The 144,179-nt window shown below is 45.6% G+C and overlaps 1 protein-coding gene across 1 annotated transcript; it reads left to right on the top strand.

Moving 5' to 3' along the window:
- Window positions 1-27,022: 27,022 nt before the first annotated feature.
- On the top strand, window positions 27,023-124,635 carry FAM20C (FAM20C golgi associated secretory pathway kinase). The gene is made up of 10 exons (XM_083711544.1): window positions 27,023-29,196; window positions 45,985-46,163; window positions 70,177-70,255; window positions 106,319-106,411; window positions 108,668-108,783; window positions 113,611-113,791; window positions 116,299-116,408; window positions 117,034-117,115; window positions 118,092-118,151; window positions 121,738-124,635. Exons 1-10 carry the CDS (start codon window positions 28,388-28,390, stop codon window positions 121,988-121,990), a joined length of 1,962 nt encoding a protein of 653 aa, XP_083567670.1. The 5' UTR covers window positions 27,023-28,387; the 3' UTR covers window positions 121,991-124,635.
- The last annotated feature ends 19,544 nt before the right edge of the window (window positions 124,636-144,179 follow it).

The following is a 144,179-nucleotide window of genomic DNA, read 5'->3' as shown; positions in this document are numbered from 1 at the left end:
TGCAAGGTTTCATCAGAAAACTAACGAAGCTATCTACTTTAGTTGGGCCCAGCGTCACCTCTTGAGGCTGCAAATTTAGAGAGACATTTCTTTTGGAAATGGGAGGGATGCTGTGCTGATGTGTTAGTGTTTTAGAAATAATAATAATAATAATAATAATAATAATAATAATAATAATAGAAGACATGGCTGATTTCTCCCCTAGACGATTTGTGGGAGGTTTTGCTTCATACACTGTAATCTCTTTTACAGTCCCTATAATAAGTGATGAATGGGAATTTCGAGTGTAAGGCTTTGAAGAACGTAGGCAGAGTTCTGCTGGATCAGACCCAAGGACTATCTAGTCTGGCATTCTCTTCTCACAGTGGCCAACCAGATGCCTCTATGAAGCCCCCTGGCAGTATATGAGTACAATAGCTCTTTCCCACTTGTGACCCCCATACTGGTGTTCCTGACAGGCTTCTATGGCATTTGTGGCAGGCAGCAGCTGCCACACACTGATGAATACCAGCTTGCTGGGTCTGTGACCTACCATTTTAGCTTTCTAACACATTCCCAACATAGCACTGAATTTGTTCCAGGTCAACCATCCTCTGAAGACCTTTCAGAAAGTGCAGCTAGCCCCAAATCCGGCAGCCAGATAGTTGGCTGGGACCAGATGCTCAGAGCATGTAACACAACTTCTGGTCCAACTGAGCTAGCTACCAGTTGGTTTCTAGGCTCCATCCAAAGGGCTGGCTTTGACCTATAAAGCCTTATGCAGCTCAGGAGTCTCATACTTCAATGATGGCCTCTTCCCTATGATTCTAGTTTGGTCACCAGAAGTCCTTCACAGTGCACCTTTTCAGGTCTTCTCAGTGGTGGCCCCTCTGGGATGCTGTCTCCAGGGAAACTCTCAAAATGCAGCATCTCGTTCCCTTGGCCCCACTTTTGATAGTCCTGAGAAGCTCCAAGAGGGCCAAACTCAGGGTGATTCAGGGCTGACTCAACTTGCTCTGGGTGAAGGCCATATCAGCCTATCAACCGGACCTTAGATGGATTGATGACCTCACCTTACTGGGTATGTGCCTCATGCACCTCCAGATTCCATTTTAGGAAGTGAGACTTGACTCCTTAAAACTTAGCGAAGACCTGGAATGGGTAGCATTTCTAAGTACTTAGGAAGATATATACCGAGTTATTGTACAATTGACAATGGCCGGTGTGTGTTGTGCTGTTGGAAAATATGCTACAATTCAAAACTTAATTGGTTTTTTATTATTATTGCCTAGCCTTCCTATGCTCCTGTGCGTCAACGCAACTAATACGGCACCCTTACGTGCGTCAGCTACTTTGAGGTACTGTATTTCACGTACTCCCAGAGCTTTCTCGCGTGCTGCTATGTCAATAATCTCCATATATAAATGTCTCTGAGGCCTCGTTGCTGCAAATTGCAATCGCAAGTTTTAAGAGTTTTAATGGAAGATGAGGTCAATAACGTGTGTTGTAATAGAAAGAAAGAAAGAAAAATCTTTCTGAAATTGTACATTGTGAGATTTATGGGCTCCAGTTTTATACCTTATGGCTTTGGAAATGGCAGCGGAAAGCAGAGCCAATGTGGTGTGCTGCTTAGGATGTTGGACTAGGACCTGGGAAACCAGGGCTCAAATCCTCACTCAGCCATGAAGCTCACGGGGTCACCTCCGGGGCCAGTCACTGCCGCTCAGCCTAAACTACTTTACAGGGTTGTTGTGGGGATTAACTGAGGAGGGGGAGGACCTCCTCCTTGAGCTCCTGGGAAGAGATGTGGGCTGTGAATGCAAAGAGCATGTATAGACACAACAAAGAGCTGGTGGGAAGCCTTACATGACAATGTTATGACAATGCAAGCAAAGGTGCTCTTATGGTCTCATTCTTGCAAGTCTGTGTGATGGCTTGGGACTCAGGCTCGGACTTGGAGCCAGAGGAGTCTCAGTCACAGCTGTCAACGTTTTCCTTTTTTAAGGGAAATTATTCCGAATAGGATTCCTCACAAGAAAAGGAAAAAGTTGACAGCCATAGTCTCACTCCACACCGGATCCTTTGCCTCAGGCGGCAGCTGAACCTAGTCTGGGGCCTGATTCTGAAGAGCCCCAGTCTGCACAGGTTCCCCTGCAACAAGCACCAGCTGGGCCGAGTCAGGGGCCTGAGCCTGCCCTGGCTCCAGATGTGGAGATTACCTCGTTGCCTCCAGCTGGGCCATCACTTACAGCTGCTCCATTACCAGTTGGGTCAGGAGAGGCTGAGGCGGCCTCTGGGTCTAGTAACCCACCGACGTCTCCCGAGCTGCAGAGACTGAGGTCTGAGAGAAGGAGAGACCTGAGTACTAGCAGGAGGAGTGCTCGCCGTCGGGCGAGACAGGGAGGTGAGTCACCAGGGGTTCAGGACCGGACATTACCCCAACAGAGATAAAAGGCTGCTGGACCCCACCCCAGGCTGCGGGAGCAATGTTGCTGTTTGCCAGAACCTGCCTGTGATCCTGTGCCTGACCTTGCCTGGTTTCCTGCCTTGACCCTGTCGGACTGACTCCTCGCAGAACCCTTGGATTTGGGACTGGACCTGGGCCGTGTTGCTCAGGTTACCCCTAGGCCCAACACAGTCTAATTCTTGACTTGCCTTCTAGCCCCTGCTACTGAATCTGTGTGGTGAATCACTGCAGGCTGTGGCTCCTCACCCCCTGAAGAACCTTCTGACCCTGGGCTGCTTCCACTCACCTAAGCTGGCCATTGGATCTACCTGGGCTGTTCTTCTTGTGTCAACTGAGCCTCACTTGAACAACCAGGTAATTCTGAGTCCAAGTGTGTCTCCTTGTTGATTCATTCATCCTGACATCCTTCCTCAGCCCCATCTCCTGGCTTGTCCTCTGGTCCTCAGTTGCCCAGGGCTCCCCTCAGACTGGGGAATGGCTGCAGCTAAATGGAAAAGCATCAGCTGTGCATGCAGAAGGCTGCAGGTTCAATCCCCAGCATCTCCAGGTAGAACTGGGACAAGATCCTTGCCTGAGACTTTGGAGAGCTGCTGTTAGCCAGTGTAGGCAATACTGAGCTGGGTGGACATATGGTCACAGCCCACCCCTGGTACTCCCACTGATGCATTTTCCTCATTCAAATCTCTCCTGATTTTTTTCTTCTAACCTGTAACAAATGCACTAGAAATTTTACTGTTCTCGTTCCCACCTGCTTTCCTTCCAATATACAAATTTCTTTTGCATATGCACAGTTTCACCAAGGCTTTCCGCTCCTTCGGTTCAGAGCTGCCCCGAGACAGTTTGCAGCCTGGGGTCTTCGGAATAGGGGTGGGAAACCTTTTCCAGAGGCCACATTCTTTTCTGGGTAAATTTCTGAGAGCCACATGCCAGTTAGAAGAATGGCCAGAAGCAAAAGTTGGTGGTATTATTATATCACACTCTATTTTCCACCCAGGTAAGCAAGGAGCGGGATGCGGATGGCGCTGTGGGTTAAACCACAGAGCCTAGGACTTGCCGATCAGAAGGTCAGCGGTTCGAATCCCCGCGACAGGGTGAGCTCCCGTTGCTCTGTCCCTGCTCCTGCCAACCTAGCAGTTCGAAAGCACGTCAAAGTGCAAGTAGATAAATAGGTACCACTCCGGCGGGAGGGTAAACGCGTTTCCGTGCGCTGCTCTGGTTCGCCAGAAGCGGCTTAGTCATGCTGGCCACATGACCCAGAAGCTGTACGCCGGCTCCCTCAGCCAATAAAGCAAGATGAGTGCTGCAACCCCAGAGTCGGTCACAACTGGACCTAATGGTCAGGGGTCCCTTTACCTAAGCAAGGAGCCTTGCAGTGGCAGACCGTGGGCTCTCAAATCTCAGTGGCGCCTTGTGCGATGCTAAAATCCGGTACCCCCTCCCCTGCCTCTCGCACTCCGTTCTACACCATTGTTGCAGCACCCCCTGGAGCCAAACAGGATGCACTACCTTAGAACTGCCTCTGAGCATTATCAGACTTCAGTAATAAATCCTAGCCAAGCCAAGGGAGTTAAATTGCTTTTTAAAGAAACAACGAAAAGAGGGAATGGGCAGGAAGACAACCTCTGATGCCAATCCGTAACAGTGTGCGAATCTGGAGTGTGCAACTGCCAGAAGCCCACACACGTCTAGGCAGATCAAATCAAGTGCTTCTTCAGAATTGCACCTTGCCATCCCTAACTGGGTCAGGTGGGAGTTACTGGCCACCACCCTAACCACCCTTAAGCCAGTCCGAATGTGTGTGGATTCGTCAGAGGTGTCTATCTGCTTATTTCTTCCAGCTCAGCTGGTCTCCGCCAGCTGCCAAACGTGTGGGTGGTTGGAAGGCTGCCTGGTGGCATCCCTGCCAGCAGCGTCTGGTGGAAAGCTCCAAGAGAGGCCATCATAAAAGTGGTGAGGGGGCTGGCCTGAGCCAACCACCGGATCCTGATCTGGTGTCACAAGTGGCCAACTTCAGGCCTGATCACTGCCCCAGCCTGGACCTGGCACAGGGCTGGACCCAGTCTGCCTGGGTCCCCTTCTGCTGCTGCCACTGCTTCCATGAATAGATGGGTTCGGGTGCAGTGGTGGACCCCCCCACACACACACTCCACAGAGCCCCAGCAATAGAGAGTCAGGCTTGCTCTGTTCACTTCTAAACATCTGGAGAGCACCAGGTCAGGGTAAGATGGTTTAGACTGCTGTAGCCTCAGATTAGCTTGGCATAACAAATAAAATAAAAACACTATGTGACTCACAAGGGTGTATTTCTGTGGCTTGATCTACCAGGGGTTTGGCACCAACTCTAGACAAGATGCAACATCAGAAATTCTCAGCCTGGCCCATCACTGGGCCACTGTTGTCTTCCCAATGCCTTCTGTTTTTTTAAACTTTCTACTCATAGAGCAAAACAAAATAAATTGTGGTGTATGCATGTTTCCTTGAACCGCAGGAGCCTACTGAAAGCGGGGTGGGGAAACAAAACAAAATTATGGTATATCGCTGTGGTGACTCTTTTCAGAGCACTCATTTGCATGCGCTTCGTTAGGACCTGGATGAACTCTGGAGGACAGGAGACGACTGGCTGCTGCAGTACTAAGAGTGGGGTAGGGGGGACCAGGCCATTTTGTGTATCAGTTGTTTCCAAGGTTAGAGCTGAGTTGGAAGTTCTTTGAAGAAGGTTTCTTGCTCAGAATAGCTCTTAGGGGCACTGGCGGAGGAAGAGGAGTGTGGGGGGACCGCACCGCCCCAGGCAGTGCGATCCCGGTGAGGTGCCATTGCGGCTGCCCCTCCCCCGCCTGTGCTGGGCACCACGCCCCCAGGATACATGCCACGCCCCTGCAGGCAGCACATCATGCCCCCAAGACACGTGCCAGCCCAGTCCCTGCCTGTACTCTGCCCCCAGTGCCAGAGCATGAAGCTCCGCCACTGCGGAGGGTTCGGGTTGAGAGAAAAAGTAGTCCAGGCTAGATTACTGCCATGTATTCTATTTGGGGCTGCCCTCAAAGACACACCAGAAATTGCTAATTGTGAAAAATGCTGTGCTGGAATTCTCTGACAACCGTTCCCTCCCTCTCCCTCTCCCCCCCCCCCTCTCACAAATAGAATCATCAAACTGTAGAGTTGGATGGGACCGCAAATTGGAGTCCCCCCAAATAGGGGTTGTGTTATACACGGAAAAATATGGTAATTGTTTTCGTCGATAATTTTCATTGTTTTATCCTTTTTTTGCAAAGCACTTTAAGAGTTCCCCCAACCATTAAACTTGGGTATAAATTTGAAAGAAAGAAAGAAAGAAAGAAAGAAAGAAAGAAAGAAAGAAAGAAAGAGAAAGAAAGAAAGAAAGAAAGAAAGAAAGAAAGAAAGAAAGAAAGAAAGAAAGAAAGAAAGAAAGAAAGAAAGCTTTCTATGAAAAAGCAGTTTCGTTTGGCAGGTTTTCCCTTCCCACAACATGGTTATGTCCTCCTGATTTCCCACTTCCAGGCCTGGCTCCTTTGTCCCCCATTGCTCTGCTTTCTTACCTTGACTCCCTGGCACTGCAGCTCAGTGGGTGACACCTCGCAAGGGAACAAATGGCTTCAGGTATCACCTACCACATGGTACCGAGCAAAGCGCAATTGCATCCCTTGCTGTTATGAATGGGGGGAGGGAGGGGGGGGGAGGTGTGCCTGTCAAGAGATGTGCAAGTATCACAGCAGAGAAACGTGATCTTGAAACATTTTTGGAGAGGAGTCAGACCTGCTGCCGCTGGCGGGCAATATCAAAACCACTGCTCTTCCCACCAACACCTGGGATTATCCATTTGAAGTCTGGAGCCTTATAAAGACCTTGCTGTCTGACAGAAATCTCACAGGAAGTTGGTGTTTCGCCCCAGGGAACAGACCAAAAATATGTACATAAAAGGCCTCAGCTTTTCAAAGTAAAAACTCCCCCCCTTTTTTCCCTTTATATAAACATTAAAAAGTTGTAGTAGTACGGAAGGAGTTAGTTGCCCACCAAGCCAGTTCCATGTTGGCAGAACTCTGTGTACTTGATGCTGACATGAGCCACATTCTGCAGCACTAAAGCCATATTCCGCAACCAGAATAAATTATATGAATTTACCTTGGTGTGTTTTTAGAGACGGGCAAATTCTCCTCTCTTTTATTTATTTCATTTTTATACCTTCTGGCCTCCAATGAGCTCAAGGCAGAGTGCCTGGCTCTCCTCCACCCATTGGCCAGCTTGATTCTCACAGAAACCCTGTGATGTAGGTTGGGCTGAGTGGTCATGACTGCATCCAGGTGAGTTTGATGACTGAGTGGGGATTGGAAAGAGGGTCTCCCTACTCTGACCTCTCTGCCATGCTGGATATTTTTTTTAGAAATCTACTGGACGTGTTCTAAAACCATAACATTCTGGGAGGATACACTAGCTGAAATTGAAGGGATTGTAGGCTACATTTTACCTGTGGATCGTCTAATTTTACTATTTGCTAACAATGGCTATTATTATTATTATTATTATTATTATTATTATTATTATATTGCATTAACAGAAATCAGGGAATTTATACAGCATCTGCTAACTGCTGCCAGGTTGGTTATTTGCCAAAACTGGAAGAAAATAAGGACACCCTCCATGAAATAATAGATAACCCAAATGGGGAGGAATCATTTTTACTGCTAAACTTACAAATGTGGTGAGAATCAGGGAAGGTACGCAGTCAAATAACTTCTTTGTGAGAAAATGGAATCTTTTCATAATTTACAGAAGTAATAAGGTTCAGAATGCCGTGAAGCCATCTGTATTCATCATATGTTTTTGTCCTGCCATATTTGACTTTGCATTGCATGGGGTTGGGCTAGGTGTGCCTCCCAACTTTATACAGTGGTACCTCGGGTTACACATGCTTCAGGTTACAGACGCTTCAGGTTACAGACTCCGCTAACCCAGAAATAGTACCTCGGGTTAAGAACTTTGCTTCAGGATGAGAACAGAAATCGCATGGTGGCAGCACAGCGGCAGTGGGAGGCCCCATTAGCTAAAGTGGTACATCAGGTTAAGAACAGTTTCAGGTTAAGAACGGACCTCCAGAACGAATTAAGTTCCTAACCCAAGGTACCACTGTAATCCAGTGAGACTATGATTCTACAACAGATTCTAAATCTGTTTTGTATGTTTTTAGTCATGGATATCTATTTTCTTCTGGTGTTCGTCAATTTGATGGCATCCTGTTTGGTCTTGTCTTTTGGTTTCTACATAGAAGAAGAAGAAAGAGTTTGGATTTGATATCCCGCTTTATCACTACCCTAAGGAGTCACAAGGTGAAGGGGACGACAGAGGACAAGATGGTTGGGCAGTGTTCTCAAAGCTACCAGCATGAGGTTGACCAAACTGTGGGAGGGAGTGGAAGACAGGAGTGCCTGGCGTGCTCTGGTCCATGGGGTCACAAAGAGTCAGACACAACTAAATGACTAAACAACAACAACAAAGGAGTCTCAAAGCAGCTTTCCCTTCCTCCCCCATAACAAACACTCTGTGAGGTGAGTGGGGCTGAGAGACTTCAGAGAAGTGTGACTAGCCCAAGGTCACCCAGCAGCTGCATGTGGAGGAGCGGAGACGCGAACCCAGCTCACCAGATTACGAGTCCATCGCTCTTAACCACTACACCACACTGTATATAATAATGAATTATAATTGGGGGGTGTACTATCTGGAAATGCAGTGCATCTGGAAAATAAAACAAGCTCTCTAAGTTAATTATGGAGAAGGCACTTGACCTTGGAAACCTCTTGGGCCTCTTTTATGTTTGGTGACACCATCAGAGTCAAACAGGCTGCTCATGACAGGTGAGCTTGGTGGACTGCAATTTGTACTGTAAAATACATCCTGGCATTTACAGCTGGACTGTTCTGGTGGGTGTGTTAATACTACTGTTAATACTCTCTTTCAGGCAGTGCTAGTGGGACCTGCAACAAAGTGTTGCAGCATGGCATGCTTCTCTTCAGGATTCCAGATACTTCATTCCTCCTCCTCCTGGTTTTCCATCCTCCTTGCCTCTCCAAAGCTTTACACATCCACCAAGCAAGCTTAGTCTCCTTGGCCACTTTATGTGTGTGTTGTTTTCACCCTTGAGAGTTTCTTTCTAAATATTCTTTTAGACATAAGCCAACTGATAGCTGTCACAGCATTACAAAAAAAAACCTGAGGTACCTATTCATACATATCATCTGTGATAATGGTCACTGATTGCATTACCTGGGCAGCCTGGCCATTCTTTTGTGATGGCTAGTATCTTAGTTCCTGAATCCAGCTCACAGGCTCATCCTTTTCATACACAAAGACGCCCTTAAGACAGGATTTGCAAGCGAAAAGACAATGGGAAGGCTTTCCCCATTCGCTTCCCTTACTGCAGAGGAATATTTGAGGTCATTGGGAGAGTCAAAATGGCCCCAGGATTGCTCTCCCATACTATTTCAGACACATGGTTCATATATTTAGATATGTGTGCATTTATGAATATTTATTCTATATTTGAGACCTTGAGATTCTTATAATACCTTCAAAATACCAAACATTGTCAGTGACTCAGGGGCAGAATAGCGTTTTGCTGAAAATCTGGTGCATGGGAATATTGTTCTGCTGAAAATCTGGCGCATAGAGAGAGAAAAGGTGGAAGAGAAGCATGAAAATGACAAGCATCAAAGAAAGAACAAAAGCCAAGTGAATTAAAGAGAAAAACAATGAAGTTAAAAGAACAAGGAGTTTGATAAGACCATCTGAATTTAGTTTTTTAAAAAACAAAAAAAACACCCTAATGAAATAATGAGACAAGAGAGGAATAAAGAGTGATGGATGCTCACTCTGAGTGCCATTTGCATAAGTTCAAATGGGCCAGAACAAATGTTTGCTCTTCAGTTTTTGGCTCTCCAATGAAGGCTGCTTCTCTTGTTCCAATTCCCCTCTCATCTTTTTGAAACCACACGTGAAGAATCAGCCGAAAGACAAAGAGGTGTTTTTTTTAATGCGAGGATGATCAGATACAAGCGTTTGGGCTCCTTCTCATATCAATCTGCAATCACTCTCAACGGGCTGGCTCATGCGCCAAACAAGGAAGGGGAGTCTGCAAATGTTCCAATTAGGGACAGGGGAGAAATTTGATTCAGTTTGCATTTAAAGCCAGATCTTTCTAAAACAATATGAGAACTGAAACACAGCCATCCTAAGGTGCAGGCGATGCTGATTACCAAACCAGAGCAAATTGCATTTTAATTGCTAGTTTAAAATGTGCCGTGATGAATTTTAATCATTGCTTTTTAACTAGTTTGCTTTTATTATTCTGCATCTTGCAACCTGTGCTTTTAAATGTTGTGAGGTGCCTTGAATTCCCAGCTTGGGAGAAAGGCCGGATAGAAATATATTAAATAAATAAAACAAATCCTTCAAAGATCTCAACTCATTTTGCAACGCAGTTCTCCAACTGAGGAATGTTTGCAGAAATGCATATATTAGAGACCTAGCACACAGAAATGTGCACATTAATCAATCTGCGTGCAAAAAAATGAGTTTATTGGGGGGCGGGGAATCACTCTAAAATGCTAATGAATTTTCATGAGAATTTTTTTTAAATGGCAGAAAAAAATGTAAGGAATTGAATTTAAGATTGGTTCTCTTCATTTCTCATTTTTCCAAAGTGGACAGATCCTTCCATTTCCAGCTCTAACCCAGTGAAGGGTTAAATGCCAGGTGTGAAATCAGGGTTGTTTGGGCCATGACTGCCTCCAGGTTTGAGGAGACCTTCAGCAAAGGGACTTCTGGTGGGGCCTCTTCTATGTAGATAGAAATGTCCATTTTGTTTTCTCTTGTTCTCTCATTTTTCCAGCCTCATGTTAGTTCTCCACATTTCCCCACTGGTTTGCAATTTTTAAAGTCCTTGTGGAAATTCAGTATGCAATTTTGTCCCATTTGGTGCAATGGGATACAGTGGTACCTCGGTTCAGGGGCGCCGACTTATAAAAAATATTGGGGGGGCGGGGGCCCATACCGACTTATAAAAAATATTGGGGGGGCCCAAGACCTCCAAACCGCTGCTGCTGGGGGAACGAAACGATTGGCTGCCGCCGTGGGCGGTGAATATTAATGAGCTAGGGGGAATCCCCGCTTCTCACGGGGCTGAGGCCAGCCCCGCGAGATTGTTGATTGGTCGAGAGCCTGCAACCCCACCCCCTCTCTAGATCGGGAGTGGCTTTGTTTTAACTCATTACTGAATGTATTTTAAAAGGTAACTATCGTCAAACAAGGAAAATAAAAAATACCAACATAATTTTGTGATTTTACAAAGCATAATATAACTAATAATTTTCTTAAATTATTGAGGGGGCAGAGCCCCCCCAAACGAATTTTTGAGGGGGCTCGGGCCCCCTCAGGCCCCATGGAGTCGGCACCTATGCCTCGGTTTAAGTACTTAACTCGTTCCGGAGGTCTGTTTTTAACCTGAAACTGTTCTTAACCTGAAGCACCACTTTAGCTAATGGCTGCCGCCGCGCCACCATAGCACGATTTCTGTTCTCATCCTGAAGCAAAGTTCTTAACCTGAAGCACTATTTCTGGGTTAGTGAAGTCTATAACCTGAAGCATATGCAACCCGAGGTACCATTGTATATGATGCATTTTCGTTGTCATTTTCATGAATCTATGCATTTATACGCACACTTTACAATAGTATAGTGGGCATCTTTGTACATATTCCTTGGTAAGAGAATTGCATTGAAAAATACTTGTCTTGTGTTTCGGTTCAGTTAATTTACATTTTTATGCTGTAAATCACCCTGTAATCTTTGGATGAAGTATATACATTTAAATAATAATGCTAATAATGATATTCTGTGAACCGGCCTGAGACCCCTGCAGTGCTGGATTTATGTATAAGCTAAACAAGCTGTAGCTTAGGGCCCCACTCTCCTGGGGGCCACCAAAAAAATTGAAGGGAAAAAACTGGATGTACATTTCCCAAATATAAGAGAAAAAACAAATAAAATAAAGCCTACATACAGCAACAGTGTTTTGTGTTGTGTAGGCCCCTATGTTGTAAGTAAGGGGTCCCACCTGCTAGCCTGCTTCCTAAAATATCACTGGTTTGCTGATTTCTGTATCAATTACTTTAATAAAGTAATTAAATATAGAAATAAAGTAATTAATTTGTTAACAAATAAAGTAATTTGTTACGTGCAAATGTCTTTAGATACCTATTAGGTCCATAAATTACCATATAGCATATATTCAACATAAAACGCTGCAACAATTTGTTGTTGACAAAGGACAGCTGGGCATATAAAGGGCCCCATTATCTTCAGTAGCTTAGGACCTCATCAAACCTAAATCCAGCCCTGGACCCCTGGGTATAGGGCATTATATAAAGTTAATCAATCAATCAATCAATCAATCAATCAATTTATTATTCAGAAAGTGTGACTTAGGGGCGCTCTCCTTTAAATATGAACTAAATCCAATCCCCCCCCATCCCTACCTCAGACTTACCTGGTGGTGGTGGCGGCGGCACAACTATGAGCGGACATTTTGAATTCTCTACAGGACCCCAAATCTAGCACCTGCCTCCTCCAACCTATGCTTTCAAATTGTGTAAGAAGGGGGATCGCAGTCACAGCTTCAATTATGAAATGAACGCCATTAAAGGAAGAGAGGAAAAGATGGAAACCATTTAAAATGAAGGGATTTGAGACAGTGCACTGTCCCGGCGCCTGAAGTGGAGGCCAGGTGGCCTCTGCCGTCTTCAGTGTCCTTATCTTCTCCCACAGCAAGTTGCCGAGAAGCACAATGAACAAAGGAGGCTGTGGAAGGAAGCAAGGAGGAGTTCTGTGGTCAAGAGTTTCTTCACCTCACCACGCTCCCGATTTATGCCTTCCTTCCTGTCTTGAGCTCGTGACTCAGGAAGCTTGGCTTCCAACCAGTGAATCACTGCTTCAGTCAAGATGTTGTTTTTTCTCGAGGAGGGTAGGAGTGGAGGGAAAGCAAACCAAAAATTAACACAAAACAAAGGTCACTGAACAGCTCTGTTGACAGAGCAGCTTACGGTACACTCCAAGAAGCCAGAACAAAGCACAAAATCCACCACTATCTCCTTCTGTGTCATAATTTCCATGGTAACCTTAACTAGATCAGCCAAGAGTTGACCGATGGAAGGGGGCGCAGGAAGCATAGGTTTGAAGCTTTAAAAAGAACTTTTGGTATATAAACTTTGTGGGAAGGCACCTGGAAACTTTGGCAGGCGTTGTGACCATTGTTGACCTCCCAAGTCCTTCCTTAAGTCCTCTAGTGTGTCCAGAGACCTCATGGGTGGAGAAGGGTGAGTCTCTGAGGTTGGACAACAGCTGGAATTTGTCATAGTTAATAATTAAATTTATATCCCTTCCTCACTCCCAAAGGAGCCCTGGGGGACAAGTTGTCCGATACTACAGAATTTCATCGGAGTACAATGACTGTATGTGGGGTCAAGGCGGGTGACTGTCAATTTTGATTTCTCTCTGTTTTTCTCTCTTAAGTTCAGTTCTACAGCAAGTCCTTCTTAAAATTCATCAGCATTTCAGTCTGAATTTCCCTAAAACACACATTTTTGCAAAGCAATTTTCGAGGTCCATGCACCAGATTTGGCAGAATCCCGGATAACACACTGATTCAGGCAGGTTCAAGTTGACCCAGGATTTAGCCGGATCAGGTTGAGGCAACCCAGAATTGCCACAAGTCAAAATGGGTCCATCTGGAGTAACTCAAATTTGTGAAAAGGGGTGGCAATCTGGCAGCGAGGAAAGGAGGGCACCAGGAGTAGCCTTTGTGGATCTCTTTCTTCCCCTCCCCCCCATTAACTGCATCTTTAATTAGGGGTTTAAACCCTGATTCAGCATCCAGTCAGGGGGAGAAGAAGGTGTATGTCTCCTCCACAAAATCTGGCTGCTTGTTTAATTGGGGTTTTAGATGTGCAAGGATCCCAAATCAGGCCCAGAACAGGGTCAGGATTTACTAGATCAGGCCCCAAATCTGACTGAAGGTGGACCCATACACAGCCCAGCAATTTCTCCTCATATAATGCTGTTTTTGTTTGTTATTTTGCATGTTCAGACCCAGAGACCTTCCCCCTAAATAAATTCACACTTGACTCAAATTTTAGTTTCGTTTTTGGCAGAATTTAGGCCACAACTTTATTGATTACAGAAAGTGAGTGGTTGCATAGGCTATGATTCGACTAGCTCCCTGCACCCTTGCAGATAATGCTGACCCAGAGCTCTATCATAGGTCAGCCAAGGGTGAACACCTGAGGTAGGTAGAAAGCCCGGGTACAGGCTATGCCCACTCCCCAGAGGCTCCTCTGGACTCAGGCATCCCTTCACATAGGGATGGCAAGACCGTTCCCCCATCCCTATCACCTGAACCAGTGCCTATCCACAACCTTACAAGTTGTGACGATTTGCTACGTGGCAGGCGAAACCCAAATGGCAACAGCCAATCAGCCTAGTGGGGAAAATCCCTGCCGTGCCCCTGCCCCAATGACAGACGACACACGATGGCATAGCAAGGTCAATCGCAAAAGTCCCTAAATATAGGGAGAGGTGGGTGAGTGTTCCGATGCACGAGCCAAAAGAGGAAGCTCTGGATCACATGCATGGGTATTTATAGGTCCCTCAATCTGTTGAGACAGCACCCCATTGGCCAGATTAAACCCAGCAACAAGGGACCTATCAGTTGGGTGTTGTGACTGTCCAATATACCCACCCACAACAAGAAGGTCAGTCTCCAGGTCTCACTGCAACATGTGCCCTCTTTTAGGGAGGACACACTTTCACTAAAATAAGACATTCTAATGCACACTTTCACCAAATATAGGCATTTCATCTACACATTATCCTCCACAACAGAAGCATTTTTGTACACATGATTTGGACGGCACCACAAAATTTGCCCAAGTGTGATTATTGAAGGATAGCTAAGTTTTGGTTCACAAACTGTTTTGAAAAATGGTCATCACTCCTGATTTGGGGAACTGTATGTGGGGAGATGAATGCCTAGGGGCATATCTGCACGATGGCAAGACCTTTGTAAGGCAGAAGAAAGAATAGTTCACAGGAGCTAGCAGCTTCTGGGAGAAGTTGCTTAAATCTCTCTTGCCACTTCCTGAGTGGCACAGCACTTTCTTTGCATGCAGAAGTTGCCAGGCTCAATTCCCGGGAACTGTAGTTGAGTGCCAGGGGGTGCAGAACCCCTGCCTGAGGCTCCTGAGACTCACAACCAGTCAGAATGGGCAATACCAGGGTAGATGAACTAATGGTTTGATCAGCCATAAGGCAGTTCTCCATGCTCCCAAGTATCTCTCCGCCTGATACAAGGTGACCAAATGACCTCAGGAATTCCCTAGTTTTCAGAGGGCTTGGAGGTCAGCCTCTTATATGACACTCTGAAGCGCAGAGAAACAACCCCTCTGTACACTTTGATCAGTGCAGAAGGAAGATCATGTAAAACAGCACAGGAATATTAGGCTCCACTCTTGATCTCCATGCATTTAGGGATGGGGGTTTTCTGATAATATTGACGTCATGCTTACCCTCGTGGATTCCCCCCCATCCCCGCCTAATTCAAGTCTTGCTCCTTGATATTGATGCAAAGCAAGTTTTTCCCATTCTTTATTCTTTTACCAGTGCCACTGAAAGTACAGACTCTCATATGCATTATAAGACATATCGTATTACAAACACCCCCAGTTTCCTCAAATAACCCAGCACTTAAGCAGATACATACAATAATGCATTTAACTTTATATTTTAAAAAATAGCTTTACTTGCCCATGCCTATAAAATGCTGCAGGTAAATAGTATTGCAAGGGGGTTAACTGTTTTATTTATTCATCTTTACCATAATCTTTTATTGTATTTTATTGTAATATTTTGCTGGAGGCTGCCCAGAGTGTATAAATGGGCAGTGTATAAATAAATTATTATTGCTGCTGTTGTTGTTGTTATCTTCTTCTTCTTCTTCTTCTTCTTCTTCTTCTTCTTCTTCTTCTTCTTCTTCTTTATATTTCATTCATGAATTGCTTCCCATGAGGCATACTTGTACATATGGATATTAAAAACAGGTTAAACATTATATATGACAATTTAAATCTCTCTTTCTCTCTCTCTCTCTCTCTCTCTCTCTCACACACACACACACACACACACACACACACACACTTTCAGATTCAATACAGAAAGAGATACCAAGTTATAGTTTATGCATTTCCCCCTCATATGCCATATAATTAGCAAGGTTTAAAATCCAACATTTCACAAATGGCCAAAACAAAAGCAAGTGTGCTGATATATGCAGGACTTGCTCAGACCAGAGCTGTCTAAATGAGTTAGTGACCATTAGTTAGTGACCTCCCACATCCCTGCATGCATTCACTTGAGTGTCAGAAGAGACCCTCCATGTGTACAAGGGTACGTCCAGGAGGGTCTCTCTCTGCACAGCTGGGAACCGGGCCTTCACTAGTCAGTTGCCTCTGCTGGCACTTTCAGGGAATGCAGTTCCAGCCCAACAGTCCAGTGTGGAGAGATAGAGGGAAGGCAAGCAGGCAGGCAGGTTTCAGTCCTAATCAGGGATCCAGTAACAAAGGGAAGTCAGGCACAGGTCTTTCAGGACCCCGGACAGGGGACAGGGAGCAGGCAACTTGGTCCTCTGAAAGCAGAGCTTCCCACAAACCCTTTTAGATGTCATTTCATTTCAGAATCACTTCCTATGAAGCTTCTTGAAGCGATTTCTCAACACAATATAAGTATATCTAAAGAAGCACATGTATGAAAATCAGTTTAAACAACTGCATATTAAAAACAGTTGCACATATAAAAATAGCTGTGTATTATCTATTACATGTATTTCCCCCAAGCAGCTCAAGTTCTCCATGGTTCTCTTCATTCTCCCAACAACCTTGTGAGGCTGAGAGATGGTGACTGGCCCGAAGTCACCCAGTGAGCTTCACAGCTGAGTGGGGATTCAAACCCCAGTCTCCCAGGTCAGAGTCCAACACTCTAACCATTGCTCCACACTGGTGAAGGCAGTTGCATATATAAAATGGTTTCATATTCCATAGAGATACTGACTGTCATAAAAGAAATCTCTACTTAGAAGGCTTGCTGGAGGAAGAAAGTCTTCAGCAGGCAACAAGACAATCAAGGCAACATCAGTCTGATAAGTCACAAGAGTTCGTTCCAAAGAACAGGTGTCACCACACTAAAGGCATTGTGTGGAATGGCATCGAGCTTCATGGCTGAGTGGAGATTCGAAGCCTGGCACCCTAGGTTCTAGTTCAGCACACTAACCAATACACAACACTAGCTCTTGACTCAGCGGGAAGACTGTGAGGTGCTAACCTCGAAATGGAAGACTCTGTCTCAGCAATGGAGGGTGATCCATTAGAATGAATGGGGCAATGCTCCACCAACCTTAGCATGCTTTCAACACACCAGTCCTGAAAGACCTACATTGGCTCCCAGTATGTTTCCAAGCACAAGTGTTGGTGCTGACCTTTAAAGCCCTAAACGGCCTCGGCCCAGTATACCTGAAGGAGCACCTCCACCACCATCGTTCAGCCCAGACACTGAGATCCAGTGCCGAGGGTCTTCTGGCGGTTCCTTCACTGTGATAAGCGAATTTACAGGGAAGCAGGCAGAGGGCCTTCTTGGTAGTGGTGCCCGCCCTGTGGAATGCCCTCCTGTCAGATGTCAAGGAAATAAACAACTATCTGACTTTTAGAAGACATCTGAAGGCAGCCCTGTTTAGGGAAGTTTTTAACGTTTAATGTTTTATTGTGATTTTAATACAGTGGTACCTCAGATTACATACGCTTCAGGTTACATATGCTTCAGGTTACAGACTCTGCTAACCCAGAAATAGTATCTCGTGTTAAGAACTTTGCTTTAGGATGAGAACAGAAATCGTTCTCCGGCAGTGCAGCAGCAGCAGGAGGCCCCATTAGCTAAAGTGGTGCTTCAGGTTAAGAACAGTTTCAGGTTAAGAACGGACCTCCAGAATGAATTAAATACTTAACCCAAGGTACCACTGTATTCTGTTGGGAACTGCCCAGAGTGGCTGGCGAAATCCAACCAGATGGGTGGGGTATAAATAATAAATTATTATTATTATTATTATTATTATTATTATTATTATTATTATTATTATTATTTCAATGTGTGCCCACCCACCCTGTCTGTCTGTCTTTTAAAAAGGTCATTACACTAGTCCTCAAGGTGACTAGCCCACACAAATAAAGGGAACATTGCCAACACATGCAAAGGAAAGAAAGCAGCCTCTTGAAAAAGCTGGTCTGCTGAAAGGAGAGGCAGTGATATATTTTCTAGCTGGCTCGGCATGCCACACACACAGCAGCCTGCCTTTTGAAGTCCCTCCCCTCCACAATGGAGCCCTATCTTGTGTTGCTCCTTTTATTTTCATTATCTAGCCAGAGCTTACTAGCTCAATGCAGCTCCAATGAACCTTAGCGAAACGATGAAGGGAAAGGGATGACTAACCAGACAAGCAGAGCTGCTTTTGGGGGGGGGGGGGCGGAGAGGCGGCAGCTGGCAAGAGGTGATGTGAACAGGATGGCAACTGCAGCAGACAGGTTGCTGCTCCCTGAGAGAAACAGAGGGGGGAAAGAACATGAACTGGATTTTCAGATTTTTGGTGCATAGATAGATGGATAAATCTGAGGACCCACCTGTGGGTCAGGCAGTTTCTCAGGACAGTGATAGCCCTATTCAATGATAATCCTACAATGAATGTGACCAGTGCTATTTTTCCAGAAAAAGAGGTGCCAGAACATTCCATAAAACTCATTCTCTTAAAATGGCAATGGTGGCCACCTGAGAGGTGCCGGAACTGAGTTCTGACATTTTCCAGCTGAAAAAAAGCCCTGGGTGTGACTAAGTAGGGTCCATTAATTTCAATGGATACAGCGCTAGGTGTCCATCGAAACCCTCTGTCCACTCTCTTAAAAGTTTTTTTCCCCTGGCTTTTAGGAGTTGGTGGGAATTGGCCTGCTTTCTTGTCTATGTTTAAAGTTGTGTTTAGGTATTTTCCCTGTTTTCTGGAACCAGGGGGAAGGTCTGAGCACTGAGAAATTTTCTTCTGTGTAAATGGGCATTTTCTGGCACCGATAAACAAGGGGCAGTTAGGCAGAGATTTATGTTATGTAAAATGAACAATGGAAAGAGAAGAAGGATATAATTGGCATTTTAAGGTTGTATAAACGAATATTCTAAACTGTAAAACAGAAAATTTAATAAAAATTAGAAAACAAAACAAAAAACAAAGGACAGTTACAGTACTTTGATTTCCAGGTGGGCCACTGGCCAACCCACAAACTTGGGGACCCCTGAAATAGATACACACATACAATTTTCCCCTTAAGCCACCAAGATGCCACATTTAGCTGGATCCCGAAGTGAAGCGTAAGTTTGCATAACAGCATTTCTCCAAATACACCTTCCAATCTCTTCTCTCTCCGCCCTGATCTCATCATGGCTTTCCTTCCTGGCCATTCCGAAGTTGCAGTCTTGTGCTTACTTGCCAGCAGGGGTTGCTGGTGCCTATGGGGTCTGGTAGGGCAGAAAGTGGGGAGTCCAACACTAGGTGTTGGACACACTGGAGAGCCAGTGTGGTGTAGTGGTTAAGAGCTCTAGACTCGTAATCTGGTGAACTGGGTTCGCGTCTCCGCTCCTCCACCTGCAGCTGCTGGGTAACCTTGGGCTAGTCACACTTCTCTGAAGTCTCTCAGCCCCACTCACCTCACAGAGTGTTTGTTGTGGGGGAGGAAGGGAAGGAGAATGTTAGCCACTTTGAGACTCCTTCGGGTAGTGATAAAGCGGGATATCAAATCCAAACTCTTCTTCTTCTCTTCTTCTAGGTGGAGCCAGAGCCAATGACAGGCAGAACCCACTAATTATAGTTATCTCCCCATCCTCCTCCTCTGCGGGGAGTTCAACACCGAGACTGAGGAAGAAGAAGCTGAGAGCCAGGACCCTGCTCTGGTTGTACAAAAGCAAGTGGGGCTGCTGGAATCTAGACTGAGGTTGGTGGGGCAGTAAGGGGAGCAGTCTCCACTGAACACAGCAGGACTTCCGATTAATTGAACTTGCATGGTGTTCCGTTGCCAGGTTAGCAAGCCCTTGGGGGCAGAGAACTCTTGGGTTTGGTTTGCATGTGCTCCCCACGCATTGTGCTGTGCCAATAACACCAATGCCACTATATAAATAGTCTCTATTACACAGTAGCTCTAAGCGTGAATCGTAGTAAAATTCCCAGCTGGGCCTATTGTGTTTGTGCAGACATGCATGTTGTCCAGAAGCCAGCTGAAAACAAATTTCAGTGGTTTAATATGTGTACTCAGGAGAACCCAGACTCATTTAATTTAAACAAATCACACAAATTCCCACCATTGCCAACGTGACTGCGAAGGCAAATAGATAAATCAGGGGGAGAGATCTGGCAAACCTGCCTTTTCCAGCAAACCGTATCATAAGCGTGTACAAGCGATAAGAGTTACCACGCAATTGCCAATCCTTAAAATACAATACAGAGGGAATGATGCAACAGAGGCGTGAGATGCGGGATTTGTGCCACAGGTCAGCTCCACCTTCTTCACTTCACATTACTGCTGACTCTCAAGGAGACCTGTCTAAAACACCAAGCATTGTGCCCACCTTGCTCCCACTGGGTACACACACAGGGGTAGAACAATGATGGAGGATCACACACCTGGGGAATCAGACCATGTCAGCATATAGTAGCTGTGCTCCTTACCCTGGTCACTGATTTGCTGCTGGTACAGGTTCAAGGTGATACATACATACATACATACATATATATATATATATATATATATATTGGGACACGGGTGGCATTGTGGTCTAAACCACTGAGCCTCCTGGGCATGCCGATCAGAAGGTCAGCAGTTCAAATCCCCGCAACAGAGTGAGCTCCAGTTGCTCTGTCCCAGCTTCTGCCAACCTAGCAGTTCGAAAACATGCCAGTGCAAGTAGATAAATAGGTACCATTGCGGCGGGAAGGTAAACGGCATTTCCGTGCACTCTGGTTTCCGTCACGGTGTCCCGTTGCACCAGAAGCGGTTTAGTCATGCTGGCCACATGACCTGGAAAGCTGTCTGTAGACAAACGCCGGCTCCCTCGGCTGGAAAGCGAGATGAGTCACCTTTGACTGGACGTAACCGTCCAGGGGTCCTTTACCTTTACTTTTTTATTAGTATATAAAGCACGTAATAACTTGAGAACTGTTTACCTGCAAGATGGCCTGGCCCCAGGTATGCCCACTTAACCACTTCAATCTATTCTTACATATGCCACGTAAATTCCTCTTCTACCATGCAATAAATCAATCTTTTAGCATAGCAGCACCTACACTCTGGAACTCCCTGCCTATTGACACCATACCATAAAATGTGGAACACAGGTGGCTCTGTGGTCTAAACCACTGAGCCTCTTGGGCTTGCCGATCAGAAGGTCGGTGGTTCGAATCTGTGCGGTAGGGTGAAGTCAGAAAACCACAAGGTAGGGCGAGTAAAATGGAGCGACTGGAAGCCTGTGGGAAAGCATTAGATAAATAGCATGGTCCTCTTCATAATAAGCTTCTAAAGCCAATAATTTCTAATGAATGCTTTCATGTGGCACCACCCTGTTCCAGTACTGAATGACTGGACTCCATTGTCTCAGCGAGGCTTCTTTTAATTTACTTTTCCCACCCCAGAGAGGTTTGAAACAAGTCACCTTATGCATTAATATAGTGCTCCAATTATTTTTAATATCTCAATTGCTGGAAAATGTCCTTATTTGGAGAGTGAAGCCATTAAAATCGTACCTGTGGTTAAGAGATTTGCAAGGAGATGCCTAGAGGGTCAATTTAACGTTGGGTTTCCAGCAGCCTAATAGGACAGTTATAGGCATCATATCCAATAGATTTCCAAAAAACTGCTGGTACCATGTGTCTCTCTGCCTGCATTTGAATGATTCCTTGTCTCATTGACCCTATCTCTCCAGTGTTTCCTGTATCTCAAAAGCCTCTTTCTGGAGAATGCAGGATCCTCAGGACTGAATTTGGAGGGGCTCAGGGACTGTAATGTGGAGGAAGAGGGGATGGAAAAGCCCCATTATATGAGTGGACTTCCACACCTCCAGATCTAGCACATTGCCATTCTTTGGCCTATCCCCATTTAACATCCCGCCAGCCCCTGCCCAGCCTTAGACAGCATGGACAATAGTCAGCGATGATGGAAGCTGTTGTCCAGTTCCTGCATTGCCAGATTCCCTATTCATTCGTCTAGTCAAGGAGTGGAGAACCTCCAGCCTGCAGGGCAATCTTGGGCCACCAGGGGGAGTCCAAGCTGGCTCACAAGGCCATTTCCAGCCAATCCACACTGCTCAGCTGATATCACTTGTGACATCATCTGATGGGTGGTAGGGTAGGATTAAATTTGTTCGTTTGTGCATTTTTATCCTACCTTGTTCAAGGTGTTGTCCATTGTTCTCTCACCACCATTTTATCCAAGAGACCATATTGGCTGTGATTCCTGGAAGCCTCTTTCCTTTGGAACCTACCTGGACCCTGAGATCATCTTCTGAGACCCTCCTTCGTGTGCTGCCTCCTCGAGAGGTCTGGAGGGTGGCATCACGAGAACAGGGCCTTCTCTGCAGTGGCTCCCCGTTTGTGGAATGCTCTCCCCAGGGAAGTTCACCTGGTGCCTTCATTACACACCAGGCAAAAATGTTCCTTTTTAACCAGGCCTTTAGCTGATCTGTTTGACATTCTATACCCTTTTAAAATGTGGCTCTTCTCTCTCTCTCTCTCTCTCTCTGTGTGTGTGTGTGTGTGTGTGTGTGTTACAGTGGTACCTCAGGTTACAGATGCTTCAGGTTACATACGCTTCAGGTTACAGACTCCGCTAACCCAGAAATAGTACCTCGGGTTAAGAACTTTGCTTCAGGATGAGAACAGAAATCGTGCTCTGGCAGCACAGCAGCAGCGGGAGGCCCCATTAGCTAAAGTGGTGCTTCAGGTTATGAACAGTTTCAGGTTAAGAATGGACTTCCGGAACGAATTAAGTACTTAACCCAAGGTACCACTGTATTGGGTTTTATTCTGATTATATACATTGTGATCTTTTCTGTGAACTGCCCAGAGACCTCTGGGTATAAGGCAGTATATAAACTCTAATAATAATAATAATAATAATAATAATAATAATAATAATAATACCTGCCCATGGAGAAATAAATAAATTGCACCCCAGTTTAGCCCCTGACTGCTCATTCATAGTGATCAAACTGGGCAAAGAGACAGTCTAAAATGGGGCACGTATTGTTTCATCTACTCCATGATCATCCAAGTTGTCAATTTTAGTCTTTGGGGTAGGGATCAGAATCAATAAGGTTTGGACAGAAGTCAATTTAGAAATCAAAGCAGACAAAACAGCGTCAATGAGGTCATGGGCTGATCCAAGACTGAGTTCTGAATTCTGGAGGGAGCATACTAGGCAGGTGGTCTTGAATCAGAAAGGAGAGCTGGAGTTGAATCTTGATGAATTATAGGTGGAGTTAGCCAAAACCTAGGAGAATCAACTGGCTCCCCCCCCCCCCAATTCTCATTGCTAGGAGTGTGCATCAGATTTGGGGGGGGGTAGTTAAATGTCAAGCAGAAGTGAGGTGCCTCAACAAGATGTTGGACTTGTTAGATGTGAAGCAGGACACACCAGCCTGTGTGTCAAAGCAGACACCCACTGAACTGTTTCATGGCGCCTCGGTGATCCAGGTATCCAAAAATGCTGCAGACAAGTGCCCACTAAAAGCAATTTCTCCAACCTATCATTTGAGCAATCACACCATGGTGAAGAAAGAGAGAACATCAGAATGGGGAGTACGCATAGGGATAGCTCTGTGGTAACTGACAAGTACAGTGGTACCTTGGGTTAAGTACTTAATTCGTTCTGAAGGTCCATACTTAACCTGAAACTGTTCTTAACCTGAAACACCACTTTAGCTAATGGGGTCTCCTGCTGCCGCCGCACCGCCAGAGCACAATTTCTGTTCTCATCCTGAAGCAAAGTTCTTAACCTGAAGCACTATTTCTGGGTTAGTGGAGTCTGTAACCTGAAGCGTATGTAACCTGAAGCGTATGTAACCCGAGGTACCACTGTATAGCTTGTAGTCAGAGGGAAAGATGTTATCCCGAAGTGAATCCTTTCTAGTCCTCCTCTCCCCACCCCCACCCCAAGAAAAAACACATTAAAGGTACCTAGTACAAAAGTCACTGGGCTGATTTGTCTGAAACATAGCAGGTTTCTTACCCAGGGGAACCTCTTTCATAGCTGAAAATTTCAGACCAATTGTCCTGAAAATATCATGGAAGATTAAGTGATTAATTCTTCCCTCCCCAAGGTGATAGCTGCCCCAGCAGAAAAACCATGACAATTATCTTTTTGGAATTTGGCGGGATTCTTCGACTCAGAAGGGGCAACGTTGCCTGTGAATTTCATTCAACTCTGCCCTCCCCCAATAAAATAAAAGTTACAAAAGATGCTTGCAACTACCATCTACTTCTGCCAAAATAAGGTACTTACTAGGTACTTGCCACAAAAAAACTTCTGCTCCTTAAAAGAACACTGATTGTCAATCCTACATGCAATGCTCAGTTGCAAACGGCTGTCTGTGTTACATTTCTATAATTATATTTGTTGTTCAGTCACAAGATCATACACCAGACCTGCTGATATTAGCTACTCATATCAATAATGCGGGGGCAGAGGGGGAAAGAGGAAGAGAGAAAGAGAACAGGAACTGTTTCCAGGCAAAAAATAATGCTAAATCACAATAGGTGCCACCATATACGAAAGAGTTCATTTTATTACATTTATCAGCCAGCAAAAAAACCATATTAATGGCAAGCAATTCCATTAAGAGCTCATTATTTCCTTGTGTTTATAATAGGGGAAGCATTATCAAGGGTAATATTCATCTGACACAGCAGAAACTGAGAGCATGAAACAGTTTGGGAAAGTCACAGGAGAAGACGTTGAGCTTAATTCCTAAAAAGAAATAGTTATGTTCTGCCTTCCCCCCCCCCCACCAACTGAATTCTGCTCATCAGAAGCATATCAAACCTTCATCGGATGGGACGGGGGCGCAGAAGCGTCTATATAAATGCCATGTATATATTATTGTCTCAGTAATCCCCGTAACAAATTAAAGTAGGCAATTTATGTTAGCCGCACATTGCAGAGGGAGACCAACCCAGTGTGTCGAAGACTAAACTGACATTTCAACCAAGGACCTGCAGGCATTAAACCACTATGCTACAATTAATTGATATTGTTATAATTCAGCTATTATTGGGGGAATATTGGAAAACATAAGAACTTATTAGTTATTCTGCAACATTATCTTCATTTATTGCATAGTTGGAGAACCTAAGCATTAGGGCTTAATTGCGGCGCTCCAAGCCTCTCTATCTGGTCCTTGGGGCTTTCTCTTGGCCACACCCTCTTTCCCCAAGCCACACCCCTCCCTGGCCTTGTATCACAGCCTCCTTGAGGGTTTTTGCCTGGCTGTTATGTGCCCTCGACTCTCATAGAGGCTCTTGCTTGTCTGCCTGGATGGATGATAGACAGGAGAGGGTGAATGTGAAAATTCTGGATTGCACTTCCCATTGCCCCTGAGCATTGGACATGCTTGCTGGAGCAGATGACATACCCCCCAACATTTCTCTGATGAAAATAGGGACATCCTATTCTATTACTGGGATGCGGGTAGCACTGGGGGTTAAACCACAGAGCTTAGGACTTGCCGATCAGAAGGTCAGCGGTTCGAATACCTGCGACGGGGTGAGCTCCCGTTGCTCGGTCCCTGCTCCTGCCAACCTAGCAGTTCAAAAACACGTCAAAGTGCAAGTAGATAAATAGGTACCGCTCTGGTGGGAAGGTAAACGGCGTTTCCGTGCACTGCTCTGGTTCTCCAGAAGCGGCTTAGTCATGTTGGCCACATGACCCGGAAACTGTACTCCCTTGGCCAGTAAAGCAAGATGAGCGCCACAACCCCAGAGTCGGTCATGACTGGACCTAATGGTCAGGGGTCCCTTTATCTTTACCTTTACAGTGGTACCTTGGGTTACATATGCTTCAGGTTACAGACTCCGCTAACCCAGAAATAGTGCTTCAGGTTAAGAACTTTGCTTCAGGATGAGAACAGAAATTGTACTCCGGTGGTGCGGCGGCAGCAGGAGGCCCCATTAGCTAAAGTGGTGCTTCAGGTTAAGAACAGTTTCAGGTTAAGTACGGAGCTCCGGAGCGAATTAAGTACTTAACCCAAGGTACCACTGTATTCTATTATTTATTATTATTATTATTATTATTATTATTATTATTAAACTATTTATACCCCGCTGCTCTGAATGGGTTGCTGCAGGCACTCTGAGCCACTTCCAACATATAAAAACACAATAAGACATTAAACATCAAAAAGCTTCCCTACACAGGGCTGCCTTCAGGCGGCTCGGGTGTCAGATAACTCCACACCCTCCAACATTTCTCTGATGAAAATAGGGAGGTTCTAAGGAAAAGCGGGGTGTTCTGGGATCAAATCAGATATTGGGAATGCTTCTGTAAATCTGGGGATGCCACTGGGAAACAGAGACACTTGGAGGGTCTGAGATGGCAATCAGGGTCCAACAACACCAGGAGTGCACCACGTTGGCTATTCCTGACCCAACAGTCAGTTTCATTCCAGTGGCTTTAGGATTCGTCTTGCAGTCATCGCATACAGAAACCGCAATAAAATCTGGCCTGGTGTGCCTACTTAACCCTGGAGAGGTGCTCTGGGAGCAATTACGTGTGCATTTATGGATTGATTATTTTTGCATTAAACGCGCGCGCACCCTAGACTGTTTGTGTGTGCATCTCTCATCCCTCTGTAAAAAAACAAAACCCAAACCAAAATAATGACCTTGCAAAAGGAGCCAGATGCACTTCTCCTTTGTGTTTCATTTGCGAAATGTGCTCTGTGTAATGCAGACGATGACAACAGCAAAAAAAAAAAAATATTAAAATAATAATTCAAGTCCCTCTGATCCGACGCAGCCAGACTGCCCTCATACTTTGCAATCATAGATTTTCTTCCTTTCCTCTCTCTCTCTCTCCCCTGCTACCAGCGCCTTCCCCTCCTCAAACCTTTGAGAAAAAGACGCCCTCTTTTTGCCCTAGTTGGATCTGCAGTAAAAATGAGAGAGATACTGGGGGAGAAAGAGAGAGAGAGAGAGAGAGAGAGAGAGAGAGAGAGAGAGAGAGAGACAGCTTTTGGGCTGAGGTTTTCCTGTTACTATCACTGTAGCATTTATTTAGCCAATCTCTTAACTATGACGTCTGGGTGGATGGCTTGCTCATAATATTTTAACACACCCACCGAAGGCCGGCGCTGCCTCCTCCTCTCTCGGCCAGCCAATCTGCTGCATTCAGTGTGGCTCCGAGGGGGGAACCGCGCTGCACCTGCCAAACGCTCCCTCCGACCGCGCTCTCTCTCCCTCCCCCCCCTTTCCCTTTCTGCCTTTTCACATTTATTTACCCCCTTCCTCTTCTTCCCCACGAAAAGCAGATCCGCACAGCCCAGCGCGGATACAACCCAAGCTGCTGCCTTGCTCCAAAAAGGACCGCTATTGAATGTGATGCTCCTATAGACCTTTTATTTCCCCCCCTTCTAATTCGTCACCCCCCCGCACCACCCTATTTAAATTCTCTATTTTGGGTCATCTGGGAGGTTATTATTTCTTTATCTCTCCCCCTCCCTCTTTGGAGCAAATGACAGTATTGCATTTTTCTTATATATAGTGCGGGTTTTCTTTTTTCTCCTGCATTGATTTATTTTTTTAAGAGAAAACCTCTGTCCTTTCAACCCACCCACCCCCACCTCCTCTTGCTACCCAATTCCTGGATGAGCCGATCGCTCTCGCCCAAGCGCTGGAAGGAAGCTCCGGAAAGAAACATGTTAAAGAAAAAACCCAGCGTCCAGCCAATGTTTTGAAACAGTCGCGCAGAAAGGGAGAGAGCGAGAGAGCGAAGAGAAAACGGCCAGAGGAGAGAGAGAGAGAAGACAGGAAGATTTTCGCCTCCTGCCTTTTTCCAGCAGCCGCCTCGCTCGTTTTGCAGAGAACCGGGTAGGAAAAGAGAAGCTCGAACAGAGGACCAGAAAAATAATGGGCTGATTCCTTCTCCACCATCATCCCCCTCTCTTATGGTCCTTTTCTGAAATCTCGTCATCCACCCCCCGCCTTTTACCTATTTAATTTAATTTAATTTTAATGCTCCTGATTTCTTTGCCTTTATTTCCCTCAGCTTCTTTCTCCCTCCCTTTCCCCCCCAAAGGCAAAAAGAGGCCGATGTTCTGTGCATTCGGGGAGATCACGTCCAACATCCGACTCTCTATTTTTTGCATCTGTTTTGACCCCTTCCTGCTTTAAACCCGTCCGATCGTGGGGTGTTCCGAGGACTTTTTTTAAAAAAAGATTTAATTTGCAACTCTACAGATCGCGCTGCTGCTGCTGCTGCTTCCGTCGCCTGCTGCTCCTCTGTTTTAAAAAGACTTGCCTGGTGCGGGGGTAAAGGAAAACCGATTTATTTATTTATTTATTTCTGGAAATGACTGGCTGGACCGGACCGGGGAGTCCCGACGCTTTTGTGTTTCTTTTTCTGTGAAAAAGCCCACCCAACTCCAGCCAGCCTTTCTTCCCACCTGGCTGGGGTCCCTTCATATATTTATTTCCAAATTAACCTCCAATATATTATATACATTTATTTATTTCCTCCTCCTCCTTTCCAACCGAGCCATGAAGATGATTTTGGTGCGCAAATTCCGGATCCTTATCCTGATGGTGTTCCTCATCGCCTGCACCATGCATATCATGATCGACCTGCTGCCCAAGCTGGAGAAGCGAGCGGCGGGCGCCGACGGAGCCGGAGACGGCAGAGGAAGCGCTGGAGGAGCCGGAGGAGGCAGCGCCAACGCGGGCTGCTCCTGCTCGCACGCCGCGGCCGTCGCCGCCGCTGCAGCCAGCCGAGCCGGGGAGAAGGAAGGCGCGCGGGGCTGGGCGCCGGCTCCAGAGCTGCCCGAGCAACAGCAGCAGCAAGCGGCTGCAGCAGCGCCGGCGGAGAGGGCCGGCGCCTCGGAGGCTGCCGCTGCAGCCGCGGGCTGGCCTAGCAAACACACGCTACGGATCCTGCAGGACTTCAGCAGCGACCCCAGCTCCAACGTGAGCTCGCACTCGCTGGAGAAAGGCGCCTCGGAGCGGGCCGAAGCCTTCAAGCGCGCGCAGCAGGAGAAGCAGCAGCAGCCAAAGGGGCCGGATCTGACCCAGAAAGCGCTCATCCAAGATGGGGAGCTGCGCCACGGCCAGCCGAGCAAGAGGAGGCAGCAGCAGCAGCCGGGGAACCGCCTTGGAGGCCACCGGCCTCGCCAGCAGCCGGGCTACGAGGAGGAGGAGGAGGACGAGGAAGGCGCGTATTTCTCCAAGCTGGCGGCTCTCTTCGAGCACCCGCTGTACAAGCTGCCCGTCCCGCCGCTGGGAGACCAGGACGTCCTATTCAGCGTCAACAGCGACATCCGATTCAACCCCAAAGCGGCGGAGAATCAGGAATGGTGAGTTGGGGGATTGCTGGGGTGGGGGGGGGGAGAAAAGAGGCTTTGGAAAACGCCCCGCCCCGCCGTCGAAAATAGAGATGGGGGGGGGGCGTCTAGGGTAGGAGTGAAACTAGGCTTTCTTTCACCAAGGGGCAAAGACCCCGGTTGGCACACTCCCCGTGCGTATTTGCGCGCACGCACACACAGGCTGGGAGTCTCAATAGCGCCCCTTTGGAGGCTTCACCCGGGGCAATACCTCCCCCGGCTAGCTTCCCCACTGAATTGGGGTTGGGGGCTGCTGGGGGAGGGGGAGGAGAGAAGTGGCTTTGGCTTTAGGTAACGCCCCACCGCGCCGTCCAAAATAGAGGAGTGGGGCTGGGTCTAAGGGAGCGTTGCCTGAAGCGGCCCTTTCGGATTCTCGGCTTAGGAGCAATCTTTAAAGAGCCTTGTCCTAATTGATTCTCTGCGCCCCCCACCCCTTCCGCACCGGTGTCTTTCTTTGCCCGTTCAGATTCTTGCATTGAGTGATTCTCTGCCCCCCCCCAATTAAATAGAGGGGGGAGTCTTTGTCCCTTCTGGTTCTCTCCTGAAGAACAGGCAGCGCTGGTTGATTCTCTTCTTTACCCTAAAATTACAATAGGGAGGGAGTCTTAATGGGAAAGGGTGGGCTACTGCTGCTGCTCCTTCTCCACCCTCAGAGTTTAATATCTCCCCCTTCTCAGCCTGAAGACTGGAAGAGAGGCTTGCATGGGCTGACAAGCCCCCAACCCATATACTTCAGCATAGAGGGAAGGGGGCAGAAAGTATTAGCTGACGTTGGCAGTGCCACCTTGCTGGTTCTTGCCTTCCCTTCTTAAAGAGAGGAAAAAGAGAATCTTACATTGACAGCTTGCCCACCCACCCTGTAAATAAAACAGGGAATGGGTCTTTCTAAGAGAGCTTCGAGTGATGTTGCCCCCTAGGAATCTTCAGCTCCTTCCAAAAATTATCAGCTCCTTCCTTAACAAAAATGGATAAGAGTCTCCTCTTGACTTTTACTGCTCCCCCCTCCCCCAACCCAAGAATACAGTGCAGAAATCGTAGTAGCAGTGATAACATTTGAGAATTTTTCCTCCCTTATGAAAAAAAAATGGACAAGTCTTGCATTGGCTACCACCAGCCCCCCTTAATATTTTTTTTAAAAAGGCCTCACACACCCTACAAAAATATAAGAGACACAGCCGAGTTCTGTAACAGCATCAGCTGATGCCACCTCTTCTGATTTTCTCCTCCCTTCAAACTTAAAATATATAGGTAAGTGTCTTGCAGTAGTTAATGCCCCCCATAAGAGTCTTACAGTGATTGACACTCCCTTCTTAAACTAGATAAGATATCCTGAGATAGCAATGGCTGGTGTTTCTCCCCCACCTCTCCTCTGCTCCTGGTTTTGCAGTTATTGATGCCAAGGCTAACATTAACAAATACAAATATTTTACTGACTGTCACCCTTCCAAAAAACAAACAAACCAGAGTGCATTCTATGATGCTGCTTTCTCAGTAAGTTGCTCCTTTGAAAGGTATTTCTCTTCTCCAGCTGTTGTAAAAATGAAGGAGTCTTGGTAGACCTCCCCTCCCCCCAAATAAATAAGGCAGAGATAATGTTTCTAAGAGAGCACTGTGTGTTGTGAAAGGTAGCTTTGGTTTGTGATAAATCCCTTCTTTGATTCCCACCCAACCTCTCCGCCTCCACTGTGGAAATAGATAAGGATCTCAGGGGCAAAAAGGCAATGTTTTCCTTTAAAGATAGCACCTGGAGATTTCTTGCCCACCCAACCAAAAACTGAAGAGGCAGAATTGCCATGTCTTCTTCTCACTCTTAATTATTCTCCCACTGCCCCCCTCCAAACAACAGATAATGGATAGTGGGTTTTTCAAAAATAACACAGACTAATGTCTTTTAAAATACCACTTTGAACTTCCTGATTGGTCTCCTGTGTCTCTCTGCCTATGTGCAATTGTTACCCCCTCTCCCCAAAAAGGAAGGTGAGAGACAGTGTTTTTAGGAATCCTGTCATTGAGAAGAAGGTTGTTAGATTGTTTCATCTGAGCTGAAATGGGTTTGCAGAGTTAATCTACCCAAAAGACAAATAACTAGGAATCAGAAGGAGGAGATGGACAATTCATGGTCTTCCCACCTGTCAGTAATCCCCCAGCCCATGTTTACCCCTTGTTAGGTAGAGAAAATAGAATTTGGAGGATTTTATTACAGTGGAGGTGCCAGATTTAATTCACCACAGGAAGAGGAACTGGATAGATGCTATGACTTCCACCACAGCCAGCCTTCCCTTCCCAGGAAGCTTTCTTAAAAAATATGATTGTTTGAGTTGTGTGAATGGAGCCTGCTAATCTCATCCACCAAAGATGAAGCGGTGATGGTGAAATAGGAAGTATGTCCAATCCCATCTCCTTCCTCCACTGCCTTTGTCAGTGTATAATCTACTCAACTTCAACCCTTTGCTGGAACTGCTGAATGAATTGCTTACTTTTAATTATATAGGATGTCTCCCTAGCTTAAATGGCAGTTTTACCTGGAAATAAGCCCCATCAAACATAGTGGGATTTACTTCTGAGTAGACATGTACAGGATTGTGCTAGTGGTGGGTTCCTGAAGAGAACCAGGTATGTTAGAAAAAAGGTGTGTCTTTCTCTCTCCCCCCCCCATCTTTTCAGGCTTCTGTCTTCCCATTTTCTCTTAAAAAACAACAACACACCCAGGAATGAAGGTCTTAGTATGTTGTCCAATAATTTGAAATTCTGAGGGAGCTCCTGCAGATTTAAGCCCAGACACACCCTGGCAGGATGCAGAGAATTTGAGATAACCATGCTGACATCCTCACCCACTGCCGCTACTACCACTTCCAGTGTTTGAAACTCCCATTGATCTAGGCGCATTTCACAACAGGGAATTTAATGAGTTCTAGGTGCAGTATTGGAAGGGACGCGGGTGGCGCTGTGGGTAAAACATCAGCGCCTAGGACTTGCCGATCGCATGGTCGGCGGTTCGAATCCCCACGGCGGAGTGCGCTCCCGTCGTTCGGTCCCAGCGCCTGCCAACCTAGCAGTTCGAAAGCACCCTTAAGTGCAAGTAGATAAATAGGGACCGCATACCAGCGGGAAGGTAAACGGCGTTCCGTGTGCTGTGCTGGCTCGCCAGATGCAGCTTGTTACACTGGCCACGTGACCCGGAAGTGTCTGCGGACAGCGCTGGCTCCCGGCCTATAGAGTGAGATGAGCGCACAACCCTAGAGTCTGTCAAGACTGGCCCGTACAGGCAGGGGTACCTTTACCTTTACCTTTAGGTGCAGTATTGTACCTAAGATTTCAGATTAAAACTGCAGAGTGGAAGGAAAGGAGGACCCTTTTCTGCCTCCCCACTTCCAGCTACTCTCTGAAGAGGGGAGAAGAGACCCTCTTAAAGAATATTACTGAGGTGGGCAGGGAAAGGACTAGACCATGTGAAAAATGAACATAATATTTTAGCTGCAGTTCATTCATTTTTCAGCTCTGTATTCTTATAAAAGAGAGTGCTTAGAATTCTGTTGTTGCGCCCGTAACCTAGGTTTAAGGTGCCGTCGAGCTCCTAACTTTCATATCTCAGTTTCTAACACTGACCACTACTATACTAGATCCCGTTTTCCATATATTTGGTGACACCACTGGATATTGTTCCCACAGGAAGCAGTGGTGGTCACCGATTTGGGTGGCTTTCAAAGAGGATTAGACGAGTCCATGGAGAGGAAGGCTATTGATGGCTAGTGGCCAAGATGGTTATACTCTGCCACCACAGTCAGAGACATTAATGCTTCTGAATACCAGTTGCTGGAAACCACAGGAGTAGGGAAAGTGCTCTTGAGCTCTGGTCCCACTTGTGAATTTTCCACAGACATCTGGGTGGCCACTTTGAGAACAGGATGTGGACTAGATGGGCCGTTGGTCTGATCCAGCAGAGCTCTTATGCTCTTACCTTTCACGCTCTGATTATTTGCTGATTGATCCTGTAGCCCAGGCATGTCCAAAGTCTGTTTTGGGGGCCTAATCCGGCCCACTGGTTGGTTTAATCTGTCCTCTGTGGCAGTTTATTTCCTGGGGGAAATCCAAAAAAATGTTCAGCCCTAAAAAAGGGACAACAACTTCAAAGGTCAAGAACTTTGGTCAGTCCTTTGGTCGACCCTCACAGGCCTCCACTTCATCAAATCTGGCCCTCTTTGAAAAAGTTTTGGACACTACTGCTGTATTCCTATACTCAGTGAGAGTGGGCCCCTTTGGACAGACGCGTGTAGGGCTGCACTGCTAACTTCCAAAGCTGAAAGAATTGCAGGTGGTCTAAACACTGTTTGCAAAAACTCTTTCCACCCCTTAGGTAGGAGTTGTTGTTATAAAGATAAAAGCAAGTGCATGAGCAAATCCCTAGAGTCCATCTCCGAGTAAGAGTATTAGGAGCTGGATCAGGCCAAAGTCGCATCCTGTTCTCACTGTGGCCAGCCAGAAACCTATGGGAAGCCTGAGAGCAAGAGCTGAGTGAAAGAACACTCTTCCCGCCCCCTTTGTGATTTCTAGATGTTTGTATTCAGACATCCATTTGATGCTTTGCTTACTGCATTTATAACCCACTTGTTCCTCCAAGGAGCTCAACGTGATGCCTTTAGATCTCCACTTCCCCGATTCCTCCTCACAACAAACCTGTGAGGTAAGCTAGGCTGAGAGTGAGTGACGGGCCCAAGCTCACCCAGTGAGCTTCATAGCTGAGTGGAGATTCGAACCTTGGTCTCGTATGCTAGTTGGACACTCTAACCACAATACCACACAGGCTCTCTTTTTTATTGTCCCTGAAAGAGTCAGAGATTCTACTGGGTAAGACACAAGTTTCCATTTCCTCTCCCGACAAAAGTAATTTGTCCATTACACTCCACCCAACAAAGACACCCTTTTTGTATATGCAAATAAGGTAAAGGTAAAGGTACCCCTGCCCGTACGGGCCAGTCTTGACAGACTCTGGGGTTGTGCGCCCATCTCACTCAAGAGGCCAGGGGCCAGCGCTGTCCGGAGACACTTCCGGGTCACGTGGCCAGCGTGACATCGCTGCTCTGGCGAGCCAGAGCTGCACACGGAAACGCCGTTTACCTTCCCGCTAGAAAGCGGTCCCTATTTATCTACTTGCACCCGGAGGTGCTTTCGAACTGCTAGGTTGGCAGGCGCTGGGACCGAGCAGCGGGAGCGCACCCCGCCGCAGGGATTCGAACCGCCGACCTTTCGATCGGCAAGTCCTAGGCGCTGAGGCTTTAACCCACAGCGCCACCTGCGTCCCGTATATGCAAATACCATGTGCTAAATTGTAGCCCCAAAGACATAGATATATAACAAAAGGTGTGAGGTGTACCTTCCTTCCTCCTTTTGTGGCCTCATTCAGGATTGTCCCTTCCCTGCTGTTAAACAATGCATTCATAAAAAATGAATATGGGTGGATAATATTTTTTATTGTACAGGTAGGTAGCCGTGTTGGTCTGCCTTAGTCAAAAGTAAATAAAAAAATTCCTTCCAGTAGCACCTTAGAGACCAACTAAGTTAGTTCTTGGTATGAGCTTTCGTGCACATGCACACTTCTTCAGATACACTGAAACAGAAGTCACCAGACCCATATATATAGTGAGAGGATGGAGAGGGGTATTACTCAGAAGGGAGGTGGGAATGGCTGATAGGTGTGGTAAACCTGTTGATGACTGTTAACGACTGCATTTGCTCTTACAGGAAAAGCAAGGGGTGAGATGGCTAAAAACAGCTTGATCATGTATAACGAGATAAGAATCCAATGTCTCTATTCAGACCAGGTCTCTCCATGGTTTTAAGTTTGGTAATGAGTTGCAATTCAGCAACTTCTCTTTCCAGTCTATTTCTGAAATTCTTTTGTAATAAGACAGCTACAGGTTTACCACACCTGTCAGCCAATCACCCATTCCCACCACCCTTCTGAGTAATACCCCTCCCCACCCTCTCACTATAAATAAGGGTCTGGCGACTTCTGTTTTGTTGTATCTGAAGAAGTGTGCATGCACACAAAAGCTCATGCCAATAACTAACTTAGTTGGTCTCTAAGGTGCTACTGGAAGGATTTTTTTATTTTCTTTTTATATTGCTAGGAGCAATTCCTGGGTCCTTTTTCTGATTGAACTAGTCCCCCTTCCCCTCAGTGCAGAGGGATGACTTCTTGGATATAAAGGCCAAGTAGGCAGGCTCTTTTCTTAACTCCTCTCTGGACCCCTGCTCTCCTCATATTGTCCCTTAAAATGGCAGGGCCTCTGATATATGCATCTGTTACATATCTTTCCTATCTGTCCTCCAAAGAGCTCAAGGTGGTGTCTTATACATTTTCTTATTTCACTGCATGTACCTGTTCTTGTAGGTGCATTATATATTGAGGCAGCTTGCTTATTTTTCTCCTCTCCCACTCCACATTGGCTGCATAGTCCCAAGGATGCCCCTCCACCCTTTTACAGCAGCTTTCCTCAGCCTGGTGCCCACTAGATGAGGCTCCCAACCAGTGCCGGATTTACATATAAGCTAAGGGACACGGGTGGCGCTGTGGGTTAAGCCACAGAGCCTAGGACTTGCCAATCAGAAGGTTGGCGGTTCGAATCCCCGCGACAGGGTGAGTTCCCGTTGCTCGGTCCCAGCTCCTGCCCACCTAGCAGTTCAAAAGCACGTCAGAGTGCAAGTAGATAAATAGGTACCGCTCCAGTGGGAAGGTAAATGGTGTTTCCGTGCGCTGCTCTGGTTCACCAGAAGCAGCTTAGTCACGCCAGCTCCCTCGGCCAATAAAGCAAGAGGAGCGCCGCAACCCCAGAGTCGGCCATGACTGGACCTAGTGGTCAGGGGTCCCTTTACCTTTACTTTAAACAAGCTATAGTTTAGGGCCCCACACTCTTTGGGGACCCCAAAAAAATTAAAGGAAAAAACCCTGAATGTACTTTCCCGAAATATAAGAGAAAAAACAAATAAAATACAATCTATATATAGCAACAGTGTTTTGTGTAGGCTTCTATGATGTAAGTCAGGGGCCCCGCCTGCTAACCTGCTCCCTAAAATATCACTGGTTTGCTCATTTCTATATATAGGGTGCCTGTGTTCTGCATGGGCTGGTTGCAGGGCAACAAGGGCAAATGGCTTTAGATACCTATTAGGTCCATAAATTACCGTATAGCATATATTCAACACAAAAAACAGTGACAATTTGTTGTTGACAAAGGACAGCTGGACATATAAAGGACCCCATTACCTTTAGTAGCTTAGGGCCTCATTAAACCTAAATCTGGCCCTTTCCTAACCCTCTTTCAGCCCCAGATCAGCGGTACAGCAACTGCTTTGCATGCAGAAACCCCCAGATCCAGTCTCTGGCATCTCCAGGTAGGGCTAGGAATGTCCCCCTACCTGGAGATGCCGGGCTGGTCATTGGATAAGTGGACCCGATGGTCTGTATAAGGCAGTGTCAATAGGTGAATTATTGCAGCTGAGAAGGCCTTTAAAGATGCAAGCCTAAACATGTCTACTTAGATCCAGCTGATTTCAAGAAGGCATCCCCCCAAGTGCATGCAGCCTGAGATGATGGCCAGATGGGAGGATTTTGTCCTGTGTGGCTTTGCCCATCATAATTCTTTGTGGTGTGTGTATGTGTGTGTGTGCACGTGTTGAAACTGCAGTGGATATTCCCCACTCCCATCCCTTTGCTGTGCAACTCGTAAAAACCATCGTTGCCCTCTCATCTGGACCCTATTTATTTATTTTCATCATTTATATCCTGTACCTTCTTCGACATAGATGTTTGTTTGTTGTTGTTCCCAGGCTGGTCTACAGGGGGGAAAAGTACCATTGAAAATAAACGATTTAATAGGATAACAAGGTTTATTACCTATTGGAACCCTTTTAGTACACAGAGTGAGTAGCATTTAAACTAGTGAATCTTGGTTAGAGAGTAGATTTTGCTCATTGCAGTCACACACATACACATAAATGCCTGCACGTAAAAAGGAAAATAAAGTTGTTTATTGTAGGAAATAAATAACTTGGACAGAAAAGGTGTCTAGTTCCAGAGGTTGGGTGGCCATCTGCCTTCGATGTTTTAGTTGAGATTTCTGGATTGCAGGGAGTTGACTTGATGACCCCTAGGGTCTCTTCCAACTCTACAATTTCTTGAACTAGATAAGAACAAGGCAACCATTGCTTACTCCTTTGTTCTCTCAGGGAGGGGGAGAGACAGTGAGAGAGAAAGGAGAAGGAGAAGGAGAAGGAGAAGGAAAACAGGGTGCTATCTGAGAATATCATTCTAATATCAAAGAGAGAGGGATTAAAAGTACAGGGATAGTCTGGGACTGTGGAGGTCCCCAACTCTTTTGTCTGTTTTAACCCCATGCAAAACCCCTCTTCTGCAAGCTGAGTCGCACCCAAATGCCTGGCATAATATAACAGAAAGCCTACAAAAAAACCTAATGCAGCAAATTAAAAAACAAACCTAAAGCAGCAACAGCCAATTTAAGCAGATGGTAAAATCAAACGGCTCTGAGTTTCGGAACGCTTACATTAGCAGTTCTTCAAAGCCTGGGAAAACAGGAATGTTTTTTGCCTGGCGCCTAAAGGATAGTAATGAGGTCTCTAGGCAGACTCCCTCAGGAAGGGCAGGATGAAGGCGCTGAACCCTCTTCTTCTCCCTTTTTCTCTCATCACACATGAAAAGGGATCTAGGGATCCTCCAATTGGACCAGGAGGACCATGCTCTACCTCTACTGGCTTCCGAATTCCAGCTTCTGGGAATTGCAAATAGGGAGAGAACGATATGGCACTCAGATTCCGCTTGCTGGCTTCCCAGGGGTTGGACATTGTGGAAACAGACTGCTGGATGGGAGGGGCCTTGGCATGATCCAGCAGAGTTCTTATTCTATTTTCATGTTCCTCAAAAGGCCTATTGCTAGTGAAGGCTGCAGTCTGAACACCACTTATCTCTGGGAGCAAGGCCTGTTGAATCTGGTAGGACTTACTCGTGAGTACTCATGGGTAGGATTGTAACCAGTTCAGCCTGAAAGCTCAGAACTGGACGAAAGACCCCCCTAATAAATAAATAAGAATCATTATCCTGTTATAAGAATTTAAGGTCATATATATATATAAAATGAAATGTTCATAACTGTATATATAAACCACATGTCTGAAACCCCACAGATTAGGGCCTGAACAAATTGACCTCAAATATTTCCCTGCAAGGTCAAAGTGGGAAACCTCCCCATTGTCTCTTTCCTCACAAATCCTGTCCTCACAAATCCTGTCTTAAGGGCACATTCAAGATATGAACAGGGTGTGGACCTGTGACCTGGATTCAGGAATTAAGTAGTTTTAATAACAAAAGGGTGGCCAAAACCCAGATAATGCAATCAGGTAACTTGCCAGACAGGAGATAAACAAGCATTCAGATTTCTGTTGTATACCGCCTTTTCTGTGATGTAGGTATGATGTATCTGGGGGATGGTCTTGGACTCCAGGGTGGGCAATTTAAAATGTCCATATAAGGGCTTGCACACATGGCTCTGGGTCCTTCTCCTCTGTCCTGCATGTGGGGGAGCACCCTGTTGCAACAGTTCAATAAAGATCAGGCTTACTAGCTGCTTTGCTTCTCAGTATTCTCTGGTTGGTCTCTGTTATTTTCTCCTACCGATAGAGAACCTACAAAAGGGCCCTATATGGGCTCTTGGGTACCCCATAAGGGAAAAGGAGCAAGTTTTTTTTTTTTTACTTATATCATCCCAAAAGTGCACCACTGAAGAATTTGATCAGAGTCAATTTTGGCAGGGATACCAAATCAGCTTCTCCCCTGGTGGAGAACTCATTCTCCAAGGCATCCTTACCAAGGCATCCTTACTAATGCAAAAAGTGGGGGTGTCAGCATGGTCAAGGGGAACCCCAATATTTTCCATATCATCATCATCATCAACAAGAAAATCCTTTAGGGGTATGCATTTCTACATATAGGCACCAAACCTGGGTATTATGGAACCTGAGTTCTTCCAGGTGGAGAAGCTGTGATTTAAGATGAGACCCCAGGAACCATGAGGAACTTTTGTATACTTTGGTAGTTTTAGTAAAAGGATCAACCTGGGTGGTGCTGGGTGAGTTATTCATAGTGAGACAAGTCAGGAGTTGCACACGTTGTTTTTATATTGCAAAAACCAATGGATGATTCTGGAGATTGGTTGTATATATATATTTCTTTTCAAAGCAATTTCATGTTAAGGGCAAAATATTCAGGGGTGGCTTATAGTTGGACCAATATGGGAAAGGTAGGGGTGTGTGTGAGAGAGAGAGAAAGAAAGAAAGACAGACAGACAGACAGACAGACAGACAGACAGACAGACACAGAATGCTGACTGACTGTTCTAGGAAGGGATTGGAATAGAACACAATGGAGTAGCCTGGAAATGGATCACAGCTAGCTGGCTGGCCAGCATCCTGAACAGGAAATTTTTTTTTACAAGTCCACTTGTATTCCTTATATTCAGTCAAATAGAAGCTCCAGCTTCTATAGATCATAGTGAACACATCTACTTTTAGCAACTTTTCTATCACAGTTCTGGGGTGTGTGTGTGTGTTTCCAATATATTGTGTAGAAAATGTGCTGGTTTAGTTATGTGAGAGAATTCCTGTCACACTTTTCCATCTAGAGCACCAGCAATTCAGCTTACTTTTTAAAGGTTATGACATTGTTGCTTCTAAGCTTTGAAATGCTGTCATTCGGGGAACTGTTTGATTTTCTCAGCAGTTGAGAAAGGGCTTACTAGTGTGCCAAGAGGGGCTGAAACAAGATAACGTTATAAGTTATTTACCTGCACTTTTAAATCTGAACACAGAGTTGATGTGTGTGTATTTGTGTGTTAACTGACAGTATGCAAGGTGCTTTTTATTATTAAACTATTTCCCTGGTTTTGTTTTTTAAAAAAATATTTATTCTTTATGGCTGTACCTGGGCTGCCACCACACACTGGGGAATAAGTCCCACTGAGTTCAATGGAATTGACTTCTTAGAAGATGTTCATTGCTTTGTGTTGCCTATGGATTTGCAAAATTTGAAACCCTGTAAATAAAGGCAACAATTTACTGGCGATTGCTCCTGCCTGAACCTAATAGGAATAAACAGGAGCTGCTGCAATGAATGGAGAAATTCCCTTTCGACTGTGCATCTATCTGAAATACCCATTTCGCTCTCGCTCTGCCTTGTAGTAAGAACAAACAATAAAGTATCACAATTGCCTTCCAAAACCTTCTGACCAGACAGCCTGTCTCCCTGCATACGTGTATCAGTAATCTGAGACTGTGTCACAGGACAGAACAAGGTTCTTACGCCTCAGGCAGGAATGGGGAACTGTAGCAGCCCGAGGGCCACATTTCTGCCTGAGCAACCTTTCAGGGGCCACATGTCGGGGTAGGTGGGGTCAGAAGCAAATGTGGGTGGAGCAACTACTGTTATTTCTACCTTTGTGTTGTAGGCTAATTTCCACACGCACGTGCGTGCGCGCGCGCGCACACACACACACACACACACCTCTCTATTCTATCCAGGCAAGGATGAAGCATTTTCAGAGTGCAAGGACAAATTCCAGCCAGGCAAAAACACATGAGGCTGCAAAACAAGGCTGGTGAGAGGTGTGGTTTGCGAGGGTGTGTAACCTGGGGAGAGTCCTGTGGGTCAGGGAGGAAGGGCCAAAGGACTGCATTTGGCCCTTGGGTTTCATGAATTGTGGCTTAGCTGAATTAAGCAGGCAAGCTCTTACACAACTTGGCATGAACCATATAATATTGTTTGAAGAACAAGGACAGCTATGTTGCAGGTTTCTTTATGGGCTGAGAAACACCCTTCCCCCCAAAGCATTAATGTTAGTTTTCTCTTGAAATGTAGTCCCACCCCCCAGATGGTTTACAGTATTTTACTCTCTTTTCGTAACACTTTTAACCTTTTGTTGTTTGTAATTGAAAATGAAAATAATGGCTTATTAAAGGATCTGAAATTGGGTTGCTTACTCAGATCCAGGGGCAGAGCAAAGGCAACTATTTACTGCACAGAACAATTCTGTCTCCACTGAATAAGTGCTTTCTGGCTCTGGTTTTGTCATGCAAACTGGATCTGAAAGCACAAGACACAAAACGTTTTCTGGAGCCCAAAATCTCCCCCAACATAACCAGAAATCTCACGGAAGTACTAAAAACACCCCCAAAACATTGCTGTTTGTTTGTTTTGAGATTGGATGAAAGTTAAGCAGACATTTATTGTAATTATTATTGATCTGCCCTCAGTGAGCATTGTGCTTTGCACCATACAAGAGGCTAGGTCCCTGCCCCATTGAGCTTACAATCTAAAATTGGAGATGGGAGGGAAATGGCAGCAGGAGCTAAACAGAGGAAGACCAATGAATTTGCTCTGGTCATTTGCTGCAAGTTCTGCTGCCAAGATGCTACTTGTTACCAAATGTTTTACACTTTTCATGTTAGTCTTTCATTGTCTTGATGGCATATTTTGTCAGTTTCAAAATTCGTCCGTAAGCTGCCTTGGAGAGCCTTTGGCAAGGTGGAAGCGGGGTGGGAGCTTTCCCAGGGAATAAAATGAAATGTTGAAACTACACATGCCAGATCCTCTCCCCCTCCTGAAAGCTAACAAAGTTAAACACACATATAAAGTGGGGAAAGGGATGTGAGAGCAGTACTGTAGAATATTAACTCCTCTTGCAAACAGGAGAATCAGCATCAAAGGTCACAAAGAAAAACCATTTGCAAGTATGGATTGCTTAATGGGGATTTCCCCCCCTCTATCCCTGAGATTTTTTTTAGTTATCTTCATGTCCTAAATGGCAGCTTGACAACTCTGCAGCCTTCAGCTTCTGCTTCATACTGTTACGGAAAAATCTAGGTGCGAGGCTGCTCAGTCACCCAGCTCATCGGGCAGAGCCCACGGGTCCCTGCGGAACTAAGGAAGGAGTCTAGCCACCAAATGGAGCAAATAGCTGTAGGTCAAAGTTTATTGCACAACAGGTTCAAAGAGGAATTTTGAACCCCGAGGATGGGGTGACAAGGACTTTTAAAACTTTCCCACCATATCCCAGAATACAGTTCATACAGCATCATTGATACATCATTGATACATCACTGACATGTCACAAAAAGGGGAGGGGTAGACAGGGGTTGGGACGCGGGTGGCGCTGTGGGTTAAACCACAGAGCCTAGGACTTGCCGATCAGAAGGTCAGCGGTTTGAATCCCTGCGACGGGGTGAGCTCCCGTTATTTGGTCCCTGCTCCTGCCAACCTAGCAGTTCGAAAGCAAATCCAAGTGCATGTAGATAAATAGGTACCGCTCCGGCGGGAAGGTAAACTGTGTTTCCGTTCGCCAGAAGCTGTACGCCGGCTCCCTCGGCCAATAAAGTGAGATGAGCACCGCAACCCCAGAGTCAGTCACGACTGGACCTAATAGGGGTCCCTTTACCTTTTTAGACAGGGTTTACACTAGTTTAACCTTGGCAAACATGTCAGGGCAAGACCCAGGTATAATATTAGCATAGGCAAACACCTCTGAAGTCCCACCACCCAAAGTACAATAGAACTCCCTTTGCATGTCTGAACCCCTTGGCAAGTCTGGTGATGGGATTAGGCTTTCCTTGGCCTACAATCAGCTCAGCAATTGTCACCTCTGGGCACTTCCTGGAGTCCCTATTTTTCAAGGGCAAAATAGTGTTGGAATGGAGGAAACTGGCAAAGGAGTTGATTTTATATGATTGTTAAAGCTAGGTGACTTCCCTGAGCTGCCAAGTCAAAAGGATACATTGAAGCACATGAGTGTTAAGAAAGATGTAAGATTATAAATAATATGGCACCATTAAGTTAGTTGAAAGGAATATGAAGATAAGTGAAAATCTAAGAAAAGATAAATTTTGGATAAATATTATGTTAAAAATAAGCTTTTAAGGTTTGGGTAAAAATATCTAAAATTAGGGACACAATATTGGAAAATTATAAAACAAGAATTGAAACAAGGTGATAAATTGCTGGTTAAAGTTTGATAAACTTGGAACGCAGGAACGAGAGATGCGAGGAAGTCCAAAGAAGCGAAGAAAATATGGTTATTATAATGTTATATGTTACTTTGGTGTTTTTTTTATTGTATTAAGAAAATCTTTAATAAATATCTTATAAAAAAAGGATACATTGAAGCATAATCTGTAACATTTAACTACTTTAAAGATGTGCCCCCCTCCGTAATTTCCGTAACAATACTGAAAAGACATTCTGGATTTCCTCTGTGGATGCCACACTTGCCAACATGAACAGATGATTCTTAACCCAGCTGCACTCCCCTTCCCAATGTAATGACACGGCCCTGTTGCATTGTGGTATGTTATACCTGCTGTGGCAGACAACCAAGATGGGTGGTGTTTGTAACTTCACATCCCTCTTTTTTAAAAAAGTCTTCCTTCCTTGGGATCAATTCATATTGGAATGAGGTAGCTCAGGTATGTCCAAAGTCCATTTGGGGGGCCTAATCCGGCCCACTGGCTGGTTTAATCTGGCCTCTGTGGCCATTTATTTCCTGGGGTAAAATCCTAAAAAAGAGAGAAAAAGCTCAACAACGTTGGTCGGCCCTGAGATAGGTAAATCGGATTGTGGGGGGGGGGCATGTCATGAGGGGTGGAGAGAGAACATCTCCTGAAGACCAAACCAATCTTCTTGGGATGGGGTGTGTGATAGGAATTTTGAGGTCTTAGATATATGTTAACTGTTCATAAGTGTACCAACTAAGCATGTACATAGATCAGCACAGGAAGACCGACCTGGAACCATTTTGATTCCCAAACTGACCAAATGTTTTCTCTGCAAGGTCAAAGGAAAATGGAAAAGCCTCCCCATTGTCTTTTCCTTAACAAATCCTGTCTTAAGGGTATGTCTTAAGGGTGTGAGCCTGTGACATGGCCCAGGAACTAAGTATTTATCATTACAAAAAGACTGGCCAGGCTCCCCAGGCAATCCAATCAAGTAACCTGCTAGACAGGAGATAAAGAAGGACAGGAGAAAAACAACATTCAAATTTCTGTTTTAGACCACCTTTTCTGTGATGTAGGTGTGATGTATCTGAGGGATGTATCTGAGGGGTGATGTAGGTATGATGTATCTGAGGGGTGGTCTTATGTTAACCCCTTCTGTGATGTAGGTATGATGTTTCTGGGGGTGGTCTTGATCTACAGGGTGGCAATTTCAAAAGTCCATATAAGGTCTTGCATGCCATTGTTCTGGTTTCCTCCTCCTTTCCTGTGGGTGAGGGGAGCACCCTGTTGCAACAGATCAATAAAGATCAGGCTTACTAGCTGCTTTGCTTCTCAATATTCTCTGGTTGGCCTCTGTTATTTTATCCTACCAATAGGGAACCTATGTAAGGACTCTATATGGGCTCTTGGATACCCCATAAGGGAAAAGGGCAATTTTTATTTACAACAGGTAGAAGTTTCTAAGTTCTTTCACATTTATTTGGGGGTCGACAGGGGTTGCCAGTGTGACACCCATGGGCGCAGTGGTGCCCTTGAAGTCTTCCCCTGGTGCCAGCTAAGACTTGCAGCTCCATCCCCCTACACTCTGCTCCTCTGCTCATGAAGTGGTGAGGGAGATACAGTGGTACCTCGGGTTAAGAACTTAATTTGTTCTGGAGGTCCGTTCATAACCTGAAACTGTTCTTAACCTGAAGCACCACTTTAGCTAATGGGGCCTCCTGCTGGCGCTGCGCGATTTCTGTTCTCATCCTGAAGCAAAGTTCTTAACCTAAGCTACTATTTCTAGGTTAGCGGAGTCTGTAACCTGAAGCATCTGTAACCTGAAGCGCCTGTAATACGAGGTACCACTGTACCCCCTTTCCCCCTCTTCCTTGAAATCTAGAGCATGGCATCTGTTGATTGTTGTTTTATTAGGGAAGGTGACTCAGGAAAGCAAGACCTAGAGTTTGCTTATGTATGTCTGGCAAATATCAATGTTTAGGACCATTTTTGGCAGTGTTTTCATTTTGCTTTGTGAGGTGCTATAGGATTATGCGCTTTATGTAGAGGTGTCTTTGAAGACAGTTTTGAAACTTCACTTGGTCCAGATTGATAACACACAAAGAGGGTTGTTAGCAAAGTCTCTTTAAGTAATGCAGATGGAGTCCAGAGAGAAAAGAAAAATACTCTGATAAGACTTTAATGAGGAAATTATTTTGTGCATAGTTAAGTGTATAATTTTAGGAGAAATAAGCAGAGAGCTTTTGCGCACTGGCAACTTAACTTCAGGCCTTGTACATAGCAGGGAGACATGAAACCAAACACACAGAGGAAAAGCTCCCTCAGAACTATACAGCCAATCAGAGTATCTGTTATCTCAGCAAACATCATGGCACTCTGCCTGGTTGCTAAGCAACACCCCCACTCACCCTCCTCTTGGCTAGTTGACTATAACACTAAAAGAATCAGCACATAAGTTACACATTGAATGATCTCTGCCATTGCACTTCCAACACAAGCAAGCCAGAACACTCATCTGCAGTACAACAGAGTTTAAGAATTCTGCCCTGACCTATTGCTTTTCTTGGCACCTCCCCAGGCTTGGAATCCGTCCCATTTGCTCCCCTCCCCAATTTCCCCTCTCCCTCACTGACATGTTGCAAAGTGCATTGCTGGCATTTTAAGGAAACCTAATCTTCTCCCGTCTCTTGTTCAATTTTATTTTGGTAGGCAAAACGAAGGCAACGAAGACGAAGAGTTTCTACCCACTGGAGAAACGTCAATTGATTCCTATCCAAACTGGCTCAAATTCCACATTGGCATTAATCGATATGAACTGTATTCCAGACACAACCCGGCAATCGGAGCCTTGCTTCAGGACCTGGCCTCCCAGAAAATAACAAGTGTCGGTAGGTTGATGAACACGCAGTTCCTAACAGCAGACTGTGCAAATCATTCATTCTTTCTTTTTGTTTCTGCTTGTGGATGAGGGATATTTTATTTGGGTTTATACTGGCTGCTCCTAAAAGATGGTTCCAATAAGGTTTGCTTTCTGCTTCGGGAGGCTGTAAAGAGAAGCCACTGCTAGCTATGAATTGGCTTTACAGCAAACCTGCTGCCGGCTCCAAATTGGATTTAAAATGAATTTGCTGCTGGCTCTGTATTGGCTTTAGAGCGAACTTGCTGCTAGCTCTGCATTGGCTTTAAAAGCAATTCCTAAGAACAACCCTTAGAGGCGTCTAGTGGCAAAATGCAGCCATAGTGTTGAGCTGAGAGGCAGCAACCTTATGGGGCCTCTTTGGTGGTGGCGACACGTGAGAAAATCTAGAACTTCTCAGGGATAGGGGCTTTCATGGACAAAGAGCACTGGCTTTTTCCATTCTTCTTTCAAATGTAGTTTGCTGCCAGTGCTCATGCCTGGCCCACAGTGCCCACCTTGGAATGACCCTATTTGGTATTATTCTAAAGAAGGGCATTCTGGAGGGAATGACTGCTGTTGATAGTGTCAGAACTACATTAAATAGAGGAGAATCCCACTGCCGCTGGTATATGTCCCAGTCACACCCTACAAGTCCTCAATATTTTCTCCCCCCCCCCTTTTTATTGGGAGAAAAATCTATATTTTTATTGTCTGCGTATAGGTTCCTTTTATATACTGCCTGTATCTGTTAGTGAAGGTGCTTTTCATCTGATAACAATGACGTGCAATCTAAGAGACGTGCTATTAAAGGAAAAACGGATGAGGAGGGTAGAGAAGAAATAAGGCCAGATGCTAACTCTTTTGTTGCTTTTACGTAATGAAGTTACATGTTGCCCTGGCTGGAATGGCCAGTGCTTATTGGTTTGTTTCTTGTTCCTGTTTTTATTAAGTATTATGCGTTTTTTATCTTGTATTTTTATGTTGTGAACCGCTCCTGAGATGAAGAGCGGTATACAAATTTAATAAATAATTAAGTGCAGAAGGGAAGATCCAGGTAGTGAGTTGTTTGCAGCTGAGCCAATGGAAGGGGCTTTGCTTTCTCTGCCTCTTTCTCAGACATGGGTGGATGGAATGACAGAGCAGCTCTGGTGCAGGCAGCTCTGGCAAAGGAGGGGCCCCCCGAGCTGACAGATGGGGTCTGACCATCTTGTACCTTTCTCAGATGCATTTGTGCTGGTTTATGAGAAGTTGGTTAGACACGTTTGACTTGTGTGGTTAATACGTTTCATTGATCCATCTCACCACCTACCTTTGATCTATGCCTGTCCACTTTGGCACATTTTGAAGAATGTACCGTATTTTTCGTCCTATAGGGCACACCGGCCCATAGGACGCACCTCGGTTTTTTTTTTGGGGGGGAATGAATAAAAAAAAATTATTTTCCCCCCCCCAGCCGCGGCCGCCGCCCCAAGCCTTGCGCACACTTGCCCAAAGCACGGGGCACCCTCCGGAGGGCTCCGCGTGCTTCGGGCTGCAGGCTGCCGCCCCAAGCCTCGCGCACCCGGCGGGAGCTCCCGGCGGGCATGCAAGGCTTGCGGACATTCGCTGGGGCTGCAGACTCCTGCCCACAAGCCTTGTGAGCCCGCGGGAACTCCCGCCGGGTTTGCAAGGCTTGCGGATAGCTTCCTGAAGCCTGGAGAGCAAGAGGGGTTGGTGCGCACCGATTCCTCTCGCTCTCCAGGCTTCAGCGAAAGCCTGCATTCGCCCCATAGGATGCACACACATTTCCCCTTCATTTTTGGAGGGGGAAAAGTGCGTCCTATGGGGTGAAAAATACGGTAGTCCTTGAATAGTCTGTTTCACCCAGTTCACATCCGCATTGGACATTTAAAGCGCTCTTATACCACTTCAACTCTTAACAACGGTATCCCCCTGAAGCATCCTGGGAACTGTAGTTTGTTAAGAGATTTGTTAGGAGACCCGTATTTTCCTTACAAAGAAATACAATTGCAAATGCTACTGAGGAAGAGGAGTTGATTGTTAAACAAACTGGAGTTTGTAGCTGTTTGAGGGGAACAGTCTCTTGACCACTCTCGGCACTCTTAAACTACAGTTCACAGGATGTGGGGGGTGGGGCAGGAGCCATGACTGTAACAGCGATGCAATAGTGCTTTAAATGCACAGTGCGCATGTGTCGCCTCAGATGGGAGCTGTGAAGTTCGGCACTAGCAGGCTCTGTGGAGAAGCAAACCTGTCTCTTGGCATCTTTGCCAGTCCTGTACAGTTTTGGCAGCTCGCAGTCTTCCCAGACCAGCTGAACCTACCAACATTCCTTAATAATAATAATAATAATTTTATTTATACCCCGCCCATCTGGCTGGGTTTCCTGAGCCACTCTGGGCGGTTCCAAACAGAATATTAAAAACACGTTAAAGCATCAAACATAAAAAATTTCCCTAAACAGGGCTGCCTTCAGATGTCTTCTAAAAGTCAGATAGTTGCTTCTCTCCTTTACATCTGATGGGAGGGCATTCCAGAGGGTGGGCGCCACCACTTAGAAGGCCCTCTGCCTGGTTCCCAGTAACCTCACTCCTCGCAGTGAGGGAACTGCCAGAAGGCCCTGGGCGCTGGACCTCAGGGCTGAATGATGGGGGTGGAGACGCTCCTTCAGGTATACTAGGCCGAGGACTCAAAGGACCCATGCCCTCTATACTGGGTCACCCTTCTTGCTTCTGTCTCAGAGTGCCACCCAGGCAATGGAGGAGGGACAAAGCATTCAAACATGTACATGTCCTTTGGAGAAAAATCCAGTAAAGGTGGTTTCCTGGTGGGAATAAATGTGAAGGGGGTACTAGAGCCACATTTGTTCGTAGGCCACATTCTGGAGGGCTGCATACTGTGCAGGGCAGAACCAATAGCAAACGTGAGAGGAGCAACAGAGATGATTCTTCCCTTGGTACAGTGGGATACAAGAATCAGAGGTTCATATATACAAACACATCTCTTTCTCCATACTCCATTCAGGCAAGCAAGAGCCATTGCCACAGTTCAAGGACATATTTTAGCCAGCCAAAAAGCACAAGGAATGTGTGATCCTGCAAGGACTTACGGGCTGGTTTGATGAGGACTCCACAGAGATGCAGGCCAGGGCCTGGGAATTTATTTCTCACAGATTTTTAGTTTTCTGGTTTGATCCAGCACTGCAAAGATGGATAGATCCCCTACGAACCTACCTGGGTTGGTTCTCACAGTTTAATATCATGACCTGACAAGGTGTCATTGGCTTAACACCTAGGAGCACGGTGTACAGATTACAGAATGTAGCACCAATTAGCAGTTGACAACCAAGAGATTAGCACATATAACAGGTGGAAGTGTTTTCCGCAGGAATTCTGACGTGTGATTCAACTTTGGAACGTCTCCACATTTTTGGCACTGTTAAGGAACTGCCTAGTATATTATATTTGCACAAGCCTTGAATATTCTAGTTAGGATTAGTCAGTGACAAAACCCTGAGCGCAACTTCTCAGCAGCAAACAACACTGAATTCACAGGTGCTTACTTCCAGGTTGAAAGGGTAGGGTGACAACCTAAAAGTACAATCTTAATAACTTAACTGTGGTTGCTGCTATTGTTTTAATTTATTAATCACTTGTAGCATAAGCAGTCTTGGAAAGGGAGCAGCCAAATTAAAAACAATAAAATGAAGCATAGCATAAAACCGGGAGAAAACAATGAATCATAATACAATAATAAAAATACTCGGTTCATACAGCACACCCTGTAAAATAGCTAGAAACGTCGGCAGCAAAATCAGAATCAGTGTGGTGTAGTGGTTAGAGCGCTGGACCAGGACCTAGGAGACCAGGTTTTGCATCCCTATTCAGCTGCAAAGCTCCCAGGTGACCTTGAGATGGTCACTAATTCTCAGCCTTTCCAGATTCTCCTGGACTACCAGTCCCATTACCCTTGAATCATATTAGAAACTCAGATATAAAAGCTAGGCACCTTAAAACCTAGGTTATGATCATCACAACAGAATGTCTGTTTGCCAGGGGGCTGGACTAGATGACCCCCGGGACCTCTTCCAGTGCTACAATTCTATGATTCTATGGCCTCAAGAAGAAGAAGAGGAGTTTGGATTTGATATCCCGCCTTTCACTCCCTTTAAGGAGCCTCAAACGGCTAACAATCTCCTTTCCCTTCCTCCCCCACAACAAACCCTCTGTGAGGTGAGTGAGGCTGAGAGACTTCAGAGAAGTGTGACTGGCCCAAGGTCACCCAGCAGCTGCATGTGGAGGAGCGGAGACGCGAACCCGGTTCCCCAGATTACGAGACTACCACTCTTAACCACTACACCACACTGGCTCTCAACTACATTGCTTGACTGTAGTTTGCTCTTAAAACAATTCACGCCCCCCCCCCCCTATGCAAGAAGGAGAAACACATATGGCAGCAACGGAGATGGTATTTACTATGGACCAAGGCAGAGGTTTTTAAAATGCGGTTATGAACCTGGCACCTGGAAATCTCTATGTAGTCGAATTGGACCCACACCAGGAGCAAAACACACCTGGCGCCTGGGGAATTTCGAACACTGCCCTTGAACCGTTGGCTGTGCTGGATAGAGCTGATGGGAGTTGTAGTTCAGCAGCACCAGGGAGGTCAGGGGTTCCCCACACCTACTTTACTCATTTTTTGTGTGGAGGATCCTGGTGTTGCTGGGGAATCTTTGCAATCCATTGTTTTCTGGGGGCTGGTAGTGTTGAGATACTGCCAGGGAGATAAAGCCCATCATGGCCCCCACGTCGGCTCCGGACGATCCATCGATCTCCCGTAGATACAGTATCAGCAATTAGCGACACAAGCTCCAGAAAATAGCTTGCCACATTCCAGAGCTGATGCACGCTCTATCAGCAGAATTCGCACAGCGAAAGATGCACGCAGGAGAGCATTATTTAGAAGTTTATTCAGCGTTGGTCAGAACAAAGGAAAAAACATGACTGCCTGCTTGCGTGTTCAGGCACAGAGAGAGAAACGAAAGCAATAGAAAATATAAACTTCCTGTGAACAGGAAATACACAGACTCTGTGACTCACAAAGCTTGCTCCCTTTTAAGGCAGAACGGAAATATCCTAACATCTAGGAGGTGAACACCTGGAGACCACAGGTGCCTCTCTGCCCTATCTTGAACCAAGTTTGACACTGCTGAGGCATCTGCTCGAAGATCAGGACCTTCCCTTGTGGGGAAGTAAAGCTGAATGTGCAGTGCTGGACTACAGAAGGATGAAGGGGATTAGGCATGCCTCGTCGCCATGGCAACAGGAAAAAAAGAAGAACTCCACATAACCCTCAAGCAGACAATGTGACCTTTTGGGAGTGGATAAAATGGAAGCCAGTAGGCCAAAATAAGTCAGGTGTTCCCCACTTACTTCCTCATTAAACACAAAACCAAACAAAAGAATGGGAGACACAGCTGAACTAGGCCAGACAACTTGCTTTGAGAGTATAACCAGCTTCAGCTACTTGGTTCTTTGTTGGCTCCATTCAGACTTAATGTTGCTCAGTCCTTTTTTCTGTTAAAATGCATACTCTGGGGTGCCTAGTGTCCTCCAGTTGTTGCTGGATTACAACTCCCATCATGTCTGACCATTTGCTCTATTGGCTGGGGCTGCTGGGAGCTGGAGTCAAACAAGGCCTCCGAGGGGGTCTCTGGTTCCCCACTCACTCTCATTTTATTGAGATGATTTATTTATTTATGATTTATTTATTTATATACTAGTAGGGACTTACAGGCGTTGCCTGTGAATTTGTAAAACACCTCTCCCCCTCCCATTAATATGGTTGATATTTTTAAGTGGATAGTGTAATTTGTGAGTTTGGATCCATCACACCAAAGATCGGGTGAAGTCACGCCTAAGTCGTGTTTTGGTCTGCCATCTTAATTCAAAATGGCACCCGGCGTCCAAATGGCAATGAAAACTGTCATATTGGGAATCATTCTGAGTTTGTTGATGATATCTTGAGAGGCAGCGAAATCTATGCTGAAAAACAGGCAAAGTCACGTCAAAGTGACATTTTGGCCTACCGTTGTGATTCAAATTAGTGCCCGGCACCCAAACATCTACCAGAATCACCACCCACACCCTGGGAACCCTCCAATTGAGTTTGGATGTGCAGCGCTTTGAGCTCCTTAAAGGAAAAGGTGGTAGATAAATGCAATTAATAAATTAATAAATCTTCAAAGTCACAAGGTCTAGAACCTTGGTTTAAGTTTTGAGCTCAGCAGGAGGCTGAATTCTGGGCCTATTGCTATCAAATGCCAGCACCTCTTTTCGGCGCTCCGGCAGAATTGTGATTCTGGTCTTTAATACCACCCTCACATGCTGTAGTGTTAGTTTCAAGATCTTTTATCTTGCGTAGCTCCTGGGCAGTGTATGTTTCTTTGAAGAGTTTCTGTTTGAGGCACCTGAGTGTTTCACTTTTCATATGTGAAATTGTGAGCGCGTCAGCAACCCACAAAGCATCTTTCAAAATACGTTTGAACAAAGGCAGGGGTGGAAATCTCATACCTCAGCTGTGTTTCTGTCTCATTGCTTTTGAGATACAGAATATTGGTGGCTGACCTAGGCAGGCAAGAGTTTGGTGGGGTCATATTTCGCCAACTACTTTTGCCAACTACTTTCAGAAGCAAGGCCTTCTGAAATTAATAATGGGACAGAATGTTTGGTAGCATGTCAGATGGACAGTATAATCTAGTGGTGTCAAAATTAACAAAGCACCTCTAAGGATTACAGTGGTAACTCAGGTTACATACGCTTCAGGTTACAGACTCCGCTACCCAGAAATAGTACCTCAGGTTAAGAACTTTGCTTCAGGATGAGAACAGAAATCGTGCCCCAGCGGCAGCAGGAGGCCCCATTAGCTAAAGTGGTGCCTCAGGTTAAGAACAGTTTCAGGTTAAGAATGAACCTCCGGAAATAATTAAGTACTTAACCCGAGGTACCACTGTATTCAGATTTGCAAAATGCTGGTCGTTTTAGTAAGGGAGAGATGAGAAGAACCTGTGACTTTCTAGATTATTATTGCAGACCCTCCAAGTGTACCTATTTTCCAGGGACAGTCCCGGATACAGAAGCTGTCCTAGTTTCTGATTTGATCCTGGAATGTCCCACTTTTCTTTGTTGTTGTTGTTTAGTCGTGTCCGACTCTTCGTGACCCCATGGACCAGAGCATGCCAGGCACTCCTGTTTCCACTGCCTCCCACAGTTTGGTCAAACTCATGCTGGTAGCTTCGAGAACACTGCCCAATAACCATCTTGTCCTCTGTTGTTCCCTTCTCCTTGTGCCCTCAATCTTTCCTGACATCATGGTCTTTTCCAGGGCGTCTTCTCTTCTCATGAGGTGGCCAAAGTTCTGGAGCCTCAGCTTCAGGATCTGTCCTTCCAGTGAGCACTCAGGGCTGATTTCCTTCAGAACGGATAGGTTTGATCTTCTTGCAGTCCATGGGACTCTCAAGAGTCTCCTCCCGCACCATAATTCAAAAGCATCAAATCTTCAGCGATACCAGCCTTCTTTATGGTCCAGCTCTTTTAGGACGTCCCTATTATCATCTGAGAAATGTAGGAGGGTATGGAGTTATGTGACCCCTGAGCCAAGGAGATAAGTAACTATACATCTGAAGTCAGCCCTGTATAGGGAGATTTTAAATGTTTAATGTTTTATTATGTTTTTAATATATATACTGGAATCTGCTCAAAGTGGCTGGGGCAACCCAGTTAGATGGGCGAAGTACTAAACATATATATTATGATTATTATTATGGAATAAGGTGTCCCTATTTTCATCGAAGAAATGTTGGAGGGTATGAAGGTGCACCCACCCACCCAGCTTTCACCTGGGTGTCTACCTCCTCCCAGTCTCCCACCCTGAGAGACTGGATTTGCACAAAATGTTGATCATTTTGGACTGCACATTTTCAGGAAAGAAGTTGGATCGCAAAGCAGTTTCAGGTATGGCCACAATTGGCCTCATTAACAATTTTCAGGGATGAAAATTATGTATTTATTCATAGATATGGATTCCCTCTAGCAGAATAGGAAGAACCTTTGGCCCTCCAGATGTTACTGAACTACAGCTCCCTGGCCACTAGCCATGCTTGCTGGGACTGATGGGAGTTGTAGTTCAGCAACATCTGGAGGGCCAAAGGTTCCCCATACCCAATGTTCAGGATTGGATTTACGGATCTGGTGAATTCTTGGATTGCCAGCCAGCAATGTACCACCTATCTATTCAAATTCAGTTACACAGGGCTTTTAAAACTGAGGAAAGGGGGGGTGTTTGTACTTATGAGAGAAAGTTGCCATAGCAGTGCAAGGTAATGTTTTACTAAATGAAATATTTACACTTAACACTGCTACATATGGTGTAATTTTCAAGCAATTAAAGAGTGCCATGAAAACAAAAGCCAAAAAGAAGACCAGATGCTTCTGCAAAACGCAAGTTGTGACTGGCTGGGAGGGATAGCCTGTCATTTTCGGTTTCTCTGCATTTCTCAGCTTCCCAGTCTTCTCTTCAGTCCTCCCCATATCTATCAGTTTGCAATTTATTCATTTTTTTAAATAAAAAAATCCCCTCATGAAAATGCCTTTGCTTTTTAGTGAAAGCCCATTTTTGCAAGCTATTTCCCCTGATGCAATGCACTGTATGTATAGCATTCACTAACATATTCATTATCTTATCTATTTATCTAGTTTTCAAAGTTATACAGAAATACCTATTTTAATGCACACTTTCCCCTAATGCATTTAGCTGGAGAATGTATGCATTTAGCTGTATGCATTTAGCTGGAGAATGGCATTGCAAAATTGGGAGAAGTGTGAATTTGCAGGGATAGCTGTGTTTTGGCTTGCATACTGTTCCAAAAAGTGCAAATTAGAGAATTAGAGAAGTTTGCATCATAAGTCTAATTGAACCATGTTTATCTTCCACCCCTACTGGGTGGTCGCTAATCATGAGATGCTGGTGCTTTAAAATGACTGTGACAATCTGAAGGTGGTCAGACGAAAGTTAACCTGGTTGTACTGCGGTGACTTCCCCTGCCCCCTAGAGAATTGTAGTTTTGTGGGAAGTAATTTGATAATTCCATTCACAGAACTACAATCCCAAGGAGTCCTGCAATGGGGAAGGGCCCCCACGACAGTAAAACTGGTTGAACTACGGTATATGGAATACCCCAGACATACACTACTTTGATTTGTGTGGGGCAAGGATGGGACACCTGGAAGTCACACAGATATTGATGAACTAGAACTCCCACCATCCCTAACTATTGTCCATGGGCTTGCCAATCAGAAGGTCAGCGGCTCGAATCCCCATGACAGAGTGAGCTCCTGTTGCTCTGTCCCAGCTCCTGCCAACCTAGCAGTTCAAAAGCATACCAGTGCAAGTAGATAAATAAGTACCTCTGCAGCGGGAAGGTAAACAGCATTTCTGTGCACTCTGGTTTCCGTCACGGTGTTCCGTTGTGCCAGAAACTGTTTAGTCATGCTGGCCACATGGCCCGGAAAGCTGCCTGTGGACAAACGCCGGCTCCCTTGGCCTGAAAGTGAGATGAGTGCTGCAACCCCACAGCCACCTTTGACTGGACTTAACCACCTAGGGCTTCTTTGCCTTTACCTTAATGGAATCCAACAGTGCCACAGGGTCCTAATCCTTGGGCCAGAGAAACTTGGACTGGCTCAAATATCTGTTCAACCTTTCAATCCACCAAGCTGACCTGAAAAAAGACCTGAAGTCTGCTTTTTTCTGCCAGAACTCAACAAAACTCAGTTCTGGCATCTCTCTGGGGAGTGCCATCACCAATATAAGAGAACTACGGGGGGCATTCATGTTGAGTTCCTGCATTATCAGCCCCTTTCAGCATGGAATACACCAAATGGGAATTGCAGTACAACAAGCTCTGGAGGGCCACAGATTCCCTTTTGTTTTCTATGGAGCTCCAGGCAATGCACATCCTTTCTCTACCTCCTCCATTTTCTCTGGTCCTAGGCATTAGGACCTCGTTGCAACCAGCACTGTTGGATTCCATCAGCCTGAGCCAACAATGGTCAATAGGTAGGGATGGTGGGAGTTCTAGTTTAACAACATCTGTGTGGCTCACAAATGCCCCAGGCCCAAATGTCTGTTGAGCCTTCACCATTATATTAGGAAACATTGCTTTGCAAAAAGAGGAAGTATATATTAGGCAAAATTGCACACAGATAGGTGTATATTTGGAGAAATTGGCAGTCAAATGCTGCTGATTTTTCATGTGGACTTAAAAGAAAAAGTAATCACAAACTAATGTGCAGAACCAAATTTAAGGTTGGAGAAATGAGAAACTGCAATTGAAAGTTTGGCCCATTAATGTTTCTTTTTTTATGTTATCTCCCCTTCCCCCATTCATTCCATGCTATGCTCTTAAAGGATAATTAGATCCTTAATATTATTTTGAACTGAACACTAGCAGTACATTTTCTAGGAAAGGTGAGCATTCTGAGCTCATAGGCTCAGAAACATAATTATCTGAATCAAGACTCAAAAATGACCATAATTAGCCATTTCTTTGTGCAATTTGAAATTTACATCTGCAATAATGCCACCTGCATGAGCCAAAGAGTTGTTTAATTAGAAACGCGGCATGGTGTAGAATGGTTAGATGCAACTTGCTAATAACATTGGGCTTTTTCCTTCCCCGAGTTAAAATTAACGGGAGGCTTGAGCTTGATTTCTTAGGGAAGAAGGTAGCCCTCAAGGTGGTTTGTTTTATTTCCCTGCCCGAAGAAACGAGTGCATAACTTGAGTCAGTTCATTTCTGAAATCTACAATGCATCTTGCTTGGGTGGGCGAAGTAATTAAAGAGGTGCATGCAGTTATGGAAGCAATTAGCCAGTGGGACCGATAAGTAATATGGGCACTGGTGAAATGAAAATGAGTTCAGAGTTCAGCCCAGAGAAAGTTGCCTTCAGTTAAATATTTGGCTGTGTGTGAGATCCTATGTGTATTTACCCAGAGGTCAGCCCCACTGACTTAGAGATGCAGCTTGAGGGTCAAAGTTCATGTTCTGACTCTGAATAAGTCAGAAAGGGGCCCATCTTGTCCAGCACCCTGGCCAGTCCAATTGCCCTGCAGGCAGGGCACAAAGGCAACAGTCTTCCTGCTCTGTTACTCATAAGAGCCTAAGAAAAGTCTTCTTGGATCAGGCCAATGGCTCATCTAATGCCAACACTCTGAACTACCACCCTAACTCTCCATTCCTTGAAATGCTAGATTTCCCTGTGCAAGGATTATTTTGCCTGGGAATAATAGAATTGCAATTTGTTCCTGCTTATTTTAAATTGGGGGTGGGATGGCACATCCCACACACTGTTTGCCCCATAAAGAACCAAATCTATTTCTATCTGTGACTGATGAATTGGTCATTGGCTTGGAAATGGAGGAAAAAACAAAAAGCTAGTGTTTCCATCTGTCAGCAGATTAAAAAAAAAGTAAATTATATTCTGGTGATGGGAAAAAATAAATCACATGCCAAGTCAAAGACATGACTGAGCTAGACCTACTGACTCCCCCCATTGTTTGGTATCCTTTCTCGAGATATCTAGAGTTATCTAATGCAGTGCCTTACTCTGGCACCTGAACTTTAAAGGCCCCATCTACACTAAAGATTTAAAGCAGTATCCTACCACCTTAAGCAGCCATGGCTTCCTCAACAAAGGTTCATGGGGACTGTAGTTTGTGAATGGTGCTGAGAGTTGTTGGAAGACCCCTATTCCCTTCAGAGTTACAGTTCCCAGAATTCCCCAGGAAGAGGGACTGATGTTAGTTAAACCACTCTGGAAACGGTAACTACGTGATCAACAGAAGTATAGTGTCCTGGTCAAGTGAAGTAAGAGTGGCACTATATTCTGCCTTGGTCTAACCACATCTGGAGTACTGTGTCCAATTCTGGACACCACAATTTAAGAGGGATGTTGACATGCAGAGGACGGCAACCAAGGTGATCAAGGGTCTGAAAACCAAGCCTTAGGAGGAATGGTTGAAGGAGCTGGATATGTCTAGCCTGGATAAGAGGAGACTGAGAGGAGCTATGATAGCCATCATCAAATAGCTCAAGGGTTCTCACATGGAAGAGGGAACAAGCTTGTTTTCTCCTGCTCTGGAGGGTAGGACACAAACCAATGAATTTAAGTTACAAGAAAGGAGATTCTGACTAAACATCAGGAAGAACTTTCTGACAGTAAGAGCTGTTTGACAGTGGAATGGTCTCCCTCTGGAGGTGGTGAACTCTTCTTCACTGGAGGGTTTTAAGCAGAGGTTGGGTGCCCATCTGTCATGGATGTCTTAGCTGAGATTCCTGCATTTCAAGGGGTTGGAATAGATGACCCACAGGGTCCCTTCCAGCTCTACAATTCTGTGATTCCATGATAGGAATAAGAGTTCTCCCAACCATGGTGTATTGTGAAACAGTGATGTTTTGTATCTGGAGACGTAGTGGTTGCGGCACAACTTGCGACAACTTTGTAAGGGGATTAGACAAACACATGGAGGATAAAGCTAGCAATAGCTACAAAGTTAAAATGCATATATGGGGCATCTAGTATCAGAGATAGCTGGTTGCTGCTGAACACTACAATTCTGTGATTCTACGGAGAGAAGGCCATGTCTTGCTTGCAGGCTTCCTGCATCTTGTTTTCTACTGCAGGGGCAGAATGCTTGACTAGACGGACTTTCCTCCTGCTCCAGAAGGGCACTTCTGGAGTTTCTTAATGGTATTTACTGGGAATTCAGTGCCTTGCCTGTGTGATAGGAATTTTGAGGTCTTGATATATGGTAATGCTCATAGGTGTACCAACCAAGCACGTACATAGATCAGCACAGGAAGACCGACCTGAAACCATTTTGATTCCCAAACTGACCAAATGTTTTCCCTGCAAGGAGGGAGGGGGTGGGGTCAGGGAGCCTTCCCATTGTCTCAGGAACTGAGTAATCAGCATTTTAATGGGTGACAGGCTATCAGGAAAGGCAAGCAGATAACCTGGCAAACAGGAAAAACAACATTCAAATTTCTGTTTTAGACCGCCTTTTCTGTGATGTAGGTATGATGTATCTGGGGGGTGGTCTTAGGTTACACCCCTTCTGTGATGTATGTATGATGTTTCTGGGGGTGGTCTTGATCTACAGGGTGGCAATTTCAAAAACCCATATAAGGCCTTGCGCACCATTGTTCTGGGTTCCTCCTCCCTCCTTCGTGTGGTGAGTGAGGACCCTGTTGCAACAGATCAATAAAAACCAGGTTTACTAGCTGCTTTGCTTCTAAATATTTTCTGGTTGGCCTCTGTTATTTTCTCCTACCAATAGGGAACCTACGTAAGGACTCTATATAGGCTCTTGGATACCCCATAAGGGAAAAGGGCAATTTTTGTTTACCACACCTGCAAATTGAGTTGAAACAGAGGAGGAAAGGCAGCCAAGAAAGGATTGTCCCATGCTATTCATTTGCAGATAGGTATAGATAGATAGATGAGCACAAAAATGGGTCCTAATTAGCATTAGAGGCACAGTTATAGTCTGGAAGAAACAGGAAAACATGGTGGGGTGGTTGGAGGCAGTTCCAGGGGCAGCTTGCAGTGTTTCAGATTGGGGCTGTCCTTTAACCACGAGAGAAGACAGCTTGATAAGTTCATCTGTGCTGCCTCTGCTGTTTTTGGACGATTGGCAGCTCCCCCACCGATGAGGACCTCATGACCATTTGAGGATGACTGCGGAGCAGGATGACTCTGCAGGTTCCATAAACCACTGGCTTCCTTGATATCTTGCAGCTGCCTCGTGTTTCGAAAGGAATAGAGGGAAAGTCTGACTTTTAGGACGGCTGTGAAGTAACAGCCTGTTACCCAACCCAGGCAATCAGTAAGGTTAAACGACAGGGAAGGAGATTTCTTGTCCAGGCAGGTTTATTGCGGTTTGGTAATGGAATGAGATACATCAGCAGGATTGCTTTCTCTGGAGATGCGATAGTAGAGGAGGCATGGGCAAGCACTGTTTGGGGAAGGGAGCTGGGTTGGTGCATGACTGTTAGGGACTTTGTGGCTTCCTTTGCATAGACACGGGGTGCAAGGAAAGGGCCGGATCGTGTGCTGCAGTGTGGAAGTGGCTAATAGGGGAAGAATGTACTGTATTTTTTGCTCTATAAGACTCACTTTCCCCCTCCTAATAAGTAAGGGGAAATGTGTGTACGTCTTATGGAGCAAATGCAGGCTGCGCAGCTATCCCAGAAGCCAGAACAGCAAGAGGGATTGCTGCTTTCACTGCGCAGCGATCCTTCTTGCTGTTCTGGCTTCTGAGATTCAGAATAATTTTTTCTTGTTTTCCTCCTCCAAAAACTAGGTGCACCTTGTGGTCTGGTGCGTCTTATAGAGCGAAAAATACGGTAACTAAACTGTGACTTTTCTTGTACTTGATCCACAAGCTGCAGTTAGTGCAGAATGCTGCAGCACGATTGCTGGCAGGAGGGAGACCTTGTCAGAATATAACACCTGTGCTCTGAGATCTGCACTGGCTGCTGAATTGCTAGCGCACCAAGTTCAATGTGCTACAGTTAGTATAAAGGTAAAGGGACCCCTGACTATTCGGTCCAGTCGTGGACGACTCTGGGGTTGCAGCGCTCATCTCGCTTTATTGGCCGAGGGAGCCGGTGTACAGCTTCTGGGTCATGTGGCCAGCATGACTAAGCCACTTCTGGCGAACCAGAGCAGCGCACAGAAACACCGTTTACCTTCCCGCTGGAGCGGTACCTATTTATCTACTTGCACTTTGACGTGCTTTTGAACTGCTAGGTTGGCAGGAGCAGGGACCCAGCAATGGGAGCTCACCCTGTCAAGCGGATTCGAACCACCGACCTTCTGATCAGAAAGTCCTAGACTCCCTGCTTATTGATGTCAAGCAAGTGCCTTCACTGTACTCTTTTCTGCGCCTGCTAAAAAACATTTTTGGTTAGACAAGCCTACCCAGATATGTTGACTTTTGTTTTATCACTGATTTATATATTTTTTACGATATTTAAATAATCGTTTTTAGCTTTTAGCAATAATTTTATTGCTTTTTTTGGTTAACTGCTTGGGTTTTGTTTTGCTTGTACAATCAAGCAGCGTATAATTTTTGTAGGAAATAAAAAAAATAACTGGGGCTATGGAAAAAGGCCTCTGGGAGAGGGGGGTTGAGCAATATAAGCCCACCCCGTGACCATGAGATGTCCTCTTAGGCAAGGTTCCCCTTTTGACTGTGACTTTTCATCTCCAGTCTAGAGCATGTGGGTGTGACATTGAGATTATGAGTATTAACTGTGAAGCTCTCAGCACCGCTCGCTTCAAATGCCACTTCACTCACCCCAGATTGGCTCAACAGTCAATCTCTCTTCACAGGGAACTCTGGGAATTGTAGCTCTGGGAGGTGAATAGGGGTATTGTGATAACTCTCAGCACCCTTAACAAACTACAGCTCCCATAAGTCTTTGGGGGAAGCCATGACTGCTTAAAGTGGTATCACAGTGCTTCAGATGCATGGTATAAATGTCTTAGTCTTATCAAACACAACTGCTCTTCCCCTGCAATGTGCAGCTGTTGGACATCTTCCGGGGCACACTGTCAGCTGCTACAGAGCAAGAACCCACCCCAAAGGTCTAGCTAGAATTCATTGATTTGACCCTACAGCAGGGATGAGGACCCAGTGGTCCTCCAGAGGTTGTTCGACAACCATTCCCATCATCCCTGACCATCGGCCATGCTGGTTGGGAATGATGGGAGTTGGAGTCCAACAACATCTGGAGGGCCAAAGGGTCTCCACTCCTGGCTTCATCTTGCCATAGGTGCTGAATGGACAGAATTGTGCATGTCTCCTCTTCTGTAACTATTGCATCTGTTGGGGCCAGGCTGAATAACTCTCCTAAGGACCACCTTAAGGAAAGCCTAAATCCAGAATAGCCAATGTGCTACCTTCTGGATACTGTTGGACTACAACTCCCATCATCTCAGGACCATTGCCCAGAGTGGCTGGGGCTGATGGGAACTGGAGTCCTGCCCTAGGATCCTGTGCTGGAACATGCATCTGAGAAGATCCCCCAGAATCCTTTGCAATATGGAATTATTCTCCAGCATACAAGCTGTCATCTAAAATGTTCCAGTAAGGTAGAAAGTTTTTGGGAAATGGAAATGCGGATGATCCAAAGGCAAGATGACATGAGAAGGAGGTCAGGGCAGGAGAATATAATTAAAGGTCTGATCAGACAGCCAAATAGTCATGGAACACTTTCCTGAGTGCAGTCCTGAAACTCTTCCAGTCCCCCCCCCCTCTTTTACCTGAAAGTAAAAGTAAGCTGAAATTCTAACTCTTTCAAATTGGCTGTGTCCTTCTCCCTTGACTTTGGGGTCAAGGTGATTGCTGGTCTTTTTGTTTGTTTGTTAATCTTTATATAAGATTACTTAACTCACTCTTTGCTTTCCATTCTTTGGCGTGTGTTTTTTCAGATGCTGAAAGATTAAATGTAACATTTGCATTTGAATGCGCTTTTAACACTATGTAAACGTTCTGGGTAATCTTTGCCAGAGTTAATGATATATATCTTGGGGAGTTGTAAAGGCTATGAGGAAAATAAAATCTCTGCTTCCAGCATTCATACATACCTAAGGGCTTCTGGGGGAAAGGGCGATTATGACTGTGATTAGAGGACACTTAAAAAAAACATCACACCTCTGGTTTTATATTCGTTTTGAGGCTTTTCAGAGAACCTTATGGATCTGTTGGGTGGGGGAAATCCAGTGTCTTAATGGAGTCATACTTTTATCAAGACCAACTAAAAGGTGGTGTGGAACCTCCAGCCCCTGGGTGCAAACAGGCTTTCTTATATGGCCCAGGGGGCTGCTTTGGCCAATCTACACCCACCAGACAGATATCTTCTGGTGGAAGAGATACTGCAGCAGACGGGGAAAAGTGGTGTGTGCCACAAATACAGGGTTTGAAAGGGAAATAAGGCCTTTTTGCATTCCTGCACATGAGACTCTTGCAAGGCAGAAAGCAGAAGTAAACTGTTATAAGAATTTCTGGGTCTCAAATATAGAACAACTATATCTAAATATATGAACCATGTGTCTGAAATAGTATGGGAGAGCAATCCTGGGGCCATTTTGACCTCAAATATTCCTCTGCAGTAAGGGAGACAAATGGGGAAAGCCTTCCCATTGTCTTTTCGCTTGCAAATCCTGTCTTAAGGGCGTATTTGTGTATGAATAGGGTGAGCCTGTGACCTGGATTCAGGTACTAAAGTATTAACCATCACAAAAGAATGGCCAGGCTGCCCAGGTAATGCAATCAGTGACCATTATCAGGTCTCCCGGCAGAAAGGATTTCTGCTGTAGACTGACTCCTCTGCTGTAGACCACCTCCGTCTGTGATGTATGCATGATGTTTTAGGTGAGTGGTCTTGAGCTACAGGGTGGGCAGTTTCAAAAGTCTAAATAAGGGCTTGTTCGCCATTGTTCAGGGTTCTCCTCCCTCCAGTGTATGGTGAGTGGAGACCCTGTTGCAACAATTCCTTTAATACAGATCAGACTTACTAGCCACTTTGCTTTTCAATTTACTCTGGTTGGCCTCTGTTATTTTCTCCTACCGATAAGGAGCCCACTTAAGTACTCTGTACAGGCTGTCTGGAATACCCCATAAGGGAAAGGGAGCAGTTTTTCTTATAACAAAACAAGCAAACAAACAAAAAACTTGGTAGTCGTTCTGCTGCTAAAGAGAGCTGGAAATTCTGGTGAGAGCCAAATTGGCCTCCCATTTTGAGGCCTCGTTAGCATGCCGTTCCAAGGCTATTACTGGCAGCAATGACTTAGTGTCATTATTATGTGGCTTCCTTGAAAACTGTTGACACAGTTCTGCCTGCTGTAAATCCTTATGACAATGTTGTTTGGACAGAAACGAGAGTCTCGAGTTGTCATCTCCAAATGTGCAAACAGAGTCTTGGAAACGTGAGTGGCTTTCTTGTAAAAGAGAAGGGGGGAAAAAGGAAAGGAAATGGGGGGGGAACGTTGGTTGTTCTGACACAGGAATGCAAAGCAAAAATTGCCATGTGTCGTTCATAAAAATAGGACCGGAAACAGGAACATGAAACTCAGTGTGGTTGGGAACGCGTGGGTGGGCTGGGCATATATTTGAGTCGATTTGGATGACGTACACAGACCCTGGCAGGCTTCAGGCTTGTATGGACTTCTCAGTTCTCTGAGCACCATAATGTCAGGGATTGGCAATGTAGCATCCTCCAGTTGTTGTGCCATTCCTCCAACCCTCATCAGCTGCAGCCAACATGAACAACGGCTTGAGAGCACCACGTTGGCTACCCCTGCCATACATAATGCTCAGTTGAAAGTATGTCTGCGCAGATTCTTCTTATTTCCTGTAGGGCTTTTTTTTTTGAGGTTTTTTTAGGGGATGCTGTGAGCCTGCATGATTTTTTCCCCGGGGCTGGAATGGGGCAAATATTCCAAATACACACACATACATACAATCCTGGGAACTGTAGTTTTCTAAGGGTGCAGAGAGTTGTTAGGAAACGATTGGAACACTTAAGAGTTTGAAAATCTCTTTGTCAAACTTCAAAGGGTATAAATGCCACAACTAATTTACCAAAAGGATAAATTCCAGCTTGACGCTTGCTCCTGCTATATGTCAACTCCCTTGGTAGGAAGGAACCCCTCCTCCCCCAATTGCATGATGTAAAATGAGTGTGTATTTATCAGTCTAAAAAGTTAAAAAAGGTAAAGGACCCCTGACAGTTAAGTCCAGTCACAGGCGACTCGGGGGTTGCGGCGGTCAGCTTGCTTTACAGGCTGAGGGAGCTGGCGTTCGCCCAATTACAGTTTTTCCAGGTCATGTGGCCAGCATGACTAAGCCGCTTCTGGCGCAATGGAACACTGAAACCAGAGCAGCGCATGGAAACATGGTTTACCTTCCCGCCAGAGCGGTACCTATTTATCTACTTGCACTGGCGTACTTTCGAACTGCTAGGTTGGCAGGAGCTGGGCCAGAGCAACGGGAGCTCACCCCGTTGCAGGGATTCAAACCACTGAACTTCCAATCAGCAAGCCCAAGAGGCTCAGTGGCTTAGACCACAGCGCCACCCGCGTCCCATTTATCAGGCTGTGTGTGGCCAAATGCCAAAGGACTTTCTGACATTGACCTGAGCTTATCTCTCATGGCTTAGGTTCTTACAGCTATATATTTGGCTTTTTTTAATGTATTTGTAGTTGGGTTAATAGTTTTGTATTTTGTTGCTGGCAGGAGGTTTGGGCAGGGGCTGGCTGCTTTAGTTCTTTTGTCAAACTCCCCGGGAAAGTGCTAAGCTGCTGGGTGGATGATTATTCAAGGTATTAGTTGTGTTTGCTGGGGAAAGTCCAAAATCGACCTGGTAGGATGGATGATTCTGCAAGTGTTTTCATAGTCAAGGAATAGTCAAGAGCCAAAAAATGAATCACTATGGTCATATTGGCAGTGATAATTCCTTTTGCTTGTCTGGATCATGGGTAGGCAAACTAAGGTCCGGGGGCCAGGTTCGGCCCAATCACCTTTTCAATCCAGCCCACGGACAGTCCAGGAATCAGCGTGTTTTTACATAAGTAGAATGTGTACTTTTATGTAAAATGCATCTGGGTTATTTGTGGGGCATAGGAATTCGTTCTTCCCCCAAACAAAATATAGTCCGGCGCCCCACAAGGTCTGAGGGACAGTGGACCGGCCCCCTGCTGAAAAAGTGTGCTGACCCCTGCTCTGGATGGAGGCTAGAGAGGGTTTCATGCATGTGTGTAAAAAACTACCCTAGTGTACAAAATTTGCATCCATTTCCTGGCTCATTTTGACACCGGCACGTAGCGCTTAAAAGATTGCCCAGTAACGAATGTGGTCATTAGTCCAAAAAAGATTTCTCACTCCTGCTCTGCATGATTCTTCTTCTTATTATTATTATTCATTAATTTATATACTGCCAAAATGGCTTCTAAGTAGTTTACAACAGTGAAATCAATACACAGTAAAAATACACCATAAGAAATCCACAATTAAAAAGCATAGCAGTTAAAAAGGTTTGAAGAAAGCTGAACTGCCCTGAAATCTGTGGATGAAGGGGCAGCATGCAAATTTAATAAATAAATTTAAAATAAAAATAAAATAAAACCAGAAGTTCTGCTTGCCCAAACAAGTGTGCCTTCGGGATGAGGTGGAATACCAACATTAACAATGCCTCTTGTATTTACTCCCTGGATAGCTCAGTTGGTTAGAGCATGGTGCTGATAATGGCAAGGTTGCAGGTCCAATCCCCATAAGGGGCAGCTGCATATTTCTGCATTGTGGGGGGAAGGACTAGATGATCCTCAGGGTCCCTTCCACCTCTACAGTTCTATGATTCTTTGATTTCAGGGGGGGGGGGGGCATTCCGCAACACTGGCACCATCAGTGAAAAAGCCCACCTGCATGATACCACAAGCTGATAATCTTCATACACCAGCAGCAGACTCATTCTTTGAGTTTGGATATTGATAAAGCCAGCACAGAATCATCCAAAGGCAATCCAAAGGCAATCCAAGCAAGCTTGGATAAACCCCAAATTTTGCACTCAAAAAACCTTTGGCAGACCCTAGGGCGACCCCTCCCCAATAACCTCAGTGCAAATGGGAACTGAGAATTGGTAAGGTAAAGGGACCCCTGACCATTAGATCCAGTCGTGGCCGACTCTGGGGTTGCGGCGCTCATCTCGCTTTACTGGCCGAGGGAGCCGGTGTACAGCTTCCGGGTCATGTGGCCAGCATGACTAAGCCGCTTCTGGCGAACCAGAGCAGCGCACGGAAACGCCATTTACCTTCCTGCCAGAGCAGTACCTATTTATCTACTTGCACTTTGATGTGCTTTCGATCTGCGCTGTGAAAAGCTGACTGATTGATCATCAAGAGGGGCCAGAGAGGGAGGATGAAAGGGAATGGAGTATTCTGGAAAGGGGATTGCTGGCTGGCTGGCTGGCTACCTAGAAGGACCCCTGAACAGAAGTAGCCCACCAAGCAACATTTTGTTTAAGGTGCCACTTGTTTTATAAACAAGTGAAGAGAGTTGAAATGAGGACACACAGTGTGTTCTCAAGCAGCCTTGACAATGTATGGCGAAATTTTGTTACAATGCGATGTGCATTTGCAACAGATCTGACTTCAGGCAGCTGCTTCGAGGACTGGAAATGAGGTTTTGCTTTCTTTAAAATGACAGCATGCTTTTCTCCCCTTAAATGCATTCTGAGTTTTGGCCTACTCAGCACCACCAACTTAATCTAATATGTGAAACCTGTGCGTTCCTGCTCTGCCTATTCAGTGCAAATTGCTTAATGCACTTTAATTTCTAATTATTTATTTGTTCCTGTGGGATGGGTCGGTAATGCAAGAGAAGGCTAGGGTCAGCAGAAAACAGCGAGGCTGGAGGGACTGTTTTGCTCGAGCCGAAGAGTAATTAAAATGACCGGATTTGCATAACATTTTGTAGCACAGAAAAGAAAGGAGGAGGGAAAAGGACAGATTACAAGCAGGTGACCTATCAGTAACAGAGCACCAAGAGGAGTAATTAAAAGGACGTGTAGCTAATATCATTGGTTCAGGGAGAGAAAACGTACAGGGCCAAAGAAACTGAAGGACAACAGATCTGAAGTAGAATAATGTGACATTTATTTACGCACGCACACCCCTAAAAATAAATCTGGATTATTTTTTTGTCAGCTCTCCAAAAGATGTGGGTTATCTGACCTTTGGAAGGAAGGGGTTTTTTATTTTATTTATTTAAAGAAAGACGAAATTGCACACACTAAGCTGGCTAACAGATTCACCTTTGAAGATAGTGCTTTTAAAAGCTAAGGTGCAGCTTGTTGCATGTTGTCTGCTGCTGGTGTGATGACTTGTGTGTATGTGCATATGTGTTACGACCCCTGAACCCAGCCCCGCCTGCAATGCCTCCAAAGAGAATCCAAATGAGGAAGAAAAATCGGGAGATGAGGCTAGTGGCTACTAGCCTTCATAGCTATGTTCAACCTCACTGCTGGAGGCAGTTTGCCTCTGGAAACCCGTTGGTGAGAATCACAAGTGGGGAGAGTTGGTCCTGCTTATGGGCTTCCCATATGCACCTGGTCAGCCACAGTGAGAAGAAGATGCTGCACTAGATGGGTTTTTGGCTTGATCCAACAGGCTCTTATTAATATTCTTAAGATGCTTAACCCTGTTGGTTTGTGTGTGGGGTTTTTTTGGGGGGGATTTTCAGCATCTCCTGTACTCTCCCAGCTTAGGGACAACACCCCCTTTGCCTTCTTCAGACTCTGAGGACTACCCCTTTAACCTCTGTCTTGTAGAAGCCAGTGATTCCAGAAGCTGGCAATGGTTCTTTGAGGAGCAAAGCTTCTCCAGGGAGGTGGGTCCAATTCCAGAAGACATGCTCGCTAGCCTTCATGGGGCTTCCAATGGATACAGCTCTTTGCTAAGGCAACATTCCCCCCATTACCTACAATAGAGCCAGCAGAAGAACCCACTGGGAGCTATCCGTGGTCCTGATGAGACTTGTCTGGCTTGGAATATACCTTGCCAAGCCACATTCTCCTGGATCTGGACTTTACTTAGCATGACCCTCCATCCTAAAGACACTGCTTGACACGTCCTTGCCAAGTGGCAATTGAAGATGTGGCCCTACTTTTGTAAATTCATGGAGGAAAGGGCTGCCAGTGGCTGCCAGCCATGATGGCTATGGTCTACCTCCTCAGTTAGAGGCAGCAATGCTCTGAATACAGTACCAGTTGCTGGAAAACATAGGATGGGAAGGGTACTCTTGTTCTGTGTCCTGGTTTACTATTGTGAGAACAAGATGCTGGACTAGATGGGTCAATGGCACAATTCAACTGGCTATCCTTCTGTTCTTAACCTTGCCTTGAGGGGAAGCTAGGAATGGGGGATAAATATTGGTTCACTTCTTGCTTCAATGTGAACCTATCCAATATGGAGACCAAAGTGCACATTGCCTTACAAATTTCCCCTTTTCCAGATTTTGCAATCCAGTTCTCCCAGCAACAGGAAAAGAGAATAAGAATGCATATATTAGGGGAACATGCATATACTATATGCACAGAAATGCATGTATTTGTGGAAATCATGTGCTAAAATGCTTGCAAGGGAAGTTGGCTTATATTGCATATGCAGTGGTACCTCGGGTTAAGTACTTAATTCATTCCGGAGGTCCGTTCTTAACATGAAACTGTTCTTAACCTGAAGCACCACTTTAGCTAATGGGGCCTCCTGCTGCTGCCGTGCCACCGGAGCACGATTTCTGTTCTCATCCTGAAGCAAAGTTCTTAACCCGAGGTACTATTTCTGGGTTAGCGGAGTCTGTAACCTGAAGCGTATGTAACCTGAAGCATATGTAACCCGAGGTAACACTGTATTAGGGGAATATGTATATATTATATGCACAGAAATGCATGTATTTGTGGAAATCATGTGCTAAAATGCTTGCAAGGGAAGTCTGCTTGCATGTGCTAGGAAAATGTGTGCTAAAAGGCTGATGAATTTTCATGAGGGCTTTTTAAAATAACAGTACTAATAATTCACAAACTGATGTGGAAATCTGGTGAAGTTGAGACTGAAAACTGAGCAACTGGGAGAAATCGAAACTGACAAGCTCATCCAGCTCTCAAGGAGACCACACATTTAAAAAAACTTCCCAGTGTTAAAAATGGCACTGCTGTGTTTTTGATGCTGACTGCCCTATAAATAACCCTTCTTTCTCGCTGCAGGTGGTTAACTGTGACATTTCAGTATTAAAAATTTGCTGGTTGTCTATTGAACTGTATGGGCATGGTTTAACTATTTTTCTCTTTCTTTCTCCCCTTCTGCTTTCCCCTTCCTCTACAGCAATGAAATCAGGAGGCACCCAGCTCAAACTGATAATGACATTCCAGAATTACGGGCAAGCCTTGTTTAAGCCAATGAAGTAAGTGCGGAATCCCTGTCTTTAAAAAGCAAGTTTACAAAATTTCGGATGCCTGCGAAGAGATCATTAATGGGCATTCTTGTCTGCAGCCAAGCTTGTGGCGGAAAGAGATATGACAGTAATGACACAAGGAGCAATGATTGTTTGGGTGCCCCTACCTGCTTTTAAATTAAAGGGATGCCTCGGGTGTGTGTGGAATCTGGTGCAGACTAAAGGTAAAGGTAAAGGGACCCCTGACCATTAGGTCGAGTCGTGACCGACTCTGGGGTTGCAGCGCTCATCTCGCTTTATTGGCCGAGGGAGCCGGTGTACAGCTTCCGGGTCATGTGGCCAGCATGACTAAGCTGCTTCTGGTGAACCAGAGCAGCGCACAGAAATGCCGTTTACCTTCCTGCCAGAGCGGTACCTATTTATCTACTTGCACTTTGATGTGCTTTCAAACTGCTAGGTTGGCAGAAGCAGGGACTGAGCAACGGGAGCTCACCCCGTCGCAGGGATTCGAACTGCCGACCTTCTGATCGGCAAGTCTTAGGCTCTGTGGTTTAACCCATAGCGCCACCCGCGTCCCTATGGTGCAGATTACAGCATAAATAAAATGGACTTTTAACGCTTTCCCCTACATTGGTCCCAATCAACACCCCCCCCCCCAGCCAGGTGTAGATGATATTTGCATGGGGGATGGGGACATAGGACGAAATAATATTTTGTGCTGAGGATACATTCACAACCAGAGGCGTAAACTCAACTCAGGTTGGTAAGGCAAGCATGCACTAACCAGAAAAGCTCATTTGCTTTGCAGATGTCTTACTGCTTTCAACTTGCCTGCTGTATGAACCTCTGCCAGACATTTAACGAACTCAGGGAAGGTCAAATATGGGTGAAGGCTCATGAGTTAGATTTGGGTTTAAGATTCCAGCGGGGAAGAGTTTGGAAAATAATTCATCTTCAGATGGTAGGAAAACTTATTCACGTTTATGGTAATAGCCAAATGCACCCCCCTGCCCTGCCGCTCCCAGATTTCCCTTTGGTTGTATATTCGTTTGTGATTTGTGCTCGTGATTGCATCAGTAAGTAAAAAAAAAAAAATCCAAATTATTATATTATTAATTAATTAATTAAATTTGTTAGTTGCTTTTTTGCTATGGCAACTCAAAGTGATGTGCAGTATTTTAAGCAAAAAAGAAAAAGAAAGAAAGAAAGCCTACATACATTAAAACCAGCATATATGTGTATATATGTACACACACACACACACACACCTGCATACAACCAGCTTTCTACAAGCTGCTGGGATCCTGCACATGCCAGATATTTAAGTGTCTTCTTGGCCCCAGATCAAGCTAAACCTGGGGGAACAGGCTGACTGCTCTGATTTAGATCTCTGAATTTGCAATAAGCTGCGAGGTGGTCGAGAAAATGCACCAAAGCGCCTGCGTTCCTCAAGCTCCCAGCACCGCTTGGCTGACTGCTTGGGGATATTTTATGGGTGGCTTGAAGTTATTTTGTGCATAGCTACTCCAATCCCCCTTCACAAAACCCGAATCCCCTGCTGGTTCTGATTAACAGAGCAGATGAAAAGATAATGGAAAAAACGTTCTCCTACAGACAGACTTGCCCAGTTGCTCACATCTCCGCACCTTTTGGATTGGAGCTAATCCTCCAATCTGTGTTAGTTAAAACTTTTTGGGGCCTTGTGATAATCTCTGATAATCTCTACCATTTACCTGGTGCCATCAACAACCTTTCCCTCTCTTCCTGCCCCAACCTGACCCTGCAAGGAACAGTCTCAGTCACAAACAGTCCCGTCCTGTGCAGGAATAGGGAGCGTGTGGCCCTCCCGAGGCTGTTGGGACTCCAAAAGACTCAGCCAGCATGCCCAGTGGTCAGGAATGATAAGAATAACATCTGGAGGCCCTTCGGGGCAGAGACCTCTTATGATTTGTCCTGTATCAAATGGAGCAGCTGCAGTCAGTGGCCAGTCAGGCTTCTGTATTCTCCTAGGCTACGTATGCACTATGCATTTGAAACAGGCGACTCTTTTCAAAGAATCCTGGGAACTGTAGTTTTGAGGATTACCGTATTTCCAAAAAGTAAAAACCAGGGCACCCCAAACGTTGTTGAGGTGTTGTTGTTTTTTAAGGAAGGCCCCCAAACACCACCTTTCAATTTTTCAATCCCGCCTTTGAAATCCTGGCAATGTCCAGAAACATCTGGATGTATAGCAGCCCAAGTTTATGGGGAAACTACAGTTCCACCTGGGGGTCTTAGGGCGGTTCACAGATCTTTGCTTACCCAAAAGGCGATCAGATTGTAGAACAGCAGCAGACCTGGATGCTAGGGTTAAAATGAAGATGTGCTGCAGGTCTGGAAAAGGCAGGGTTGTGCCTCTGAATTCCACTTGCTGGGAACAACGTTAGGAGAGAGATCCTGCGCTGTGTTCTGCTCATGGGTTTTGCATAAGCATCTGGTTGGCCATTGTGATGGGAAGGTGGACCAGATAGGCCTTTGGCCTGATCCAGCAAGGCTTTTCTTATGTTCTGATCATAGAATTGTAGAGTCGGATGGGACACCCAGGATCATCCAGTCCAGGCTTCCTCAAACTCGGTCCTCCAGATGTTTTGGGACTACAATTCCCATCATCCCTGACCACTGGTCCTGCTCACTAGGGATCATGGGAGTTGTAGGCCAAAAATAATCTGGAAGGCAGAGTTTGAGGATGCTTGATCAATCCAACCTGTGCAATGCAGGATTGTGCCCAGTACAGGCTGTGTTTTGTAGTAAACAAAACTTCTCTGACCGGCCACAGCTCTCCAGGGCCTCGGATCTAGGCCTTTCTCATCTCGGATCCTTTTAACTAGAGGTTAGGTAAAGGTAAAGGGACCCCTGACCATTAGGTCGAGTCGTGACCAACTCTGGGGTTGTGGCGCTCATCTCGCTTTATTGGCTGAGGGAGCCGGCGTACAGCTTCCGGGTCATGTGGCCAGCATGACTAAGCCACATCTGGCGAACCAGAGCAGTGCACGGAAATACCGTTTACCTTCCCACCGGAGCGGTACCTATTTATCTACTTGCACTGGCATGCTTTTGAACTGCTAGGTTGGCAGGAGCAGGGACCGAGCAACGGGAGCTCACCCCATCGCGGGGATTCGAACCGCCAAACTTCTGATCGGCAAGCCCTAGGCTCTGTGGTTTAACCCACAGCGCCACCCGCGTCCCTAACTAGAGGTTAACTGGGGCTTAAATTTGGCACCCTTTACCTGCAGACCAGGTGCTCTGCCCTCGAGTTGCTGCCCTTTCCTTTGTTGGGAGAATATGCAAAAGAATGTATTGGATGGACGTTCCATATTAGTGACATTTGTTGGAGGCAAGCCCTGTGGTTGTCGTCCTGAAGGATGATAATGCACCCATCAAGATTTCTGTTTGGGGAGGGGATTCCAGGAACCTAAAGCAAGCCGAGGAAAGCAGAAGGGCACCTGGGGTGATAAATACCGTAGGCTTGGTTTTCTTAACCCAGAAGGGATTGGATTTTCAAATTAGGGACGAGGGTGGAAATCAAAAGCGGAGGTAAGGAAATTTGAATAAAGGCAGGGGCACACTCGAAGGAGGTCAGCACTAAAGTAGAAGCATGGTGTGTTTATTACACTGGGTTTCGCAAAGTCGCTTGGGGCCGCTGAAGGTTTAACAAAGCCGTTCAGCACCCGTGTTGGGGCCTTGCCGCAATCATAGGCTCATTTCCTTGCTTTGTTTCCCTGGTACAGAAGTTCAATTATTAGTTCCCTCCAAGTGGGTCCATAAAGCAGGAGAGTCAGGGAGGATAAGTGGCTTTGAGTATCTATTTAGTATTCCTCACATCCATGCTAAACATCAGGTTTCCTGTATGAAGCCTTCAGAAGACTGCAGTACTTAATTTTTCAAATGAGAATCAGCGGGGCTCACAAATCATGTTTTCTGGCCTGGTGGCTTTTTCCTCTCAGTCTCAGTTCTTTTGTGGGGAGGGGGGCATGTGCTCTGCTTGATGGAGGACAGCCCACTATTTCAGGGATAGGGAAACTTGCATCCCTAAAGATGTTGTTGGAACTCCCACTCTCATCAGCACCACCCAGCATGGCCAGTGGTCAGGGATGATGGAACCAGGCTGCCAAAAGGATCACCTGGTTCTCAATAGTAGAGCATCTGCTGTTTTGGTTCCCTCATCACAAGAAGTGAGATTACAGGGAACCAGACAGAGGGCCTTCTCGGTAGTGGCGCCCTCCCTGTGAAACACCCTCCCTTCAGATGTGAAGGAAATAAGTAGCTATCTTATCTTTAAAAGACATCTGAAGGCGGCCCTGTTTAGGGAAGTTTTTAATATTTACTGCTGTATTGTTTTTAACACTTGATTGGGAGCTGCCCAGAGTGGCTGGGGAAGCTCAGCCAGATGGGCGGGGTGTAAATAAAATATTATTATTATTATTATTATTATTATTATTATTATTATTATTATTGGCATGCAAAGGTCCCAGGTTCAATCCCCAACACCTGCTGTTGAGGCTGGGAATGTCCACTGCCTGAAACCTTGGAGTGCCACTGTTGGTCCATATAAGACAATGCTGAGCTAGATGGACCATTGAGTCTGATTCTATATAAGGCAGATACCCATGGCCCACATCACCAAGGCTCTGGGGTTTTTTTGCTCCTGCCAACTGGGTTATAGTGGTTGGCACCTGGAGAGAGGGCCTTCTCAGTGGTGGCCCCCTATCTAGCTCCAAGAGCCTTCTGGCATTTTTCTCATTGCAAGAAATGAGGTTACAGGAAACCAGGCAGAGGGCCTTCTCAGTAGTGGCACATGCCCTGTGGAAATAAACAACTATCTTTTAGGAAACAGCTGAAGGCAGCCCTCTATAGGGAAGTTTTTAATGTTTGACGTTTTACTGTGCTTGATGTTTTCATTTGTTGGAAGGCGCCCAAGAGTAGCTAGGGCAACTCAGTTAGATGAGCGTCAAATAAATAATAAATTATTGCTATTATTATTTCTGTAGCAACAATATACTACTGCAATATTGAGAAAATGTTTGCAGTAAAGGAGACAAAGTATCATTGCACTTGCAAAGTGTACATTTCCACTAGGCTTTATGAGGAACCCTGTAGCACAAAATAAATAATAATTATATCAAAGAATACTTTAAGCAGCAGACAACAAGGTTTCTGGGCAAGGTTCTGTTTTAAAAATCTTCCTCAGATAATAATAAAGTTCCAAAACCTTTTGAAGTTTTCACAAATGGGAGGACTCCAGGAATGTTTATCTCTCCAGAGACATTACTTGATTCCAGAAGGATAATGCTAGTGCGAGTGTCCAAAATTATAATGATATACAGTATTATAATGGTATTTTGTCTACTTGAGGGAGTTGGGTATGTTCAGCATGGAAAAATGGAGACTGAGAGATGTGATAACCACCTTCAAATATTGGAAAGGCTGTCACATGGGAAATTGAGTAAGCTTATTTTCTCCAGCTCTGGAAGGTAGGACCCAATCCAATGGATTCAAGTTACAAGAAGCGATATTCCAATGGAAGAACTTCCAACGGAAGGCATAACTTTTGACAGAAAGAGCTGTTCCGCAGTGGAACGGACTCCCTCAGGAGGTGGTGAACATTCCTTCCTTGAAGGTTTTGAAGCAGAGATTGGATGGCCATCAGACAGGGATATTTTAGCTGAGATGGAGGCGGCTGGACTACGTGACCCAACAAGCTTATCTTTCTGGCATTTGCCAGGGAATACGATGATGATGACCTTTGAAGAGTCTTTTATCTCTTGAACTGAGCCGCCTTGCCTTTGCTTTTATTCCGGCGATCTTGTTTTGTACCTTTCCTGTGTTTTATGACGTGGGCAGTTTGATGCCATTGTGCGCAAGGCATCGGATAGAATTTGAAGCAAGTTGTTTGTTTCTTCTTGTCTGTTATTAATCTACCTAATAAGATCAATGCATAAAGAAGTATTTTGGAGACCACTATGGTAGCGGAGGCTAAGGTTCACTTAGGAAGACAGACATTTACCACCATGATCCTATGGAGTTCCTGTCAGGTTGAGGGGACTCTTGTGTCCTTCAAATTAATTTCTGACTAAGGCTGAATCCATGCTATATATTTAAGACAGTATCATACTGCTTTAAAGCCATGGCCTCCCCCCCAAAGAACCCTGGGAAGTGTAGTTTGCTAAGAGTGCTGAGAGAAGTTAAGAGACCCCCTCATAGAACTACAATTCCCAGAGTTCTCTGGGAAGAAGCATTGACTGCTAAACCACTCTTGAGGACTGTAGCTCTGTGAGAGGGAATAAGAACAACTGTCAGCACCCACAACTCTCAGCATCCATAACAAGGTAACACTACCCAGGATTTTGGTGGGGATGCCATGACTGTTTAAAATGGTATGATACTATAGTGCATTGAGGACCTAAGAGGAAAGAGAATGCTGTTTTTGTGGTGACACCCAAGCTCTAAATCTCCCTTCCCAGGAGAGTCCACCTCACTCCTTTCCTAGGTGGTCATGAAATTTTCCTTTTAAGCACATTGTTCAGTCTTAGCGACTTCATTGTCGCCTGTCCAGCTGCTTTAAAATGCTGCTCTTATTATTTTTAATTTTCTGGTCTGCTGATGCTTGTTTCTTTCTGACAATTAAGTTTTTAGGACTTTTCAAATGGAAAAAAATAGGTTTGTATTTATTTATTTTTAAAGCATATGCGGATCTCCTTTTTTCACTAGCCATCTTGAGGTTTTTGTGTGAAAGGGAGATACAAAAGTTTTAAACAAACAAGAAATAAAGAGCATGTGTGTGATAGTGAAGCAACAACAACACTCAATGGTCTGATCTGCTCGGAATGTTTCTAAATGTTCAGGGAATAAAGCTGTCAGAATATTTGCAGTTACGTTTCTGTTAGCAGAAGGGCAGTGGTAATTTTGGCTAGGGTAGAAACCTCAGGCACAGCCTGGGAATATTACCTTTTGAAGGGCAGGTTGAGTAGTGGAAATAATTTCCAGGTGATAGAGAAACCGACAGGCAGCAAGCTCAGTTGTTGAGGAGAAGATACAGCAAAGGTAACAGGAGTGGAAACAGGAAGGGTAAATGAAGGAGAAGGAGGCTTGAAGAAACTGGGGCGCACGGTGGGGTTAATAAGATAAGGGGCAGATTTACTTATTGATTTGAGCCAACCAGACTGCTCTTGGACTGCATGCTTCTAATTGCTTTATTCTCCGACCTCTTAAATCAAATGAAAGGCAGGGAAGGAAGGCTGAAAGAATGCCCTTGCGTGAGCGGAGCCCACCGTGCAACAATTATTTCATTTATTTGAAGATCTACATCCTCCATCCTGAACTAATTGCCCATAAAAGGTTACAGGGTTAGCCAGCTCTATTTACAAATCCTTATTGCCCAATGCAAATTCTGTTGCTAATTCTGCATGAATCAACCCCAAATGAGAATGCTTCCAGGAAACACCAAGGGAGTTCTGAGCATAGCTGAAATGTATCTAACAAACAATTAGCGTGGAGCTTTGCTTAATATACTGCAATATTCCCCACATATTGAGATTTCTTGTGCCAGGCTTTCTTAAACGGCTCGATACACCGGGTAGGAAGCCACCCAAAGCCAGCCCAGCCAAATGCTGGAAAGTTAGTAACACCAAGTGGCTTTTTATTACAGTGGTACCTTGCTTCTCAAACTTAATCCGTTCCAGAAGTCCGTTTCAAAACCAAAGCGTTCCAAAACCAAGGCGCAAATTTAAATTGGGATATAGATAAAAGTACAAGTTGCAGGGCTGTGCAAGACAGGGCATCCTTGGGCTGGCTTATGCAAACCAACCTGGCTGCAAAGAGCAAATCTGTTAACATGACAAAATGTGTTGATGAGCCATCTAAAAGGAATCATTTGGCCTGGGGAGACAGATGTTGCCAAGGTAATGGGGTATGTGAAGTGACAGGAAAAGAGAGCTTTTAGCAGGGTGTTCTGGGAGGAAGAAGGAGGAAGAAAGATGGGGATCCATGTTGGGCAGGCTGGCTGAAGGCTGGCTGGGAGAGATGCCTTGGACTCCAGGGCTGTACTGCTTTGAGGGGCAAGCGCTTCTTGAAATGCCCATGCTGTAAGATCTGGACTTCCTCCATGAAGACTGAAGGTGTAAATGGGTGAATAGACCATATTTCTCAAAGCTACTGTGTCTCAATTCTCCAAAGCTCCACAGACCCGGGGTGAGTGCCTGAAATCCCATGGGCTCTTGCCAGCAGAGGGACGATGAGGCAACCAACTTTTGTAGTTTTGTAACACTATGTTCCCTGGATTCCCCAAACAGTGTTTCACCCTCCCCAGTTTCTCAGTTTTCAGTTGGTATCTCCTCAACCCGTGCCAGGAAAAGACAAATAAAATTACTTGGAGAAGCTGCAGGGCATTCCTTCCTTTTAGTATGGCGAGGGTGTGGCCATCTTCACAGTTATTTTTGAATTGCCTTTCTACCAATCGTGCTCAAGGCAATGCAGAATTAAAACAACAATAACAACATAGAAATGACAGTCCAATAATTTATTGGTGTCTCCTGCTTTCAAAGGGCCAGAAATTGGTGTACAGTTGCCAGGGCTTGAGAACAGCCCAAGCAAGTTGTGGCTGGATGAGACTTGAACCGACAGCTGGATTCAAACAAGACCTGCTTGATGTCTGTGCTGTTTGCAACACAACTGCACAGTCGCCTGCAGATTTGCATAAACGTGGCTACCTATCTTTAATGGGATTCACAATCCTTCACAAATCTTCCTCCCTCCCTCCTTCCTTGTTCCTAACATTTGTACCTCATTCATCACCCAAAAGATCACCCACAGTAGCTTGTGGATCATTCAAACCAGCATAGCCCTTGCAGACATGGCACAAGAGGAAAGGGGAATGGAGAGGGAAGAGGAAATCAAGAATGCTCAGACACCAAATGCTTAATGTCATATGGTTCTTGTTAATCGTCCTAGTCAGCTGAGATTTTTTTTTGGGGGGGGGGACAGTCACCTGTGACAGGGCCTTCTCAGTGGTAGTTCCCAACTTACAGGTGCCTTCCTAGTGAGATGTGTCAGTCTCCTTCATTGTTAACTTTTAGAAGAAATTTGAAAAGGTCTCTTTTTACCCAGGAATTTGAAGGCTGAAAAATGAGTCCCTGACCATCCTGAAATTATTCATTTTGACAGTAGGTGATGGTTTAAAGAATTTTAAGGTGTTTTCAGCAGGTTGTTTTAAACTGTTCACCACCAGCATGCCTCTATAACTGAAATGTTTTGTGCAGACCTTGTTTTGGAGATCTGGGTTTGCCATGAAATGCCTGCTTTGTTCCCCTGCTAGCTTGCATGAGCGATGGCTGGTGTTAAGTGGCAGACATCTTAGATGGAGCCTAACATCAGCCTGTAAGAATCCCAAACCCTTTGAAAACGATTCATTTGAAAAGGAAAATAAAATAACATTGCATGCATTTCTGACTCCGGGGATGGGGGTGGGGGAAGGCGGAATTAATTCGGCACACTTGGCTTCCAGCATCAACACACCGCTCCAGAGTCAACGTAGCAATTAATTCAAATTGCAGCGGCTCCCCACCTTCACTCCAGCATCTTCCTAAATGCAAGATGCATTCAGTAACCGTGATTCTAAAAACACTGGGATTGCTCTGTGACACGCTCTGCTGAAGGAGCCACGGTGGATGCGCAGAGAACGCCACTCTGGCTGGAGAAACAGCTTAAAGCAATTTCCCATGAGGATGTCGCTGCTGCAATCCTTCTGTGCGCAAGAGGCTGATATTCCAGATTTGTGATGCGACAAGCTGATCTGAAGGGCAGAAGCTGATAATCAAAACATTCAGGACTGCCGTGCATGTTTAGAACTGAGGAGTGCCGTGTGTCTGAAGATAGGAAACAGGAAATGCCCCTCTCTCTCTCTCTCTCTCTCTCTCTCTCTCTCTCTCTCTCTCTCTCTCTCTGTTGTGAGCATATATTTTGATGGAGAAGCAACATTGTTTTCTATTCTGCCCTGTATTCGCCATGTGCAGCACTGTCTCCCTTCAATTCGCCTTCTGCCCTGAATCATGCTATTTGTTTCGTCACGGCGAAAATACATAACTTGCGTAATTTACGCAGTTAATTGCATAAATTGCCTTGCCATAGTGTTATTCCACACCACTCATTTCCATGAAAAAGCGACAAAGTGGAACTTGGAGGGAGTGGTAGTAACCAACTACATATTGTTTGCAGACTAAAAACAACAATAACAGCAAATACTGATTATATTCACTGGATTGATTTCTGCTCTATTCATGGGATGAACAAGCAGATATTGGGATTATCTATTCCCATTTCCATTTTCACCAGAATCCCCCGACATTCCTTGCTAAGCATGCTTGCAATTTAGCAGAAAAAATCCAGCCTGTGGTTCAAACGCAGGGTGTGCACATGATTGCAAGGGGAGCTGCTGTCATGGCTCCTGTGTGCAGCAGTGTCCTGGACACAGATTTGGAGACTGCAGTGGCACCAGATGGGGAGCCGGGTCTGGGTATCCCCTACCACATATCACCAGCCTGGGAGGGCACCAAGAGGAACAAAGGCATGTCTTGTTCCACAGGGCTACAATTTCCAGAGTTCCCTTGAAGAGGGATTAGAGCCTAGGACTTGCCGATCAGAAGGTCAGCGGTTTGAATCCCTGCGACGGGGTGAGCTCCCGTTGCTGGGTCCCTGCTCCTGCCAACCTAGCAGTTCGAAAGCATGTCAAAGTGCAAGTAGATAATTAGGTACCGCTCTGGCGGGAAGGTAAATGGCGTTTCTGTGCGCTGCTCTGGTTCGCCAGAAGCAGCTTAGTCATGCTGGCCACATGACTGGTGCTGGTGCTGGTTTTAACCTTCAAAGCCCTATACGGCCTAGGGCCCTCGTACCTACGGGACCGCCTCTCCTGGTATGCCCCACAGAGGAACTTACAATCTTCAAATAAAAACACCTTGAAGGTCCCAAGCCACAGAGAGGTTAGGCTGGCCTCAACTAGAGCCAGGGCTTTTTCGGCTGCGGCTCCAACCTGGTGGAACGCTCTGTCACAAGAGACAAGGGTCCTGCAGGATTTGACATCTTTCCGCAGGGCCTGCAAGACAGAGCTGTTCCACCTGGCCTTTGGTCAGGGCGCAGCCTGACTCCCTCCTTTGGCAATCTTTACAAAACTTTAGTTTATGGTTCCCATCAATTTTGATTTTAATTCATTTTTATAATGTTTTATAATGTTGTACTGTTTTAGTGTTGTTAGCCGCCCTGAGCCCGGCTTCGGCTGGGGAGGGCGGGATATAAATAAAATTTATTATTATTATTATTATTATGACCCGGAAGCTGTCCACCACATCCCTCGGCCAATAAAGCGAGATGAGCGCCGCAACCCCAGAGTCCGCAACAACTGGACCTAACGGTCAGGGGTCCCTTTACCATTACTTTAGGAATTGTAGCTCTGTGAGGGGAATAGGCACCTCCTAACAACACCCAACACCCTTAACAAACTACAGTTCCCATGATTCTTGGGGGGGGGGGCAGCTTTAAATGTGTAGTGTGAATGTGGCTTGTGAGAACAAAGATGCTGGAGTAGCTAGGCCTTTGGTGTGGAGCCAGCAAGGCTTTTCTTAAGTTCTTCACAGAAATTTGGGGAAAACAATAACAGCCCATCTTCCCCATCGAAATTGAGCGTGTTGCTTCCTGTTATGCGGATGTGTTTACTATAAAACCGCTTCTCTCCCTCTCTTTTTTTTAAAAAAGAACTAAAGCACATTTTTGCTTTTACTGTGTTGTCCTGTTTCTTTTCCAAGTCGTACCCACACCAGATCAGGCCTAGGTAAAGGTCCAGCTCTGAATTCACGGAAGTGGGCAGTTTTGGCTCTGGCAGTCAGTATTTACTGTCAATCCCACCTCTCCACCCCCACCCTTAAGGCCTCTGACCAGCTCATCCTTTCCATAGGGCTTATTTAGTAACCCTCAGCTTCCTGCCTGTGGACATGTCTAAAAATCAAAGGTAAATATATAAACAGCAGGAACTTTTGCGGAGACGGCAAAACCAATACAGAGGTTTCCGGATCCCTGGGTTCAAGCCTTGCTAAAGCCTGAATGACTAGGCTGCAGTTCCTCAAAGCACTGGATGGGTGCAAACAATCCACACCCCTATGTAGTGAAGAAAGCGTTTTGGCTAGCAGGGTACTGTTGAGGATCAAGAAGCCAGAGGAGAAGGAGAAGACGATGTTTGCTCAATCTTCCTTGTACCGTAATGCTCACCCTGCAATTGTGGCTGAGCTCTGCTGAGGAAAAAGCTAGGGCAGAAATTACAGGGTGTTGTAGACTGAGGCTCTAGGACTGTTTGGCAATTCTTTAGTTCTAACAGGACTCAAGAAAGCTGTGCTGCTCGTGTTGTCCTAGCATTAAGGGAAGTTAACTTGGCTAAACTTTACAGAATAATGTTTTCAAGGAAAAGAAACCTTCCTCATCTCAATTAAAAGGACATGGGGCAAACCTGTTGGATCAAACCAAAGGCCTAGCTCAGTGTTTCCCAAACTTGAGTTTCCAGCTGTTTTTGGACTACAGTTCCCACCATCCCGGTCCTGCTAGCTAAGGATGATGGGAGTTGTAGTCCAAAAAACAGCTGGAGACCCAAGTTTGGGAAATGCTGGCCTAGCTAGTGCAGTATCCTGGTGCTCCAGATGTTTTGGAATACAGCCCCCATCATTCCCTCACCATTGGCCGTAGTCGCTGGGCCTGATGGGAGGTGTGGTCTGAACCATGTGGCAGGCAGCAGACTCAGGAGGGCTGGACTGGTGTAATTTAGCTCATCTGTTTATTATTGCATTTGTATCGCACCTTGGCTACTAGCCACGATGGCTATGTTCTGCCTCCACGTCCAGAGACAGTAATGCTGGAAAGCTCGGGAGGCAGGGAGTGATCTTCTGTTTGGGACCTGCTTATGGGCTTCTCATAGAGAGCCAGTGTGGTGTAGTGGTTAAGAGCGGTAGACTCATAATCTGGGGAACCGGGTTCGCGTCTCTGCTCCTCCACATGCAGCTGCTGGGTGACCTTGGGCTAGTCACACTTCTCTGAAGTCTCTCAGCCACACTCACCGCACAGTGTTTGTTGTGGGAGAGGAAGGGAAAGGAGAATGTTAGCCACTTTGAGACTCCTTCGGGTAGTGATAAAGCAGGATTTAACTCTTCTTCTTCATTGGAGCATCTGCTTGGCCATTGTGAGACCAGGATGCTAAATGGGCCACAGGTCTGATCCAGCAGGTCTCTTCTTATGGCCATACCTTTCCTCCAAGTAGCTCCAGCTGGCCTTCTGCGTCCCCATTTTTTATTCTCACCGCAAGGCTGAGAGACAGTGACTGGCCCAAGGTGAGCTTTATGGCTGAGTGGGGATTCGAACCCGGCTCTGCCAAGTCCTGGTCCAACACTCTAACCCACACATGGTGAACTGGTGGCCTTTCAGATGTTGTTCTCATCATTCCTGAGCATGGGTCTGATAGGAGTTGGAGTCCGATGAGACCCAGAGGTTCCCCTTCCCTGCTCTAACCATTCCACCACATTGTCCCCTGAACCATGCTGCAGCCTGCAATGCAGCCTCCACTCTCTGTGGTTACTAGGGAGATAAAGAGTTGCTTACTGAGATAGCGAAGCCGGAACCGCTGCCGTGCGAAAGTGAGCCAGGAAAGGATCTAGCATTGGTGCTGCCCAAGAGAAGAGGGAATCCATGCAGAAAGGAAAGGTCTTGCTGTGTGGCAAAGCTGCCTGCTCAAACCCCTGCCATTCTGGCACACAGGATGTTGTCTGACAACTCGTGTGCAGGCTCCGTGCCATCCAGGCAGATGGATGCCATTCGTCTGGCAGGCATTGATGCCTGGCTGGCTGTCCCTTGCGGGTGTGAAGGGCAGAAATGCCCGGCTGGTCTGTAAATTGCCAAAATGGATCTCTTTCTCTCTCTCTTTCTGGATGCTATTATAAGCTGATGAGGAATGCAATGGGAAGCAGGAAGACTTTAGGTCTGTTGTTGAAGAATTTTGATCATTGGGCCATAACTGAACCCACCATCTGTCTTGGGGTGATCCTTCACCGCTCCATCATTAATAAGTGGGATCCTTTGTGGAAAGATTCATTGATATGCCTTGCAAGTAAAATGCAAAGGAATAGAAGCTGGAGGTGTCAGAACTGTCGAGGACGTATTTGCCCACCCCTTCTCCATCTTCTCTCATTTTTAGTTGAGTTTTGAACATTTCTCTCTTCTGGAACCTGGGTGGGAGAAGAGCAAATCCACAAATTACAGGGAAAATGCAGTGACCCCCCCTTTTTTTGCCTGAGAGCCTTGAACATTTGGCTTCCAGATGTTGCTGGACTCTAGCTCTCATCAGCCGCAGCCAGCATGACCAGTGATCAGGGGTGATGGGAATTGCAGGCAACAAGATCTGCAGGGCCACAGGTTTCCTAGCCCTGATATACCAGATTCAAATTTCTAAGACCCCTCCCCGCCCCTTGATATATGCCTCATTCCCAAATCTACACTAGTAGCCAATCTGCATTCAGCTGTGAAGGTTGTTGTCCCTTTGAGGAGGAGCCATATAGCTCAGCGGTAGAACATTTGCTTTGCATGAAGAAGGTTTCAGGTTCAATCCCCAGGTCAGGCTGGGAGAAAGTCTGAAGGCAGCTCTGTTTAGGGAAGCTTTTAATGTTTAATAGGTTATTGTATTTTAGTGTTCTATTGGAAGCCGCCCAGAGTGGCTGGGGAAACCCATCCAGATGGGCGGGGTATAAATATTATTATTATTATTATTATTATTATTATTATTATTATTATTATCATTATCATTATCATTATCATTATCATTATCATTATCATTATCATTATTACTAGTGTTCTAAACTGGGACAGAAAAACTATTCGCCACATGGCTCCTGGAACCTCACCGCAGGTGCAACAACAGAATGTCTAGTCACACCCCCATCTCATTCAGTCACACTTTCTATGGATTTTTTCAAAACTCTTATTTTAAAATGTGATATTGTTATCTGAGTGTATATGTGTGTGTTATATAAAGTATTTTGCCAGATTTGAACTTGCATGTTTGGTGTGGGGGAGAAGAGGCAAAGCGTCACACAGAAGGGAGCAGCCAGCAATCTAACTTGCGTGCATTTCCATGCCCTCAGTGGTCAGCGGTGGCCATTTTCTTCTTGAGTCTCAGTCGCCACGGCGCCAAGACATCATAGAATCATAGAACTGTAGAGTCGCCTCAGGCGCCAAGACATCATAGAATCATAGAACTGTAGAGTCCAACACCCTGCAGGAATAGTTTGCCCGGCGTGGGTCTATTCCCACAACCATGAGTTTTAGGAGCCTCGTTCTCTACTGACTGAGCTAGCTGCTCGCGATCTGCTAATCCCTGGTCACAAAATGTACCCGGCACCTGTCTAATTCTGAACACTGGGAGAGGCTGCTGTCTGAAACCCTAGAATGCTTCTGCCAGCCAGTGTGGATGATACTGAGCTCAATGGACAAAGGACCTGACTTTGCAGGGTTGTTGTGAAAATTAAATTTTGGGGAAAGCTGTGTATGCCTCCATCAGCTCTTTGGAAGAAAGGCAAGGTGCATAGTAGTGGTGATGGTCATGATGATACATAATCAGTTTCATAGTCAAGAGGTTTGTTCCTGCAGCTGCATTAAATTAGTGCATTCACACCCAACATGAGTCATGCTAGGCCAAAGGTTGAAAGGCGCTGATGTTTCATTAAACAGCAGGATCGTTACGTCTCAATTAAGGGACGTTGTGACTGCCAAAACCTTTAAGCACGTACTAGGGGCTGTTTTTGCCGTTTTGTTTTGTTTTGCAGAGCTAAGCAATGTTGGGTTGGGGTGTTGTTTTCCCGCCCTTGCTTCAGCCATCATTTTCAAATACTAGCATCATTGTGCGAGCAGATGAAACCATCAATAGGAGCCTGGAATTTAATAAGCTCACTGCTGAAAAGCTCTGTTGAAGCCATATAAAATGTCTTTCTTGGGAGAGGGGCTACCCCGTCCCCCACCCGTTCCCTGGCATCTCTCCAGCGATTCCAGCACATTGCTGTGATTGTGAGGAGGTCCCACCAGGAGGTTTTTGTACAGGTTGGATGTGCAAGAAAATAACATTTTGCTTATATCCCACCTTCCTTCTGTCACAGGGAGGTGGGCATGTGCTTCATAGGCAGTCTCCCATCCAGAGACTGACCAGAACTAGACCTGCTTAGCCTTAGTAAAGTGGTCGCCCCAGGTACTTTTGGAACCAAGCACCGCCGCCAGTGCTGGATTAATGCACAAGCCCAAGGGTCAGCAAACTTTTTCAGCAAGGGGCCGGTCCACTGTCCCGCAGACCTTGTGGGGGGGGCAGACTATATTTTGGAGAAGAAGAAAAAGAACGAATTCCTATGCCCCACAAATAACCCAGAGATGCATTTTAAATAAAAGGACACATTCTACTCATGTAAAAACACGCTGTTTCCCGGACCATCCATGGGCCGGATTTAGAAAGCAATTGGGCCCGATCCGGCCCCCGGGCCTTAGTTTGCCTACCCATGCACAAGCCCAATAAGGTACAGTTTAGGACTGTCCAAGGCCTCTGAATACAAAAAACAATTACAAAGCCTACTTCTTCACCATACATTTAAAGCATATAACTTCCCCCAAGGAATTATGGGAACTGTAGTTTGCTAAGGGCACTGGGAACTGTAGCTCTGCAAGTGGGGAAACTACCATTCCCAGAATTCTTTGGGGGGGGGGGTTACATGCTGGGAATGTGTGGTTCTTATGCAGCCTAAATTTTGAGTTTCATATCCTTAGATGGAATGGGGAAACCTGACTTTAAAACAAGACGTTATCATTGTGATATGACAAAAAGCTCCCTAATGGCATAACTTTACCTAAATTTTATCAGACCAGGTGTCCATAAGCGGTCAAATAGGTGGCGTGTGAGATGTGGTTCAAGGTACAGAGCCTCTTCAACATATATAGGGCTTTGACCTCTCTAAGGCCCCATCTGCACTATATATTTAAAGCAGTATCATACCACCGTAAACAGTCATGGCTTCCCCCAGAGAATTCTGGGAGCTGTAGTTTGTCAAGGGTGCTGAGGATTGTTAGGAGACCCCCCCCCCTTTCCCCTCTCAGGACTACAGTTCCCAGAGTTCCCTGGGAAGATGGATTGATGATTAAACCTTTCTGAGCAACTTCTCATGCGTCTGTGCAACTTTCATATGCTTTTGAATGTAACCTAGCAGGATAATCTTATAATTGATTACACTCTTCTTGCGGAGCTACACTTAGAAGTACATGTTTAATTAACACATACAAATTTATTTGCTTTTCATACTTGGCCTCTGCAGGCAGGCAACAATAAATCTCCTTGGAATTAATTTTTCACCTAGATGAAGAAGCTCACCATTCCCTTCTCCCTCCTACCCTTGAAGCTGCATTGGGGATGGTTACCTAGATACCTTGCTATAAAGGATGTGCTTGCCAGAGCCATTTAAATAGCTTGATTTGTCATCGAAATGCTGGCATCATTAGGGAAGTGCTCTTTGGCTGCAGTGCTGTCAGCTCAATAGTAATGATTCCTTTTGGTACAGCGGAGTGAGATTCACTTTGATTGCCAAATCTCACTGCTCTTACATGATTGTAACTCGCAAACGGAGAAGCCCAGTCCCTAAAATAAGTTTCTTGATCCCGCCCTCCCTGCATCCTGCACAACAGTAGGAAAAAATACTGTTTTTTAAGGACCATGCAGAAACTTTTCCCCACCCCATTAACCATAAAATTCAGCTATTTGGGGGGGTGCACACATTTTTTAAAAAGAGTATATGGTATTAGGGCGTACCATGAGCAGGAAACCTTCCCCAGCTCTATATTGGAGTTGGCAGCGATTGAACCTGCGACTGAGATACTCTACTGCTGAGCTACAGCCTGTTCCCAATACAAGGCAGCTTCCAATGAACAGCTAACGAAACACAAACAGCAAGGGATTCATTATGCCATCACCAGGGGAAGCCCAAGCCATCTGTTGCAACTTTGATGAATTTCACGTCTGCCCTCAGTTGCTTCGGGGTGCAGGTGGATGAATTGGGGTGCTTGTAATTCTGCTATCCCTCCAATTTAAAGCTGAAGGTTCTTGTTAAGAGTTTCAGACTCTGCTTGGCTCTTTAAAGAAATTGATTTTGCTTGCATTATAAAAGCCTGAACCTGACAATGAGTCAATTTATTTAGTGCTTTTAACAGCAGCATGTGGTGACAGGAAACCTCAGTCCATGGTAGCTTATTCATGTTTGACTTTTATAGGTGTTTTTGCATGAAATGATTGTGGTGATGATATTTATTACTAATTTATAGGCTTCTTGATGCCAGAATAAGCTTTTGTGTTGTTATATATAAACACTGAGAACCACTTCTGTGGTGGCTGAGGGCTTTGTAGCTGCCCTGATGACCATGGGGCTGTCCCAACATGTCACTGGCCCAATGGATGTGGCAGTCCACACTTCGGACTTCGTTTTCTCAACTGGGCAGGAAGAGGGTGGTCTGAAAGTGGAGGATATTCAAATCAGCCCCTTGGCATGGTCAGATCATTTCCTGTTGCGATTTCGGCTTTCAGCACCTTTTTCCCTTTGCAGATGGACCCAGTGGGTTTTCAGACAGCTCTGGGGGATTTTCTGGCTGATATGACTGGCGCTCCTGTTGAAGCCCTGGCCAACATCCTAAAGACTCAAGACTCCTACTTCATGGAGCCTATTTCACTCCTTAGTGTACTCAGTATCTTAGGTTGAGGAAACAAACTGGGATATGACTCCAACACAAGCGGTGGAAAGGACTGGCTAATTGCAATTGCATGAGCGAGGGCTCGTCATTGAGCCTAGCTAGCAGCAGACATTTAAACCTCCCTGTACAGCGCTGCCTTCAGATGTCTTCTAAAAGTCATAAAGTTACAGTGGTACCTCTGGTTAAGAACTTAATTCGTTCCAGAGGTCCGTTCTTAACCTGAAACTGTTCTTAACCTGAAACACCACTTTAGCTAATGGGGCCTCCCGCTGCCTCTACGTGATTTCTGTTCTCATCCTGAAGCAAAGTTCTTAACCCGAGGTACTACTTCTGGGTTAGTGGAGTCTGTAACCTGAAGTGTTTGTAACCTGAAGCATTTGTAACCTGAGGTACCACTGTATTTATTTGTTTGACATCCGATAGGAGGGCATGCCACAATATGAGTGCCACAACTGAGAAGGCCCTCTGCCTGGTTCCTTGCCACTTCACTTCTCGCAGTGAGGGAACCACCAGAAGGCCCTCAAAGCTGGACTTCAGTGGCTGGATGATGGGATTGGAGGCACTCTTTCAGGTATACAAGGCCAAAGCCACTGAGGGCTTTAAAGGTCAGCACCAACACTTTGAATTGTGCACGGAAACATACTGGGAGCTGATGTAGATCTTTTAGGGCCAGTGTTATATGGTTCCCGCGGCCGCTCCCAGTCACCAGTCTGGCAGCCACATTCTGGATTAATCCCAGTTTCCAAGTCACATATTATCCTTCTCTTAGTTTCTGTATGGTTAAGGCACCTGCAGTTGGGAGCATAGGAAGCTTACCTTATCCATAGTCAGACCATTGGTCCATCGCGGCCAGTATTGTCTACACTGACTGGCAGCAGCTGTCCAAGGTTTCAGGCAGGAATCTTCTCCCAGCCCTGCCTGGAAATACCATTGAGGATTGAATTTAGGACCTTCTGCATGTAAGGTACTTCGCTACTGGCTCTTCCTTGCTCTACTTCTGCTGACCTATAACATACTGCTCCTTACCCCTTTCCATTTTTAATTGCTGTTCCCAAATGCTTTATATAGCTAGTCTTTTAGATTCAACATTGGCCAGGCCTGTGATTTATTTGATGCCGTTAAAACCAAAGCAAAAAAAAGGCAGGCATTTCCTCCCGATTAGCAAGCTCCAATTCTGCCTCTACCGACGGATCAGTCAACACAGGTATTTTCGTAATTGGAGATGCATCGGGATTGTTTTATAAGTTGAATTTATCGGAGGAAACATCTCATCATAACCGATTTTTTCTTCCCGTAAATCTGGGCGCATGCATACATCTTCCAGGTGGTGATTAAATTCCTTCGGTGACACGCGGTGTATTTTCTGAATGTCTTCCTCATAATGAATATATTTATCATCGTAGAAGCCCACAATATTTTCTGCCTGTTGTGCCAGTAGATCTCCGCGTATAAATAATGCAAAGCATGATGGGGGGGTGGGTAATCTCTCCCCCACTCCCACCGCCCAGCTTTTCCACATCTATTATGCCATTTAAAAAAAATCTCCTGCTGTTCTTTCAGCTAGGGACATGCGGCATGGAAAGAGATTTGAGAGATTGTTTTCAGTGATCAGCAGCCCTGGAAGCAGGGAAAAGTTGATGCCTGTATCTGCAAATGCCAAGTCAGGTAGTTTTACTAGCAATTGCTGGCGTTAATTACCGCACTGAATCATAGCAGGTGAAAGCTCATAGAATTGTAGAGTCAGGAGGGAACCCAGGGGTCATCTAGCCCAACCCTCTGCAAGTGGAAAGCTGTAAACTGAAGCTGAAAGATTAGCTGAAGTAAAGTCCTTGCAAATCAAGGGAATTTAATCCCTATTCAGGAGATGGGGCATGTTGCCTAGCACTTGCCCCAGCATCACACACTCTGACTCCACCCCCCCAAGCATCCATCCATGTTGCACAAAGATCCATAGAGAAGCCGCCTTCACACCTGAGGGCTTTGTTCTCCAACAAATTGTGTTAAGGACCAGGGCAGTGCTCAGAATATGGGAGGGGAAAGGAAGTAGGAGGTTTTGCATAAGCCCCACCTCCCGACCCCCACCAATTTTTAACAAAATAAAGCTCTTTGTCCCCTCCCCCCCCAAAAAAAACAAGCATTCATATCAATTGGTAGGAGTCTGGAATCTCCAGCCCTTCCCCTGTAATTTGAGTATAGGTTAGTAAAGGTAAAGGGACCCCTGACCATTAGGTCCAGTCATGGCCGACTCTGGGGTTGCAGCGCTCATCTCGCTTTATTGGCCAAGGGAGCCGGTGTACAGCTTCCGGGTCATGTGGCCAGCATGACTAAGCCACTTCTGGCAAACCAGAGCAGTGCACGGAAACGCTGTTTACCTTCCCGCCAGAGCGGTACCTATTTACCTACTTGCACCTTGACGTGCTTTCAAACTGCTAGGTTGGCAGGAGCAGGGACTGAGCAACGGGAGCTCACCCCGGCACAGGGATTCTGATCGGCAAGTCCTAGGCTCTGTGGTTTAACCCACAGCACCACCCACGTCCCGATAGGTTAGTAGAACTCATTATTATTGTTATTGTTATTATAAAAAGCGAGGATGCCTTTGCAGCTCTGCAATTTTTTATATTAATTAGCCAGTCACTATAGTGATTATCTATGTTTTTATTTGTATTCTTTTAAAAAATGGCGGTATAGAAAGGCTTTTATATATAAATGGGAGGAGGGGCAGCACATGAACATCCCAAGAATCTGGGAGCATTGAGTGGGAGAGAGGAACAGCAGGTCCACAACTTGCAGTGATTCTTGAGGGTCAGGAAAACTTGCCTCTGCTGATTAGGGACAGTTGGAGTGGGACAGGTTGTTTTTGCCCTGGAAATGTGCAGTTTTTGAAACCAGCAGCAGACGCCAAAAGTCTCGAGCTGTGCACCTGGCCTAGCACTGCAAATACTCTTTAAGTTCTTGTTATGTCTTGCCTTTGGAGTGTTGCAACATCCCACAGACATAATTTCAGTATTTCTGTTTTGATATCTTACTGAACCTTTTGGTGGGTTTCAATCACGGTTTTTATCTTCTGTGCCGGCTTTTTGCTTGCGGTTTTACGGTTGCAGTCTGCGTGGACTGTTAAGCGGCATATAAGTCATTCAGATGAATGAAAAAGGAAGAATGATTGATTAGACTCCAGGCCTTTCATGAGATCCTTGCTCTGGAAGCTCCAAACCAAGAAGATATGGACAGGGCAGTTCTTAGCAGGCTACAACCGACCTGCCAAGGGATGTAGCTGCCATCTGTGCCAATCCGGGCTGACGTTCAAGTATCGATTGGCTATTTTAATTGAAAGTGTGCTTTGCGGTGACAATTTTAGAGCCCTTAATTAGCTGCGCACAGTTGTGGCAAATCAGTATTTCCACCATGTGCTGTTTGCAGGTGCCAGGGATGGGGAAACTCAAAGCTCTCCCCATGCTGTTAGTTCCTGTCATCCCCAATCCTTAGCCATGGATGACTAACAATATCTGGAGGGCCACAGTTTCCCCATCTCTGGTCAGAGTGCAGCCCAACCAGTTACAAAATCTGGACTGAACTCGATACCACAGTGAACCACAGACCTGGATGCTAAACGCAGCCATTTTAGGCGGGAGAGAGACAGCAAAAAAAATCACGAATTAGAAACATTCCCATAGGAATCGTGGACTCATTATGCAAACACTCACTTAACGAACAATTTCCAGGGAACCTATTTTGTTTGCTAAACAGGACTTGCATGTATTCTTTGTACCCCATCTCCCCCTGGTTCTGTGAATTGCAAGGCCACATCCTGCACTGATGGCTGCACGCCTTACAGGCCCCCTCGCACAGCAGGCTGCGATGCCACTGACATGCTAAACAGTCCCCCCTATGCTTTCCTGTCAAAAATTTAGGACCGCTTTTTCCTGCCGCCTCTAGATACCACCACCAGGCTGCATATAGCTTCGTTTAAGTGACTGTTTCCTTGTCCCTGTTAACCCGCCTCTGCCGTCACCACCTCTTGCTGATAAACAGCACTGCAAGCCTTCCTGGAGGCAGCATAACTTCTCCAAGGGCTGCTTAAAGCTAACACAGTGCATCAAAAGTGGTACCCTCTGCCCTTCCTCATGCATCATCCCTCTCCTAGTCCACACATCCCTTGGCTGCTCCTCCCGGTGATGCTGTGCATGTCTCAAAGTTGGGTTGTTCGCTTTTCCAGGAGGGTACCTTTGTTAACCTCTCGCAGCAAAAACGCCAAAGAGCCTTGGGGCACCTTGAAGGCTCGTACAGTTATCATGACCCGAGCTTTCGTCAGCTACTGTCCATTTCATCGGCTGTAGGAAGCGCTATCCCAAGTTCTTCCATTTCTCTGCCTGCTGTGGGACTTGGAATGCAAGACTCGGAATGTTCAAGCAGTTCATCCTTTGGGAAGGGGGAGAGGAGGTTAATAATAATAATAATAATAATAATAATAATAATAATTTATACCCTGCCCATCTGGCTGGGTTTCCCCAGCCACACTGGGCAGCTTCCAACCAAATATTAAAAACAAGAGAGCGTCAGACATTAAAAACTTCCCTGAACAGGGCCGCCTTCAGTTGTCTTTTAGAAGTAAAATTGTTGTTTATTTCCTTGACATCTGATGGGAGGGTGCCACTACCGAGAAGGCCCTCTGCCTGGTTCCCTGTAACCTCACTTCTCGCAGGCCCTTGGCGCTGGACCTTAGTGTCTGGACTGAATGATGGGGGTGGAGACGCTCCTTCAGTTTAGACCAGGGTTTCTCAAACTTGGGTCTCTGGCTGGTTTTGGACTACAGTTCCCATGCTCCCTGACCACTGGGTCCTGCTAGCTAGGGATGATGGGAGTTGTAGTCCAAAAACAGCTGGAGACCTAAGTTTGGGAAACTCTGGTTTAGGCAAGTATGAATATGACTATATATAGGCATGGTTGGGTTTTTATAAAATAAAATAAACTCAGAGGAGAAGTGATAGCAATGAACTTCTTCTTATATTTGTCATTCAGCGCTTTCACATGACAGTCTCCCTTTGGATGTCTTTTTGCTTGAGGTTGCCTACCTTAAAGTCACTTGCAGAGTACCCTAGAAGGTCAACATGCTGCCCCCCGCCCTGGTTTTTCAGTATTTCCCCTTCTCATATCCAGATTTATATCCACCGCCACCCTTTTTGTGTAGAGACTGGCCTGCTTTTCAGTTTTGGGGTATTCTGACAGCTGTCAGTTGCCTGGTGTCATTGCGACATCAGGTAATTGGCAGGTGGGTGGTCCTGGACACCTGTCGAAATCAGCCAGAGGTGGGTAGAGAAATTAACTTCCCCACCTCTGCTTTGTAGGGCTTGAACCTGGCTATTCTAGCAATGCGAGACTCCTTCTCCAACATAGCTCAATTGGTAGAGCATGAGACTCTTAATCTCATGGTTGTGGGTTCAAAGCCCACAGTGGGCAAAAGATTCCTGCATTGCAGGGGTTTGGACTAAATGACCCCCATGGACCCTTCCAACTTTTATCATTCTGTGATTACAATTCAGAATGTTCTGCAACCTTATTTGCAATTAGGCAAAAGGCCTGGAAAACGAGAAAGGAAACTTTGCAGCACAAGAAACATAATAATATACCATATTGTATCAGAGCGAATCCCATTACTTTTATCCTTTCCCCCCCCCCTCTTGCAAAACAGAACCTGAAACAATTAAAACTCTCCCCCCACCGGGCACCTCGCCCTTTGCTGTGCATTAAAGAATGTTAATTGCAGCAGTAAAACAAGTTCAAGGGTGTGTGTTCTTTATTAGGAAATGGCACTTCTGAAGATTCAGACACTTTTAGCCCTAGGGTGTGATTATAGCGCTGTAACCACATGCCTCCTATCATGGCCAGGATAATTATTAAATATCTTCAGGATTTTGAGCAGAGACAGTCTGGGAGAGGAGGTGCACTCTTTTTCAGGGACGCAGCTCAGGGGCTGAACATCTGCCTTGATTGCAAAAGGTTCAGTCACTGGTCTCTCCAATTAGGGCTCGGAAGAATTCCTGCCTGAGACCTGGAGAGCTGCTGCCGGTCAGTGTCAGCTATATTGAGCTAGATGGAACAGTGGTCTGTGCAAAAAAAAAAAAAAGGAGTTGCTGCACCTTGCCTGCTGATAGGCTAGGACTGGGCCAAATGTCTGCTGATTTTCAGGCCGGACGTGGGTGGCGCTGTGGTCTAAACCACTGAACTGCTTGGGCTTGCAGATCAGAAGGTTGGCGGTTTGAATCCTCACAATGAGGTGAGCTCCCATTGCTCTGTCCCAGCTTCTGCCAAGCTAGCAGTTCAAAAGCATGCCAGTTCAAGTAGATAAATAGGTACCGCTGTGGCAGGAAGGTAAACATCGTTTCTGTGCGCTCTGGTTTCCATCACAGTGTCCCGTTGCGCCAGAGGCGGTTTAGTCATGTTGGCCACGTGACCCAGAAAGCTGTCTGTGGACAAACGCCAGCTCCCTTGGCCTGAAAGCGAGATGAGCGCCACACCCCATAGTCGCCTTTGACTGGACTTAACCATCCAGGGGTCCTTTACTTTTACCTTCTTCCCTATTTGTTTGCAAAGCCTTACAGTGGTCCCTTGGTTTAAGAACAGCTTAGTTTATGAACAATTTGGATTAAGAACACTGCAAACCCGGAAGTAGGTGTTTTGGTTTGTGAACTTTGCCTTGGAAGCAGAACATGTTCCGCTTCCTGTTGAGTGTGTTCCATTTGTAAATTGAGTCCTCCGCTGCTATGGGAAAGCACACCTTGGTTTAAGAACACTTTGGTTTAAGAATGGACTTCTGGAATGGATTAAGTTTGTAAACCAAGGTACCACTGTGTTTCCTTTTGGCTAGAGTCATGCAAGTGAGGGCATGTAACATTGTCATAACACTTTGTAGCTTTTCTGTCCTGGAGACAGTATATCTCCATCCTGATGAGGAGCTGCGTGTAGCATTATTCTCCACCGATTTGTCTACTCCCCTTTTGAAGCTATCTGAGTTGGCAGCCACATCTTATAGTAGCTGATTTCATAAATTAATTTTGCATTGTGTGAAGAAGCACTTCTCTCTCTGATTTACATCTCCTGCCAATCTGTTTCATTGGCGGACACACACTCCTTGAATTCTAGCGTTATGAAAGGGATAGAAACCACTCTTATCAATTTCCTCTCTTCTGCACATCATTTTATCAAACCTCTTTGTCTTCCCCTGTGCTAAAATGGGGGGGGGGGCGGGGAGAGTGAGAGAGAAATGAAACATTTTTATTCGGGTTTTTCAACTTGCCTTGTTCCCAACGGCTTAGGACAAGTAACAGCAGATAAAACAAAGTAATTGAAAGACGGGGAAATGTAAAAAACGCATTAAAGTACCTGCAAAATTAAAAGAACTTATGGCTCATCCACAAGTTCTGAAGAACAATTTATACATCCATGTACTCCCTTTAATAACTAATGACTCAGCAACTAATCAGTCCGTGGCTTCCAACCAATGGGTCTGTTTGAGTGGGATTCCTGCATTTTTCTACTGCTCTTGAAAGGACCTTTTCCTTGCCTTGCTAGTTTGCTGCATGGTGACAAATCCCCTCAGTGGAGTGCAGTGAAATTTTTCAAAAGGGAACAGCTCACGAGGACGATTGGGGTAGGGGGGGACGTGTGAGCATCGCACCTCCCTCTCTAAGCCAGGCTGAAGTTCCCCAAGCTTTGAGAAAGAGGTGCCATGTGAACATTTACGAGGCTAGCCTAGTCCCCCTAGCCCACTGATGACACATCACTGAACCCCCTGCAGTCTGTGGAGCATTCAGACATGTAATTCCCCCCCCCCCCCAAACTAGAGCTTGATGAGGTATAGTCCAGAAAATGCTTGAACACAGATGGGAAACCTGTGGCGTTCCAGATATTCTTGGACTACAACTCCTGTTCGCTGTGCTGTCAGGGGCTGGTGGGAACTGGAGTCCAGCAACAACCAGAGGGACACAGGGTCTCTACCTATGCTTCAGCAGATGATATTGAAGATTATATAATATTGGTTTTGCCTTTGACTTTTAGAAAAGAAAGAAGTGTTCCATATCACATACACACTTTCCTGGGAGTAAGTCGAGTTGAACTCAGTGGGGAAGTTTAAGCCTAGGATTGCACTGTCAATCTGCCTGTGCTAAAAAAAACCCCACTCACCCCCCCAAAAAAACCCAACAGCCACCAAATTTCAAACATGAATCATAGAATTGTAGAGTTGGAAGGGACCCTGAGGATCATCTAGTCCAACCCAGCTGTCCCTTACGAGGATCGAACCTGCAACCGTGGCGTTATCAGCACCATGCTCTAACCAGCTGAGCTATTCAGGTGTTGTGAAAAATAAACTACAGGACAGTTTTCTTCCTGTAGTTAGTGTGTGTGTGTGTGTGTGTGTGTGTGTGTGTGTGTGTAAACTGCTTTGTGAGTCATCGTTTTTGAAAGAGAAAGAAAAAGAGAGAGAGAGAGAGAGAGAGAGAGAGAGAGAGAGAGAGAGAGAGAGAGGAAGGAAGGAAGGAAGGAAGGAAGGAAGGAAGGAAGGAAGGGAAAAATAGTTTTGGTGAATACATATTGGATGCTGATATAGAAGCATTGCAAGTATATCAGTTGGGAGCATGCATACCTGAACCAGCCTATGGCAAGCCACCCTAAAAAGAGCATTGCATTTGATGTGGCGCATGAGCACATGAATTCTTGGGTCTGTGGTCGGGAGGCTTGCGTGAAATTCCTCCCTGGATTTTTGAGTTCCCAGTTTTGTTGCTCTGTTGCTTTGTGTTTTATAGATGCTAATTCCTTCTCTGGTGATTTGTTAATTATTCAATTAATTATTCAATATGATTTATGCTGTATTTGTGATGTTTTATTGCGTTCAATCACACTGTTGTTAGCTATTGTCTGGAAGCCACTTTGTGTTTCATTCGACTGAAAAGCAGCATAGAAATGAATCAAGTCAGCTGCCTGCCATTCTTGCCACCTCTTCCCCTCCCTATGGTGCCACCATGCAGGCAAAGGGGGCTGAGTGGGGCAGGGACCCATGAGGGGCAGTGGTCCAAGTACATACACCCCGCTCTGCTTTCCTGGACATAAGCAGTACCTCTGGTTGCAGACACGATCTATTCCGGGGTGCCCTTCGCACCCTGAAAAGTACATAACCAGAGCAGCGCTTCTGCACATGTGCGAAGTGCGATAGAGCGCTTCTGCGCATGCACGAACCATGCAGAACACTTCTGCACATGTGCGAAGCATGCAGAACACTTCTGTGCATGTGTGAAGCGCACACGGCAAAACCCAGAAGTAAACACTTCCGGGTTTGCCGTGTTTTTAACCCGAAAAAAACAGGTTCGCAACATGAAGTGTTCACAAGAAGAGGTATGACTGTATTCTTTGCACTTTATAATGTAAGCACTTCCTCAGACTTCAGAAACACTTTTCATTCCCACAGTTTCTGTTTATTTCAGTGGGCATTACAGTGGACATTATTTCAGTGGGCATTACAGCCAGAACTTTAGAGTCTGTTGGATTATATCCATTGTTATACAGACAGCAGGCTGTCCCTTGTGTGTTCATACTGAAATACTGGTAATAATATCAGGACAGTTGTAACACGATCCACCTTTCAATGCCATTGGCTCCAGCAGACGTTTTGGGATGGCAGTTCACGCAGCGATTCCCGGACCATCTGCGGGCTGGATCCAGAAGGCAATTGGGCCTGTTCTGGCCCGTGGGCCTTAGTTTGACGACCCATGCTTTAAGTCAGATGTTCTCAACCTGTGGGTCCCAAGATGTTGTTGGACTACAACTCCCATCATCCCTAGCTAGCAAGGTCAGAGCTCAGGGATGATGGAAGTTGTAATCCAACAACATTTGGGGACCCACAGTTGAGAACCGCTTGTCTAAGTCATCTGCTTGGCCCCTGTGAGATCAGGATGCTGGACTAGACAGGCCATTGGCCGGACCCAGGAGGCCCGTCTTATGTTCTTATCACCAAATGTGCCAGTTAGTTTGTTTTGACCCACTTTTGTTGCACTTTGAGTGCAAGAGTTCCCCTCCAGATAGCAACAATGCTAATGAAGTAGGATGGCCTGGGGACCACCCAGTATAGATCCTCCACTTTCACTGTTGTGGTGCTAAGGACAGTTTGCAGAATACACCTACGGGGGGAGGGGTTTAGGAGGCACCCCAAATTACTGCAGTGTTGATTTTCTTGTTGCTACTTTGATTTAATTGCTTCTGCGGCTTATGTCATTTCCCTTTTGAACATCACTTTATTTCGGTGTAGATAAAAGCTTTTTTATCCTATTCTTTTTTTAAAAAAAAAAGGGAAAGGGAAAAAGAAGTCTTCATCTGTCAATAAATTTTCCGCCAAACTGATTCCCTTATTGGAATACAGAAGCCCATTTGGGTGACGCTAGTGTCAGCAGAATTTCAATTTTATATTGGGAGAGAGAAAGCAATGTACATCGGAAATGGTTGACTTGGGAATTATATATAGTCAGGCTGTCAGCCGATTAAAGATTATTTAGTTGATTCATCAACCGGCTTTCAATTAAATCAGTGCAGTTTAAATAAATTGCTGCATGACCAAAGCAGCAGTGTAGATGCCTTTTTGAGAATATCGAAGGCAAATGAACTCTCCTTTAAAAAAAAATAGAGAGAGGCTTCGGTTCCCCTTACAGAGCCACAGTTCCCAGAATTCCCTGGGAAGAAACAGCTATTCTATTCTGCAAGTTGTGGCTGTATCAGGGGAAAGGGGTCTCCTAGCCACCCTGAACAAGCTACAGTTCCCAGGATTCTTTTGGGGGAAAGCCAAGACTACGTAAAGTGAGGCTGCTTTAAATGTATAGTACAGACTTCTGGCTTTGTTCTGTGGGCCCTTCATCATGAATAGAACATCCATTTAGTGCATGGTTGATGCATTGAGCTGTATTGAACAATGCATGTGCAATGAATCTTTTGTTTCCCTGCAGTCCTCCAATACCCTTTCCCCCAAAAAAGGTTTTCCACAAGTTGGGGAGGGGGCAACCAAACATTGTAGGCTTTGTCTTCTGGGGCTGCAGTGGAAAGTTGTCCTGTTTCAGTTGGGAGACTCCTCATCAGAGGTGGACAGAAGGTCCCAGCTTACACCAAGCCGTAGATCAAGCTCTATATGGGGGGTGAGGAGTTGGGATCCTTTGACAAGGCTGAGGAGGGGCCATCTGCACCCAGGGCGAGTTCGGCCTCTGACATCAAGGAGGAATGTGTCCCAAGTTTGAGGGAAAGCCTTAAACTCCAGGTGGAAACCCAGCCAATCCAGAGAAGCACCCAACTACAGGCAAGGACTCCTCATTAGGGCTGGGTGATATATTAATATATCACCCAAAACTAGTTTGAAATCTGTACAGTGGTACCTCAGGTTAAGTACTTAATTCGTTCTGGAGGTCCGTTCTTAACCTGAAACTGTTCTTAACCTGAAGCACCACTTTAGCTAATGGGGCCTCCTGGTGCCGCCGGAGCCCAATGTCTGTTCTTATCCTGAAGCAAAGTTCTTAACCTGAAGCACTATTTCTGGGTTAGCGGAGTCTGTAACCTGAAGCGTATGTAACCCGAGGTACCACTGTATTGCGATATCGGTTTCATAATTTTTGATTTGGCAATATACAGTGGTACCTCAGGTTACATACGCTTCAGGTTACATGCGCTTCAGGTTACAGACATTGTGATATATCAGTAGGTTGCTAGGTTGGCAGGAGCTGGGACAGAGCAACTAGAGCTCACTCTTCTGTGCGGATTCAAACCACTGCCCTTCCAATGGGCCAGCCCAACCCAAGAGGCTCAGTGGTTTAGACCACATCGCCACCCACATCCATCCATGTATTAACTTAAAATAATTTTCTCTAATGCAGGTTGATGTTAATTTTTGGAGGTGGTTGCCCATAGGTTGTTCCAATCTAAAGGTCTCCAATCTTAGGTCAGTGGAGCAAAAGTCTCCTTTGCCTAATATCAGTGGATTCTCGATTCTCCCTGCAGCCCCTTCTACACAGTCCGCTGTGGCTGGTCTGCTTCATCGCCTGCACCAACCCTCTTGATGGCAGGAGGAGGGAAGTGGAAAGCTCCATTGTGTGAGCTTGACTTTGACACCTTGTCCATGTCAAATCTAACCCATTGACTTGGCCTCCCTTCCTTATTACATTTGTCGGTGACATCCTGTTCTTAGAAATGGCTGGTGTGTAACCAGATATGCCACTGCCGGCGCCAAAGAATTCAAGCACCCAGATTCTAGCAGTGCTAGAGAAAGGCGTTGGGTCATTTTGGCACCGTGTACCCATTGATGCATTAGCACAGCAAGTACCATTCATTTTCCCAAGGACGCACTAAGCCCCCGAAATGCATGCCAAGTGGTGTTAGTAAAGAATCTTGCAAGTGATTCTAATCTATGTGCAAAATTTATTAAGCTTGGTGCAAGGGACAATGGTGCGACAGCCTCAGAGGCATTCCTTTTGTCTACAGGCTGCCTCTTTCATTTAGGATAAATCAGGTTTACACTACCTTGGGGCAATCTCGATTCAGTCTCTGCACAGAGTCAACATCAGAGAATGCAGGGAAATAGCTTGGAAGATGTTGGCAGCCTTCCTTTCAGGTGCTAAGAAATGGTTGTTGTTGTTGTTGTTACAGCTCGTTTGTTGCTTGTTACACAAACAAAATGTGCACAAGCAATGTAAAACATGTTTAAGAGCACAAGCACAGGTAAAAATACATTTAAAGAAAGAGAACACATGAAATTGCTTTGGCGTCACAACTAAGAGCAAACAATAAAATTGCAATCCAACAATGAGCAGGCCAGAAAGTTAGTTTTTCATCTGGCATGGAAAAGGTGTCAGTGGAAGCTCCAGGCATGCCTCACTGGGGAGGGCGTTCCACAAATGGGGAGCCGCAACTGAAAAGGCCCTGTCTCCTGTCATCCTCCTCTGAGCCTCCCTCACAGGAGGGATTCTGTTGCATATGCAAAAGCAGGACCAACTCTAGAAAATGTAAGAGAGCGATATGTAAGGGGGGAAATTCTGTTTTCTATTATATACATAGTCAGGGATGGTGGAAGGTCACAAGTTAGCTGGGGCTATCTTAGTGCATTAACTTCCATGTGACTCCTCTGAATTTATGTATATTGTATTCTTAAATACAATATACATAAAAATGCAAAATTAAGGCACAGGTGGCAGTGGGTTGCGGGGTTGTCAAGATTAGTAATAGCCATCTATATTGTTGCTTGGAGCTGTGGGGAGTTAATAGAAAAGTAACATTTCCAAGAGTGTATTATTCCAGCAGTGCTGTAATGACCACTCCCCATGTCCGAGAGGCAGCAGCAATGAACAATTAATGTTTTCAGTAGATAGCTCTGCTTTCATGATAGAAGAGTTTGGATTTGATATCCCGCTTTATCACTACCCAAAGGAGTCTCAAAGCAGCTAACATTCTCCTTTCCCTTCCTCCCCCACAACAAACACTCTGTGAGGTGAGTGAGGCTGAGAGACTTCAGAGAAGTGTGACTAGTCCAAGGTCACCCAGCAGCTGCATGTGGAGGAGCGGGGAAGCGAACCCGGTTCCCCAGATTACAAATCTACCACTCTTAACCACTACACCACACTGACTCTTTGTTGGGTATACTTGGATGCGGGTGGCGATGTGGTCTAAACCACTGAGTCTCTTGGGTTTGCCAATCAGAAGGTCAGCAGTTTGAATCTCTGCAATGGGGTAAACTCCCATTGCTTTGCCCCAGCTCTTGGCAACCTAGTAGTTTGAAAGCACGCCACTGCAAGTAGATAAATAGGTACCACTGTGGCGGGAAGGTGAATGGCATTTGTGTGTGCTCTGGTTTCCATCACAGAGTTCTGTTGCGCCAGAAACGGTTTAGTCATGCTGGCCACATGACCTGGAAAGCTGTCTGTGGACAAATGCCAGCACCCTCTGCCTAAAAGTGAGATGAGCGCCACAACCCCATAGTCGCCTTTGACTGGACTTAATGGTCCTTTACCTTTACCTACAGTTGGAGATATCACCACAGGCCCTGTGGAACCCCTTGAGATCCTTCCCAGCACCTTCTCCCTGCTGGGCTTTTGCTCTACTAGAACTCTGCATCTCTCCCCAGTTCTTCCTTATCTGGCCCCACTCCAGAAAGGAGAAATGTCCCACTTGTCTAGCTGCAAACTTGTCTCTCCATCAGCAAGCCCCACAGCTGCCCTAGGTGGCTCCTGGTGGCCCATTGCAGTCTGTATGCAAGTGGAGCCCACAACAGCCCCTCCTGTTGGTTTTGGCCCACGGACCCAAAAAAGTTAGCTACTGTTGACTTGGCCATTTCTCCAGCCACATTGGCAATACTTCAGCTTCGTAGAGACTCCATGTGGAAGGGGCCTGAACATGACATAGACCATCTTCTCCTGGGCACCCACAGGCAGTGGGGCGGTGCTTCAGGGCAGTGGCGTAGCATGGGGGTGCAGGGGGGCCCGGCCGCACCGGGCGCAACATCTGGGCGTTAGTATTAAAGGTAAAGGTAAAGGTACCCCTGCCCGTACGGGCCAGTCTTGACAGACTCTGGGGTTGTGCGCCCATCTCACTCAAGAGGCCAGGGGCCAGCGCTGTCCGGAGACACTTCCGGGTCACGTGGCCAGCGTGACATCGCTGCTCTGGCGAGCCAGAGCCGCACACGGAAACGCCGTTTACCTTCCCGCTGGTAAGCGGTCCCTATTTATCTACTTGCACCCGGAGGTGCTTTCGAACTGCTAGGTTGGCAGGCGCTGGGACCGAGCAGCGGGAGCGCACCCCGCCGCAGGGATTCGAACCGCGACCTTTCGATCGGCAAGTCCTAGGCGCTGAGGCTTTACCCCACAGCGCCACCTGCGTCCCCGGCGTTAGTATTAGGGGGCGCAAATCCATGGGTTAGGGGGTGGAAATCCATGGGTTAGGGGGCGCAAATTACTTGCCTTGCCCCGGGTGCTGACAACCCACGTTACGCCACTGCTTCAGGGCACACTAATTCTAGGAGTGGGATGAGCCTGCACCGAGCCACACACCCCTCTTCGAATGCACATAAGGTTTTGATTTTAAGCAAATAATAATAGTCATTCTGGATCGATCCTGCCCCCAAATGCACCCGAGATGAAGGAACTACAGGTTCTTACAATGCATCCTTCTCTTGAGCTTGTTAATATGCAGGAGAGCACGGCACATGCCAAGTGACTATAAATGCGGAGATGGAGAGAACATTGGTGGAGCTCCGATGTAAAACGGAACTGTCATGTTTTACAGCGGAAGCAGTGCAGCAGCCCAAGTTGAAAGAGAAGCACGATGACTTTCGGAAATGTTATAATTGGGATTCACAAGGGTCTAATAAAGCAACCATCTTTTCTGCTGCTCTCCTTAGATGTTGTTCGACATCTAAGTGTTTGTGTGTTGAGAAGGGACAGTTTGTGGGGGGGGGACTTTCCCATACACATGCGTCACTTGGAACCTGGAATTTTCTCATAATTAGGGCTGGTTTGCACAGTTGTAGATGTGAGAATGTTGTACAATGCAGTTACATGGCGCATATGACGTAACTTAAGTTGCAGCTCCATCAGCAGTATGAGGGTGGTAATATTAGACTACCTTGCATGGCTAATGTAAGATTACTGAAATAATGTGTTCAAAGCCATTCTGAATTAGGAATGAATGGGTCCGTCTACTTCCAGCCCCATTTTCCATGTGTTGATTCTTAAGTCTATTCCACATTTTTTTCCACTTGGAGCAGGGACCCTGTTTCATGTGTTTGAGTCTTCTAGGTTATCTTTCGTTTTTGATGTTTTAATTTTTATTTTTTTAGACTGAGCACCACTTAGAGATTTTTTAAAATATTAACTGGTTTTTATTTAATGCTTTTAAATAAATAAAAAAATAATTTGCAGCATTTTAATATAAATTGCACAGAAATTCAGATTTAAGTAGTATCTCATCTCAAAATACACAGCAATACCATTTTAGCTTAGTATATGCATTTCTATATGTATTTTAGCCCAAGATCCATATTTTGTAGCAGCTTTTGAGCTGAGAATTTTATAGGAAGCCTGCAACCTATGTGCATTAACTTGTGTGCATTCAAATTTTTGCTTGTGGCAAAAAATATACATCAAAAACCGGAAGTGAGTGCTTTTGGTTTTCGAACGTTCTTTTGGAAGCCAAACTTCCGATGGGGCTTCTGCAGCTTCCGATTGGCTGCAGGAGCTTCCTGCAGCCAATCAGAAGCCGCACTTTGGTTTCTGAATGTTTCAGAATTTGAACAGACTTCTAGAACGGATTCCATTCGACTTCTAAGGTACAACTGTATATGCAGTTTTGGCTCTAGGCACGATCCCCAGAATGTAACCCTTGTGTAAGTTGTGAGCTTACTGTATTGCAGATTTTGAGGAAATGCAAATGTTGAAGGCGAAATGTTTGCCATCCCTCAGATTAGGCCCCATCTGCACTCTACATTTAAAGCAGTACCTTGCCACTTTAAACAGTCATGGCTTTTCACAAAGAATCCTGGGAGCTGTAGTTTCTAAAGGGTGCCGAGAACCCTATTAGGAGACCCCTATTCCCTTCACAGAGCTACAATTCCCAGAGTTCCATAGAAAGAGAGATTGGTTGTTAAATCACTCCAAGAACAGTAGCTCTGTGAGGGGGATAGGGGTCTCCTAATAGGGTTCTCAGCATCTTTTAGAAACTACAGCTCCCAAGATTCTTTGGGAGAAGCCATGACCATAGTGCTTTCAATGTAAAGACCAGATGGGTCTTTAACCTGGGAGCCTGGATAAGGTAAGTTTGCACCAGCAGTCACAGGAATCATGTACTGTTATGTACTGAAGTTCTCACCCTGGGCCAGCAGTGGGATACTGTAGATAGTTTTCACTCAGGTCCACTTATGCAAATAAGGAATTGAATGTGACGTACAGTGATTGGATAGTTACAGAAAGTTGTTACTGTTGCTTTGTAGGTGAGCTCTATATAAGCGGGTTGGCTGAACCCTTCAGCTCAGTTCTGTTGTGGGCCTGTGAATAAACAAGAGCTGTTGAAGAATCGCTGTGTCATCTGATATGTTCACCCACAACTTAACATGTACCTCAGGCATCCCTGCTTAAAAAGCTCCAAGGGCTTCTCATCAGGGGAACCCACTACAGAGACTTACTAACCCTTTTTTTTGCTTAGCCTCAACTGTGCGATCTTCTCCTGTCTTTCTTTTTATAGGCAAACGAGAGAGCAAGAAACTCCCCCAGACTTTTTCTATTTCTCGGACTACGAGCGGCACAATGCGGAAATTGCAGCATTTCACCTGGACAGGTAAGGAGCACGGAGCAATAAAAACAAAAAAATGACTGGGAATCACCTACTGAGTTTTAGGTTTGTATGTTGCATGGATATATATATATATATATTATTAAAAAAAACAACCCTTGTGAAGTCTGACTAGGTGAACTGTGTTCCTGCTCAGTCCACTGTCTGAGGTGTTAACAGCTATTGCAGGAATAGGCAACTCCGGCCCTCCAGATGTCTGGGACTACAATTCCCATCATCCCTGACCACTGGTCCTGTTAGCTAGGGATGATGGGAATTGTAGTCCCAAACATCTGGAGGGCCAGAGTTTGCCTATGCCTGAGCTGTTGGGTAACTTCAAGCCCCCGTCTGCTCTCTTTCCTTTTCTTTGAGAGCCAATGTGGTATAGTGGTTAGAGTGCTGGATTAGGACTTGGGTGATGAGGGTTCGAATCCCCACTGGGCCATGAAGCTCGTTGGGAGGGGCAGTGCCATATTTACATATAAACTAAACAAACTATAGCTTAGGGCCCCACTCTCTTGGGGGGCCCAAAAAAAAGTAAAGGAAAAAAACCTGGATGTACACTTCCAAAATATAAGATAAAAAACAAATAAATTAAAACCTACATACAGCAACAGTGTTTTGTGTTGTGTAGGCTCCTGTTTGTTATGTGCAAATGGCTTTAGATACCTATTAGGTCCGTAAATTATCATATAGCATATTTACATATAGTGCCATATTTACATATAAACTAAACAAGCTATAGCTTAGGGCCCCACTCTCTTGGGGGGCCCAAAAAAAAGTAAAGGAAAAAAACCTGGATGTACACTTCCAAAATATAAGATAAAAAACAAATAAATTAAAACCTACATACAGCAACAGTGTTTTGTGTTGTGTAGGCTCCTGTTTGTTATGTGCAAATGGCTTTAGATACCTATTAGGTCCGTAAATTATCATATAGCATATATTCAACACGAAAAACAGCGACAATTTGTTGTTGACAAAAGGACAGCTGGACATATAAAGGGCCCCATTACCTTCAGTAGCTTAGGGCCTCATCAAACCTAAATCCTGCCCTGGGAGGGGGGCAGTCAGTGCCTCTCAGCTTAACCTCCCTCACAGGGTTGCTGTGGGGATTACCTGAGGAGGGGAGGAACCATGTACACTACCTTGAGCTCCATGGAGAAAAGAAGTGGGGTATAAATTAAATAAATAAATAAGACGGGCCAGGCAAGCTTTCAAACAGATGACACATTCAGACAGAGTACTGCCCATTGTAAAGTAGGGCACCTCACCCTTGCTGAGGTCTATAAAGAACACAAGCAAAAAGGCTGCCTTTGAATTCAGTAGTATGTCCAATAAATGAGGGGCAGGGAATTTGTTCAATTCGCATATTTATGGAAACCTATCTATTTTACATTTCCCAAGCAGTCCGCGAACCAGAGCATAGCAATCCTTCAAAACACTTCTCTGAATTGTTGGCGTTCTGTGCTCCAAACGAGCAAACAAAATGTGTTTAAAAAGCACATTTTTGGGGGGGGGGGGGGGGAATGTGCCCAAAAGTGTGTGTATTTGGGATAGTGATACAGTGGTAGCTTGGTTCTCAAACTTAATCCATTCCAGAAGTCCGTTCCAAAACCAAAGCGTTTTGAAACCAAGGCGCTCTTTCCCATAGAAAGTAATGCAAAATGGATTAATCCGTTCCAGACTTTTAAAAACAACCACTAAAACAGCAAGTTAACATGAATATTACTATCTAACGAGACCATTGATCCATAAAATGAAAGGAATAAACAATGTACTGCAGTCACACAATCAATCGATCAATCAGTAGCTGAACTGGGTTCCACACAGTCACAAAAATGTAAAATAAATAGCAAAAACAGACTGATCTCAGCTTAACACTCAAAACGGAAGTGTGGCACTCAAAACAGAAGCGTGACACTCAAAATGGAGTATATTTGGCTTCTGGAAAAAGTTCACAAACCAGAACACTTACTTCCTGGTTTGCAGTGTTTTGGTTCCAGGTTGTTTGAGTACCAAAGCATTTAAGAACCAAGGTACCACTGTATACCAAAAATGCACTGCATATGGGGAAATGGTTTGCAAAAGTGCATCTATTGAAAGAACTGCATGCTCAAACACCAAGAACTTTTCATTCAGACTGGTACAGAAGTGGGTAAAACAGATTTCAAGACAGGAAAAATGAGAAATTGAAATGTCCAGGATTGTCATTTCAATGCCATACTCTCTCTCTGTCCCCCCCCCCCCCCCCCCGCTCAGAATCCTGGATTTCCGGCGTGTCCCACCAGTCGCAGGCAGATTAGTTAACATGACCAGAGAAATAAGGGACGTTACGCGTGACAAGAAACTATGGAGGACGTTTTTCATCTCACCAGGTATGTACTTCCGTTCTGAAATGTAATTCACTTTCTTATTAAAAAATCTTTATGACAATATATTCCAGAGGGCTTTGCAGCAATACAGCAAGTAAAATTACAAACTGGATAATGCAATCAACCATCTAGCAGCACAGATAAAAACTACACTATTTAAAATAAGCTTTTTTTGCCTGACATAGAAAATAAAGCAAGGTTGGCGCCAATCGAGCCTCTCAGGGGAGGGCATATTTTTCTTACTGCCATAAAAACAGGTCTTATTTTAACATGGCGCAGGTCAGGTTGATGGTTCCCACCAAGTCCTGCATCTTTTAGAAGAGGGAAACAGAATCTTCGGCCTTCCAGATATAGTGGACTACAACGCAAATACATCTTTCTGCCCAGAGTTGGTTAATCTCCCCTAAGGTCTCCTTATATTTAAAGCACATGGCTTACCCCAAAGAATCCTGGGAACCACCATTTATTAAGGGTGCCAAGCTTTGCGGGAGGTAAACTACAGTTCCCAAGATTCTTTGCTGGAAAGCCATGATTGTAAATGTATGGTGTGGATGTTATATTCAAACTATGGTGGCTCATTCCCCCAGGAAGCAGTGATGGTCACCAAATCAGATGGCTTTAAAAGAGAATTGGATAAATTCATGGAGGAGAAGACCATCCCTGGCTACTGGCAGTGATGGCTATGATCTGCCTCTACAGTTGGAGGCATCAATGATTCCGAATACCAGCTCCTGAAACCACAGGAGGGGAGAGGGCTCTTGTTTTCATATTCTGCTCGCTGGTTTCCCACGGGCATCTGGTTGGCCACTGTGGGAACAGGATGCTAGACTAGGTAGACTGTGATGGACTCAGAGCCAGAGGAGTCTCAGTCTGCACCAGATCCTTTGCCTTAGGCGGCATCTGAACCTAGTGTGGGACTTGATTCTGAAGAGCCCCAGTCTGCGCAGGTTCCCCTGCAACAAGCACCAGCTGGGCCGAGTCAGGGGCCTGAGCCTGCCCTGGCTCCAGATGCAGGGATTACCTCATTGCCTTCAACTGGGCAATCACTTACAGCTGCTCCACTACTAGTTGGGTCAGGAGAGGCTGAGGCGGCCTCTGGGTCTAGTAACCCACTGACATCTCCCAAGCTGCAGAGACTATGGTATGAGAGAAGGAGAGACCTGAGTACTCGCAGGAGGAGTGCTCACCTTCGGGCGAGACAGGGAGGTGAGTCACCGGGGGATCAGGACCGGCCGTTACCCCAACAGAGATAAAAGCCTGCTGAACCCTGCCCCAGGTTGCGGGAGCAACGTTGCTGTTTGCCAGAACCTGCCTGTGATCCTGTGCCTGACCTTGCCTGGTTTCCTACCTCGTGTCCTGCCTTGGCCCTGTTAGACTGACTCCTCATGGAACCCTTGGATTTAGGACTGGACCTGGACCGCGTTACTCAGGTTACCCCCGGGCCCAGCACATGGGCCCTTGGCCTGATCCTGCAGACTCTTCTTATGTTTCATGCAGGATAGAGTTCACGGCTCTCCATTTCCTGCAGGGTCCAAACCTTTGTGCCCATCCTGTTCCCTGACTTTGTCTTAATTGCTGCCTTTTGATGTCAGTGTTCCATACTCTGCTTATACTGGTGAGGCTTAATGAACTCCAGCATTCGTACGTTTTGTTAATAACAGCTGACTGGCAAAGAAATGGGTGAGGGGAGCTAGATCACCTCCACGTAAATATTTCAAGCGGTTTGCAGATATTTAAAATTCTTAACTGGACTCCTCTCGCTAACAAAAATAGAGTCTGCACCGTTCTATGAACGTCTCGAATTATATAAGGATCGTAAGGAGACGGTTATCTTAGCTGGCAGCCTGAACAGTGAGTTCCTGGGCTTCTGTTGTTTTAAGTTCCCAAGTTGCCTCTGCAGTTTTACTTCTGGAAATTACTCAGGTTGTTCCTTAGGCTTCAATATATAACCAGGGTTGTTATAATAACGACAGCTCTTTTGCAACCTTTGCTGAAGCCTGGTGGTAAGGATAAGGAAGAAATTTGATCGAGTTGCTTTTAAAGGCAAACCTATTGAATTCCAAAACATTGCATGAACTGGAGCACCCAGCAGGATGAAAACCCACCTCCTCCAGCTGATTGACAGGTGGACTCCGTTTGTGGAAGATGACCTCATGCATCAAACTGGATCCCCTAACCAGCTAGAAGTTCCCTTATGGGCCTGAGGCTGCCCCACAGGCAAGCGGTTCCTCATCCTCATCTCTTAAACACACACAAACACACACATAGCTGTTTTGGAGTTTCTACAGGGTGTTTGGGGCTGGAAAATGGCCATCACAGTTTTGTTCAAGAATTACTCTCCATCGAAGGCACCAGCCTTTTGTTCGAAGAAACCTGCCTGAAAGTGGCAGGAAGAGGGGAAGGCGGGAAGTCGATAACACAATGCTACGTTTGGAAAGAAAAAAGAGGACTGGAGCACTTTAGACTAAATGTGAGGAATGGAAATAGGTCAGTAATTATTTAAATGCACTGATACGTCCTTTTGCAGTTGGGCCGACTGCTATAACTCCAGGCCTTGGACGAATGAGTGGTAATTTAGCAGCAAAAAGAGACATATTAACAATGTCTGCCATAGTTTCCAGAGTAATTGAAGTGGCAGTTTATCGAAATCAATGTTACATAGTTAGTAAGTGCTGGGGCTTTTGTTCATGTTAACCAATCACAGGGGATTATGGATTTCCACCCCAGTATCCCTCCTCCCTCCGAGTAAGCAAACAATAGCATATCTGCTCCTGTTACCCAGGAGAGATAGATTAAGATCTCTCTGTATTTCCTTTGAATGTGTGTTAGATGAGTATCGCTCTCCAGGATTTTGAACGTGCAGAAGGATAAATGACTAACTGTGCAAACCATATTTATAACCCTACCAAGACACAGAGGACTCTCTCCACAGATTACACAGCAGGAGGCCCAGGATTTTCTCCCAGCTACCCAACGGGGCACCACAGCCTGTGGCAAGCCTAAAATATGACTGCCTGAGGCAAAATATAAGATGATGCCTCCCTCTCCATTCTGCAAGATAAAGTGGATAGAGAAAAGCTTTTTTTCTTCCTCTCCCATTAACAGTAGGGCATGCAATGAAGCTGAATGTTGGAAGAATCGGGACAGACAAATGAAAGTTGGAACTGGAGGCAATGATGGTCACCAACATGGATGGCTTTAAAAGAGGAGGAGACAAATTCCAGGAGGAGAGGGCTATCGCTGGCTACTGTCAGGAACTGGCTAGATGCAGAGGACTGGTGGGAGGCTACAGTTGGGGAACCCCCAGGCGAAGAAGGCTCAGAGTCTGGGGATTGGTGGTGGGATGGCAATGAGTGGTTAGACGGAGAAGAGGGAGCAGACTAGGAAGAGGAGGTGTTGGGAGCTGAAGAGGCAACGGGGTTTAGTGAGCAGTGAGAGGCTGTGGCAGAGAGCAGTCCAGACTCAGAGATAGGAGAGGGGGTGGGAGACACAGAGACGAGGCAGGCTGCTGAAGAAGCCAGGAAGTCTTTCCCCTCCTGCTGCAGCCACCTCATCCAGTCTCCCAGAACCCACAGAGAAATGAAGAGAGCAGAGCAGAAAATGCAGCCTCTCAGTTGCTTGGGGAAAACCCTGCAGAAGAGGGGACTTAGGGAAAGCGGGGACCTTCAGTCCTCACAACTGCCTCATTGTGCAAGACCTACTGGAAAGAGTTGCTGGGATCACTAGGCCTGCACTGTTTGGGTTTCTTTGAATAAAGAATTAAATTGACAGGCATCGTGTTTTTTATCGCTGACCAAGACCTGACTCCAGCTCTTGAAGGCTCCTCTCATCTTGGAACTTCCACCATCAGCAACCCTTCCTCCTGTTTGCATTAGGACAGTATTCTTCAGTCTTTGTTCTCCAGACATTGCAAGACCAAACTCCAATTATCCCATAACTTTGGCTAAGCTGGCTGAGGGTGATGGGAGTTGTAGCCCAAAAGGCCAAAAGGTTGAAGAACACTCCTCCATTTTTTTTGGGGGGGGGGACTGCTTTTTGGCTTTTAACCTCCCAGAATTGCTTCTTGCAGTGAGCCTTTCACCTGGGCATTATGTAGCTTCATTCTGTAACTGTTTGAAAAAGTCAGTGTGATAATTTGTTCGTGTTTCTCCTTTGGTTCCCCACCTCACCCCTCTTTTGTATCTGTCTCAAAGCCGTGATGATAAACAGGAGACAGCCGAAATGCTTTGGCAGAAAAGGCAATGCATAAATGTAGCAAAATAAATATATATATATAATTCCCTCTAATGGCAAACTCAGTCGGTGAGTGCTGATTAGGATTTGTAGCCAAAATGGGCCACTGAAAAACATGAGGAAGTTATCGACATGCTCAGGGAGATGTTGAGGCTGGTAGAAGTAATTTTTTAAAAATATATATAGTGAGATAAAAGAAGGAAAACCTAGCTCACTGAGGACTGAGCAAGCTGAACATGAGTACTGGGGTGTTGATTGTCAGTTTGGAAAATAAAAACAAGGAAATGGGAGGTGGGTGGAATGGTATAGCCTGGAAAAGGAGCTTGGCTGGCCAACTAGCAGGAACCCTGAAGCTGAACGTTCCTCCTAGGAGCTGAAGATATGTGCTCAGTAGCCATAAAAACAGGAAAGCAGGTGGTGAACGGAATGGAGTATTCTGGAAAAGGGCACGTCTGCCTGGCTAGGAGCTGAGGATACACTGCAACATTTTGTAGCAGGTCCCACTTGTATCGGCTAGTCATTCTGATGTGCTCTTTTAACATCAAAGACATGGAAGACGCTCCCTCACCACCTCTCTCTTTCTCTCTCTCTCCTCAGCCAACAACATCTGTTTCTACGGTGAGTGCTCTTACTACTGCTCCACGGAGCATGCTCTTTGCGGGAAACCAGACCAGATCGAAGGCTCCCTCGCTGCCTTTCTGCCAGACCTGTCTTTGGCCAAAAGGAAAACCTGGAGGAATCCGTGGAGACGCTCCTACCACAAGCGCAAGAAAGCCGAGTGAGTCCTCCTCCCGTTTAGGCAAAAGGCTTCCCGGCACCCCGGCGGCTATTTTTGCTGGGCCGCTTATGAGCAGCAGGCAATTAGTTTTCCGTGGTTTCGTAGCCAGACTTTGATTCAAAACCTGCTGAGAATGACTGGCACATTTCCATCGGCTTCAGTTGGCTCTCTTGAGGAGAGCAAAACTATAAACCGTTCCAACCCATGTTCCCCCATCTGGACACCACTTTTATTTAATTCAATTAAGTGATCTTATTCCCCCCCTGCTGATGTCATAGTCTCCATAGGAGAATCTGCTTGAAAAGCTTCAAAATCAAAGCTTCTGGACTCCATTGCAGCTGTACTGAATCAGAAACTTAGGAACATACCTTATACCGATTCAGATCATTGGTCCATCTACCTCTGTATTGTCTACACTGACTTGGCAGCATCTCTCCAGGGTTTCAGGCAGGGATATTTCCCAGCTTTTCCTAGAGGTGCTGGGGATTGAACCCGGGACCTTCTGCATGCAAAGCACATGTTCTACCACTGAGCTGCAGCCTTGCATTCTCTAGAACTGACAAAGAATCTGCCCCCTTCTACACCAATGTGAATCTGTACCAAAACAGAGATGTGAAAGGGAGAAATCTGTGTGTCCCTGCCCCACACTGCTTTTTCTAGGTATTCTGTTTCTTCCTCCCAGATTTCTCCCCGTGCCCCCCCCACACAGACATTCACATCTCTGTACACCTGCATTGTGGTGCAGAAGGAGTTGACCAGATGCAGCTCTGATGAGTGCAAGCTTCAGTAAATCTATATCAATCAGCTGTGTCTGTCTGGGTGAAGTGGGACCACAAAGCTAGTGTTGGGGAAATTAGTAAACAGTTCACCTTTACTGGGGTTTCCAAGAGGAGCACCAATAGACACAGGTTTTAAGTGAAAACTTAGGCCTTTATTAATCCTAAAAAAAACCAGGAAGGGGTTGTCCTTTACTACTGCCAGGCACCACCTTTATACAGTGATACCTCTGGATACACACACCTCTGGTCGCGTATCCTTCAGGATGCGAACGCAGCAAACCTGGAAGTATTTTTCCGGGTTTCGCCATGCATGCATGTGCAGAAGCCCTCTACCGTGCCGCACGCATGCGCAGAACAGGCACCTCCAGTTGCGAATTCCTCAGGATCCAACCGGAGCTCCGGAACGAATCCTGTGCACAACCAGAGGTACCACTGTATATATCCAACTACACAAGTGATTACCACTTCAACAATCAGACAGTTATCACAGCAGTTGTCTTCATCACAGTTAAACAGTTACAACACATTGTTGTCATTCTTAAACCACTCAGAGATCATTAGACCCTCCTGACTAGCTTACCCCAACCTTCTCATTTTAATATGTAAATACACATAACCATCTTTCAGCATCTTTCTTTATTGTCCTCTAATAGATCTGTGTATTATCTGTCAGCCAATGTCTGCTGTCAGTTATCTATGTTGACATTTGGGGTCTCTTCTTGACCTAGGATTTTGTGTATTTACTTTGCTCAGCCAACCTCCTAGCATTTAGTTCTTCATGTCACATCTTCCCCGATCATATTCTATCCCTTCCAGGTGGGGTAGGAACTCTAAAAGAACCAAAGCTTGCCCATACGTCTCCTTAAAAGCAGCCTGTTTGTTAGTAAAGCTCATGCACAGATTTCAGACTGCAAAGTTCTGAACGCACAAAATGAATTTGGAGATGAAATAAAATGGGGACATTCTCCTATGGTACCTTACCAGCAGGTGGGTCGCTTGCTTACCTGGAGCAAGAGGTGAGCAGGAAGGTCAGTGTGGAGGAAAAGCAGGAGCAGGAGTGCTGGATTGGATCCTCCTTCCATTGTGTTTGCACCATGCTGACCTCCTCATCACCTCATCTGTCTCCCAGAAAGCAACAGCCTTCTGCCTGCTGGGAACCCAGTATAGTGACTCTGCCCCACCCAGAGAGCTGATTCTGGTACCAAAGTCCCGAACCATCTTATATGTAATTGGAAGTGATCTTTTAGATTCCTGGCTATTTATAGAATAAATAAGCAAATGCCATCCTGTCAAAAGTACGTCCGTCTTCCTTTGACCTTTCATTACTTGAAGTCTGTGAGATGATGTCTCCAATATAACTATTTGCCAAACACTAAAGTACCAATACTGTAGATTCTTGAACTTCATTCTCCTGCCTCAGTATTTAGCTATTGTCGCTCTCGCTGTGAAAAGATGACTAATCAGTTCTTTCTCCTTCAGATCTTGCTAAATAAATAAGTCTAAAACTGTTCCCTACACCACACTGGCTGTCGGCTTCTTGTAAGGGTGACTGTAATACACACACAAAGAGAGAGAGAAATAAAATTGGGACGCATGCCAGAAAGCCCTGAAGATTTTCTCCTGTTTATTTTGAACTCAAGGAGAAAGCTCCTGCTGACTTTAATATTGAAAAGATAAGAGCGGTGTGTTTTTCCATCTACATTCTCCTAACGCTGTTGCTTTTCCCAGGTGGGAAGTTGACCCGGACTATTGCGAAGAGGTCAAGCAAACACCGCCCTATGACAGGGGGACCAGAGTGCTGGATATAATGGACATGACCATTTTTGACTTTCTCATGGGTAGGTTTCCTAGATCTCGAAATAATAATGGCACCGTGTGAATCCCAACTCAGTCCTGCACATGTTAGCAGGCCTTTTGGACGGATGGAGAAAAAATTCATTTCATTTTTAAGCAAACACACACACACACACACACAGAGAGAGAGAGAGAGAGAGAGAGAGCCTGCACTGATACATAGATTGGCATGTAATTATTCTTCTGGTGTGCGGCCCCCTCAGTCGTGGGGCGACGGGCTTGCTGTGGAGGGAATCGTGCTCCATTTGGAGGAAGCGGCTCAAATGCAAAGTGCTTTCTCAGCAGAGGGGGAAATGTTCCTTTTCGACTCCTGAAGGAACCTTTTCCCCTCTTCAGAGATGATCTTCCATAAATCATAGAATAGAATTATGGACTTGGAAGGGAGCCCACCAGACTGGTGTTTGCACACAACCTCCTCTCAACTGTGAAAGGTGCCAGTCACCTGATATCATTATGGCGTCTTGTGATTGACAGGTGGGTGCTCCTGTAGGGGGCAGCAGAGTTAGGGATCCATTACCTATCCATGGTTTACTGTAATGTTCCGAGCCATTTAATAAGTATTTGGTGTGCATGTGTGTTTATCCCTCCTGCGTTTTCCCCCCTTTATAGGCAATATGGATCGCCATCATTACGAAACCTTTGAGAAGTTTGGAAATGAGACATTTATTATCCACTTAGACAACGGAAGAGGGTAATTGCTGGTGTTTCTTTTCCTTTTTAACCAATACATTTGTTTAATTTCGCCCAACATTTTAACCCAAGTCCCCTCACAGAATCATCTGACACCATCTGCCCCCTGGGAAGGGTTCTGATGATTATTATTAATATTAAGTTACTTATTTGCAGCTTTTCTTCTTAAAAGCTGAGGTGTAAGGAGTCACAATAAATAAATAAGACCCCATCTAGTCACCTTATCATTCCTGCAGACCAGCGTATAAACTGGCCATGCCATAGATCTTGAGAAAGTTCTTGTCACTTTTAAGAACTGCACAGAAGAGGAAACTCTGCTTACTTCAGATTTCCCACAGCAAAAGCTGCCCTTAAAGCTACAGGGCCTTCTTAGATTTTTGCGCTGGCAAAAGGCCATAGCTCAGTGGTAGGGCATATACTTTGCATTCAGAGCATCTACAATGAGTGCTGAGAAGGAGGAGGGCAACCAAGATGATAAAGGATCTGGAAACCAAGACTTACAAGAAATGCTTGGGGGTGTCGGACATGTTTAGCCCAGAGAAGAGAAGACTTAGAGCGCATGGGACAGATAGCTGTCTTCAAATATCTGAAGGGCTTTCACATGGAAAATGGAGCAAGCTTGTTTTCTGTTGCTCCAGAGGGCAGGACTCGAACCAGTGAATTCACATAACGAGAAAACAGATTCCAACTAAACATCAGGAAGAACTTTCTGAGGGCAAGGACTGTTTGATTCCCTCAGAAGGTGGCCGATTCTTCTTCCTCACAGGCTTTTAAAACACACCTTGATGTTGTGCCCACAGAAGTGATAGCTTATTCCAGCCACCCACCATCAGGGGGCATCATTGGAAAGAGGTGCAGTTTTCCAGACCCAGCACTGCATGCCTACCTTTATCCTGGTTAAACAAACTCCATTGCAAAACTGATGCCTCAAGATGCCCTCCTGACACGCTCTTCTCTTGTTTCTGTCTCTGTGATAGGTTTGGAAAATATTCCCACGATGAGCTATCCATCTTGGTGCCTTTAAATCAGTGCTGCAGGTATGCCTTCTCTTGTCAGTCGTGAGCCCGGTGGCAGCCTCATGGGGAATGATTTACGGGGGTGGGCAATGTCTCAAGAAACACTAAGTGTTTTGAGGATTGGTCTGTAGTGGTGTCAGTTCTCTAAGGCACTGAAGAAACAACTGGACCTCCCCGAACAGCTGGGAGTAAAAGAAGCATGAACCACGTGCCCAAAAGCCATTTTAATTTCACCAGGGGAAAGTAGTTGTTGTTATTTGTTAAATTTATATACAGTGGTACCTCAGGTCAAGAACTTAATTCATTCTGGAGGCTCGTTCTTAACCTGAAACTGTTCTTAACTTGAGGTACCACTTTAGCTAATGGGGCCTCCCGCTGCAATTTCTGTTCTCATCCTGAGGTAAAGTTCTTAACCCGAGGTACTATTTCTGGGTTAGCAGAGTGTGTAACCTGAAGCGTCTGTAACCCAAGGTACCACTGTACTGCTCTTTATCCACAGATCACTCTTTTTTTAAAAAAAATCCTTATTAAACATTCAACATTAACTTACACAACAATACACAATAGTACAATATATACAAAGGTTAAACCACCTAGCCTAGGACTTGCCGATCAGAAGGTCGGCGGTTCAAATTCCTGTGACGGGGTGAGCTCCTGTTGTTCGGTCCCTGCTCCTGCCAACCTAGCAGTTTGAAAGCACGTCAAAGTGCAAGTAGATAAATAGGTACCGCTCCAGCGGGAAGGTAAATGGCGTTTCCGTGCGCTGGTCTGGTTCGCCAGAAGCGGCTTTGTCATGCTGGCCACATGACCCGGAAGCTGTACGCCGGCTCCCTCAGCCAATAAAGAGAGATGAGCGCCACAACCCCAGAGTTGGTCACGACTGGACCTAATGGTCAGGGGTTCCTTTACCCTTTACCCTTTACCTTTTTACATACACATACTTTACAGAAAAAGAAAAGGAGAAGAGACGAAAAAGAAGAAAGTAAAAGATAAAAGATGAAATAAATAAAATAAATTTCTGATTATCCACAGATCTTAGGTTGGGTCATAACATAAAAATACAAGATAAAAAAAAATACATAATAGAAACAAAAACACTTAGGTAACCATCCTGTCAGTGCAGCATGGTTACTTAGCACCACATCAGATGCAAGCCATTGTTTCTATGTTTCAAGTCACCCCTAGAAATATCTGCTCAGGCGTCAAGTCACTGGGTAGGCCGTTCTCTCATATTTGGCCCCCTTCTAAGGTGGGGGGATATCCTACAGGGATACTAAAATGCCCTTCAGCTGGAATAGAGATGTTGGCTCAGATAGCATGGTCAATAGTCTGTGTCGTCCAGGAACATCTAGAGGGGCCATAGGTTCCCAACCTAGAGTTATACTGACCAGAGAAAAATTGCAAAATAGGGCCTTTGTACATCGCTCCATCAAAGCAGCAAACTTGGCATGTACCCAATGATGGAGGAGGAGTTTTCACCCACCATGGTAATCTAAACTTTGTCAGAGACTCATGGCCCAGAGAATCTGTTGGGGGGGGGAGAGAAGCACGTTTGTGAAAGCCCCTCTTTCTCTCTGCCCTGTAGAAACTCATATCCATTTGGTATTTTGGAGCTGTTCCAGCTCCATGCCTAGTTTATCCTCCCCTCCCTCCCTCCTTACCCTTGCAGCGTCCCCCAATTTCCATTGTGTTGTCCTTCCTGGGCCAGCCGTTAGAAAACCAAGGTGATGCCTACTGAGAAATGAAACAGCCCTTTGAGATCTCAGGTTACCTGATTCTTTCTGAGGGCACAAAATGTACCTAGGATTCAGTGCATTCCAGTCCCCGGAATTAGATGACTAGTAGTTGACATTTAATTAAATCTGGCTTTTACAGAACAGAGCACAAGGGTGAGGGAGAAAGAGGGCCGTAAGCGAAGAATGTAAGAAAAACCCTGTTGGATGAAACCAAAGGTCCAGCATTTTGTTCCCACAGTGGTTAACCAGAGGCTTTCAGGAGAGCCACAAGCGGAGGCAGGAACACAAACAGCTCTTTCCTGCTGTTGCTCCTAAGCTGTTTAGTATTCAGTGGCATACAGCACAGAGCAGGGGCTTCCAAAACGGACCACCAGTGATCTGCAAGTTTCACTCCGGTGGTCCGTGGCGTGTTCACAGTAAACACCCGAATTATTTTGAAATTGCGTTTTTTATTGCTTCTTCTGTTTCTTCTATTGCATTTCACAGCATTGCAGCTTCAATTCTGCCGCATGCAAATTGCAACACAGCATAAGAAATAAGAGAAACCATAAAAATGCAATTAAAAAACATGTGGCATCTGACAGAGGCAGAAAAATCATTAGGGCTATCAGCAGTTCTCAGAAATGTTTGGGTGACATTGACACAGAAGCTCTGGATCCCAGACTACGCTGGTGGCTTGGTTGCTCTCCAGAGACCACAACTGCCTCCAGCTGCCACTTCAAGGCTTCTGCCGCTTTCTGGGTTCAGATCGGGATGGGGAAGCTTTTTCAGCCTCAAGCCTGTATTCATTTTATTGAATTAATTAAACTAAATAGTTTTAATTGAGTTTCAAATGAATGTGCAGCAGTTGCAAGCTACCGGTCTCTGACACAGCAGGCGCTGTGATTCTCCAGCCGCTTGACTTCACCCCTGGAGGTGCACTCCATTGTCCTTCGAGACAAACAGATGCCAACAAAACTTGCATTTTATTGTGTTGTGATCATCCTTAGTGAGTCATACAGACCCCTGTTCTGAATACAGTGGTACCTTGCTTCTCAAACTTAATCCGTTCCGGAAGTCCGTTCCAAAACCAAAGTGTTCCGAAACCAAGGCATGCTTTCTCATAGAAAGTAATTCAAAACAAATATTAATCCGTTCCAGATTTTTAAAAACAACCCCTAAAACAGCAATTTAACATGAATTTTACTATCTAACAAGACCACTGATCCATAAAATTAAAGCAATAAACAATGTACTGTACTGTAAAAGAAATAAGACAGTATTGCAGATGATAAAAAATTCAAATTAATTATTCCGTTAACTGCACTGATGATAGTCATTGTTATCCATTTCCGCAGTCACACCATCAATCAGTAGCTGAACTGGGTTCCACACAGTCACAAAAAGAAACTAACCGAAAAAACCTCGCAAACAAAAATGCAAACAAATAGCAAAAACAAAAGCGCCAAACTTAATACGTTCTGGAAGTATGTTTGGTTCTGAAAGGTTTGAAAAGAAAGGTGCAGCTTCTGATTGGTGCAGGTGCCCCAGAAGCAGTAGCCAAGAGACATTCAGCTTCCGAAAAACGTTCCACAACCAGGACACTTACTTCCGGGTTTTCGACGTTTGGGAACCAAGGCATTTGAGAAGCAAGGTACCACTGTAATGTTTTTATCAGGTAGGGTGGCCTGGGGATGAGTTTATGGAACGCGTAGGGAGGTGGCCTGAAAAACTTTGGGAACTGCTGCTCTAACCACTCCACCGCAATGCCTCTCTTCCCCTGCTACTGCCAGAGCCAGCAGCATGGGCAGAACTCCATGTGCCACTCACCGTGGCAAACCTTAAATGCGGTCCTTTCCCCTCACCTTCAGCTTGCCTCTTTCATTCCTTAGAATACGGAAGTCCACCTACCTGCGGTTGCAGCTGCTAGCCAAGGAGGAATACAAGCTCAGCCACCTGATGGAAGAATCCTTGCTGATGGACAAGATCGCGCCCATCTTGTACAAGCTTCACCTGGAAGCAATGGACAGAAGGCTCCGGATAGTCCTCAAGGCCGTCAGTGACTGTATAGAGAAAGATGGCTACAGCAACGTCGTCGAAAATGACTTTGTCTCCGACGTGAACACGATGGCTACCAAGAGGTAGTGGAGATCGCAGGACCACCTTTTTATTGGTTCCGTGAAAGAAAGAACCGGAGCCGGGGAGGGAGGAACAGTCTTGCGAGGGACTGTGTATGCCGCTGTGTGAATTCAGTGAATTCAGAAATTGCGATAATAACCATTCTCAAAGTAGCTAAGGCGTTGACTCTGCAGAGGATTTAGCTCTGGGGCTCGGGCGCAACCAGATGGACCAATTTGGATGCCCCTTGGGGAATCTACAAGTTTTGGGCAGATGCGACCTCCCAGTTGCCACGGCCTCCATGCAGTCCCGCTTCCCTTCAGCCCTAAATTATTTCTTCCTGTTGCCCGTGGCGGCGCAAGGGTTACACCTTGTGGGCGGAGCTTCTGGCAAGCCCCGCCTTGTGTGGTGTTGCTGTAGATCCTGCGATGTGGTTGTGGCCAAGCCCTCTCCAACCTAGGTGCAGACACAAGACACACAGGCATGTGGGGCACATGGGCGAAGCATACCAGCAATGTGGGGAAGGGCTTGCAGGAAATTTTGAGGTGGGTAGAGGAATAGTTGTCTATCTCCGAATTAAGTGATTAGAAAAAGAAATGCACTCATTGCCACACTTTTAAAAAGAGCCAATCCCCAAAACGTGATTTGGAAAAATATTTTGAGAACATGAATTGCCTGGTGGCAAAATGCACTTCTTTCCTTTCCTTTTGAGCTTATTTTGTTTGTACAGAAAGTAGATCTTTATTTAATATTTTGTATTTATATATGGAAAAAGTTGTCCTTTTTGTTTTGTTTTTTTAAAAAAAATGCAAGCCTGAGGGAGGGAAGGAGAAAGCAACCGCCTCATGTTCACAGCTCACGATTTACTGTCAAAGAAGGGCCATACCGAAATAATGCAACACTGTTTGCAACTATCCTGGGACTCTTTTCCACTTAGGAATCCCAAGCAGGGAAAGAATCGAACCATTATGTGCTCCCCAAGTTCAAAACTGCATGCGCATAGGAAATGTAACATATCAAGGGGAAGGTTTGGCCTATAAATATTGTTCCTGGCATGCTAGCTTTCAAAGTGCAAAAGAATTGGCGACATGGAAAAAGCTTTCTCCTCCTCCTCCACACCCAGAGACACATATTTAAATGGTACAGTTATAGAAGAACATGCTTAGGAATCAAAGAATCAGAGAATTGCAGAGTTGGAAGGGACCCCGTGGATCAACTAGTCCAATCCCCTGCAATGCAGGAATCTCAACTAAAATCATCCATGACATGCTTAAAAACCTCCATTGGAGGAGAGTCCACCACTTTCTGAAGCAGTACGTTCCATTGTCAAACAGCTCTTACTGTCAGATAGCTATTCCTGATGTTTCCTCGGAATCTCCTTGTGACTTGAATCCGTTAGTTTGGGTCCTACTGTCCGGAGCTTGCTCCATCTTCCATATAAAGATGGCTATAACATCTCCTCTCAGTCTGCTCCTGACCAGGCTAAACATATCCAGTTGCCTCAACCATTCCTCATAAGGCTTGGTTTCCAGACCCTTGTTCATCTTGGCCATCCCGCTTTGCACATGTTCCAGCTTTTTAAATTGTGGCGCCAGAACTGCACACAGTACTCTGGGTGTGGTCTGACCAAGGCAGACTAGAATGGTACTATTACTTACTTCTCTTGATGGGGAAGAAATTTTGGTTCAGCTGATATTTGAAGGTGAACCTACTTACCGCAATGCTACATGAACCAAAATGCAGCCATCCTTCGAAATTCTGCATTTTGCAGGGCAGTTCTCTAAGCAAATGCAAAATGTGCAAAAAAACCATATGTATGCTCCCATAAAGCTTGGGTCAGAGTGAACGTATTAGTCTAGCATTTTATTGGTCGAAATCGCTTGGGAAAACGTGCATTAAGTAAAATTGCAAACCAGAATGTGTCTACTAGGAAGAATTTTGCACTAAGATGCTGGTGGATTTTCATGAGGACTTATTTTTTAAAAATTGCAAACTGGTGTGGAAATGTGAAGAAATGAACTCAGCACTGGCAGAAATGAGAAATGAGGAGAAACCGAAATTGAGAGATCCGCCCATCCCTAGCTATGCCTTCTGCGTTTATTTCTCAATGTGCCATTAAGATTCTTGTGTTTGGGTTGTTTCCTTCACTTTATTTAAATTGCTTCTGCCCCAACCCCACCCATGTCTGCTCAGCGCTTCAAGGATGGAGACATCTCAGAAACTGTTTTCAAAGGCAGAAAGCCCCACTCGATAAACAGCAACCTGCCTAGACATAGTCAAAGCTCTACAGCAACATAGTCAAGAAGCGGATTTTGATAATTTGTGCATTGACAGGAATACTTGAATGTGGTTTTACAAAGTGATGTAAAAAAAGATATATGACAAATTGTACTATTTATCCATAAGGAAAAGTAGCGGCTCTTATCTTTCTAGACTGTCATAGCAGAGCAGCTGCTTTCCAGACTTTGCTTTTGATAGTTTTTGTGTAAATATATACATATACGAGTTTAAAAAAAACAACCTGAAGATTAAAAAAACAGACAAAAAAAAAAGAGGCTGCTTTTGGCAGTGATAGACTTACTTTTGCAGCAATTTTTTTTTTTTTTTGGTGGATTTGTTTGCAATGTGGTCCCAGTGCAATAAAGATATGGCAAATGTGTAGCCAGAAAGTCTATGCGATGCTTTTTTTATCCATTTCAGCAGAACGAAATAAGGGAGAACGAAAACTCGGGAGAATGAACTCACTGTGTAGTAGGGCTTCCCCCTCCAGATGTGGCTAGACCACAGCTCCCATCACCCCAGCCAACAACATCTGGAGAGCTCCAGGGTCTCCACCCTGCTGTATAATCAGAGAGATATCCCTATGGAAACAGGCTCTGAGCTGGCCCTGCCCAGCCAGTGTCCCCATTGGTCAGGAAGGGCTTCCTATTGGACTGGGAACTTGTCCCAGCAATGAGATTCTCTTCTTGGCTCTGCTGCATTCTCTGTGACTTCTTGGCTCCTCTCTGGGTTCCTACTTATCGTCTCTCCTCCGACAGCTACCTACAGCTCAGCCCTGACAGCTTCGGTGCAAACAGAGCCCTCAGTCACAGGTGCAAAGTCCCGGGACTGCATTCAGGGTTGAATTTCACCTTAAGTGTTCTCTGGCAGCGGCACTTCATGCTGAGGGCATTGCATGTGTGCGTGCATGGCTGGGAGGTCGAAACACCTTTTTCTGCTTGTGTGACAGCCAGATTAGCAGAAGAAGATTCAGCGGCTCTGAAAGGGTGTCACTGTTTATTAGATCAGGAATCCGAGAGCTCAGGGGAATTAACATGACGAAGCGCAATGTCCTCTTGGAAGCTCAGCACACATCCTTCCAAAGGAGGGGGACGGTTGCTTGAGTGCACCTTAAATCAGGGGGAGGAAATTTCCATAGGAATAAGGAAAGTTGCAGGGCTTCAATGGTTATTGTTATTTACAGGGCAATTTCCCAGCCAGAACTGACTGGAACTTTCAGGTGGGTGCCATTGCCATTCTAAGAGAACAAGGAAGGCATTCATGGTGAATTGTGGCAGCTATTTTTCTAGAAAAATAGAACTGGTTATTTCTAATTACACCCCACCTTTGCTCCGGGAGCCATGCATCCCCTCTCTGTTTTATCCTCACAAAAACCCTGTGAGGTAGGTTAAGGCTGAGAGACTGTGACTGTTGCAAGGTCACCCAGAGAGCTTCATGACCGAGTGGGAGGATTCGAACCCAGGTCCTACTCCAACCACTGCACCACACTGGTTCTCAATAAGGTGTGCTATCACAATACGGAGTTCAGTTGCTTGTTAGTTGTTCAGATCAAGAACCACCGGTCCTGAGAGATCTGCATTGGCTCTCAGTACGTTTCCGGGCACAATTCAAAGTGTTGGTGCTGACCTTTAAAGCCCTAAACGGCCTCGGTCCAGTATACCTGAAGGAGCATCTCCACTCCCATCATTCAGCCTGGACACTGAGATCCAGCGCCGAGGGCTTTCTGGCGGTTCCCTCATTGCGAGAAGTGAGGTTACAGGGAACCAGACAGAGGGTCTTCTCAGTAGTGGTGCCCGCCCTGTGGAACACCCTCCCTTCAGATGTGAAGGAAATGAGCAGCTATTCTATCTTTAAAAGACATCTGAAGGCAGCCCTGTTTAGGGAAGTTTCTAATATTTAATGCTGTAGTGTTTTTAACACTTGATTGGGAGCCTCCCAGAGTTGCTGGGGAAACCTAGCCAGATGGGCGGAGTATAAATAAATTATTATTGTTGTTGTTGTTGTTGTTGTTGTTGTTGTTATTATAGAGGTTGAAATATTTTCTGCCACATACCCAGCACACAATAAAGCGAAAGTTAGGATTAGCAGTTCTTTCAAATTCGGCAAATGTTCTGGTGTCGCTGCTTGAGTTTCGGATGTGCCGTTTCAGATTCAAAATCTGAATTTACACTTCAAATGTGAAATGTCGGCAACATGCCATTGAGGCTTTGTTAGTTGTTCTGCGATGGAAAGTTTTGCAGTGCAAACAATTCTACAGAATTTCAGCAGGCAGCTGTGAGATATGCACTGAATGGAAGAAAAGTGGTATGTGTGCCCCAAAACATTTGCAGACAAAACAGTGTGCAAAGTGGGAGTGTGTATAAGTGCCCCAATACCATCATGAACACACAATAAAAAAAGATGTCTCTGCCCATATTCCGCGTCAAAACTATTTTCCTAACTCAGTATTGTCTACCCTGACATGCAGTGGTTTTGCAGGGTCTCAAAAAATTGAGTCTTTTCCCAGACCTACCCGTATTTTTCGCTCTATAAGACGCACCACCAGACCACAAGACGCACCTAGTTTTTGGAGGAGGAAAACAAGGAAAAAAATATTCTGAATCTCAGAAGCCAGAACAGCAAGAGGGATCTTGCTGTTCTGGCTTCTGGGATAGCTGCGCAGCCTGCATTCGCTCCATAAGACGCACACACATTTCCCCTTACTTTTTAGAAGGGAAAAAGTGAGTCTTATAGAGCAAAAAATACTGTATCTAGAAATGTCAGGGGTTGATCCTGGGCCTTTCTATGTGCAAAGTAGATGCTCTGACATTAACCCTTTCCCAGAGTGGTTTTGGCTTTATGGCTTTGTGTTTTGGCAGACATCAAATATGAAACCTCCATAAGCTGTCCAACACTGTCAGTTATTAAATATTTCACAGAGCTGTCAAATAAGATTTGAATATTAAACACTATTGTACACCGACCTTCAGACGCTGTCAGATACTAAGATCCATTGTACATCAGCTAAGAAATACTGTCTCCAGTGCTAAAGATCATTGCAATGCCATCAAGTCAAATAATGCCAGGCTGCTGCCATTGCATGTCAGGATTAAATTCTAAAGAGCATTGCATGCCTACTGTCCCAATATCAAATCAGGAAATCAAATATCATTTACAATGTCAATTGCAGAGATGATATTCTAAGAATATCTTCCAATACATATGAAAATGTAAGGTGTTGTCATGTTCTGGCAACCATGCTAACCGCAGCATGAGAAATAGCAGGCAGGGCGAGGTGAGATGTTTAATGTGCCTATAGTGAGGTTTAAAGGGACGCAGGTGGTGCTGTGGGCACAGAGCCTAGGACTTGCCGATCAGAAGGTCGGCAGTTCAAATCCCCGTGACAGCATGAGCTCCCGTTGCTCGGTACCTGCTCCTGCCAACCTAGCAGTTTGAAAGCACGTCAAAGTGCAAGTAGATAAATAGGTACCGCTCTGGCAGGAAGGTAAACGGCGTTTCCGTGCACTGCTCTGGTTCGCCAGAAGCAGCTTAGTCATGCTGGCCACATGACCCGGAAGCTGTACTCGGCCAGTAAAGCGAGATGAACGCCGCAACCCCAGAGTCGGTCACAGCTGAACCTAATGGTCAGGGGTCCCTTTACCTTTATCTAGTGAGGTTTAATGGAGGAGGGTAGTGCTTCACTCAGTGGTTTAGCAAGCCACTGTGTGAACTGCCTCCAGCCTCCTTAAAAGGGAGTAAGGCTTGGGACAAAAAGCAAGAAGGCAAGAGACAAACTGGGGGGGGGGGGGGGACAAACTGGAAGTTGCATCTTCTTATTTGGTGATCACTTGTAGCTGAGTAAGATTGTCTTCCATGAACACAGTCTTAACGGTGAGTCCATAAGTGACTGTGGAGGCCAATTCTGGATCCACACATCCTTCCACAGTGGGGACATAGGTTTCTGGGCAGGAGTTGATCACGGTGAGGGTTTGCCAAAAGTGTCTTCCTCTTAGCTCATCTCTCCCTTTTGTCTTGATTTCATGCTTCTTCAAAGTCTATAAAGCCTTTGGTAGAGACTATTCTCCAACTGGAGCACTCGCAAGCCAGTGTTTCCCAGTTATCAGTGTTTATACTGCATTTTTTAAAGATTTGGCTTGAGAGTGTTTTGAATTTTATTATTACGGTCACAGACCAGTTCCTGCTCACTTACAATATCGGGAAATCATAAAATACAACAGGAATACATTGAATTGCAACTGGGTATAACAGAGACAATTCAGATATAGCGGCAGTTAAAAATATATATTAGGGATGCAGGTGGCGCTGTGGGTTAAAGCCTCAGTGCCTAGGACTTGCCGATCGAAAGGTCGGCGGTTCGAATCCCTGCGGCGGGGTGCGCTCCCGCTGCTCGGTCCCAGCGCCTGCCAACCTAGCAGTTCGAAAGCACCTCCGGGTGCAAGTAGATAAATAGGGACCGCTTACCAGCGGGAAGGTAAACGGCGTTTCCGTGTGCGGCTCTGGCTCGCCAGATGCAGCTTTGTCACGCTGGCCACGTGACCCGGAAGTGTCTCCGGACAGCGCTGGCCCCTGGCCTCTTGAGTGAGATGGGCGCACAACCCCAGAGTCTGTCAAGACTGGCCCGTACGGGCAGGGGTACCTTTATCTTTACCTTTAAAAATATATATTAAATCTTGATCACTAAATTAGAACCTAAAATTGTCATTTAAAACCTTAATCATTTTAGTAGTACAGCTTGTTCCCTAGGTTTTATGGCAGTCGTACAGAATTTGGCCACCCTTAGCGTGATCTCTAGATCCTTGTCCTCTACCAGGAGTTTTAGACATTGAAGTTTGGACCCATTTGGAGATTGGCTTGAGAGCGTCTTTAAACCTCTTTTTTTGTCCACCAGTATTTCGCTTTCCATTCTTAATTTGGGAATAGAGTAGTTGCTTTGGAAGACGATAATCAGGCACCTGAACAGCATGGCCAGTCCAACGAAGTTGATGTTGAAGAATCATTCTTTTGACACTGGAGATCTTTGCCAGGGGCGGAGGAAGGGGGTGCAGTGGCTGCGGACTGCCCTGGGTGTCACCACTGGGGGGTGGGGGTGACAAAATGCCAGGCGGCATTCACCACGGGGAGAGATGTGGTGGCTTAGGTGCATGCAGGCTCCATGCTGCCCAAATGGTCCGCCTGCTGCCTCCCCCCCACCAGCTGTAGGGCAGCTGAGTGGGAGGAGGCAGGCAGACTCTGGAGCCCCCACAGCGCACCCTGCCTATGGACAGCTTGCTCAGCCCCTATGAGCGACTCTCACCACCCCAGGTGCCCAAGCGGCTTCCACTGCTTATCTTTGCTTCAAGTACACTGCTTCAAGTACATTAGGGATGCAGGTGGTGCTGTGGATTAAACCACAGAGCCTAGGACTTGCCGATCAGAAGGTCAGCGGTTCGAATCCCCGCGATGGGGTGAGCGCCCGTTGCTTGGTCCCTGCTCCTGCCAGCCTAGCAGTTCGAAAACACGTCAAGTGCAAGGAGATAAATAGGTACCACTGCAGCGGGAAGGTCAATGACATTTCCGTGCGCTGCTCTGGTTCGCCAGAAGCAGCTTACTCATGCTGGCCACATGACCCAGAAGCTGTACACCGGCTCCCTCGGCCAATAAAGCGAGATGAGAGCCGCAATCCTAGAGTCGGTCACGACTGGACCTAATGGTCAGGGGTCCCTTTACCTTTACCTTACACTGACATTAGTTTGCCCGTCTTCCATGCAGCTGCAGTCAGGAAGCAAAGCAGACCCAAAGCTGAGGACCAACCAAGGAATAACATTCATACCCCTCCTGCCTTGCAGTTCTTGGTCAAATAAGAACTTGCCAAGCCCACAAAAGGACTACCTTCATAATCAGTTGTTGATCAGATGCATCCAGCCCTGACTTCTGATTCTTCAGAGCCCAAACCCCTGACTTTTCAAGTTCCTCTCTAACTCAGCTTCATCCCCTCAACTCACCAGAAGGCCAGTATTTATTTTATTTTTAAAAACCAGAGGCTGGCAGATGCCGGATCAATGGGTCACATCCAAGGCAAGGCCTTTTGACAGGCTCCGTTCTAAACTGCGAAGAGAACTCTCTCCAGACTCTCCATATAATCAGTGTTAACAATTCCCCAGAAAGCTAAGAGGCACTTAAAATCTTTTTTTCCCTAGCCCTCAAAGCCTGCTATTGTGAGCCTTTGATAAATAAATAAGCTGAACGTCTCTCTCACTGTCTCAGGCATAATTCCCACTATAAATAGCCCATTCTGTTGATTTTTAAATAATTCTTATTAATCAGCAAAGTCAGTGGCAGTTTTATAAAAGCCAGATTAAGTCCATTATATTTCTCTGACTGTCCTATTCACCGCTGAATGGTTTTACCGATTCTCTGGGTTCCTTACTTAATGCTGTTCAAAAAAAATATATTATTGTGATATGCCCTGACATTCATTCATCTTACTCCTTTAATATATATATATATATATATATATATATATATATATATATATATATTCTTTCCTTGCATGTGGGATTCAGCTATGCTTCTTTATAAACCTCTCAACATCAGAGGTTTCTCAAAGTTGGGCAGCTTTTTGAAAGAGGTGTTGGGCAGAGTAATCCTATTAGTGTGGGGGAGAGGGAAAATCTGTGGGGAAAGAGTCACCAACACCCCCACACACACCCCACCCTGTTTGTGCCGGCCAAGATAGAAAGGAGAAAATATATTTGGAGGGGAGAGCCCTCACACTTTAGGGAAGAAGAAATCGTGTCATTGGAGTCAGGGTCTGGGACCTGTGGTGAGCCTCTAACAGGAGATGGAACATAAGGAAACTCCGCCCACTTTCCATAGTGGGCGGTGTTGTCGCTGGGCATCCGTGACCTTCAGTGACCCGGCTGTGGGGTGGAGGGATGCCACCCGTGTCATACTGACTCCCGGCTGCGTCACACCCTTGTAGCAATCGCCAAAACTTTGTAAGGTCAGACATTGGGTTAGCCTTTGTTTATGGGAGAGGAGGCTGTAGCTTCCACCAGCCCCTCCGCAATCAGGGTATCCTGTTAAAGGGATCTGGGGGTGTGGATCCCGTCCGAAGCCTGGGCATTGGCTAGGGCCATGCCACGACCCCAGTGGGGACCCCATGAGATGCCCCAATTTTACATATGTAGTAATAATAATAATGATGATGATGATGATGATGATTTATTTATACCCTGCCCTCCCCAGCCAGAGCCAGGCTCAGGGCAGCTAACACCAATTAAATTTCAGTAAAAACATAATAATAAAAAATAAAAATACAGTGGTACCTCGGGTTACATCCGCTTCAGGTTACAGACGCTTTAGGTTACAGACTCCGCTAATCCAGAAATACTACCTCGGGTTTAGAACTTTGCTTCAGGATGAGAAAAGAAATTGTGATCCAGTGGTGCGGCAGCAGCGGGAGGCCTCATTAGCTAAAGTGGTCTTCAGGTTAAGAACAGTTTCAGGTTAAGAACGGACCTCCGGAACAAATTAAGCTCTTAACCCAAGGTACCACTGTACAGGTTAAAATGCAATTTAAAATGCAGCGTCATTTTAAAAGTCAAAACCATAAGGGGAGGGGAACATAAGGGTCAGACTGAGTCCAAACCAAAGGCCAGGCAGAACAGCTGTGTCTTGCAGGCCCTGCGGAAATATGTCAAGTCCCGCAGGGCCCTAGTCTCTTGTGACAAAGTGTTCCACCAAGTCGGGGCCAGTATTGAAAAGGCCCTGACCCTAGTTGAGACCAACCTAACCACCTTGTGACTTGGGACCTCCAAAATGTTGTCATTTGTGGACCTTAAGGTCCTCTATGGGGCATACCAGGAGAGGCGGTCCTGTATGTACATAGGGCTTTAAAGGTCAAAACCAGCACCTTAAGCCTGACCCTGTACTCCACCGGGAGCCAGTGCAGTTGGTAATGCACTGAAGGAATGTGATCCTGAGGCAAGGCTGTCCTACTGGTGGTTTACCCTTAATGAGACTCCCTGAAGACTGGCAGGAGTCGGGATATAGCCGGGGTTCACCCAATGCCTAAGCCAAACTGCTCACATCTGTAACCAATAAAGTTGTGGCCTAATTTATCCCATTAACCTAAAATATTTGTGTCCATGTGTTTATTATTTGAGGGAACTGTGGGGCATGGAAGTAGGGGAAGGAAAATGGGGAAAGCCCAGAGGAGGAGTCCAGGGATGAAAAGGGGTGTGTGAGCTCTTGTAGAAAAAGTCCCATCCAGTAGGATTATATTAGCTCTCCAAGGACCCTATGGAGGGCAAGAAGTGATGGATAAACATATAGTAACTATAACATCTAGTATCTCACCTTGAGTTCCACAATGGAAGAAAGATGGGATAGAAGTCTGCTAAATAAATAATACAACACACACACACACAAATTTATGGGTTCCAATAAAGGCAGTTCTTTGGACAGCTTACAACAGAAGTACCCAAACCATATACCCAAACCATAAAAGATACCAGATACCCAAACCATAAAAGAGTAATTGATACTTTGCTAGCAGCTGCCTGATCAGTGCAGATAGCACGGCAAATTGAAATCTATCAAAACACCTACAGAATTAGATTGGGTTTTTTTAAAAAAAAATCTGGGGTTTATTCATGACGGATAAATTAGCACGGCAAATTAGGACTCCAAAAGGGATCGTTTTATGGAAGGAAGTTGGTGAGCAATCACATATTTGGAAACAGAGCCTATGAACTGGGACAAGGAAACAAGGAGCGAATGATATATTTGTACTAATTGCCTCTGAAGAAATTGCTTTCTGTTTGTTTTACGCTAAGTGAACCCGAATAAAAGTTTGCAACTGGGGAGGGTAATTATAATCATTTTTGTTATTTTCAGGGAAGTAAGGGGGATCATTGTTTCATGTTTTATGCATTATGGGCTATGAAAATTCAAGGAAACGACAAGTTGCCCAAACCATAAAAGACTAACATAGCACATTACAGCATACAAGCAGCAACAGAGGATAATATCAATATAGCAAAACTCCCAACAGCCCCCACCAACTGCCTCAAAGTTTCAACAGCTCTTTAAACTCCCCAAATACCCAAGAGATACAGAAAGCATTAAGAGTTTTCCAGATCTGAAAGCCCAGGAAAATGAAAAACATTTCCCCCTGGCATAGAGAAGACTGCAGCTTATGTGCCAAGTAAACCTCTGGGAAGGGCATTCCATGCCATCCTGGAAAAAGTACTCCTCTCAGATAGCAACCCACTGAACTGGCAGGGGCACAAAAGAAATGGTCTCAGATAAGCATTGATTGGTGAAAATATACAACTTGCTGCTGAAGTATGACACAGAGAAGATCAGGTTAAAGATTACTGTATATATGGTTTAATGGGCTCAGAAAGTTGGAAGAATGAGGAAATCCCAACAAAAGAACAGTGGCAAGAGAAACTGGTGAATTATGCAGAACTGGCTAAATTGACATATAAACTGCGAGATAAGGACAACTGTGACTTCGATGAAGAATGGGAACTTTTCACAAATTACTTAAAAAGATAACAAAATGAATTGGACTCCTTGGCAGGGTTTGAATAAACATACACAAATTTATTGATTGATAATATTTTAGATAGATAATGTAAGGATCTGCATACTAATTTTATAACATGCAGAGAATAATATGGGTTGAGAAATCAAGAGAGAGGAGCTGAGGGAAGTCTCTGGGGGAGGGAAGGTTTGAGGGGGTGGGGGGATGGGGAAAAATAATGAATATGATATGTTTTGATAAGTTGTTATGTTGAAATTGCATACACACACACACACACACACGCATATATATATATATATATATATATGAAATATGAAGTTGGGGGAAATATACCAATGGAGGTTTGGGAGAAGCTGCAGATAATTGCACAGTTCTCCCTGCATTCAGGGAGGAGGGGGAAATTGTTATAAAATAATGTGCAAGTGGTCTATTATTTATCCAAATAAATAAATAAAAAATATTCCCTCACATGTTGGAAATGTCAGAAAGGAAAATACAACCCCCCACACACATGTGGTGGAAATGTGAGCTAGCAAAAAGGAAAAAGGAAAAGAATGGATAAAAGCTGAGTTAGGAAGAATTTTGGGTGATGAGGTTCCACTGGATCCAGTAACATTTCTGTCAAATTATTTGGAAAGATTGACAAAGAAAGAACATAAAGAAATGAGTTATTATTTATCAGCAGCTTCCAGAATCTTAGACACTGGGGAATGTCAAAGAATGGCACGATAAAATATGGGACAGTAAATAATGGCAGAATGAATGTATTATGTAAAATTCAAGGATTACAATTATAGGCCAAAAAAAAAATTATGTGAAGAAGGAACCAATTTGTGGATTATTGTAAGCTACCCGGAGTATATCTGAGTGCTAGTTATTGATGACGTCAGCTGGATATTGTTTGTATAATGAGCCTCTCTTCTTTTTGTCAATACGACTTTGAAAAGTGTGCGTGTGGTCTCTGAAGATGATTATCAGATCCAGGTAGGTACCTATGGAGAGAAGTGTTCCTTCAGACAAGACTAATAATTATTCATACAACATATAATAACAAATAATACATTTCTGGCATTCGCTATTATTATTATCATCACCATCATCACTATCTGCATTTATATGTTGCTTACTACCTATGAAATGTATCAAAACAACTTACAACAGCGAAAACCATAGAAATGCAAAACTAGTAAACTAAAAGTGCTCATTCAACAATATTAGAACAAGCAGAAATCTCATACCGTCCCACTAAAAGATAAAAACCACAGTGTTATTTTTGCTCTGTTTCTAGAACCACACCAGTGGGCTCCCCTAAATCCACCTGTGACCTATATGGCCAGTCTAGACTGCATTGCCCTCCCTCTAGTAGGTTTCGTTTTTGTCTAATGATGTCACCTTAGTGATGTCAATTGCCATTGTAATGCCATCATGCCCAGTATGTGATTCCTGATTGGCAAGAACAACACAAGGATGAATGAAGGAGGGGAGTGGGATGGCCATAGACTTTGGGGGAAGTGGCTGCAGACAGCCCCAAACTTAGTTATCAGTTGTGTTTTTGTGGAGCTAGGAAAGCCCTCTATACATTTACCTTAGCTGTATTGTCTTTTGTTTGGCAGGAATTGACTTTGTGTTGGCCTTTGGCCATCACTCTGTCTTTGAGACTCTCTTTCAAAACAGACTTGTTAATTCCTGGAAAGCAGGAAGAGGGAAACTCATCTGTTATTCATGCGAGTGGCTGTATGGATGTGTATTGGGCCCTGCTGGGATTCTGGAGTTCTGGCAGATGAGATAATACATTGGCACCAGCGGAGGAAAGAGTGGAAGAAGTGGAAGATCTATGGCAAGGAGCAGAGTCCTATCGCAGCTCAGATCCGTGTACTGAGGCCCACAAAATACTAAGGAGGAGAGTACAGTTGGAGACAAAATGTCTTTGAATACCAGTTGCTGGGAACTGTAAGGGGGAAAGTGTGTTATTGCACTCAGGTCCTGCTTATCAGCTTCTCATTGGATCACCTGGTTGGCCACCGTACGAACAGGATGCTGGACTATTGGCCTCATCCAGCAGGGGTCTTCTTATGCTCTTAGGAACACATTTCAACAAGTCCATTTCTCAAAGGAGCTTCAATTGTTATGGAATGCAGATGGGCAGGCGAGAAGGGACAGGAAGCACAAGTGACATACTTCCTGTTCTCTGCACTTATTTGTATTGCTTGTCCTCTTCATAATGCTTCCCTGCTTCCCTTGCAATTGAATGTTACATTCTTACTGCAAGGACAAGCCAGTGTGGTGTAGTGGTTAAGAGTGGTAGTCTCGTAATCTGGGGAACCGGGTTCGCGTCTGCACTCCCCCACATGCAGCTGCTGGGTGGCCTTGGGCTAGTCACACGTCTCTGAAGTCTCTCAGCCCCACTCACCTCACAGAGTGTTTGTTGTGGGGCAGGAAGGGAAAGGAGAATGTTAGCCGCTTGGAGACTCCTTAAAGGGAGTGAAAGGCGGGATATCAAATCCAAATTCTCCTTCTTCTTCTTTCTGAGTCCCGCCCCACAAAAGCCCATCCTTTCTGATGTCTCCATCATCATCCTAAGGCAGCTTCGGAAGTGGAAAGAGTTGGCAAGATCCAGAAAGTGGAAAATCATGGTGTCTTAAGCCCTTTAAGAGATACCTAAGGCAGTAACTCATATGATGATGGATGATTCGGGTATACAGTGGTACCTCGGGTTACATACGCTTCTGGATACATATGCTTCGGGTTACAGACTCCGCTAACCCAGAAATATTACCTCGGGTTAAGAACTTTGCTTCAGGATGAGAACAGAAATCGTGCTCCGGCGGCACAGTGGCAGCAGGAGGCCCTATTAGCTAAAGTGGTGCTTCACGTTAAGAACAGTTTCAGGTTAAGAACGGACCTCCAGAATGAATTAAGTACGTAACCAGAGGTACCACTGTACTGGACTTCACAGTGCCTTTATCAAAACAGCTAGACATTGACAATGTGGCATTGAAAACACCTCTTTGAATAATTATTATTTATTAAATTTCTATAGAGCCCATCATATGAGGTGCACAGGGTAGTTTGCAATATGAAAACACAAAAATGCATAACATAGTAGCAAACAAAAACAATAACATTCTCCAGTTTAAAAGGCCATTAGGTTGTTTATTTAGCCAAAGACCTGGGACAAATGGAATGTCTTTGCCTGGCACCTTAAGATATGTAATGAAGGCACCAGGTGAGCCTCCTTGGAGAGAGCATTCCACAAGCAGGTAGCTACCACAAAAAAGGCCCACTTGCATGTTGCCATCCTCTGGAATTTCTGTGGAGGGGGCCCATGAAGAAGGCCTCAGATGATGATTACAGGGTCCAGGTCAGTTCATATGGGGAGATGCATATGATATGGGCTTGTCCTGTGCTTAGGTATGGAATAATATGTCCATTTCAGTTTTCTGAATTTCTCAAACATTTTGAAAGTAACTTCAGTTCTCCAGAATTCTAAAGTAATTTGCTATTTTAAAAAAAGCAACTCGTGAAAACTCCTCCATGTTTTAGTGCAAATGGCACGTTTTTGTATGCAGTTTTGACTAATGGATAACTTTTCCGGTAGCAGCTACTCCTAATACAATGCATTTTTATGCACAAATTAGTCTAATATATGCATTTTTGTAAACATTGCTTGGTTGGAGAACTGCATCACAAAATTCAGAGAAGTGCAAATTTCGAAGGATGGCTGTACTCAGGTTCCCATGCTTTGGGTTGACAATCTTAGGGACTGGCAACCCCAGAGGTGGTCCAATTGGGCTCACGAGGACAGGGTGGTGTGTGACTGGGCAACAAGAGCAAGGAGGAAAGTCCACCAGCAATATTTTCCACCGAAACCTAGAATTGGCCTTGGCTTTATATGATTCCAAATGATAGCGATTTCTTCCATTTATCCAGAAATGTGCATATGCAATTTCAAGGTCCTTTGGCCATTATCTCACAAGTGCTACTGCCCCAAAGAGCTTTATTCGAAAACCCACAGTCCTCTGCTCCACAATTTCCCATGTATCATATTTAAGTAAGATGCAGGATGAAGTTACGGTGACTGACAATAATTTTCATCACCGGGGCTGCTGAAATTGCAGCTAGAGCCCTCGTGCCCCATTACTTCCCCAGGCGAAGATCCACTTGATTTATGGAAAACTGCAATATATATCATCCTGTTTGGGCCTGCAAGCATGCTGCAATCATTATGAATGCAGCCCCAGTGAATGATGAATAATCCGCTTCCCTGCATAATCTCAGACCTACCAGACGTCGGCTTTGAGGGTCTCGCTGACCAGGACTTTAAAGTCATATTTGAGTACAGACTATTATTTATTAACAGAACTCTGTCGGAGGGAAAGCCTGCATAATGCGATAGTAGTTATTGCATGCAACATCTCTGTTCAAGTAGCATCACAGCTGATAAAGGCCAAAGCATCTGCAGTCCAGGGTAGTGGGTAGGTTTTGCCCATATTGCTGGGTTCTCCTCAAACATTTTATTTCATCTTTTCCCATCATTGCATTTAATTGTATCCTGGAAGAACAAGGTGGTGTATGTGGTTCTCTTCCTCCCCATTTTATCCTTGAAATAGCCCTGTGAGGTAGGTTAGGCTGAGAGGCAGTGACTGGCCCAAGGTCAGTCACCCACCCAGAGACTCGTAATCTGGTGAACCGGGTTTGCTTCCCTGCTTCTCCACATGCAGCTGCTGGGTGACCTTGGGCTAGTCACACTTCTCTGAAGTCTCTCAGCCTCACTCACTTCACAGAGTGTTTGTTGTGGGGGAGGAAGGGAAAGGAGAATGTTAGCCGCTTTGAGACTCCTTCGGGTAGTAATAAAGCGGGATATCAAATCCAAATTCTTCTTCTTCTTAACTTCATGGCTGAGCAGGGATTTGAACCCTGGTCTCCCAGGTCTTAATCTAACACTCTCACCCCTACACCACACTGACGGCCATTTGTGTTTGTGGGTAAATTAAGACACCTAAAGTGTTCATTTACAGCTCACTGTCATGGACTAGTTGGATACAGAGGAATGGTAGGAGGAAACAGCTGGGGAACCGTCAAGGGAAGAAGGCTTGGAGCCTGGGGAATCGTGGTAGGATAACGGTGAGTTGTCAGAGCAGCAGTGTACCTAGCCGCTGAGTTGCTTGGGGTGGCGCACACACCCTGCAGCCGGGGGCGGAGCGAGCCACCCATAGGGGCGGGGCAAGCTGCCCATGGGGCTGGGCAAGCCAAGGCAGGGCGTGCTGCATGGAGTCTCTCCACAACCTCCCCCTCAGCTGTAGGGTGGCTGAGGTGGTGGACAGAAAAAGCAGTGTGGAGCATGTAGGCAGTCCGTCCACCAAATCCCCCTCAGGAGAGATGCGTGGCTCAGGCACGTTGCAGGCCCCATGGTGTGATGCCCAGTGCCCCCGCCTCACCTAGCTACACCTCTGGATTAGGCAGAGTCATGGAAGAGAGGGCCGTCAAAGGTTACTAACCATAAAGTCTGTGCTCTGCCTGCAAAGTTGGAGGCAGCAATGCTTCTGGTTTCCGGAAATCACTCGAGGGGAGAGTGCTCCTTCAGTGGCGTAGGAAGGGGCGTGCAGTGGGTGCGGGAGTTATTTTTTTCAAAAACACATATTTTTGCCATTTTGTCACCCCCTCCTCAGTGATGACACCCAGGGCAGCCTGCACCCACCTCACACCCCTCCCCATGCCACTGGGTCAGAGGGAGAAGACTAGGAAGGGGAGGGTGTTGGAAGCTAGGAGGAAACAGGGCTTAGTGAGCTGAGAGAGTCTGTGACAGAGGTCACAGAGTCCAGAATCAGAGGCAGCAGCTGAAGCAGGAGCTGCCTAATATCAATTCAGACCATTGGCCCCTTTTGCTCAGTAGCGTCCACAGTGATGGGCAGAGCCTCTCCAGGATTTCAGACAGGGAACATTACCAGCCAGCCATACCTGGATAGGTTTGCCCAGTCAGGAGCATCCTGGACCCTGAGATTGCAGAGTCCAAATTTGAGCCCTAGACCCTGGAGATGTCATAGGGATGGGCCCTGGAGACAGAGGTTAATTAGGAGAGGGGAGGGAAGGAGGACAGACCCTCCAGAGTGCATGTGCCTTAATTACACATACAGTGGTACCTCGGGTTAAGTACTTAATTCGTTCTGGAGGTCCGTTCTTAACCTGAAACTGTTCTTAACCGGAAGCACCACTTTAGCTAATGGGGCCTCCTGCTGCTACCGCGCCGCCAGAGCACGATTTCTGTTCTCATCCTGAAGCAAAGTTCTTAACCCGAGGTACTATTTCTGGGTTAGCAGAGTCTGTAACCTGAAGCGTATGTAACCTGAGGTACCACTATACATACACAATTATGTATGTGTGTATATCACTCTTGCCCACATGGATATTCAAGCCCTCCACATGCCACATGATGAGGACCAGGAAAACCTGGAGACTTCAGTTCAGACCTGGAGATCCAGCAACCCTATATCTGGCTGTGCTGATGTTTGAACCCAGGATTTTCTGCACGCAAAGCAGACGAGCTACCCCTGAGCTACTTTGTCTTCCCTATGCTCCATAGGGTCATAGCTCACGGTCAACCAGGGCATGGGTAAGATTGGCCAGGCTCTCTCTGCCTGGGGAAGAGTTTCAGATGATGCACCAGAATTTCTATTAGAAGGCCTTTCTGCTCACACCCAACTCTAGCATCTCCCCAGGGCATTGCTAAAACCAGGCATTCTTTAGATATTATGGCTTGGGACCTGCATGAATTAGTTTGCTTTCCCAATCAAGGGGAAAAAACCCAGACTTCTTGTACAAGCAGCTGAGGTGGAGGCATATTCAAATAAGTTCACACCATGAGGGGGGAAAGATAAATTAGTTGCACCCTGTTCCAACGGTGCAACTGTCCCCTGTGAGAAAAGGTGTGATTTCCAATCTGTTTTTGATGAACAGCTGTTTCTGCTCGGCTGTCTCCACATAACAAATACATTCCTAGCACTTAAAATGAATTAGCTTCCTCGAATCTCCCCAATAATTTTTTTTTTTTTTTAAAAAACAAACTGGCACATGCCTCTGCTTATTTATTCATTCATTAGTTCTTATTTTTAATGCACTGTGATTATACTGCTATAGATATCGTTCTCAAGGGAATCCCATGGGAGAAGGCTATACATTCTTCGTACAAACACATCTTCTCCCATAAATTAGAGGGAAGGCTTTCAAAGCGAAGCAAAACCTTCATTTCCTCGTTTTTTCTTACGTTTTTCTCAAGGAGGAGGAGGAGGAAGGCATTGAGCTGAGGTAATTGCTTAAAAAGACACCAGCCTTCTCAAGTGCAAATGGGTTTAGTAAAGTCTCTTTTGAAACACAGGAAGATGCCTTGTTTGTTTACTACATTTATATACCACCTTTATCTTCCAAGGAGCTCAAGGTGGTGTACGTGGGCCTCCCTCTTCTCATTTCATCCTCACAACAACGCCATGAGGTAGGCTAGGCTGAGAGACGGTGACTGGCCCAAGTTCACCCAGTAAGTTTGATGGCTGAGTGGGGATTTGAACCTCAGTCTCCCATGTCTTAGTCCAACATTTTAACCACGACGCCACACTTGGTTCCAGAACTGTCTATACCACAAGTGCAAAATCGTTTTTCTGTCAAGAGCCACTTGGGGATCAATCTGCTGAAGATTGTGGTGGGAAGAACCCAGTCAATCTGGGCAAATCTGTCCATTTCATCTCCCTTCCCCACCAGTTTCTCATTTTCCGTAGTCTTAAGTTTGGTCCACCCCATTTCTGCAATGTTTTGTTCCCTTTGAATAAGTCCTTAGGAAAGTTTGTCACCGTTTAAGTCCCAATGTACACATGCTTGCAAAGAAATTTCCCTTAATATAATGCAGTTCTGTATGCTGCTTTCACTAATATATGCATTTCATTGCACACTTTAGCCCAGTGATATGCAATTTTGTCTCCGTTGCCAGGAACAGAAATGCTTCTGAATACAGTGGTACCTCAGGTTACATACACTTCAGGTTACAGACTCCGCTAACCCAGAAATAGTACCTTGGGTTAAGAACTTTGCTTCAGGATGAGAACAGAAATCGTGCAGCGGCAGTAGGAGGCCCCATTAGCTAAAGTGGTACCCCAGGTTAAGAACAGTTTCAGGTTAAGAATGGACCTCCGGAACGAATTAAGTTACGTAACCAGAGGTACCACTGTACCGGTTTCTGGAAACCCCTGGAAGGGAGAGTGTTTTTATGCTTGAGTCCTGCTTGCGGGTTTCCCGCAGGAATTTGGTTGGCCACTGTGAGAACAGGATTCTAGACTAGAGTGGTCCATTGGCCGGATGCATCAGGCTCTTCTATGTTCTTGACAGGTTGCCTCCAGAAGCGGTGGTCTCTACATCACCAGAACTGTTTAAGCAGAGATTGAAGAGGAATCTGTAGTTGCATGCTGCGTTGTGGATTGCGGCCAAGAGGTGAGACCAGAGGACCTTCTAGCATCCCTTCCAACTGATTCAATGAGCGCTCAGTCTTTGCTTCAGAATGACTTGGGGCTTCCCAAAAGAAAATGAAACAGCCACAGAACATCCCTCCCCGAACTTTCTGCAACTAATAACAAAGACCTAATTATATATTTAAAGTTGGGGGGAGGATGAAGGAGGGGGAGGCAGAGGGAAGCAGCTTCAGGGAGCAGAGCTGATCTGAATTCACTGTTATCTCCAGCGGCTCGTCTGATTAATGGTTATGCCTCTTGCTGTTTCTGTTTGATAGGTGCAGGGATATGGGGGGGGGGAGAGGGACGTGTGTTCTTCATAATTGCCTCGGAGCCTGAATCAATGAGGCTTTCTCTTCCAGAGTAAACAATTTTCCTCTCCCTCCCCCCACCCCCCATTCCCCGCTTCTCCCTTCCCTGCTTCTAAAATCACATTTGGAAAAAAAGAAAAAGAAGTGTTGAAATCTGAGCCGGCTAAATTGGAATGAAAGGTTTTATGAGTTTGAAAGCTGATATCAGGGTTTCTCTTGGGGGCTTTTTGGGGGGCTATGCTTGCACCGGGAAGGAGAAAAAGGCTGCAGATTAATAGGAACACTGAAAGTTGTTTTACACTGAGCCAGACTCCCTGGTCCGTCTTCTTCAGAATTGTCTACACTGACTGGCGAAGGGATGTGGGCAGTGCTGTGGTCTAAACCACTGAGCCTCTTGGACTTTCTGATCAGAAGGTCAGCAGTTTGAATCCCTGTGATGGGGGGAGCTCCCGTTGCTCAGTCCCAGCTCCTGCCAACCTAGCAGTTCGAAAGCACACCAGTGCAAGTAGATAAATAGGTACTGCTGTGGCGGGAAGATAAAAGGTGTTTCCGTGCAGTCATGCTGGCCACATGACCCAGAAAGCTGTCTGTGGACAAACGCTGGCTCACTCTGCCTGAATGCGAAATGAGCGCCGCAACCGCATAGTCGACTTTGACTGGACTTAACCATCCAGGGGTCCCTTACCTTTACCTTTTAGAGGGACAACAAATCTGCATTTCCAGTAACACACTGAAACACTGTGCTGAAGGGAAGCCCCTTGGGAATTTGGGACTTTGCATGGAAAAGTGAGGAGTCGTGATGCCTTAAGGGGTTTTTGTGTTGATCCTGGTATTTGTGGGGCAGTTGGAGGGTGTGGTTGGGCCTCTTCCCTAAGCCATCCAGGCAAGCAAAAGAACCTAAAGATGGGTCAGAGCAGGGCTGGTGAATGATGTGGCCTGAGGAAGTGTCCTGAGAACCAGACGGAGTGGACAGGTGGGCTTCATTTGGTCCAAGGCCTGAGGTTCACCACCCCAGATTTAGAAGAAAGGAATTTAAATGCACTGCATATTTCTTAATCTGAGTGCTTCTCAGTACTCCCAGTGAGAATGTTTAGCCCTATCCCTCCGGGTGCTTTATCTGTGAGATTTCTTTTTCCGTATTCCAAGCTCTTTTATGTGTGCATAAGGAGATACTTTTTTACCCCTTTGACACCAGGTTGGTGATAAGTTCTTGATAACTACTGCTTGTGATCCTGGGTATCAGTGGGGCTGTGGCTGATAGGGCACCCGCTTCAGCCAGGAGGAGCAGGGAGCACGTTCCTGCACTCTCTAATTGATAAAAGCTTGTTTTGAACAGAGAACAGACAGAAGTCGACATATAGATTGCTCAGGGGGGCTTCTGATAATGGAAGCTGTTCAGTTTCCAGATATATAGGCACTTCATTTTCATGCACTTAGCGAACCTGAGAATTCTTGTGCAAATTAATATGAGTATATAAAACTGCCTTTGTGCAGAGTCAGATCACAGGGCCATCTGCTGAGGTTGGCAGCCGCTCCTTAGGGCCTCAACTGGGGAGACTTCCCCATCTTTGATGTTGGGGATTAAATTTGGCAACCACTGT

The sequence above is a fragment of the Podarcis gaigeae genome (assembly GCF_964106915.1).
Source record: "Podarcis gaigeae genome assembly, chromosome: 14".
Lineage (NCBI taxonomy): Eukaryota > Metazoa > Chordata > Lepidosauria > Squamata > Lacertidae > Podarcis > Podarcis gaigeae.
Note: the sequence above shows the minus strand (reverse complement) of the source record. Positions and strands in the feature narration are given on the sequence as shown.

Excerpts from the sequence above, each read along its gene's own strand:
- FAM20C (XM_083711544.1), top strand. The coding sequence starts at position 28,388 with ATGAAGATGATTTTGGTGCGCAAATTCCGGATCCTTATCCTGATGGTG. Across the intron at positions 70,256-106,318 it reads GCCTTGTTTAAGCCAATGAA|GCAAACGAGAGAGCAAGAAA; the intron begins GTAAGTGCGGAA and ends TTCTTTTTATAG. Across the intron at positions 113,792-116,298 it reads CACAAGCGCAAGAAAGCCGA|GTGGGAAGTTGACCCGGACT; the intron begins GTGAGTCCTCCT and ends TGCTTTTCCCAG.